Source organism: Tympanuchus pallidicinctus, unplaced genomic scaffold (genome assembly GCF_026119805.1).
Source record: "Tympanuchus pallidicinctus isolate F22 unplaced genomic scaffold, pur_lepc_1.0 scaffold31, whole genome shotgun sequence".
Lineage (NCBI taxonomy): Eukaryota > Metazoa > Chordata > Aves > Galliformes > Phasianidae > Tympanuchus > Tympanuchus pallidicinctus.
The window spans coordinates 9,999,350-10,121,245 of NW_026294749.1; the positions used below are offsets into that span (position 1 = coordinate 9,999,350).

At 42.0% G+C, this 121,896-nt stretch overlaps 1 protein-coding gene across 2 annotated transcripts; it reads right to left on the minus strand.

The window, feature by feature from the left end:
- Positions 1-62,944: 62,944 nt before the first annotated feature.
- On the minus strand, positions 62,945-121,677 carry MBOAT1 (membrane bound O-acyltransferase domain containing 1). 2 transcript variants are annotated; one of them, XM_052697958.1, is made up of 14 exons: positions 121,518-121,585; positions 114,478-114,628; positions 99,348-99,493; positions 98,744-98,821; positions 95,132-95,227; positions 85,581-85,636; positions 82,395-82,449; positions 79,549-79,732; positions 78,249-78,441; positions 73,099-73,202; positions 70,101-70,165; positions 67,474-67,606; positions 66,141-66,292; positions 62,945-64,663 (listed from the first exon to the last, which is right to left on the minus strand). In XM_052697958.1, the coding sequence occupies exons 4-14, from the start codon at positions 98,788-98,790 to the stop codon at positions 64,531-64,533; spliced, it is 1,218 nt and encodes a 405-aa protein (XP_052553918.1). In that variant the 5' UTR covers positions 98,791-98,821; positions 99,348-99,493; positions 114,478-114,628; positions 121,518-121,585; the 3' UTR covers positions 62,945-64,530. The 2 variants fall into 2 exon arrangements, with proteins under 2 accessions (XP_052553918.1, XP_052553917.1); XM_052697957.1 differs by lacking the exon at positions 114,478-114,628 and having other exon boundaries at positions 121,518-121,677.
- Positions 121,678-121,896: the final 219 nt, after the last annotated feature.

The following is a 121,896-nucleotide window of genomic DNA, read 5'->3' on the forward strand; positions in this document are numbered from 1 at the left end:
AGAACAGGGACTTAGGTGTGCGACAGAGCTGACACAGAGACACCTCTCATCCCCAGCTTCTACCCTGGGATCTAACAGAGAGAGCTTTGTGTATAAATATTTATACTAAACACAGTCAGGAATGAGAATTCACGATCTAAAATTACACAAATATTTGAGAGTCTAGAGACTGTAACTCAAGTGGTACTTAATCTCCAAGTGCAACCAAAAATATATAACTCCTTGGTTTACTAGCAGTGTCAGCTCCCTGAGTGTGGGGCTGAATAATTTAGAGCAGGGGAGAAGGAAAGATGGGCTGAGCGCAGAGCTCACTGGGATGCAGAAGAGCTCCCTTTCACACTCACTGGTGGTATTTCCTGGCCAGGCAAGAAAGAGAGGCTCCAGGTTACCTGGAGGACAAACGCTGCAAATACAAGAGAGAAAAAAATAAGGACAAAAATCCAAGCCCAAAGCCTGCAGCCTGCACAACAGGGCGCTGAGTGGCACAAGGTTCCGGAGCCCTCCCGGGGCAGCAGAGGCTGCCCAGCACCTGCCACCAACCAGGCTCAAATCTGAGAACTACAGCTGTAGCATAAAGGCGGATTATCACCCATCCAAACCAAATTCAATTATCATATCTATGCTGCTTCTCTATTTCTGTAACTGGAAGGCTATTATTAGGCTCTCTCCCTCCCTCCCTCTCGCTCCCTGGTTTTAATACGTCTCCAAGTAATGCTGCTGTAAAACATTCGAAAAAGTAAACATTAGCTTTAGGCCATTTGATTATCAGTTTCCCAGAACACTTTGTTCTGCCCTGCTTTACTCCATATTCCTTTAACACCAAAAAATGAAAAAGAGATGGGCTGAGATGGCTCTAATGAATCCACACTATAGTAATTCTCTCTGTGCTAGACCTGGCTCTCTCTCCCAGTGGCAAAAAATAATGATACCAGTGCATATTTGGATGGAAAAAAAGGGAGGAAAAAGGTTATCCCTGGAAAATAGTGATATTATATTCCGTTTTTCACAAACAAAAAATATCTTAGTAGGTTTCCCATCTACAGCCCCATTAACAATGAGCATGATTCCTGTACTGCAGCAGCCCCTGGAGAAGCAAGAGGCTGTGGGGTCACAGAGAGCCTGTGGAGGGGCAGTTCCTGTGACAGACAGCAAGAGCTGCTGTGATGTATTTTGTGGGACCATGCTGACTTTTTGCTTGCATTAAAGGTACACTCTGAAGAACTCCTGAGCAGATATTGCCCCTCAAAGTCATAGGGAAATAAAACTCGAGTGCTTTTTCCATGTATGTGTGAGCAGAAGGAACATAGAAATGAAAGTGTGAGCAATAGCCCAATTGAAAAATGGTTTCAAAATAAAAGAAGGGAGATTTAAATTGGATATAAGGAAAAAGATTTTTACAATAAGGGTGGTGAGGCACTGCAACGAAGAGTGATGGATGTCCTGTCTCTGGAGGCAATCAGGCTGGACAAGGCTCTGAGCAACCTGATCTATCTGTAGGTGTCCCTGTTCATTGCAGAGGAGATGGACTAGAGAGCCTTTGAAGGTCTCTTCCTACTTAAACTCTGTGTTTCTGTGATTCTTGATTTCTGTGTTTCTGTGATTCTGTGATTTCTTGAGCAACAGCACAACTTTAAAATAGATAACTTTAAGACAAAAAACATGAGCCAACATAGGAAAAAGATGTGAAAACTCTTAAAATTAATTGTTTGTCTAATGAACACGTATGATTCTATGATTCTGTGATCCTAATTCTTTGGGACAAGCAATATGTCTTCTGATATCTTTTAGTGTCCCCTCACGTAACTAAAACACAAAAAACACAACTCTTTGCTAATTTCCAGAGGAGCTGCTGTAATATCAGCAGTAAATCATATTGTACCCAAGTATTTTTGGTTGTGATTGGGTGGTTTAGCATCCTAACCTCCTCTTCAAAAGTTGCTGGTTGACTTGAATTCCTTTATCCCAATCTTTGGTGCAACTTAGAGAATTTCATTGGTAGTAAAGTGTTTGGTGCAAAACACATAGAGGTAGGATCTCACTTTCACTGCTTTGGGAACTAGCAAGGAGCACAGAGGAGAACTCTGCTCTCAGTGCTGTGAATCACACCCCAGTATCTCCTATTTAAGATGTTCCCCAGGGCTGCAGCAATCGCAGCCAGGCAAGCAGAGGTGAGGACTGCTAACCCATTCCCAGAAAGATCTCTCCTCTGCTTCTTACATGTGCCTGATTGAGAGAATTTGGCTCACTGAATGCTCTCTGGTGAATCAGCCCATGGCCCTGCACGCAGATCTTGCAGGGCTGGAACCAAATGCTCCATATAAAGGCAGATTGGAGCTTCCTGAGAGCACCCTGCCTTGCAGACGTGAGAAACGCGCATGGTCCTACACAGTGATGGGCAAATCTGGCAAAGAGATCTGGGAGGCTCGGTGTTGAGATGATGGAGATGAAAATTTAGGTATTCCTTTCTTCATTCTACTTTGCAAATAGTGTACAAATATTGTATCCAGTCTTTTTTTTTTTTTAAATTAATTTTAAAAGCTTTTGGATAAGGTTCTTATTTACATCATTCCAATCATGCAAAGGGGCAGAAATGAGCCAAGTTATTTAATTAACGCCCAAAGTAGTGGTGAATTCAGCATTATTTGAAGAGGTGGCTCCCTCTGTTTTATTTCATTCATGTGTAAGTGTTGCAGCACACGTTACTGATGGTACTGTGTACCAGAGCAAAGACATCCAGGGTGGTAAATGCTCCTATGGCGGGTGTTTGCCTCTCTCATCACGTCAATAAGCCAGGATAAGGCAGGGGCTTTAGCCACACACTATTTGGTCAATGCTGCAATAATTGCCTTATTTCGCTGCCACAGATTAAAGATACAGCATCAAGGCTAGTGGTTGGTGACACTGCCTACAGCAGAGGGGTTGAAACTAGATGATCCTTGAGGTCCTTTTCAACCCAGGCCATTCTAGTCTATGATACGATTCTATGAAGTCTATATGGAGGTGGGCACCTTGATCTGAGCACAATTTTCCAGACCCAGGCTGTTTAGCGAGGGTGATCAGTGCACTCTGGGCAATGAAGAGCCTGTCCCTAGATGTGGCATTTTGGGTTAATTCACTCAGTTTTCTTCCAATCAGTTTTAATTTTCTACAACAGGAGAGCAACAGGAGTGGCCAAACAGCTGGTGCAGTCTTTCACTTCATCTGTTTCACCTGGTAGCTGCAGCTCAGTTTGCTCCACTGAAAATTTGTGAGGGGCCATAACCAAACCATCCTTGTAAGCAAGAGCTGAAGGTCATGGTCTAACAGTGATAGGTCAGGAGCAAATGGCTTTGAACTCAAAGATCAGAGATTCTTTAACTCGGAGGATGGTGAGGCACTGGTACAGGCTGCCCAGAGAAGTTGTAGGTGCCCCATCCCTGGAAACATTCAGGGCCAGGGTGTATGGGATCCTGGCAACCTGTTGTAGCAGTCAGCAGCCTTGCTCATGTCAGGGCTTTGGAACTCTATCATCGTGAGATCCTATGTCACTCTGTGGGGAAAGCTTTGCCCTGCTCAAGCAGCTGCTCTGCCTGATAACCTGTACTCCCCATTGCTCTGAAGCAAGCTGGATACCTACTCATGTAATACAAAATATATTTATAAAGAAAGAAATCAGCATTGTTGTGCCATTGTGTTTATCGCTGTCCGGTTTCCTCACTGAGGGCAATGAGCGATGGCAAAATCAACAATTCTCGGCCGTGTTTTCTCAACAGCATTTCCCACAGAACGTGAATGTCTCAATTCTTGCAGGCAGATGGACAGAGCCTGCAGGATCACATTCGCTGGAGAGAAACCAGCTTTGAAAAGTTTCGACAGCCGGCGCGGTATCTGGTCCATCTCTATCGAAATGAGTTCATTATCATTCATTTTTTGCCAACTGCCAATCAGTACTTAAATCACTTCAAATTAGGATGTTAAAAAGAATCAATAAAGTCTCTGCAGATATGTTTTCAGCGCTTACAGGAATATTTCAGAAGTATTGTTCCAACAGCCAATGTTATATAATTATAAAATAAAGCAAAGAGGCAGCAGACCTTTGAAATTAGGGCTTTTTTTTTTTTATGATGTGGGTACAGAAAGAGAATAGTGAAAGATCCCTAATTCCTTCACCAACTCATTTACTAATAAATCACATTTCAGGGAAGATGCAAATGTATTATTCGGAGAGATTGGTCCTCACTGCCCTTTTTTTGTTGTGGGTTTTTTTTTTTCCTGTTTATTTTTTCAGAGGGATACACAGTTTTTCTGCAGAGATTCTGATTTGGCACTCAGAAATGTATTTTCCTAGTGCTGTTCTTCCTAAACAAGTGTTTGTCAATGTATTGCAAAGAGAGGCACACTCAGAATGTCATACTGTTTTACAAGATTAAGGTATTTGCATATTTTCCTGCAAAATAAACCATTGTCAGAGAGGATTAATAGGAAATAAAGAAGTCAGGAAAACGTCTCTTTTGGTGCAGATTTTAGCATGCAAGTCCATGTCTTTCACCTATTGTATTAATTGGTCTGCATTTGCTGATTAGTGAGCATGCTGCTGTCGAAAAGCAAAGTTTTGCTACTTTCTTTCCATTTGATAGCAAATATCCAAAGAAAATACTGGAATGTCACCTCTCACAGTTCTTCACATGAAAGCCATAATGCAGCAAAATCACAGCCCATCAGCTTTCTAAAGTACCCTGAAATCTAAGAAAGAAAGATGCTATGCACACAGTGCTATTATGAAATGATTCAACCGGATCATTTGCCTGAGAGGAAGGAGGGAGAATTTTAAAAAACTAAAAATAGATGAATTAAAACATAATTCAAAAGCAACTTAAAATATTTCTTAGTGACTTAAAGATGGACTTGAAGTCTAGCAAAAGCAGCACCCCCATGGGAAGACACTCTTTGTTCTCAGTCACGGTGGATAATAAATCAGTGACCTCTTCCAACTGGGTCTGCCCAGGGCTTTTAGGGGGCTCCATGTTCCCCTCATGCCACACGATGCCACGGCCCAGCTTGTGGTGGCCAACTGCTGCACACTTTGGCATGGGAGGTCATGCCCAAGCAAGGAGGGCTGAATTCCATCCCTGAATTTATCTTCTTACCATCTTCAGATGTCACACAAAAAGATTTGGTCGCACCTCAAATTTTTGATGGATGTGTGTACGTGTATGCACAGAGGAGTCAGCATGTGCCTAATCTAAGTCCAGGGGAATCTAAGTCCTCATGTTCACCAGACTGGTTCTGCAAGACGCAGTGGAACACAAAAGTACACCTGTTTTTTTTGTTACAGTAAGAGTGATGAGGCACTGGAACAGGTTGTCCAGAGAGTTGATGAGTGCTCCATCTTTGGAGACATTCAAAGTCAGGCTGGATGGGACTTTGAGAATCTGATGGAGCTGTAGGTGTCCCTGTTCATTGCAGGGGAGTGGGACTGGATGGCCTTCAAGGGTTTCTTTCAACTCAAACGACTCAATGATTCTGTGAGTTTATGTTTCCAAGTAGGTGAGCTGCAGCACAACTTAAAGACAAACGTGAACCAACATAGGAAAAAGCTGTGAAAACTCTGATAATTAATTGATTGTCTAACAAACACCTATGCCTTGCTGAAGATCTCTCTGAAATGACAACCTGGCTACTTGAGATGCTACAGGTATTTACACTAGCTGAAAACTCTCATCCAAAAACGAACAAGATTAAAATGACCTTTTCACCAAGAGCAAGCCATGCATTTTGCATTTTGTCAGCTTAAATCTTTCCTCAGCTCAGGGTTATTTCTTTCTCTGGGTGCTCCCTTCTCCCATGTTCTCTGCAGTGCCTTTTTTCTTCTTCTTCCCCATCTCACCTTTTCTTTTTCCTTCTTTTGGTCTCAAGAAAAATAAAAGAAAGTAAATGGCTAAAATGGAAGGAAGAATATAAAAATCAGGAGGAAAGAATTGCTTATTTTTTTTTCCAACTGGCTCAGCACAGTTCAGAAGAAAAAAAAAAAAAAAAAAGAAAAGAAAAAAAGGAAATATATTTTCCTTTAAAGAGGGGGAAAAAAAATCCCACCACTTTTCAAGCAGCTTTAACATTTGACTGATTAACAAGAACATATGCAAATGCATTTAAAAGGCACAGTGCTGGTTAACGTAGCATCTCCCTGGTTTTGATGTTTCCAAAGTTTAAATCAGAGTCTCGGTCTCTCTCCCACACGCGTTTAGCAGCAAGACAAAATGGTTTCCTCTGCTCTCTGTTTTCTCTTCAGGTGTCACATCACTCTCCTTTGTCTTAATCCAGCACTACCTGTGCCTGCCTCATGACGTGCAGCCCGGGTGCCATCCGTGGTGTCATCTTTATTTCCTCCTTCGTGCTAATAAGGAGCGTTTAGGAGCTGCTCCCGCTCAGACGCCGCGTTAATGAAGCACTAACATTTGTTAGGAGAGATTCAGCGGTGTTGACAAGTGACTTAGCTGAGCAGAGGAGGGCGATGGGGTTGGAGGGAACCTGTGCTCTCAAAATGCGGGAGGTGAATTATCTCGGCGTTCAAAAAAATAAACAGAGACAAGTTTGATGAGTTTAAATTCGCAGAAGAGCTTTTTAATATTTCCTGAGGTCCTAATCAAAGAAGCATCTTAACTGGTCCCAAAGGGAAATGGAAGATGAAAGGAGCTGACACTGATGCCCACTCTACCTTGCCTGGTTACTTGTGGGTTTTTTCTTCCTTTTTTGCCTGCTACTAAAAATATCTCATCGGGTAAGAATGAGCAGCACGGTATTCATGCAAAGCCACAAACAAAAATCAATTGCAAAATGTAACGTACCTTTAAAATTTTAACATCTAGTGAATTAAAATTGTGGAAATTGACACAGATCGGATGAAAGAAGATACGGCACCTCTAGCTTATGCCAACTAAAAATAAGAATTATTAATGAAGCTAGGCTTTCTTCTGCTGTGCACATTAATTATTTATGATAATAATACTCCGCACTGCCATATTAAAGAATTTTCTTCACCCAGCTTCCGAGAAAAACTCCATCTTCTGAAACCCTCAACATGTTAAAAACCACAAAAGAATGAATTCCTTTCAGTGTATTTATTATAGTGGAAGATGAATATAGTCTTGGGTTATTAAACTGGAATGAAAAACACATCTTATTAGAACTTACATGGTGATTTTTATTCTCACTAGTTTCATATAAACTTAATGATGCAGACTGCATTTTTATGCTCATCTATTTTAAAATGGTGCCTGGAGCAAAAAAAAGCTTCCATTAATGCCAGTTTGGTATTTCAAATACAATTTGATGTAATTTACTTCAAATATATGTGAACAGAGAAGGATAATGTTGAGAGCATTTTCTGGATTCAGATCTGGGTTAGCTCATGGCAGTGATTTGTTAAAACACAAGTTTTATGCTACAGAAGAAAAATAAAAATAGGAAAGCTAAACTGTTTTCAAAGAACAGAGTAAAATTAAGGTCTTTATTTGAATTTCTTTTTTTTTTTTTTTAATTTTGAATTGGCCGAGTTTAAGTAACTAGTCCTGAAACTAACATTATTATTGTTTATAAATCAAAATCTAATGAAACTCACTTAATATGAGCATTGGACCACATTTATTTAGATCCGTTGTGCTTGTTGTGATTAGTCTGAAACAGACAGTGGCTGATTTTTCTTTACATACATATATTTACATGCATACAATCCGAGTTCCATGTATCTGTATGATTTGTATCTCTGCACAAATATTTCTCTCTCGTTTGTCCCCGTTCTTACAACATCTATATTTTTTACTTAATCCTATTTGCCTCTACACTGCTACTGAGTTTTGTTTCTTTTTGTTCCAGCATTCCCAGTGACACATGCACTGGTACCTGAATTCAGGCAGCAGAGTCTGCAGGACTGGCTCCTGATAAATGGCAGAGGCAGGATTCTTCTGCAAGGAGGAGAGTTTTACAACCAAGGAATTCATAGCCAAAAATACCCATTATCGTAAAAATGTGTGGTTAAAGATGGTAGCTGTGTGCTGTGTGTGATATTATACTATAAATTCATACGTGTATTACTTGCATATACAGAGTCTCACACTTGCAGGGTGTGTTAATGTCTGAAGGAAAGGCACCCTGTGAAATAGGAACGGCGGCAGAGTGTGCGGCTTTCCTCCAAGAGGCCTGGGGCACCCTGCTGATTTGTGCCCCTGCTACTTTGGGCCAAGCACTATTTCCAAAAGCAAGAAGAAGGCAGAGCCACTACCTCACTGCTCTTTTTATACTACCTATTTCTTCTTGTGCGTTTGGATTTTCTTTTTTTTTATTATTTTGATTGTATTGTTGTTTTGTTGGTTTTTTTTCCCTGAGGTATTACAGGGAAGGAGGGAGGGGGAGCCCAAGATCAAATATAATTTTATCATCTTAAGGATAAGATGATAAAAGCAGTGAGAGCTGTAGGACAGAGAGGATGATAGTGCTGGGGTGGCCTGGCTGGCTCTGAGGTGCAGGACAAGTGGAAGGCAGCCCACCACCTCTCTGCATGTGGGATTGGAAGGAGCTGCTGCAGGACTGGGGATCTCATCCCATCCAGGTGGACACACAGCAGGAAGAAAGCAATCACTGAGGGCATTTGTAAAGGAAACTAGAGGGGGAAATGTTAGTTATTGCTTCTCAGAAGAGGGCAAGGGAACGTTTCTGGAGAAAATGCAACACAACATCATTTCACAAAAGCAACGCTGACTTTATGAGATGGTTTGCACACACATTCAAGCAGTTGCAAGCAAAATAAATGACGATGGAAATTAATGAGAGCATTCAGTGTGTAGTAATGGACCCTACAGACTCACAAGTTATCCAGCAATTACAAAGATTAAAAATCATCATTTCAAAGCCCCATGTTAGAGTACCTTTTTCTTTTGGAAATTCAGACTTAAGGTCTCTTAGAGCAGCCAACCTAGTGAGCTCAGTGCTTATCATGTGCAGGTCTTTACAGATGCCATGAGTGTTCGGGTGCATATGGCAGAGGTGCAGACTGTGTTGGAGGGACCTTAGGTGAGCACTGAAAAGAAGAGCAGCACTAAGGTATGTAATACTAATCCAAAAATATTACCTGTCCTTTTGGTATAAGGTTTAATTTCTTAGAAATTGTGCCCATTTGGACCCAGGGGTTGATTCTGTGATGGCACATTAGAATCATATAATCATAGAATCCTTAGAGTTGGAAGGGACCTTGAAGGCCATCTAGTCCAACTACCCTGCAGTGAACAGGGACACCACAGCTAAGTTAGGTTGCCCAGGGCCTAATCCAGCCTCACCCTGAAAATCTCCAGGGATGGTGCAAGGAACAGGGACTGAATCCCATGCTCTTCTTGCTTGGGCACTCAGCTGTTAGGATAACTTCCCAGCCAACAAATACTGACTGAAGCACTGCAGACCTTCAGCACAGGACCAATGCAGTGATTGCAGTCTTTTGTAAGTCAAGAGGAGGCCATAGCCTCAGTAAAGATACTGGTGGAAATCATCTGCATTAAAGGTGATTATGTGTTGAAAACTAAGTAGTCAATTTGAGGGATATTTTGGTCTTTTCCAGTTTTCATCTCTCTGTTTCTGATATGGCAAACAGGATGACTTCTGCATCACAGTCACCTCAAGTTGATATTAAACTGATAGAGACATGGAAAGCAGACCTCTTCTTTTATCTTGTCTGAAATGGTCAGCTTTTATGATTACACTTGGAGAAAATCTTCTTTTGACTGAACCTGCACTCCACATCACTCCTATCTCTGATATTTACAGAACTCATACTCTGGCAGGGCAGACTAACAGGCCCTTTGAGATACTGAGACTTTCAGTTCCCATTAGTTGCACTTCAGACAGTCGGGTACCAAGTCAGGTGCAGCACTCACTACATATAGAAAATCTATTTATCTATTTTTTTTTTAGCAGAGAGTAATGCAGCATTGCTCCACCTTAGGTCAGCCATTGCTAAATAAGATTGTATACATAATAGGTCATTGTCTCAAAAAATAAAAACAAACTTCAGCATACTGTCCCATGGAAGGTACATTTCTGGTGCAATATTGATGCCAACTTCACAAATAACTTGCTCAGTTTTTCCAGTACCCTTAGTATCTGTCACCTGCTGAGTCATGGAAGGAAAAAACCACGGAGGTTCAGCTGATTTCCAGAACAATGAAGGCAATATTATAAGGAATAAACAACAACAACAACAAAAAACCAACCAACAACATGTAACCTGGAAATAAGCAAATAAAACTTATTTGCTAATATGAGGGAAAGAGTTTGCAATTAGAGCACAGGAATGGATATTTTCCCACAGAACAGACAAAATATTCCATCAATCAATGTGCTTTGCAGATCGCTATGACCCTATGCATTACCCCATCCACCTAGTGAATGCCTCCACTCCCCACAGGTCAGGTGGCAGCACACACAGGAGAATTTGTCTCAGGCTGGTACTGTTTTGTCCTCTGGAAGGTGCCATGCATTCCAAGATGGTATGGTCATGAGTAGTCATGAGTACCATAAGAGACACCATGCACCAGGGCTTTGTGAGCTTGGATCAAGTGGGAGAATCTTATCACGCTCATCTCCTCCACCTGTGGTGTTTTCAAATGAACTGAAGAGAAAAGGACCCTTGAGCTTCAGCAGCATCAAATGTGAGAGTATAGATAAAGAGTTGGAAACTGTGGCACTTCCTTCTGTCTATTACGGTCAAATTCTGTACAAGGGAGGAGAAAGAGTGACTTTCAGCTGCTAGAGTACAGGTCCAAGTCTCTTCCTGCTTCCTGGAAGATAAGTGAGGCAAAAAATAGCATCATATCACTGGCAATTTGCAGCATTTGCACATTCTGTTGGAAAAATCTAACCTGTGATTTACTCATTTAAATGAAATTTTAGTTCACCTATATTGCCCTCACCTTCTCAATAGTAGTTAGATACAGTGTGTGGCATGAATAGAATGAATTTCTTGCAGATGTAGATACAGGTTAAAAGTAGATATGTGTCCACCCTACTATACTACTGCTGTGATTTAGTAAAAGACTAGTTGCTGTCAGATCCATTAATTTGAGACTCATCTTACAACCAAGTATATATGCTGATGAAAAGCTGCTTTAGCAGCAGAGAGACTGCTAATTGTTTGATTATACAGGTCTTCACATTAATGAAGCACTATTCCATGGATTTGGAGCATGGCGTGCAACCAAATTACCACCCCAGCACTCAAGCTGTGAAATCTGATTATTCATTAGCCAGTCAGTGAGTGGTACAAACATCTTTTCTTTTTTCAAACCGTCAAAGGAGAGTGACTGCTTTTTTTTTCCCCACTCTTCTCTTTAAGAATATGAGGGTTTGGACTTTTATCCACGAGAGTAGCTTACTCAAGATTTTAAGGATAACCGTGTTCTATCAGGAGGGTCCCATCTTTCTCCAAACGGTGCTCTTCTTGTATAATTTATCCTTTGTGTTTGTTTAGCCCTGCCCTCCCTAGAGCCCGTCACTAACTGACAATTGTGCTGCACTTAATGAATTGAGAGTAGACTATATCGTCCCTAATTGACAAGAGTTACTAAAAGGCAAGAAATCACAGTGAGGAAAGCTTACAGTACATCTGCCTTTACAAAGCAAACCTGACTGAAGATGAATGGCTGTGAAAGTCATTTCCTAAATTCGTATATTATTGTTTTGTTTGTTTATTAAAGGGAAAATTCCCACTTCATGTGAAGAATGAGATGGAAGGAAAAATTCACTAGGCTTTTCTGGCAGAAAAGACCTTTTCTTTTCTTTTCTTTTCTTTTCTTTTCTTTTCTTTTCTTTTCTTTTCTTTTCTTTTCTTTTCTTTTCTTTTCTTTTCTTTTCTTTTCTTTCTCTTTTCTTCTTCTTCTCTTCTCTTCTCTTCTCTTCTCTTCTCTTCTCTTCTCTTCTCTTCTCTTCTCTTCTCTTCTCTTCTCTTCTCTTCTCTTCTCTTCTCTTCTCTTCTCTTCGCCTTCCTTTTCTTTCCATTTTTCCTTTCCATTTTGTTTTCCTTTTCTTTCTTTTTCTCTCCCTTCATCTCTTCTTACCTTTCTCTTCTTTCCTCCTCTCTTCCTTTTCTTTTTTCTTGCCTCTCTCTCTCTCTCTCTTCCTTCTTTCCTTCTTTCCTTCTTTTTTTTCTTCTTGTTCTCCTTCCTTCCTTCCTTCCTTCCTTCCTTCCTTCCTTCCTTCCTTCCTTCCTTCCTTCCTTCCTTCCTTCCTTCCTTCCTTCCTTCCTTCCTTCCTTCCTTCCTTCCTTCCTTCCTTCCTTCCTTCCTTCCTTCCTTCCTTCCTTCCTTCCTTCCTTCCTTCCTTCCTTCCTTCCTTCCTTCCCTCCTTCCTCCATTCATTTTTCTTTCTTTTTTTGTTTTTCTTTTTTGTCTTTCCCTCTTTCTTTGACCCTTTGAATTTCTCTGCTCACAGCAAACTTAACCTAAGGGAAACTCCAGCTCCAGCCAGTCTATTTTGAACAGCAAACATAGCTAGGATCAGTTACAAAATGAGTCGAGCGTAAATCCTTCCTCACATAGTGGAGAAGTACTGACATCTCCAGCAAATGGGATTATCTGTAATGAGATTACATACAAAGAGATTAAGATGTGAACTGACACTCCTAGGAGATACAAAAGAGGCTCCTGAGACAACAGAGAAATGAGGTGTCAGAAGCAGAAGGTGGAATTGCTTCCTTGAGAAGGTTTTTCATGATAATGATAATGATCTTACCCGCATAATAGTGCCTTTCATCCAGGAAGATCCCCAAAGAGCTGTACAAATGCCGTACACCAGTTCTATTCAGACCATCATGGAAATGCTTCCACCTCTGGTCCGAGTACAGCAGCTGTTTAACTACGTATAATGTGACCTCACAGCAGCATTGGACAGGGACTATTAGGATAAAGGCTGTTCACTGTGGAAATGTAGGACATTAGAATATAACCACATAAATCTCAATTCTGGACAAAGAGTCATTCCGCAAAACTAGGCTGGTTTTTGGTTTTCATTGCTTTGGCTAATTTTTTTCTTACTGTTTTTCACCACTTATACTAATATGTTCAAATTAGAACTTTGAATGTGTTTTTTAAAAGTTCATTAAAATGCACTTGTCTATCTTTCAAAATATGCATGGAAAAACTAAGAGATCAAAGGAAGAAGGAAAGAATAGTGCTATTGAAAGTTTTGTTGCACTAATGTTTGGGCACCGTGTTCAGGTTCATCTGAATGGGCAGCCTACTGACAGACACATTAAACTCACATGCACGTATCTACTAGACATAGTTCTAAATCCTTGACATATCCTACTTGATTGACAAGACTGTGATGGAAGTCCACACCAGCCCACACCACATCCCAGTGCAAATCATATAAGAGTAACCTGTGACTGAGTCTGAAGAGGTGCATTTTATTTCACAGGACATTGTGTACCTGCTGAGCCTTTTAACTTCTCTCTTTAAAGCTGGCTGGCAACAGTTCTGTTCAGAAAACAGGCAGTAGATGTTGCCCAAAGAAAAACGTTGATAGAAAAACACCCTTCAGTGCTGGCTTAAAGAAGAAATATTGGTACTCAGGCATGTCTTGAGGAAGTTACAGCAGCATATACTAAGAGCAGATACAGCTCCACTCTATCTATGAGTGCTAAATTGCCATTGTTGTTCTCAGTAGATAATGCTAGTTTTCTTGTCACTCTTTTAAACCAAGTTTAACAAGAGAACAAAATGCATGTAGGCAGTATGTTCTATATAGCTTTGCAGCTTAGCAAATTCAACTTTCTGGCAATGAGGAAATTAAATGTTTTCCCACTCCTTCTCTCTCGTGCTTGCTCTACCAGGCAAACCACTAGCACCAGTGTTCTAAGGACAGCTTGCGGCCTTAGCCCTAGCCCTGAATATTCTTCCATCCTTAAGCCAAATTTACCACTTTACCAGTTGCAGCGCACCCAAAGCACTTCTAGCTGCTCATAGCAGACCCAATATAGTCTCCTCCAACATCGTGTCTGCTCTGTGGCCCTGGCGCTGCCTCTCCAACACCTGCTGGCCCTGCTGAGACTCCAAGCAAAGCCCTCTGTGGCTCAGAGTCCCCGTCTGTAGAGTGGATAATAATGCTACTTATCCTAGCAGGGGTGGCTTTTATTTTTCTGGCAGTCACAGCGCACAAAAGAAAAATAGAGATCTTTGTAACATCCCTGAGGCATCACAGGCTGTTAAAGCCAATACAAATCACAACTAGTTTACCTGCTGCTGCTGCCATTTGGTAACCTACCACCGACCTCCTGAGAGCATCATGCACAGAAAATCTCCACTTCACTGTTTCAACTCTGAACTGTATCCCTGTATCACTTCATACTGAATGAAAATCCACATGGTTACTAATGTTAATAATGCCATCTTCATAAATTAAATCATTCTCCTTTTTTTTATTATTAATTTTTTAATCTTTTTATTTTTTAAATTGAACTTTACAGGCACTAAGTTTAGGACTCCAAAAACACTTGCTAACTTGATCATGTAATTTAAGGTTATGGGCTTTTTCTTGTTACATTATTGTATTAATGCTGACAGAAGCCCTAGGTTTGACTCACTTGCCCTGGGACAAAGCTGCCTTGACTGGTGTTGCTAGGTTCATGTGAGCAGCCCATGCACCTCCTGCAGCCCCTCTACTCGTTTGCTGACACAGACCTGTGGAAGAAGGCTTGGCTCATCTAAGCATCCCAACAACATCTACACCAGAGCTCACCATGAGACTGCTAGCTGTTCTGTCCTGGCTCTGAGATGCTCTACACGCCCTTGGCTGTCCCTCAGTGCCATTCAGCCACCACCTCTGACCGACTGGGATTCTCTGGCTCATGGGCCCCTTTTCCTCAACATAATTTGTGCTATGGAAAGCCAACAGCGGATGCTCACCTATGTGGGGAGCCCTGCTGCCATCAGAAAGCAGCTACTCCTGGCAGGTACTACCATGTCCCAGCATGGACAGGAATCCACTACTCACTGGGGAGGGTCCTGCTTATCACTCTTCCTCTGCAGCATTCAATGATTTTGATCTCTATCTGGGCTACTGACAAGTGCTTCCAGTCCAAAGCAAGAAATCCAGCAGCTTTCATCACAGGCATTGAAGCTTTCATTTTAAAAATAATGCCTTTCAATGTCAGCTTGGCCAACAGCTGCTTCTAGAAGATTAGAGCTTTTCTCTGCCTTCTCTGGCAACCCAGATGGATTTGTTTGCCTAGTTTACATTGCACTGCATTGTTCAGCTATCTGTAAGCGTGATCAGTGCTGGCTTCCAATATTTCAAAGCCTGTGGCATCATCATCATCTAATACCAATTATGGGGGAAAAAAGCCTCTTCCAAGTAGCAGCTGTTGAGTTTGGGAGGGGCAGTGGGGCACCCTTTGTGCCTGCACACTTAATCAGCAAGATGAGAGGCATCAATGTTCACATGACACAGCACTTCCAGGACAAGATACTACGTCTGATCTGATCCCATATTTTCCAGGATACTTATCCCAGTGCTGTCTACACTGGCATTTCTACACCAAGACGATCACAGCTTTCTGGGAAGATCCATGATGACAAGAATAGCATTTCCTGACTGATTTTGTTTTTGGCATTGCTTCTGTCATGTCAGCTCTACAACATCCCACACCACTTTCCTATTGAAAATTGTTGAGCTCATGCACAAATGTCTGAGAATAAAAAAGTTACATTGGCGATATTACTAACCACTGCCTCAGCTTCACCTTCTGCCTTGCGCTCTATGCAATGAGCACATGTTCAGATGTCTCCTGCTGCACATTCAAGGAGGACAAATGAGCACAGGCTGCCAGATCCCTCTAAAACTTCTGTTTTTGTGCCTGCAGCTCAGCAGCTGAGTCAGTACAGAAGTGCCACCATCGCTGTTTGTTTTTTGGAGCTGCTGAGCACCCACGAGGCCCATAGACATCACGTACAGATTCTCCTCGCTCAGTTTCCTCCTCCAATTTTTTCGCAGCTCTGCTGCTATTTTTCTATTTCTATAGCCAGCACTAACTAGTGAGCGCTGACAAGGACTTCACTGTAGACCACACAGTCCAGTCACTCTGCAGAAACAGTCCATGACAGATCAAAATGCCTGCAACAATACAGATTTTCCTTGACTTTAATTTACACCACAACAAAGTCCTCCATGAGACATTTGGCAGAAACATTGTTCAGCCAAGAAAACGTTCCTTAACTTGGGGACAATAAACAGCCATATTACATATGCTGCCACTTCTTTCCTTTGTTTAATTTATAAGACCTTTAACATGAGAAGATCAGCTTCTCTGTGGCTCTTCATTTTTTGCATTATTTATAGCTCTTAAAAAAGGTTGTCTCCACCTGCAGACCTAACTGTTGCATGCATATACATGCAAGGCACCATCATGGGCAAATGCAAGCTGTGAAGAAAACATTAAGGCATTTGGGATATAGAGCCTAACTATGTGCAGCCCACAAAGAGAGAAACTGTCACGTGGGATAGGAGCCAGCGTTCAATGTGGGGTAATGTTTGCAATGTCAGATGTCTTAGAACTTGTTATTCTACCTTCCTTATGTTGGCAAGTGCTACATCTGGATCGGGAACACTTTAAAGTCTATGTCTACACAGCATTTTGCAGGCAAACTGGAGCTCGATCTGACCACACTCCAAGCCAGTCAGGAATCATGTGGCCATGCTAGTATGCACCAAACCCCAGAGAATCAACCCAGATGAAAAAGAATGTGTATGAGAACAGTGATGCCTCAGAGCAAGTCTGTGCCTCCCAGCAGAAATGGCCTGTAGACATACCAGGCTCAGATTTTCAGGAAACCTCTGTGGAATTTTAGGCTTAAACTTTCAGCATGTGTCAAAAGTACTGAAGTTTATTTCCATACAACAATATCTTTCTCTGAAGTCCTTCACTACAATGGCAAAAAGCACATTTACAAAAAGCCACGAAAGCTTGACAGACAGGCACCTGCTTTATATGAGCTCGTTCATGAAGACCCACAGATCACATCAGTCTGGAACATATAACCTTAGTTCAAAGCAGTAGAAAGAATTAGGGCCTTTGAATCTCTTCTTCCAGTAGCTCTCAATTATTTTCATGCTGAAGCCTTACACATTTTTGAAACAGATTGTTTTTTTGAAGTTCAGGTAGTATTCCACGTTGGTTACTGAAAAATTATCAACAGCTGGCACATGAGAAGTTGGGCTGTCATGAGCCAGAACAAATTTGGTGTGGATCATCTGATCTTCACCATAGATAAACTACCATTAAACTTCTTAAAAACTTGTTTATCTCTAAATTCAATCCCATTAGTTTAATGAAAGAGTGAAAATGTATGATTTCTTCAAGCTCAGATACTATATAACATAAGGCAAACTGTGTTTGTAAAGCAATACAAGTTTTCCTTTTTCTCCCAGCATTTGGACAGAAGTCAAAAGCTTATTTAAAACACGAGAGAAGTACTGAAGAAGCCCAGAAGTAAACTGGTGCCTTGTCCTTGGTTTTATTATGTGCTGAAGTATTTTCCAGCCCTGGAGCAGACAGTAGAGTGTGGCAAAACCCAGCTTCTGATGCGATTTCATGGGCTGTGCTCCAGTTGGTAATGGGCTCCAACAGACTGAGAACCAGCTGATCTCCAACAGCCCTTCTCCAGGACTCCCTTCACAAGGGAATGAATCTCATCCTCCACCTCCATTCACTGCCCAGATGCATGGTGGGTGCTTTGTAAGTTGCTTGCAGGAAACCAGGGTACGTGACAGAAAAACACTTTCTGTGTGAATGTGAATTGTGAAACATCAAGCTAAAGGACCGCATCCTGGCTTTCCAAAGAGATGCAGCATGGCTTTTGTAGCCCCTGTGTTGGGAAGCCAGCAACCGAATCTCCCCACCTGCATTCAGGAGTGGACTTCTCTGTAGAGGAACAAGCTTGGTGTGTGGGTTTGTTTATGCAGATTAGAGCACAACTTGTTTCCTCGGGTGAGAGCTGCTTGCCCAGACTTAGACAGTACAAATGCATGTGATTTACAATGAATTCAATGGGAAGTCAGCATCTGGATCTGCAGTATTTCAAATTCTTGCTTCATACTGAGAATGACGTGCCTCAGCTTTTAAAGTGTTGCATGTAAGACATCCAAAGGAAATTTTCAGACTACTGAGTTATCAGTGCTGACCTACTGCAACTGGTATCATTAGACCTGTCTTAGCATTTGACTCTAATGGAGTAATGTTTAAGTTACCACCAAGAAGGGTCTTGCAATACATCCTTAAGCTAAAGGGTGGGTGAACACCAAAGATGGTACCAAATTTTGTCACTCTGGCAATGAACTTTGCAAAGGGTCCATTTCTGCTCAGGCCCAGATGTCCCGAGATACCGGGTGATACAACTTGCACTTCTCTCTGACAGAATCTGCCTGCCAGATGTCATAAAACGTGGGGCAACATTTCACTGCTCAAACTTCTTGGAAATGTGACATTCCCAAGCAAAGTCTCAGCAGACAGAGTTTACAGAGAAAAATAACTCTGCCAGAGGTTTTTACTCACAGAGTTACCAATAACATACTGCTGTCACCTTTCACCTATACTGCAAATTCATTGTAACATTTCAAGAAGTTATGGTAGAGAAGCAGATCTCTCTGGGTGACCATAAATAGCCCAAGCCTACAGCACCTTCCTCTAGGTAGACGTACAGTTGCTAACAGTCCTAATGAAATCCTTGCAAGCACCAGAGAAAAAAACAGGGAAAGGAGATGAAAATCTTTGAAGAAAAAGAGAGTTCCACAAGGGAATTTAACCATGCTTTAAAGTTGTCTTCTGGCATTTATTTCCGAGATGTGGGGGATAAGTCTTGTTATCGCTGCAAGATCTGTCTCTGTTCTTTTAGGAATGAGGATGCCCGTGGACAATGGGCATCCAGAAACCCTCTTGTTCAGCTAGAGATCTCTTGAGGTCTAGTAAGAGGAAATGGAATTTTTGACTGTGCTCGTGAGAAGGAAAGACTGTGTAAAAGGGACTTTTTGTTCATCTCTGGCAAGTAAGGAATGAGATCCGCTCAAGAAACCTTAAGCAGAGAATCCTAGTCATACAATAACATATTATAAGTCCATCTGCTTCGTAGAATGTTATGTTCAGTAGGTATTTACAAATCTAATTTCTTGCTTTAGTTGTTTTTCATTAGGATAAATGTGATGAACTCTAGAAGTATGAAGTTGTGAGAGTGTAGACAAAAGAAATGTAGATGAATTTCAAGGTAAAAAAAGTACACTCCATCCTCAATTCACTTAGCTTAAGTACTCTATGAATATCTGAACAGCTGGTGATTTTGCATATTGTATCATCTGCATCACGGTATGAAGATAGAGGGATATGTATAATATCAACAGACTCTGGGGCTTAACTGAGAATTGCCCAGGATTTTGTTGCTACAGATCAGCCATCTTAGCGTAAGGGAGGATTTTATACTGAAATTTTGACTTTTTGCATTTGGATTTTCATTACGGTGCTGATTATTATAATTTCTCTCTCAATAAATAAATAAATAAATAAATAAAAGCAAATCAACACTCCAGTAGAAACAAGAACAATGCCTCTTTCTGGAGTTTTATGAATCCACTTCAATGTCATTTGAAAGTCTCCTGAAGAGCTGAGCTGTTTGGTTTCCACGAAACAGCCCAGGAGTCTCTCTCTGTCCAGCTCACGCAGCTAAGTTAAGCTCTTATTAAACTCAGTTGTTATTTTTCTAACAGATTCTTAATTACTGTTTTTTGAAGCAACAATCATCCCACGCTCTGCATTCGCTTTGTTTCTCCACCTCTTCGTGCGGTGCAAGTATGTGGGCAAAGTGTGGGAGGCTCCAAGAGCCCAAGCAATTGAAAATTGATGCAGAGCTTTAAAATAAAGGAATGATCCTTATTATAAAAGGGGAAAAACAAAGTAGCACACTGAGATAAACAAAGACACGCAGACAATGCAAGGAAAATAATATTAGCAGATGTTGAGCCAGCCGTTAATGATCTGTTTTATATTTAAATCTATTGCTTGAATGCTGCAGCCAGAACACCAAGGAGCGAGAAAGAAGCCTGGCAGCAGTCATGCACTTCACTTTTATTGCTGTGGCTCCAATCCTTGATGTTGTCTTTTTAAGTTACCAGTTTGCATTTTTTGTACGCAAGCTTAGAGCTGGTGGAAGGGCTCAGCCTATGTTTCAAGGAGAAGAAGGGCTCTCTGCAGACCAGGCACAGCAGCCAGAGCAAACCTCGCCAGATGGGCACAGCTCTTCAGAGGAAGGGCTCTCTTGTTCTCCTGGGGCAGCTCAGAGCTCCTGGTTGCTGGCCCTATCTCCCTCTCCTTTCTATTTACGTCTGCATTTGCATTCCCTAATAAATATGCTGCTCCAACCTTTCAGGGAGGTATTTCCTGCTTATGCTATTTTCAGGACTTTGGTAAAACTTCATAAATCACAAGTCTTAAGGAAGGGATACTACTCAAATAATGCATTAACACTGCATCTATCTGCTTGCTGTCAGCCTGACATAGACAGGGAATGTAATCTGTAAACACAGCAGGAAAAAAAGCAACCTGACAGTGTGTGGGGTTGCCCATGTTTTCCTGTGCTCCTCAGCACCCAGCACTGAGCTTGCTCTATGTGCCTACCATATTGCTGCAGGTATTACTTTTCACAGAATCCTAGAATGGCCTGGGTTGCAAAGGACCACAGTGCTCATCCAGTTCCAACCCCCTGCTGTGTGCAGGTCGCCAACCAGCAGACCAGGCTGCCCAGAGCCACATCCAGCCTGGCCTTGAATGCCTGCAGGGATGGGGCATCCACAGCCTCCTTGGAAATCTGTTCCAGTGTGAACAGTGCTTTTCCAGTGCTTTTGTTCATCACTCTAAAGTCTCATCACTGAAAGACAGCAAGTTTGTTTAAAAGTTAATAATCATAGAATCGTTTGAGTTGGAAGGGACCTTTAAAGGTCATCTAGTCCAACTCCCCTGCAACGAACAGCTAGATCAGGTGCTCAGAGCCCTGTCCAGTGTGACCTTGAATGTCTCCAGGGATGGAGCATCCACTTCATCTCTGGACAACCTGTTCCAGTTCCTCGCCATTCTTAAATAATCAGCCATGATATATTTCACTGATAGTTGTTTTACTCAGTATTTACATTATTAACCCAGGATCTTCTCCAATCTAATGGTAATTTCAGTTACTCAGATGGGGTGGGTATCCCCTTACTACCTTCTGCTTTCATTTTATTGGAACCTCCCCATTGTTCATGCACATAGGCCCAGGCAATTCTGCAAAAATTCTTCAGTTCAAGTGATATAAAACCCCTAATTTTAAAATATTTTATCATTTTTTGCGTATGTCTTCAACATCCATCAACACTACTTCTGAAATTACATTTATACCCTAACAGCCCAGAAAAATCAGATGCACATCTCTCTGGTACATCCTTTTCCACTCACTGAATGTATGTGTTTGCAATTATCTCTGAGTGAACAGAGTCATGTAAAGTCAAAGGCAACAGAAAGCAGATCTGTGCTTTGAATCTTGCACTCACCACACTTCAGTAACACATTGCCTTGTAAGTTACTGTTGTGAATGATAGCATTTGGTGAACAATTGGGACATTACTGTATCTATTATATATTAATAACAGATGCATGTGTATTCTATTTTTTCTCCCCTTCTTTTCTCCCCACCCCTTTCCAGAATAATTAACAAGGCAATAAGCACGTAAAACTTAAAAATCACAGAAGTGGAAAACTGATAAAGGCCTCTGAAATGATACCAAGAAAAGAAAAAGAGTCAGTGAACCAGAAGAACATATAAAGTTATTGCTGTTGAGCTTTGCAGAGAGCACAACAATCGAAAGGATAATAAATAACAAGAGCAGGTCAGCTTTCTAGCAAGATCTAAATCAGAGGTGAGCTGAGCTAAATTAAACAATCTATGCAGTGATGTAAATGAACAGAGAGGTTCCTTACACAAGAATAACCTATGCTGCTCAGGTTTATGGAGTGGAGGCCAGGACTGTATTTTTGGAGAAGCTCAGATAATCCAGAGTGCTGATGGGCTGATGCTCCCTGCAGCCACTCTGTAACAGATAACTGGTGGATTAGCAGCCATGTCACCCAAGGATGAGAGGTGGGAGTCAGACCTTCCCTGTGGTAAGTGGTTCTCCTGCAAAACATTCCCAGTAGAAAGGCATTTCAAGGGATTGCCCTGGGGATTTCTGCTGAGACCAGTTTAGAATAGCTCAGGCGAAGGTATCTGCAACAATAGAAATGAGGAGGTGACTAGATCCTCAACGTGCAGAAGAAACATTTAAGAATACATAAGAAACATTTCATATATGAACTTCCTGTGCTAGGTGCTCATCCTTCTCACCACATGAAAACTCCTGGACAAAGTTTCTACACCAAGGTCTTAAGACTGTTGCAGTGAACCACCTTGACTAAATTTGGCACAGTTTCCTGTCTTGCTTCCTTGCTGTACTTCAGCCTGTTTTGATTCATTTGTGAGAAATTGAATTTTGGCAAGTGAAAGTCCTTTATCGCTGCCAGTGGTTAATCTCCACTGCAACACATTCATTCAACCAGAGAAAATCCAATATTGACATTTGTATTTTGGGGGAAGGAGGTTAAATGCTGGATGTAAAATAAACTCCTGGACTATGCCAAACAGCCATATAATATCTATATCATGGACAGGCATTTTTCCTCCCCTGAGAGCTCAGATGTGGCTTTATCACACCTGGACTCTACTATTACTCAGCAGAACGTCTCAAAGGGATGCTATTGGACATCTCTTTGCATCCCTGATACCCAACTCTGTTGCACCAGCCTTTTGTAGTCCACTGAGAAATAGCTGCTCACACGCTGGTAAATCTCTTCCTTGTTTCCTCCTGCTAAATTGCATTAAAAGGCAGTTTAAAATACATGAACTATTCTCTGAATATTGAATTCCTTTCTAAGCAATTACTGCACTGGTCACAAGGATGTTTTCAAGTTCCTGATAAGAAGGAGCTGATCTGTGTGGCCAGATCAACTCCAGGAGCCTCACTAAACTGTGTTGACTCTCTTAATCGTTTTCATTACTACTGTAATTAAGAGTCAGCCAAAAATGAAGCCCTCTTGTACAAGGCATTGTGCTAACATTCATGTGAGGCCATTGCTCCAAAGAGTTTGAAGCCCAGAGAGTCCATGCTGCTGTCTTCCCATCTGTATTTAAAGCATTCAACTGATTTCCAGCTTTCTACCTTTGCATTCATTGAATAAAGATTTTTTGCTTCTCTTTCTTTTATTTTTAGTTTATAAATTTATAGATTTAGGCCAGGTTTTTAGATTTATATTCTTCTTTTAGGCACGGATTTGGGTGTATGTGTATATTCTGTATTTAAAATTAAACACAGACGTAAATATATTGCTCTAGACTAGAGAGTATATTCCAGAAGAAGATGAGAGCAAACAGTATCAAAGTCTTTCTGTCCAAAATTAACTGTGCTTTATCTTGTGTGCTGTACAGCTGAAAATAAGCAGGACTTCTCAAAGGTTGCGTTTGTCAGTGTGAACAAAGGTAGCAGGAAAATATTGCAAGAATGATCCAAATGGGCTGATTTCTAAACTGAGATTAAGACTTGCAAACTGCTTGATTTAACTTCAAATCTTCCAAATGAAAAAATCACTTTTTAAATATTTTTTATAAAGAGAACACGGTGAAAGTGTTGGAAGTAATCTGTGGACTCAGATTTAAAAATATATGCAGAAAGCTGAAAACCAGAATGAAGCTGGAAATATACCTCTACTGCTGATTTTTCTGAGCACCAACAAAAAGAAATTAGAGGCCCTCAATATAAAGCTAATTGTTAGGAATCTATGAAGTACATCTTTTCCATGTACCTAGAAATATACCCATTCATAATGAGCTAAAATTGTTATTACATTCTTGCATAGACCTTCTTGTCAACCTGATCTTTTACTGCTTGCCTAATACCTTTCAAAAGTTCTTGACATTTGCTGAGGCCAATGCTGCTTGACCCTTTGAACATGTGACAAAGAAGTGCTTAGCCTGTGATGAAGAAAATAGAGCTGGCAATGGCATTCTGACAGCTGAGTTGTCCTAAGATAATTGTTTTGGTCCCAGAGATAACAAAGGAAAGCAAAGTGAGCATTAGAAACTCAACTAAGTTCACAGCTCTATGTTTAATTTCCATAGCAGAGAAGACATCAGCTTCACAAAGAAGTAGTAATGCAGTATTCATACAGTCATAGAATCGTAGAAACATAGAACCACAAAGGTGGAGAACTTCATAGCTGGAGGTGTCCAAGACCAGGTTGGCTGGGCCCTGGGCAGCTTGATCTGGTGCCCAATGTAGTGGCTGAAAATACTTCCTATGGCACAGGGATTGGAACTAGATTGGAACTAGATGGTCACAGAGGTCACTTCCAACCCAAGCCTTTCTGAGGTTCTACGATTCTGTAATTCTATGAAACAGTAGGAGTTTTGCTCTGCAAAGACTGCAGATCCCACTTGTTCTTTTGTGGGCTTTAGGCATGTATAGACCCATTTGCAGGGGAATTACACAAGTGGCAGAGCAGACAGCATGAACCTAAGGCTAACCCTTATTGAACATCCAATTGTATCAGGGGCAGCAAAAGCCAATGTCACTGTAGCAGATACTTTGTCACTGAGCCCTTGTCCATTGGCTGAGATAGCATTCTTCTAAATCACCTGGCATGAGCCAGCTGTTGGCAGAGCAGCCACCAAGAAACTTTCTCCTCTCTGCAAGGAGGACTGCTCTTTGAGTTGTGTTTGTTTTCAGCTTGTTTCCCCTCTTAAACATTTAGAAACATGTAAAGTCCAGCTTCCGCAGTGAAAGGGGTGTGTAGGGGAAGAGATAACTTGTTTTCTATTAGAAATCAAGATTTTGTTTCACCAGAAAGTTGTTCCTGTGCCATACTGGGCCAGCTAGCATGGAAATGACATCAAATCCATCTGGTTTGTTATCAGTTCCCTTTAATCTGCAGGCTTAGTTCCAGAGATGGAAAAGGTGCATTACCAGCAAACAGAGTGAGCCTGTGATCCTAGGTATTCAGCAGCTATTAAAACTGCAATCTGAAGAAGAATAAGGGTAAGGTCTATGATTATCCTAGAGCTTCTGTTAAATCAGATGCAGTAATGGTTTCCCTTCACCTTTAAGGCCTCTCTTCATGCGCAGGGAGCATTTATTACTGGCATCATCTTCATAATCTGGATGGAGGCTCATCTGGGGCTGGTGTCTTCCTAATCTTCATTAACTCTAATTTCATTATCACCTGTCCTAGAGTGACCGTGAGATCACTCACTACTTCTTTCCTTTTCCTCTGGGAAATGAATTTCTGTTTCTGTCCTCAGCTACTGAGCTGCTTCTGTGAGCCCTGCAGCAAGTAATTAATATTAGCAGTGTCCCCTTTGTCTCTCACCAATCTAGGTGCCCCACACTGTCTTAAAAGCTCTGCTGGCGCCTCCACTCCTCTTTCTGCTATACACATTTTCCAAAACTTCAGGAATGTTCAGCATGGCTCAATAGTTTTGTTTCATCTTTTGTGTGAGTTTTTCTCACCTTTATTAAAAAAAAAAAAAAATCTATTAACCATCCTATTCCTCACCTTTCTTTCCTGCATTTGATGTTCAGTAGTGCTCAAATGCCTTTTGCACAACACAAGAACTAATTTTCCCAGTTAATTATTCAACCTCTTCTCACGTCGCCCTCCTCCCCCAAAACAAGTGTGTCACAAAGATGGGTTCAGGACGGCAGAGCATCGTGGGATTAAAGAAACAGATCAAGTTAAATCTTTTCCCACAGAAGAGAGAGGTTCAACCAAAAAACTCTGAGGCCTCACCAGCTGCAAGGAAAAGTTTTCTGAAGAGTAGACAGCTGCCCTCCTCCCCTAGCAGCAGTGGAGAATGCTGTCATCTGAGAGCACTGCAGGGCAATAAGATTTTATTTCTGTCCTGTAGCCAAGTAATGGGGTTGTTTGGCACCAAGCAGAAATAAATAGGGCTGGGGGATGGAGAGAGGAGAGAAAGGGAAGGAAACGTTTTCTTCAGTTCCGTGTCTTTGACAAACATCTGAGGTAATAAACAGGGAGTTTTATGAGCTAATTGCATTTTAATCAATTTGAGCTCTTAACTGCATTGGAGAGGCCGCTAACTTATATTAGATTCATGCACGGTTTTACACCGAGTCCCCACCATTAGCAGCTTTATTAGAACAAATCTTCTGCTGCTCCCATCACCGAGGGCTGCAGCTCCCAAGGAGCTCAGCAGAACAGCACCAGAGAGGATGGGTAGGATCTTATGCACAAACGTGGTGAAAATGGAGCAGCTATGCCACACGACGAGGGGTGAGTTCAGTGGCTGGCAGCAGCCCGCAGCCACCGGTCTTGGAGAAGGAAATCTTGGCATGCGGGCTGTAGAGGAGCCTGATAAAAGTGCAGGCTTTGATGCAGAAAGCTCCCTCCTCGCGGCCGTGCGCATGTGTCCGCACAACCAGCATACGTTAAGCCTGTAAATGAACATTTGGCCACAAAACAGTAGCTATGGCAATACTCAGACATGAATTTATGTACTGTACGTATATATCACACAGAAAAGCTCTCCCTTTCTGAACCGGACTGGCAGCTGCTTGAAATTTTCCCCACCGCTTTCCCTAAGGTCTCAGGTGTGGGATTCATGAGCCAGTGTCTCAGCTAGAACAGGTGTCTATCGCTGTGTAAATAGCAATTAGGCCCAAATTTCAGACTTTTTTCAAATCCCTATCTGAGGAAAAGCCCAGGAATAAATAGTTGCTGTAACGGCCAGGGGTATTGTGTAGCATTATAGCCTCCAGCTGGGCTATTACATACTATAGACGGGTGAAGAATACAAGCACCTGACAGATGTGTTCTGTTAGCTTCATTAGAAAAGAAACAAAGAAACTCCTCAATTAATAGCAGTGAAGCCAAAGGGAAGGGGGGTGCGGGAGGGAGGAATCATAGCCTGTTATTTAAACAGAGTCAGGGAGCCTTTCACTGATGGCTTAATATGATTCATTAATAAAAACAGCTTTTTGAATGCCCAGTTTAAGTCAAAAGAAATTACTAGCATGGTTTGGTTTTTTTAGTGTTGGTAGTGTGTGATTTTTTTTTTCCCAGCAAAAGAGGGGCAAAATGACAAACTGGAGCTACTGAATCTATTTTGTGCAATGCTGGTGTTCCTCAAAGCCCCCTTCTCTATCCGCCAGGCATTTGTCCCTTGGAGTAGTGGCACAGTCCTTGGAAATGGTCGGGGTCACATTAAGACCCTGGATAAGAGATGTGCAGAAACGTCCCAAGTGTTAAAATGGAGCTCTCCTTGTCATGGGACTCAATGCAACTAGAAAAGTCACCCCTTTTTGTCACAACACATTGTTCCTGTTTTGAGGGTCTGAATGATCTGTAAAACCATATCGAGTGTAGTTCTGTGTGTCTCTTCTTTAAAAGCAATGGACTTCACATCACTTTACTTCATGCAATTTTAATCATACTAAACGTGTGTACAAAGACAATTGTACTGCAGGTCTTTCTTATTCACAAGCATAGGACAGGGCAGAGTCCTATGGCCAGCTGCAGAAACCAAGCTTCTGCCATTGCTTAAATGAAGATGAAGCCTTCACCACCTTGTTATGACAAACAACAAATTTCAAATACAGAGATTCTTAAGCTGCAGCACTTGCTGCTGTGGCTGGTGATAGCAGCAGCTATCTTCCCAGTGCACATTTGAAAGAAAGGGAGGCATTTCAGGCATTTACCAGTTCAGGAAGCTCACTGCCTGAAGCTGTGCTGGAGGATTTTAAAGATGAAGAAATCGCTACATCACCTCCACAGGGTGGTGTAAAACAAAGTGAGAGGGAAAAGATCATTCAGCACCTGAAAATAAGGAAGGAGCCCTGTGCTGGAGGCAGCCACCCAACCTGCCAAACCAAACCATGCCAAGAGAGAACGTGATGGTGCAGCACTCGCACAGCAGCCACGGGAACCACATGGCTCAAGTTTGATAATGACAAAGGCTGAGCTGGGGGGCCTGATTTGATGGGATAAGCTACAGAAAGATGGAGCAGATAGAGAGTGCCTATCAGCTCCTTTTGAGTGTTTCCCTGGAAGTTGTTTCCCACAGTTCATTAACTAATATCTCCATCTCCGAGTGATGGTCTCCATCACTTCCCAAGGGACAGTTATCCATGACCAAATAGATCCCACTGTAAGGAAGATTTCTTGTATTTATTCAGCCTAATTTTTCTTATTCTTAATTTCATCTCATTTCTCTTAGTTAAACCCACTCCCACTGTCTTAAATAATTTACCTCTGTCAGGCATTTACCCCTTCAGTGTATTTGTAGGCCATTCTTTTGTCCCACTGCAGTTCCTACTTAGCTACGCTATCTATATTTAATTCTTATAATCTCTCTTCGTGTATTAGCCCCTCCAGCTAGAGAGGGGAAGGGCATATTCAAGACATTATTCAGTGGTGATCTTGGATGTGCTGTTGCATTCTGGGGATATCTAGAGCATGGAAAATGCCTAAGGGAGGCCTAAAGATTCACGTTATTACTTTTTTCTTTTTTTTTTCACCCCCCCCTAGTGTTTGAATGCCATAAACAAAGCGATTTCTGAAGGAGAAAAATCATAGAATGGTTTGGGTTGGAAGGGACCTTTAAGATAATCTATTTCCAACCCCCTGCTATAGGCAGGGACACCTCCCATTAGAGCAGGTTGCTCAAAGCCCCATCCAGCCTGGCCTTGAATGCTTCCAGGAATGGGGGCATCCACAGCCTCACTGGGCAATCTGTTCCAGTGTCTAACCATCCTCACAGTAAGGATTTTTTTCTTAATATTTAATCTAAATCTGCCCTCTTCCAGTTTAAACCATTTCCTATGTCACTACACACCCTTATAAAAAGTCCCTCTCCAGATTCCCATATAACTAAAGATCTCTATTTTGTTCTCTTTTCTGCCCTGCTGTTGTTCATGTATGCTTTGCCCTTTGTTAATAACTTCTATCACCAGCTGGCCAGCTTTTGCTTATGAGCTTTGCCTTCCTTTACACCCTAACCTAGGAACTTTGCACATGGGAGGAAAGCAGAAAATCAGCCAATCTGTGCAAAAACATGTTAAGCTGTTTGTAATAATACACAAATAGATGACTGTTGCTGAGCTTTGTCTGCCATGGCTGTAAAGGTTTTTCATTTGCAATAGTTTGTATCCTTCTGACAAAGTTATAGCTTTTCTAGCACATAATTTCCCTCAGAATTGAAGAGCACCACTGTCCTCTTTCTCTTTACAGACAGAATTGGGCAATAGCTATGCTCCTGTTCTTCCCACTCTAAACTAACAATATGGAGGAACCAATCTTAAAATTCAGATAGAATCTAGTAACTGGTGTATTTGAATTGCTGGTTTCCTTCCTAAGGACAGTCCATACAACAGAGCTGGGAGATCAGAATATGACTGTGTCTTACGTTTATACCTAGCAAATCACTCACAGTTCCCCTAAATCTGAAGACACTGAAGTGATTTAGATCAGGAAGTGAGGATGGTGTGGTTTCTGAATCCAGCTTTTAAAAATAAAAACAAAAATAAAACAAAAAATCAAAATAAAAAAATATTTTAAAATACTTTTAGTTCCTGGTACTTTTCCTATGTAGCTGGAATACTCCCTTATCAGCAAGTGGAATTTCATAGTAAAGCTTATATCCTATCTCAATCTTAAGGTGACCATTAACATTTGTTGAATGGACTGCAACTGCATTCGATATTTGCATTGAAAGGGGATTTTCAACTGTTTCAAATACACCCAAAGACTTGGAATGGCTGGGCCTGTGCACTGGAATCATTTAAATATCTAAAGAAGAAATGCAGAATCCAGTATATGAACCAGTGCCCATAATTGGCTCTGATACTTCAACAGTTTATTTATTTTTCTCTACAGCAAACTAAAACTGTAAAATGAATTCAGTACTTGCCAAAATGCCTATTGCAAAAAAAAAAAAAAAAAAAAGTCAAACAATTTGTATTTGGATCATTCAAACCTGAAAAACATTAGAGACCAATAAATGATGTCTTCTGGAGAATATGAAAATAAACAGACCAGCATTTTCACGCAAACCATCTTAGTCTTTAACTCATCCGTCATTTTTTTCTTCCCTTTTTGCATTGTGGTAACTCACTGGATTTCCTCTTATGGAGCTGGACACTGCTGGTTATAAATGCTATACAAGCACGGAACCTTTCAAGTGTTTTTACAGTAAATAAAGTAATTGGAGCTGGAGGAAGTTGAGAATGATGCACGGGAAAAAAATAAAATCAGTGGAGTGCACAGCACATTGTAACAGTACCTTCCTTCTTTTTACTCCTTGTCCTCCAGCACAAAGCCAATTTTTCTGCTTAGTGACCAGAGCGATGGCTAACCATGCCTCATGGTTGCTGTTTTCAGAGTCAGGAGAAGCCCGTGAAGATGACTTCATCCTCAGTTCCTTCCCTGTGGAGTCCCAGGGTCAGGCTCCTGGTGTGCTATCACCATGTTCGGTGGTTTTCCTCCGAAAAAAAGGGAAGAACCAGAGTTTACTTCTCTTGACATGTTTGTGGGTCAAATTTAGTGCTACAAAAGAGAATATATACAGCCTGGAAAGTCTGTTTTAAGTATGTTTCTCTGGGTTTGCTGTATTTTCTTCTTTCATCATACTGCACTGCTAATCGTTCTAGTTCTATTTCTCTGGTGTATTAAACTAGCACATTGCCAACTCTCAGCTCTCTCTCAGGTTCTGGCACCAAAGCCTTAGGCCAATTTTATTTCATTTGTATTTGCTGTCAGAGCAATGTCTTTATTCTAAAATGCCCTTCTCATATCAACTTCTCAGGTGGTTTGACAGAAGTAGAAATTGTTAAAGAGGGAGCCCTCCCCCACTGCAGTCTGCAGTACTGCTTTTATGCTTTCCTCCCTCTCTGACCAGAGGATGTTGTGCACACTTCTATAAAATGGAGCACCATTTAGCAGTAAGGGCATTTTCTTCCATTCTTAGCTGGGCACTTGACTCGCTCATACACTGTGACTATTTTACATATATATGTATGTGTGAATATAAGTACAGATAGAGATAGGTATATACATACAAAACACTTTTAAAAATGCTCATGTTGCTGTTGCTCCGGGCTGATTTTTTTAACAGCATATATTCTCAACTGCTAGTGGCACATTCATTCAATCACAAACAAAATTTTAGTAGAGCAGAGTGAAAATCTATCACGTCAAATTATGGTGACAATGCAGTGCAGTGAAGCTGAGGCTTAGACTGGAAATGGCAGTGTTTTGCTCGTGGCCATTGAGGACTGTGTGGGAGCCATGCTCCACATTCAGTTTTCTTAAGCGTGGCAGAAAAGATTTGAACTGCATGGTAGGAAAGCCAGATCATTTTATCTTATTAGATACTTTCAAGGATACACCTGAAGATGGGAGTATTTGATGTCAAATAGTCCAGAATTAAGGAAGGCAAGGATGGCTGCAAACAGAACATCATAAACATCACAAAACTAGAAGAGGCAAAAGAAAAAATTATCTGGAATCAAGTAACTGTATTTGATAATAACAACTTTCAGACTTCATTTTAATGTTCCCCATTGTGTCTTCCTATAAACACTTAAAACTCTGACATTTTTATTCAGCAAGCAAAAATATGCAAGACTTTTCTATATGTATGCTATCTAAAAATCACATGCACTTCAACAGATACAACTCAACATTATAAAAAACCACTTGCACATCCTTATGCTGGTGACACCATGGGCAATGAAATACCTAGTTCAAGTACTTCTGAATGATGTTTAAAAGCAGCAATGCACCCTGTGGTGCAATGGGAACAATACAGTATCACAGATCCTCTCACCATCTCTTTTCAGAAACAGTAATTCTCACCCTTTTCCTTGCAACCCAAATCATTATTTTATTGTTATTCATCATTGTTATTATTTTATGAAATAATGATTTGGATGGCACAAAATACAGGCACCTTCAGAAGTGAAAACGCGCTTTGAGTGGTACTCCCTTTTTAGTGCTTCATTCTGGATAGTTTAATCCATGTCCTCACTAGTCTGAGGCAAAACAATGGCTTTCTGAGCTGTGGAATGTGCATACTGAAACCAGCCATGGGATGAGACCTCTGCACCAACCCGCTGAGCCTCACCAGGGGATGCAAAATAAATCTAATCTACAGAAATCGTAGCTACATTTAGCATCCCACAAAATGCAGTGCCTGAGGAAAGGAGCACTTCAGAAAGCAATTGAACTGAAGACGATATTTAAAAATTGACAGTCAGGAAAAAGAATCTTGATTCACTGTATTGATAAGTGATCACAGCTTGTTGCTCCCATACCAGCAGTGACAATTAAAATTCCTTAAAAATTGGTAACAACTTCCAGTAATGTTTTCCTTTGACAGCTCTGCAACAAACATTTGTATTCATTTGCTGTTTTCTCTGAAGATTTATGTAAAAATTAGAGGCTTGTAAGCCTGCATTTTTCCATGCTTTCTTTAGCTCTTCTTCATTCCTTACTGGAAAAACAAGTTAAGGTGAAAAAAAGAAGCAATAATCAAAAACAGAATTATCAGGGTAGTTCTCCGTGAAATAAAAAGGGAAGATTTTGAAAGCCAAAGCAGTGGTGATTTTTTTCCAATTTTGTTAAAAAGCTATTTTTTTCTATAGGCCAGGGAAGAGCTGGAACCTCTCTGATGTCTACCCTGACTTTACTGTCTTGATACGTATTTGTATTTTAGATGCTATAATGTCAGATGTGAGAGAAGAGAGATTTTTAAAGCAATTGTTTGAGAAAACTGCAAGAGTGAATCAAATTTTCTTACTTTGAGTGTGCAGATTGGGAAATGTAGCACACGTTTATATTATTATCTCTTTACGTATTATTCATAAGATAATGTGTTTTGATTTGCTGCAAATTATAGAAGACTTAAAACCTAATTTAAAAAAAATCTCCCTGTCTGCCTGCCTCTCTCTCTCCTTGTCTCACATGCTTATTTTCTGTACTACAACTTCCCAGTGGTAATTAGAAGAATGTACTCTCACAGCTGGAAAACCTGCAACCATATTTTGAAGGCCACTCCTGCAGCTCCCTCTACCAGGATCATACAGGTGTTGATAGTGACATTTTTATGTTTATTTTCTGAACATTTTGTCCTTCTGTGTGCTATATTTATGGCCACACACTTAGATGGAAATCTAGAAAACACAAATCTGTTTAAGTCCATAGGAAAAAAACTATTTCCTTCACACATACAATGTAGGAGCCAGAAGCCATGGCTTTAAATGAATTAAGAACAACCATAGAACCATAGAACCACAGAACCCTAAGAGTTGGAAGGGACCTCTAAGGCTGTCTAGCCCAGCTCCCCTGCAATGAACAGGGACACCACAGCTCAATCAGGTTGCCCAGGGCCTGATCCAAGCACACCTTCAAGGTCTCCAGGGACTGGGCATCCACCATGTCAGTGGGCAAGCCTGTACAACGATTTTACTTACGTCACACCGAAAGTTTGAGAAATGTGATCTGGTAATTTTTTATAAGAATCAGCAACCATATTAGGCTTAACATCACTTTAACACAAAGCAAACTTTCTATCTCCCAAGCATCCTGTTCCATACAAGTTAAACATATCCAGATTTCAGGTTCTGCATGAAAACTGAGACTTTGGAAGTTACACCAGCTGAAATCTCATCTTATGAATACAATGCTGCCACAAGTCTGGTTCTGTTAATTTCTAGTCAAGCCTACTTATGACATTTCTCTGAGCAGTAGAAGAGCAAGAGGAGTGATCTCTTCGCCAATTTTGTGAGTAGGATGTGCTATGGGGGTTATTCATAATTTGGATACGGGGCTGCACAAAGGAAGATTTTGAGCAGGAAGAGTAACAGAGCTATTGGTCTTACAGAGAACCCCAGACAACATCCACATATTCTAAAGAAGCACCTCCTCAAATATTTTCTCTGCTCTAGTTCTGCATACATGAATGCTCCTGTCACAGGATATATAAAGAATTTTTCCAGGACTCGGTGGAGAAGCAATGTGTCACCAGGAGTCCCAAGTGTTTGGAAATGACTCTTGGCAAGTCTGTGTGCTTCTGCATTGGACAAACTTGGCATCTCCAGACCCTGGGGAGTCAGCAGAACGTGTAAGTGACCTGCAGTATTATCACAGTGCCAGGCCCACACCATTCCAGTAACATTACCACAGTGCACAACAAACTCACTAGGCTTAAGGAAGGCTAAAGGCTCGGATAATGCTGGTGCTGCTTAGTCAAACCCTCTTGCCAGGAAAAGAAGAGGCAGAACAAACACTGGTGAGTTCATCAGACACAAGAGATGATTTATTGAGAAAGTGTCCAACAATTACTCCTTTGAAGAATGTTGACACTTCATCCCTACAACAGTGGCTCTTATAATCTGATCCAATATAAGACAAGTAAATCCCTCCTGGCCTTGTCTCAGGAAGAGTATCAGTCTACTGAATCCACAAACCCTATATATTTGATATAAAGTGACAATTGAAAGTCAATAGTATTGGCAGACACACATGTTGAAGCTAACTGCATGACAAGAAGCATCCTGTTCCAGCTCATCATTGTGTAATTCAATGCTGTATTATTAGAGGTATGAGGAAAAGTTTCCATAGGAAGAGAAATTGAGAAGAAGAGGGCTTACAGTTTAAAGAAATAACAAAAACCATGCCCTTACTAGCCTACACAACACACAGAAAATTGCTGTTGTCCTATTTATTATTTCTTACAATGGAAGAACAAGAAATAACTGGAAAAAAATAAAAATTGAAAGGCATTCAATTGAAAATGATAAAAGGATTTATTTGATTTGCACACAACATACAAGTAACTTGTGGAAGTAACTTTCAGCAGATATGATTGAAGCAAAAATAAAAATAAAAATAAAAATTTGTAGGGTTAGAAGTTTATCTGAATATTAAGAATATGGAACATTACAAAACTAGCTCACTAAGTTGTAGGCTTTTCTCCTCCAGTGAGTGAACAAAACCAACAACATTATTGAATATTTCTGAATATTTTGAGGTAGGCAAACTGAAGACTGAAGGGGACTCATTGAAAAACCAGTGAAAAATCACCGTCACACCTCATCTGATGTCTCGTAATGCCATCTTACTGACCATCTGAATCAAACAAGCAGCTGGTAAAAAAAAAAAGAGGCCAAGAAAACCATTTGTTGACAAATACTTGACTTGCCAGGAGCTCTGCATCCACAGTTCATTAACACCTCAGTCCTTTGGTGCAATAAGAAATTAACCTTGCAGCATATACTGTTTGCTTTTTTTCTTTCATGAAAGGTGCTTTACTCTTTTGAAGTACACCTGCCCCATGACCATACAACTCCTCAGACATCTCAAACAGCATCTTACCATAGGTTTGCTCTATTTATTAACAGGACTACTTGGATCCTTTCAAACCCAGGCGATGCACTAATTATCCTGATGTCCTGCCTTGTCTGCTTTATTTACAAGTATGGCCAGGTGGGCTATTCCCTATTTACCAAGACTTTAACCCAAGTTGTCTGAGATTTAGTTCACGCAATTGAATAAATACTAGGTGTTCCCAACACATAGGAAAAGGGACTAGAATGGGGTAGGATGAAGGCCCTGCTCTGCCTTGCAGACGTCAGAAGGCAGAAGTGATTCCAAATACCTTCAGCACAGGGATCAAATAAGATGGCAGCTCCAGTGTCACCACAGTTTAGCAGGTCCTCACAGAGTTTAACCATTCTTTCTAAAAAGCCACTTTGTCTATGGGTCTTACAGCTTCACCATGTGTGAAACTCATCTTCCAGCTTTGAAACTGACCTCTTGCTAAACTCACAAGGTGAGCTACTGTGTGTCTCACCAACTGAAACTCAAGGTCAACTGGATGTATATTCTGCAGTGTGCATCCTACTTAAGGTTCAAGCCCCCAAAACACAATAATTTTGAGACACGGGTTAAAAAAAGAGAAAGCTGTTTCAAAATATGTTCTGCGGCTCATTTTGCGTGCTTAAGCCTGTGAAATAACTTTGCTAATCTACCTCATATTTTCTGTCAAACAGTCCTAGTAGGTTTGTTAGAAAACAGATATGCAAATTTTAGGCACAAAGATTTTTTTCAGGAAATTGAGCATAAGGGGTATCAAAATAAGACTTGATTATAAAAAGACATTAATTCAACTGCAACTGCTTCATAATTCAGGGTATTAAATTAATGCTTTGTGGGCACATTATCTACAAGTTAATGTAAATGCTGCAACAAACTGAAATTCAGAGATAGAGATTGCTCATGGGTTTGACTTGAACACTGTCCACAGAGGTTTTATTAATCAGAAGACGAAGTTAAGTCTGACCTTTGTCAGTCAGTTCAAGGTAGAGAAGCTTCCTGAAAGATGGTGGAAATGCCTTTCACAGCTACCCTTCTTGCCACCACCATGTGCTGGTGACCAGCAGCCCAAACAAGAAGCCTGTTACAAGGAAGAATTGAGCCAAAGCTCTGGTCACTGGTAATTGACTCTCAGGCAGTATTTCTCAGTACAACATGAAGATGTTTCTTTGCTGGACCTTCTGGCTGAGCTGCACTAGCCAGAGTATACCAAATTCCTGCCCTGCTTCCCCCTAGTTTTGTGTTTTCCAACACAAGCAACAAGAATACCTGAATTAGGAACAAACAGAGAACTGCTTCTTGGTAATATTACAAACGTTAACCTAAGCAAACCAGCAAACAGAAACCTGGAACAGCAGTAACAGTGATGAAGCCGCAGCATTTTATCATAATTCCATCTGGCAAGACAGGAAATTTTTGTCAATATGCTTCATGCACAGAAACTGTACTGCTCAGCACTTTGACAGTGTTCTAGACACATTTTGTTTTGTGGGAAAGGTTCTTTAATTTAAAGGCACTCTCTGTATTGAAATCCATTACAACACCATGATAACACAAGGGAAGGTGATTTCTGATGGAGAACCCCATGATAAGACAAACAGGGATGATTTTTTTAATTGCGTGAGCTCTCACAGTTGATATTATTTTCCTTCTTTTTTTTTTTTTTTCTTTTTTTTTCCTGGAGACTCCACTTGCTTCCATAGTTCATTCAAATCATGGATGTCCATCACCTTTTATTTTCAAACATGGTTTTGGCCCATCTACTGACCTGAGTTTATCAGGTAGCTCTAAATACCACCAGTTTTTAGGAGCTTTGAATAACCTCAACATCATTGCATCAACTCAGTTTTTTTTTTGGTGAATGATGAAAACGTTAAGTATGACTCTCAGAAAAAGAGCATTAAGCCTATGATTCCCTCCACAGAGTTTCTCATTCTCAGGGATGAAAAAACTACGAGAACTGAAAGGCAGCAAAACCTATATTCAGTATCAAGTCGAGTTTACCAGTGGCAGAGGAAGGCTTAGCTGTGCTTCCAATGGTCTTCCAGCATCCACAGGCCCTGCAAACCAGGCCAGTGATATTGTTGTATCAGCTATCTGCAACAATTTTGCCTCCAATTGGAGTTATTCTGCTGTTCCCATGTACTGAATTTGTAAAGTTCTTTCCCCTTGCAGTGATTTAAGTGACCTGAAAGGCCTTATCCTATTGTTGTGTGGGGAGACGCTAGGAATCCTTAGGCCCAGGCCCAGCTCCCCTCACCTAATGAATTATCTAGCAAAAAAAAAACAACAGAAAAAAAGAAAGACTGTCTGACCAGGTAATGCATCCTCCTTGCACTGTGGTGTTCACTCTCAGGAAACCAGCATTATCTTCCAGGGAATCAGGCAGGAGCCACTCACGATTTTCCTGAGAGCACTGCATGGGCAAAGCCTTGAGGCCGGAGCGGCAGATGCCAGCCCACAGTGGCAGCTCTCGGTGCAGCGAGCAGCCTTGCAGAACTGCTGTGTGAGACAGCCAGACCCTTTCACACTGAGTACAGAAGAATGGAAGGGAAATGTCACGTCCAGAAAAAAAAGAACAAAATAAACGGGATCTTTTTTCCCTCACTGTAGGAAGAAAGCACTCACAGGAGATTCTTATCCCTTCCTCCGTCATTTTTTTCCCCCTCTTAGGTTCCTTTCAGTCAAGGAAATAATTCTCTCTCTGTTGACACCTATGCAACCACAGATGTGTCAGCACACGCTGACTGGGTGGAAAAGAAAAAAATATTTATCCCCAGCATTTCTAAAATCTGCTGCATTGCCATAGCTGCTGTGATTTATCAGGGCCTGTTACGTGTTTTATCTTAAGCTTCTCAGTCACCCAGATGATTTCCTCTCAACAAATGAGAAATTCCAGCAAACTGTACAGGTTGGCAGGAAAGAGGGTGAAGGGGAAAGCAAGCAAGGTCTCTTTTTCTCCTGGCAGCCATCCCAAAATTTGAAGTAATAGAGTCAGAGGAGGCCGGAGGATAGAGAAACACCACCTCAGCCTCAGAGGATGAGGCTGTCAGCCTCCAGAGCGCTTCCCTGTGTGGGAGCAGATAAGAGGGAAAAGGTGAATGGGAACACTTGTCACAGCAGATGGCTGCTTTGATTTGCAGAAGAAAGAGGAGGAAAAAAAAAACCAACACAAAATAAAAACCAACATAGGGAAAGGGAGGCACTGGGAGCGGAGCGAGAGAGGCCACCCCTTTCCACCCAACCTTCAGGACTTCCCCTCGCCCATGTGGCCTGAGTGCCCACTGACCTCCCAGCCAGCAGCAAGAGGAGGAGCGCAGGGTGCGCTAATCCTGCCGGCACCACGCGTTTCATTAGCGGTATGTTAATTAGCTGAAAAGACATGCATTGATTTTCTTGAAAGGATTCAAGGATCAAATGTCCATGAATAGAGCTGGCAAAATCTAATCTGCTAATGGATTTAACTTAAGAGAAATATAAAGCTCAAAGAAAAATATGATTATTTGGGGGCTACTTAACCGGTACTTATCTTTAAAATACTTTTACAGAATTTCTGTATTCTGCTGAGGTGAAAAAAAGCAATTATATTTTAAAAATAAATTTGGCCAATAGTTCCAGTCTTTTTTTTTCCTCTCCTCTCCTCTCCTCTCCTCTCCTCTCCTCTCCTCTCCTCTCCTCTCCTCTCCTCTCCTCTCCTCTCCTCTCCTCTCCTCTCCTCTCCTCTCCTCTCCTCTCCTCTCCTCTCCTCTCCTCTCCTCTCCTCTCCTCTCCTCTCCTCTCCTCTCCTCTCCTCTCCTCTCCTCTCCTCTCCTCTCCTCTCCTCTCAAGTTTAGTGGGAGACAGAATACTTCAGGCAAATGTGAACAGGAAGGAAATATAAAGAAAAGTAGAAAAATAGCAGTCAGCTGGACACTCTCCAGCACAACCACAAGCAGTTGTCCATCTTTTAATACATAGCATTATAAAGGATGGCTTCAAGGCAGGTTGGATAGCAATAATAAGCCGAGTTTGGATATGGCTGCAGGGGATGCATCTTGAGCACAAGAGGGAGCAGGAAAGAAAACAGAGAGACACTTGTTTGTAACTTTAAGAAGGCAGTGGGGAAGAAAACACAGAGGCATTTGTTTGAAGATTTAACAAATGTGCAATACAGACCAGAAAAGTGTCTAATTGGAAGAGGAAGTAGACATTTCATGAGTATGCGAAAGATGGAGGTGATCCAGTAATATGCTTGCCGGGGAGGCAGTTATAACAGGCATCAAAAATGAAGATATACAGCTGGAACAGTCCCTCAGGACAGAAAGTGCAACAAGGTATACAAAACTCAGGTCACGATAATCCAGTGATTTGATGTGTTGTAACATCTGGGTAGGTAAAGAATCTGGCAGATCAGCACAGACAAAATTTCAGGTCATGTAGCAATAAAACAGCATTTTTTTCATCAAGATTACCAAATTTATTGCGCAGACATTTGCACTGACACTGTTGCATTGCTTCCATCAGGCACAGGTATGAGCTAGCATATCTGAACCAAGGGGCAGCTTGTATCAGGAACAAAATTAAAGCTGATATCAAGTGAGCTGAAATCTGAAGTATGAGTTTTCCCCATTGTACTACAGAGGATACTATGCCATTTACCTCTTGGATCTCTCTCCATCCTTTTTTTCTCACAGTGAGTCAGAATCCACTGCATGCAGTTCAGTGGTAAGAAGACTGTCATTTCTACTGTCATCAGCAGCCCCTGCCTCACTGTCTTCCACACCATTAACAAGCAAAGCCATCCAATTTGAAATTAGCTGTCAGACCTCAGGAAGATGGGTATGTCTAAACAAAATCAAGTGGGGCCTCCCATGCTAGGTTGGTTGTTCAGGGCTTACCAAACAGAAAGAAGTACAAGTTCCATTTCTGCCAGCACAGCAAGAAGACACAATACTGAACAGAATCTTTCACACCTGGCTGGTACAATAAGGTGGATTTCTACATCACCACTCCTGATTCACTCTGTGTCTATGATTCTTTAAAACCTGATATCTTCTTCCCCTGTGAATTTGTCTCTCTGAGTTTCTCTGTACTTATTCTTTCATTGATAAGCTCCCCTGGAACAGCTGCCATTAGATTTTGCTTTTGTCTGAACTCCTAGGCGCAGCCATACTACTCACACTACCAGCTCTGAAGAAACAACACAGCTCTTGGATGGCACATTGCTCCAGGATGCCTCAGCTGAGAGAAGTAACTGCAGAAGAGTTACAGCAGCCTGAAACCAGTGCATAACAGGGGCAAATCAGACCCACTGGCTTTGTGATACACAGCCCACTGGCTGTAGATATCATTTTATCAGCTTGACCCTCCCTTCCTTTCCTTACACAAACACACAGTACTACATTATTGGCTTTTCTGACTTGTGCAACTCTTGCCCAACAGTGTGGCCTCAACCTCAGCTTCCCACCTCAGTATGTCACTTTCCCTCCAAAAAATCTCTTCAAAAAGTCTCTACATCTCTACAATCTTTTCCTTTTCTATAAGCAGAGCTAAAATTCACCACACTTCTGAATCCTGGATCTCATTGCCCTTGCAGGCCACAAATAGATTTTTTTTTGCTGTGGCAAGGAGATCAGTGCCTTTGAGGCAAACCATAGAGCGAGTTTGCCTTAAAAAGTTTTGGGCATCAGAATACATATATTCTGCAACTACATAGATTATGGTCAAGAGTTTCTGGCGTATGAATTAAAAATTGCATGTATTTTAATTTATTAGAGAGTTATTTCATTGGCTATTTTCCAAGAGGGCTTGTGATATTCCAAAAAGTAACTATCATAGTGCCTCTGGCATTGCTGGAAAACAATGCCAAAATTATCTTGAAGTTCAGCTTTGTGACTCCTATTTCATGGGTTTTTCAGACATTTGGCTTTCTCAGACTCAGCCCATACCCAGGGCTTGGAAGACAAGAGCTGACTGAACATGAAATCAAAATTATAATGGAGGCAGGAAATAACTGAGGAGGTGGCAAATGTGATGCTTACCGTCTGGATGGAGGAAAGCCTCGTTCTTTGCTATCAGGCTGGAGAAGGCCTCCTGGATTTCCAGATGCTTTTGAATGTTCCACAAGCAGCAGGGGCTACGAGTGTTTATTTCCCCTTCTCCTGTCTGCTTGGTGAGGAGATTTCAACCTCTTGTCCTGTTGGACTGTATCACCATTGTCTGTGCTTTTCTCATCTTCAGACTGGATTGCTGCCATGTGGTCTGCTCAGCACTACGTCTGAGGACCACTCAGAAACTTCAGCTAATTGCAGTATGCAGCTGCCTGCTTACATATCCACATTTCAGACACAAACCATAGAGTGCAGATGGTACACAGGCTGCGCCAATTTTCCATTCATTTCCAGGTGCAATTCAGGCCTTGGTTTCTAAATCTCCTTGGGATTTGAACCTGCTGTCCCTGAGAGACTACCTCTGCTTGTGAATGTCAGATACACCCTTGGGATGAGCTGAAGCATCTGAACTGACAGTTCCTGGAGCAGCACCTTTGGGAAGGGCTTTTTTTCTCAAAAGAAAGCCCATAGCCCTCGAATTTGCTTCCTTGTGTGTTGAGCCTCCAGGGCACATTGCAAAGCTTGTCTCTTTTGTTAAGCTTTAGTTTAATATATTGGAGCAGGCTTAGAAGGGAGGTTTTGATGAGGATACTTTTACTTTCAATGTTGTCATGGAAGTACAATTCAGTAGGGCACATGAGTTCTAATTTGTTTTTATTTTAACTGTAGCTAAGGCTACAATTAAATACAATACAGTTATGCACAGCTTAAGTGAAATAAAATGAATAATTACAATTGCTTGAGGCCAGTGTTACTTACTGGAGAGTCTGGGAAGAAAAGACAAGTAGGGAGTTGCTGCACTGGAAATAATTTTGTGGGTATGGCCAAAATGAAGGTAATAAGCTGGGTTACCCCGGCGTGCTCATGCTACAGGTTGCCTGACTTGGTTCTTTGCAAGGGGATTTGGGGGCCTGACATGCCTTCAAGCTCATATTGACACTTCACTGAAGTATGACTGTCATGGTCTAGATAAAAAAAAGACAGAGATGCTGACCAGTGTATATTGTTCAAGAAAAACCCAAGAGCCAGCAAAGCATGGGGCGCAATAACAAATCACAACAGCAGATCCCAAGGTCTGCTTTGTCAAAGAATCATCTTACCTTTCTTTTTTAATCCCTCCCTCTATTACTTTGTATTTCTGCCTCTGCTCATTTTCTCAGGTTCTTTTTCAGCTGGGTTAGTACATTACAGATTTGAACTGAGATGTCAAACTGGATAATGCTTCTGAAGAAGAAATGAAAACACCTAGAAAGAAGAGAATCAGATGGCTGAAAATAACCAGGGGTCTCACATGGTATAACTGATTCTCTCTAAAGTCACATACATACACAAATTAATATATAGAATTCTTGCAAAAAGCATTTCTTTGGGTATATCCATGGTTTGAAAACACACTCATTTGATGGACAATTATGGTTTTTCTAGTTAGAGGTGTGCATATTTCCATTTAATAAAACAGCTACAGTCCATGTTTGTTTGTTTGTTTGTTTTGAGTATGGAACATCAAATTCAGATGTTCTGCTTTCATAGCTGAACTAGGCAAGACTTCTTGCTTAGAGATCACAGGACAAAGCTGTGAACAAAATGCACCACAGAACTCACCCCAAGACCCAGTAAAGGAGAAAAATCTTGTTTCCCAAACATCAAACCAGGAAAGGACAAAAATTATTTGAAATGGTGCTTTCTATTCCTGTAGAAAATCTTTGTTGAGGGATTTTTGCTCTCCAGTGGTGTGAAGGGACTGAAAACTATCTCAAACAGACAGCAGAGGAATATTTTTTTTACCAGGATGGGCATTGGCATAGAGCTGGAAGAAACAGTTTTATACCATCTGCTTCCCTCTCTGGTTCAGAGGAGAGGCAAAGGACAAGAATGCCGTGCTCCACTCTTGGCAGCATGATTTACAGCAGACCAATTTAAACTCCTGCCAATAAAGCGTTTATACTGCTAGATCATCATGTTTTCTATCATCATGTACACGACTATGTATGGGATCAGAAACTAAAGGTTCTTCTGTTTGTGTTCCAGACATTTTTAATTTCTGTGGGAGCTGAGAAACTTTATTTTACTATGATTACTTACATTCATGAGTAGTTTGGTTGTTTTTGTGTTCTTTCCTGGTTTCCTTTGTTAGCTTTTCTCTTAATCCTTATCAGCCTTTTTTAAAATATTGCACATTTTATCAGTGGCTTCATCTTCACAGCTCTTGCAACAGGTACGTGAGCTTTGGATAGCCTTCAACCACTCATATGTAACTGACTTCCCACTGCTTCTACCTATTGATGGTTTATTATGTTTATTCAGCCTAGACTAGATCTGTTCTTTCATCCATGAGAGACTTTCCCCGCCATGAACATAGGACTGTGGGCAAAGCATATACTGCCCAGCTCACTAAACCACACAAACCTGACTGATGTATGTGTGGTGACAAGATGAGCTATGTACTATGAACTTACAGTTCACTTCATCTATTGCCAATGTCATAAAAAAGACACCAAACACCTCAATGGCATCAACGAGTTACTCCTTATAGATGGCTTCGGTTGCTGGTTTGCTCTTTAAGATCTAGAGAGTAATGTCCATTTTTAAACTATTTTTATAGGAGACACTCTCAGATCTGAGGAACTAATCTAATGCCACTAACTCAAATTCACTCAGAACTGAGTTGACATTAAATAGTTGATGTCCTGCAAGTCTAGAACACAATCAAGTCAGTTCAGTCAAAGATGGGGGCAAATTTCTGCCCAAGGAACGTGGCTGGGGGGGGGAAAGAGCCATAATATCCTGGGAACATCAGATTGAGAGCTGAGCATGAGGAACAAGGGAAGGAACCAAAAGTTATTTTGTCAAGAGTGGGAATTCAGTTCTGTATTTTGCAACCAGAACTCATTTTGGGCCTACGAGCTTCTGTGAAGACTTCTGCAGAAAAACCCAGCATCAGGAAAAAGGCAGGAGGCATTTCCTGCACCAAGGGAATCAGGGTTTGTACAGCAGTGAAGACTGCAATCGAGAAGTGACACCTAACCTGGCAGAGTCATTTTGGATGTTACCTGAGTCAACCTCATTAGCAAAGTTTAATTGTAGCAGCAAGGGAACAAGCCCAGCAGAAGTGAAAGGCTGTTGTTTAAGAGCAAATCTCAAAGTCACGGTGTGTGTCACTAGCTGCCAAGACAGCACCAAGCTGGCCAGAACAGGCCTTCCTGGAGTCAGAGGACGCTGCCTACAGTGCAAGTAGCCTCGTGTCGCTGAACTGGGCAAAGCTGTGCTCCTGTGCAACAGACCCTGACTGCCACACTGGAGTGAGAACAACAATGAACTTCCCCCGGTGAAAATATTATAGCCTTGGCAGGAGAGGACCTTGTCTGGAGGTTGGTATGAGTCAATCACAGGGGGCTTTTGTGTTCATGCACGTATGTGTGCGCGTGTGTGCATTAACAGAGCATTCTGTCAGGGACCGATTTTCAATGATGCAAGTCTCCTCTAACTGATAACACTCTAAATAACAGGTGAGTGACTCCTGGCAAGAAGGAGATTGTCTGACCTCATTGTTTGCCTTTTTTCCCCCCTCTTTGTTCTTCACAAATAAAGGTTTTTTAATAAACTGAAAGGTCCTCCGCTCCTGCCTGATGATAAAATGAAAGGAACCAGTGAGGTATGGTACAACGTGGCAGCAAAAAAAGAGAAGCTCATCAGAAAATAACAAAGGTGCAAGTTAAAGATAAGGCAGCTGTCAGAGATTAATCCTGCTGGCCTGATTGTTTTCTTTAATACCAAGGCCTGCAATAGCAAGCGATAAGTTTGCTGAGTAATTTGGTTTTTGGTGAGGAAATAAAATTCAGGTAGGCCTCATAATTGATTTCCTTTTCTTTAGTTTTCTAAACATTAAACAAAACCAAAAAAACCCTCTGCTTTGACTACACTTTCCTTTTTTCAAATTTGCTCCAAGGCAATGAGCTTCCCCACAAGCTGGGTCTGCAGGAAGATAACTCTGAGGGCAAAAGCACCCACTCCTTTTGCAGCACCCTCCTGAGAATACTTTTGTTTCGTCCTCAGCAGTGGCTGCAGCTCTTGAGCATGATTATTTCGTCCTGGCCTCGGCTTCATTTTACTGTCCAAAAAATGGGTAAAACATGGCGTTGGAAAGGTTCAAAAGAAACTCTATACTGCATATTGTCTGCATGCTAGTACAGCAGCAGAGCATGGTCTGAGTGTTACTACATTACATGGTACTTAGCATGGCCTTTGGAGGGAGCAGTGCAATAGGATTGCACAGGCCTCGTTGTCCTAGAGAAAATACAAGCCATGGGCCATCTAAAGATGTGGCAGTTGAGGTTCACCGTTGGCTCACTGTAGACATCTGCCTGGTCTCTGCCTTCATTTCCTTCTTGCATAAGGATGTGGGAAGAGTGGAGATCAGGAAGGGTTACTCACCATGTTGCGTCCCAGTGGGTCACACTCAGGCTGTGTCCAGGTTGAGGAACAGGAAGGTGCTGCATGCACTTGAGATGGACACAGCCAACCACCATGGCCAGGCAACCTTGGCCCACTGACAGTGGCATGGGCCTCAGAGAGGTTTCTCACGAGCCTCTGGAGCAATTGGGACATCACCTGTAGGAAAGCTCATGGGATGTCCTGCTTGAAGTGCTGATGAAACCCCAGGCCCTACCAGGGCTTTCCTCATCTGGGGGTGCACGCAGCCAGCCCAGACACTTCCCAGGCAGCAGCTGTGGGAGGAGGCAAGGCAGAGGAAAGTGAAAGGAGGAAAACATTTCCAAACCAGAGGATCTGTGGCAAAGAGGTGAGAAAATGGACCCTAGACAAAGTGTGTGTGCGTGTGTTCACGTGTGTTTGTGGTGTGTGTGCATGCACGAGACATCAGCAGAGCCTTATTTATTGTGACAAAATGAACAGCCCCCAGGATGCTCATCCAGCAGCTAATTTCTCATCTTATCTATTATGTGAATGAGATGGGAAAACAGTTTCCTGTTTTTCACAGATATCGCTAACATGAAAGATACAGAATGAATTCCCTTGAAAGCCTTGCAGTCAGTTCCAGCCACAGACTCATTTGTTTCAATGGAACGAATTAATGCAGTCAGGGCTGCCCATTGATAGGAAACAAGTCTATAAACCTCTCTATAGAAGCAAACGTTGCCTCAACCTCCAAAATGGATGAAGAGCTTGACAGGCACTTTTTCCACATCTACTGGTTGCAGATAGATGCTTTTGCACCACACAAAAACACACACACTTTTAAAGCATTGCCAGTTCCCTTTTTCAAGAATATATTTACAGTGTCATAATGCATTTATAATGCAAAGCTACCTGAAAAGGACAATCTGTACTACAGGATAACTCCTAGCAAAGGAACCCTTTGCCTCCATGGAACTTCTAAGGATCTTACATCAGGTGTAAAAGCAAGAAGCGATGGGAGTGTTGAGCCACTTGTTCCCAGAGCTCAGAGTTTAGGGGCAGGCTTTGCCCTGCATTTAGGGCAAACAGAGGGACTGGCCAGTGCTGCAGAAGATAGGCTCTGAGTAAGGAAGGCCTTACCTCTCTTTCAAAGCACTGACTCAGAGGAAAGCCTATAACACCGGCTGCATTTGTCCCCAGGCAGGCTGTGGCCATGAATTTGATGCAGCTACTGCCAAACAAGCGTGTCAGAGAGTGGAAAGTGAAGTCAAACAAGTAATTTTTCAGGCTATTTCTGTCTATTTTTTGTTGTTTTTCACCTCTGTTTTTCCCAGCAGTGCGTGCATCTGTGCTGAGAGTAAGAACAGGGGAGAAGGAATGAGTAAAAACAACAGGGTCAGCTTGTTGATAATGTTCTCAGTGTGTCCCCTCCTATGAAAACACGTTTTGCAGCTGGGGCACTCATTCCTGTTGCCTGGACTGGGCAGAGGACTTGAGCAAGGTGACAGGAGGAGCACAGCCTCACATCCACATTTACATACATGTGAAGAAGCCTAGGCTCTGAAAGCCAGGGCTTTTCAGTAGGCTTCTTATAGGATTCCCCTTTCTTCCTTTTCCTGCTTCAAAGGCAAAAATGTGAGTGAGATTTCCACCTGAACATCAGGTGGCACTTCATTGCTCATAAGTGGCAGAGTGCAGGAACAGGTTGCCCAGAGGCTGTGGAGTCTCTTCCTTGGTGATTTCCAAAAGCCACTCAAACACCCTGGGCACCCTGCTCTGGGTGTCTCTACTTGAGCAGAGGTTGGGTCAGATCATCCTGAGATCCCTTCACACTTCAACCATTCTGAGATGCTTTAAGGGGAAGGAGAGGATATCTTCTCAAATGGTAGTCTTCTCAAAGTCTCAACCCAGCCTCTCACCAGAGAGGGAATGGGACTGGACAAAACCTATCACTTTTGACAATACCAGGGACACACAGAACCACAGTGAATCATGATATGCTCCACTTCTCCCAGCAACAGGCAATGGGCCATGACCTCTGCTCTGGGTGTTCCTACCTCCTTTCCTCCTTCAGCACTTCGCGGTCTGGGCAGGCTGATGTGCATCTTGTAGGAGAACAACCTGAAAAGAGAGAGAGGGAGAGGGAAGGGGAAGAAAGGAAAACCTGAAGAAGGTTAAAAGAAACAAGATGAGACAACTCCAGTACTTCAGTACACTAAGAAGAGTTGCTTCAGTTATGCTGCAGTGAGGCACTGCTGTAGGAGAAATGAAAATAAATTCAGCCTACAGTTCTAATGAAGTAAATTCCGGAGTGGGCTGAGATTGTAACTGATATAAATGAGGATCATTATCTTCATTCTGCTATTCTGCTCAGCACAGGGCACAGAGTGCAGAGATAGGAGGAGACAATTCAAGGTGTGATGGTGTGAAGAAGAGCCCTGTCTCCCTGCTGCTTTCCTGGAACACAGAATCACAGAATCACCCGGGTTGGAAGGGACCTCAAGGATCATGTAGTTCCAACCCCCCTGCCTAGCAGGGCCACCAAACACACACATTCAGATCAGGTTGCCCAGGGCCCCGTCCAACCTGGCCTTGAACACGTCCAAGGACGGGGCATCCACAACCTCCCTGGGCAGCCCGTTCCAGGGCCTAACTACTCTCCTTGTGAAGAAAAGGAACAAGGAGACTCATGCTAAAGGCTAGTGACCGTGCTCTCTGTCAACTCCGTGAGACACTCAGGCTATCTGCAAAGCTCAAGATTTGTCCCAGGATCTGTCCCATCTGTCCCAGAGTTTGTCCTAGCTCTTGGTCTGGTCAGAGAAGCGTTTCTGGGTGCTGGGCTTGTGGAAGGAATGGTAGGTCTCTGGAGGGTTGGGTTTCAAGAAGTTCTGGGTTGTTCTCTCAGCAGGGAGGTTTCTTTGGCCTCAACCATCTTCTCATTGTTCAAGTTCTTGGAGTCAGTTTTTGTCACCCTGGAGATCAAATCTAGTAAGAAACACCAAGAGCCACACAGAGTACTTCTCATCTTCCTGAGAAGGGTTATTCATCACCCCTAGGTAAGTGAGGTAGGCACACTGTAATGTTTTCTGCTGTTACAAATAAAACAAAGTTCTCTGCAGCTGGTGCAGAGAACATCTGTTTGTTGCCCCTGCACGCAGCCCCACCTGGGGATCATCTCTCCCCACCATTACCTATTTCCTTCCCAAAGCAGCAACCAGCTGTATTTCTATAGACCTATAATCACAGATCTATGTGGCAAGGAGCATACCACCACAAGAAATGAAAGTGACCTCAAGATTCACTGTGTTCAAAATTAAGCACAGACTTTTTCAACCCTATCTCTTAACTTTATCTTCTTCTGTCCCCTTCTTCAGCTCTTTCCATGCACCTCTCAGAAGGAGTGATGAAAAGGATATGGTAATGAGGCAGAAGCCCTCTTTTGGTTCACTCCAACACCATTGTCTACATGTTAATATTTCACATCATATTCAACACTGACAACCTGAAAGAAGGTTGTAGTGAGGTGGAGGCCAGCCACTTTACCCAGTTGACTAGTGATAGAATCAGACATAATGGCCTCAAGTTATGCCAGGAGAGGTTCAAGTTGGATGTTGGGAAAAATTTCTTCTCACAAGAGCAATGAGATCTTGGAACAAGCTTCCCAGGGAGGTGGGGGAGTCATCATCCCTGGGGGATTCAAGAAAACAACAGATATGGCACTGAGCAATGTGGTTTAGTGGGCATGGGTGATGGGTTGGTGGTTGGACTAGATGATCTTAGAGGTCTTTTCCAACCTTAATGATTCTATGAGTCTATGATTCTATGACCATAAGACCCTCCTGTTATGGCTCAAGTAGGTAGAAGATAAACTCACTGTAACTTTAGATTAAGTAAAATCTCAACAGGATGGTTTTTTTAAATGTATCTTCAACATCCATGCAAAAACTTCCCATCCAAACTTGATGGAGACACAACTCACATAAGTGGCTCCACTGCAGGTACAGGTGAGTACAATAGAAATTCTGAGTGAATTTCTAGATAAAACTGAAGATTCTACCCAGTTCGATGGGTTTTTTTGTGCTTTTTTTTTTCACTGATCTCAGTAGGTCTTTTAAAAAAAAAAAAAAGAGTTAACTCTTAAAAAAGAGTTGGATATTTTTGTCTCAGAACATGTTAGCATTTTTGAGGTCAGATTTTGGAATTTTTAAATGAAATTTGAGAATTTAATGTCCAAATGTTTTTAGGTGGTTCTTTTCAGTTTTTGTAGTGTTTGTACTACTTAACAATTACGCCAGAGTACTTCTGATAAGTGACATGAAAGAATATCATAAAATTGTAATAATTAGCTCCCAAATTAAATAAATCATCAAGTGAACTAGTTCTGAAAAGCTACAAGGCAAATTTCCAAAATTTGAAGTCCCAAAGACAATATTTAAACAAACATATTTCTGGTTCAAATAGGAGAGAAAAATACACATCCAGTGAACTGGAAATTCGAGTTTCAGACATTTGTGGTGACTCTTTTGTCTGACCTTTCCATTTCGGTCCATGTGCCCATAGGAGAGGGGAATGGATGCAGGAAGGTGGATATGAGTTCCAGCAATCCACTTGCTAAAAGTCAGTGCATCATCCCTCTTCAGTATGGGGGACAGCAGCGTGCAGTGAGGATTTTTGTGTGCTATCAAATCAATCCAGATGCTCCTTCTCACATCACATCACAGCAAATGACTTGTCTTCAGTCTCAGCCAGACCTGGGGACAAGGGTTAGGCCAGAGATTGCATAAGGTTTTGTTTAAGTTCACTTTTCTCAGGAAGGTCAGATCAGAGAGGGATGGATGTGTGTGGCTTCATTTCTTTTTTTTTTCTTTAATACACAACATTTGTGTAGCTATAATGCAGTTTCCTAGATTGCTTCTCAGCTAGGTTAGCTGGATTTAAACAAGAGAGGTGAATTTTCATTCAAGTTATGTCACGTAGGACGATTTTTCCCCAAAAAACTTCTTGTTCCAGTCAGAGTAAAAACTATCCTCAGTGTCATGGTAGAGATGTAAGATCCAAAGAGGCTGTGATAAAGGTGAAAAAACCTTGGTGCTGAGTACATCCCACTTCAGGACCACGAGTGCCCTGGGTGCATTGCCACCCAGCAGCAGCTTTCTTTGGCTCTCAGCACACACACCTCCTTTGTGCTTGAGCTAAGCATTAAGGAGCAGGTTTCTTGGGGAGTTTGCAGTAAGTGCTTGCACAGATCATGTTTACCAGCACTTTATGGAGCAGTTAACATACTTTAGAGTAAAGCCCTGCAAGTTTCAGGGAAGCTGGTGTCAGACGCTCTCCACAGCAAAATTTCATTCAAAATATCAACTTGGTAAGGAAGAGAAATGATACTGAATTTCACTGGCAAGGAATTCTTGATGCTTCAAGTACTCAAATCAAAGGTCAAGATATGGACAACCCAAAGAAGATTCTTACCTCACAGGAATATGACTTTATTTTTTTGCTTTAAAATCTGGGATGAAGGTGTTATCAATCTAAACACCCATTCATACCAGAACAGGTTGCCCAAGGAGGCTGTGGATGCCCCATCCCTGGAGGCATTCAAGGCCAGGCTGGATGTGGCTCTGGGCAGCCTGGTCTGCTGGTTGGTGACCCTGAAATAGAAGGGGGGTTGAAACTACATGATCATTGTGGTCTTTTTCAACCCAGGCCATTCTATCATTCTATGCTTCAGAGTGCTTGGTTAGCACCAATAAGGGAAGGAAAGACTGGAAATGGTCAGTTAAATCCAGAAGCCCTACCATTTTATTTATTGTAGTCTGTACAACTCCAGAGGGAACGTAGCAATCTACGAATGAAATAAGACCAGAGCTCTGCTCTGAGGAGTTGTTTTAGCTTAAATTAGGCAGACCAAGCACAAATGGGTCTAGATAACAAGAACATTCCTAATTTAAATAGAAAATATTAAAAAAATGCAGTTCTCAAGGCCACGAGCCATCCTTAATTGACAGCAGCTCAAAAGAAAGTTTCCCAGGGGTAAACCATTCCAGAACTTCCTTCTGTAGGTTCCTTCCCTATCACCCCACAGCACTGGACTCCAGAAACTCTTTGCAGTAAGCTCTGGGTCGCTGGGGCTGTTATCTGACAGCTCAGGTATGATGGCAGAGCTCTCCAAAAGGTAACGCAGTGCTTAGAGGGATGGAGGAAGGGTCCACACAAAGTGCAGAACAGGGACACCATGAGGGGTCAGAGCAGGAAAATCTGAGCTATCTATGAGCCAGGTCCTGGACAGGGATGCTGGAAACATTAATTTCATCCCAGCCTTGACCTTGGACAAACTTCTCTGTCTCCATTTACCTGCTTCCACTCCCACATGTTATTTGCCTTCGTTATGGAGATTAGAAGCTCTTCAAAGCAGAAGCTGGCTATTGCAGAGTGCTTGTGCAACACAACTCACAACAGGACCTTCATCTTGGCTCAAGGCTGCTGGTGTTGATGCAACACACACACACACAAATAATAATAAAAAAAGGTGCAAGCACTTCAAAATCTTGGAATATGTTCAAAGACAGCCAACTGCAGGATGTTCAAATGAGTGTCAGCAGCAGATTTGATTTCCAGTGTCGCTATTAATTATTACATTAAAACAGAACAAAACAAAGAAAAAAAACAGACAAACAACCAAACAACAACAACAAAAAATGACCAGAGTTTAGAATCATAGAATCATAGAATCACAAGGTTGGAAAGGACCTACAAGATCAGCTCATACAACCATCCTCTCACTACCATTGCTACCACAAGCTACTAAACCATATCTTGCAGCAGAAGATCCAAACTTGGCATTGAGTCATTATACAGAATGCCTGGGATACATTTTTCAGTCAGGAGAAAGAGACTAATAGAGGTTTTTTTGCATTACATATATTTTGGTTGAAAAAAATATATGCTTTTCAAGATTTTCCTTCCCTCAAAAAAAAAAAAAAATCATACTTCATAGTAAAATTAGCACTGAAGTTACTAATGAGTGGTTTTGCTCTCTAAAAAAAAATGAGCTTCAGTGTACTGAACATCTCGAGAATAATTGTGCTAACAAATTGCACTGAAGTATGCTGTGGCCTATTTCACAAGAAATAAAGAAGTCCATTCTGCTCTGTGCACAATGAAAACAACTTTGAAAGTACAAAATTTGATGAAAGTGTTTTCCCTATTGGAGGCCTGCTCTATTCTTCATGTTGTGCTGACAAGAGCAAGATGAGAAAGAAATTCAGTTTCCATCATCTGTTCAGTCCCTGGCCTCTCTAACGATTAACGAGAGTGCCTGTTTCACTGGTGTTTTCTTGTTATATGGAAACTCGGCCCATAGAAACAGAACTGGAAACCACCAAATTGCTTCACAACCAGCAGATGGTAACGGCTGTGTAAGCAGCCCTCCGCTGGCTTTAGCCAACAACGTGGAGGTAAAAACTCCCACGTCGTGATCGATCTCTGTATGTTTCATCCATCTTTTTAAGATTTCCTCTCTGAAATTGCTGTGGCCGGATCTCCGTGGGAGATGCCAGAGCACAGCACTTTGGAGAGTATCCCTCCCTGAGGGCAAGGACAGAGGGCAGTTCTCATTCCTCATCTTCCTACAGATGGGGATGCTAAACGTTGCCCCTACAATGTTTCATCACCACAGTTGGGACTTCGGAGCAGTGCACATAAACCAAGCAAATCTTGTCACTTCTTTCCCCATCCAACAAAACTCTTTCACTGGAGGAGAAGGCGTAAACAAGCAGGGGTGTGCAGCAGGTGGTGTGGGCATGTCCCCACCCTGGTGCATTGGGGACAGGTCAGTGCAATGATTTCCTGCAGTATGAGGTGGGCATATCGCTCTGGCTTCAGCCCAGGCTCAGCAGAAAAATCCGGAGGCATGCAACAGACAAAGGAAACAGTGTCCCAGTGTGCTGTCACCCAGCAAAATCCTTCTGACTTAGCAAACTGTTGTTGTGGCTGCCGGCTTGTGCTCCCTGACAGCAATCCCCAGCTCTCTGTGCACAAAAGCTGCTGAGCAAAACGGGCACCACAGAACAAGCTTGTACCCAATGCTTTGCTCTGTCTCATAACTAGCAATTAAATCTGTTTCTTTTTTACAAAAAGTTGAAGGGAATCTGAGTTCTCTGCTCTAGCTCCCACCTAACCCAGCATAAAGAAAAAGGTGAGCAGAGATAGGAGAGAGTTGAAAGACTTGGCATACAAGTTTTTTGAATTCCAAACGAAGCCGCTCCTCACCACAAAGGCTTCTCAGCATTGTCCCAGTGGTTTAAAAAGCTCTGATTTCAAAGCAGACAAGGCAGGCAGACCGAGGGGAGCAGGGAGGAGCGGGATGAGGTGGGAATGTCACTGCTGTGCCTCACATCCCAGCCCCAGCCTGGTACACACTGCACGGGGAGGGGAGGCTGCTTGCCCTGCGGAAATTCAAGAGAATTTCCAGAGTGGGCCGTGAGTGCTGCTCACAAAATGCAGGTATCACAGACACGCAGTGTTACGGAGCGCTCATCAGACCGTGTCACTACCCTGTGTCATCAGTACCTCACCTGCACAGCCTTCACGTACGCGTGCAGCTCAGAAGTCAGCTTGAATTCAAGAAATTTCTGTAGAAACTACGCCTGAAAAGCAACTTCAATACGCTCGCATTTTCCAGCTGCAGAACAGTGACTCCCGGGTAGTGGTAGCATTCAGGCAGGGTTTGTATGCAGCGCTCAGATTGTCCTTATCTGGACAGTTCTTCCTGTGTGGCTTTTTTTTTTTTGTGTGGCTCATTCAAGTGCCTCCTCCATAGTCCTTCTTCTATAACCTTTGGGGCACTAATAAAGGACTGGCCATGAGGAGGCCATCATCCTATGGAAACAGAAGATAACAAACAGTGATGTAAAAGGAAGGGGAAAAAAAAAAACCAAAAAAACCACAATGTGAGGTTTTACAAAAAGCCACATCACCTGTTTTCGGGGCTGGAGGAGAAACCAATGCCTTGGCCTTGAAACAGTGAGAACCAAATCCTGTGCGCAAGCTGCAGTGCTTCAGCCATCAGCACCCCCTCCCCACCCTCTGTAACATGCACTGATGACAGCACAGTGTTATTGCTGGTGATGCTGGAAACACATCCGTGCCCTTTTACATATAACCCGCCAGAGAGCCGCAGCTCTGTTAATTTTTACCTTTAGGCACCAAAAGGAAATTCATTTTAGATGCGAGGCAAAATAAAATAAAATAAAAATAAAAAATTTCTACTTACCTGTCAAAAAAAAAAAAAAAAAAAAAAAAAAGGCTCCGGAGCTCTGCCCTCATTTTTGTTTGCTTTTCCAACAGCATCTGCAAAAACAATTGCTGTTTTCTAGGGCTGGTTTTTTTGTTTGGTTTGGTTTGGTTTTTTAAGAGAAGAGGCGCTCTCCCAAATTCCTGGGGTAGCAGTGCCACCTACCGGGCCGGGCCGGAGCCGAGCTCAGCGCCGTCCCCTCCCCGCCCGTCCCCGCGGATCTGCGCGGTCCCAGCCGCTCTGTCCCGGCCTTTTTCGGAGCGACCGCACGTTCCTGGACATTTCCTACCCCGCCGCTGCCCCGCTGCTCAGCCCCGCAGCCAGCGCTGCAGTTTGGGGTGTCCTACAGAGGCTGTTCCAGACGTGGGGAGGCCCCGCTCTGCCACCCCATGGAGTGCTGGAGCAGGAAAGCGAGAGCCCCGCGAAAACCTGTTCTCCTGTCTGTGTTTGTGTGTAATTTACATGATCCTTGTGTCTGTCGACGGCAGAGAGGAAATCATTACAGCAGGAGGCGGGAGAGCAGCCAGCATCAATATACATTTCACATTCCTTGCTACGTCCTTGATTTATAAGGTACAACCTGAGACACTTCCTAGCTGCTTGCCTTCCAGGGAGCTGAATGCAGCGCTCTAGCCGAGAGGACTGAAAAACAAATGAACTATTTTTCCTTGTAAAGCACTCTGTGTGCTTTCAGTATTCTAAAGAGTTGCCCACCGTGTTCTGGGTATCCCCAACTGGGTTCCCCCAACTCATAGAATCACAAAATGGTTTGGGTTCAAGGGATCTTAAAGCCCATCCAAACCCCTCCTGTGGGCAGGGTTGCCACTCACCAGATCAGGCTGCCCAGGCCCACATCATCCACCCCTGGCCTCCAGGGATGGGACATCCACAGGTTCTCTGGGTGGTCTGTTCAGAAGATTCAAGGAATAAATGAATGAAAGCCACCAGAGCACCCATGCCAGCCCTGCTCGGGGCAGCAGCAATGCCAGGCACATCTCAGCCCCTCACTGACCTCCTTTACCCAACCCCACCATCCCTGGGTGTTGTGGGATGCATGTGAGCCAGCGTGTGAGTTGCAAAGAACCTGGCATTCAGAACGAGGTATAATAGGAGGATGGAGCCTTGCAGGAAGAAAGAGATCTGCAGTCTTTACAAATGGACAAAACAAGAGGGAAAAAAAAGATTTCAGGAAGATACAGAAAATAACGTTTTGCAATTACAGCCCACAGCTGCCACTGTTGCAGCATGTTTTGTACACAGGTGCAGCTATTATAGCAATGAATAGCACGTGCTAAAGGTGCTGTCCCTATGGGTAATAATAGCGGGGCTGGAAAGGTATTTTCAGTTGCAGCCCTGATGCTGGGAAGAGAAACAACAACAGAAAAGTCGGCTCTGTCACAGCCCCCCAGTCCCACCTGAGTGGAGGCTCCAGAGCAGAAGGTGTGCAGGTGGGCAGCAGCAGAGGAGTGCCTTCAGCAATGGGCTGGGGAAAGCCTCCTGGTGCAGCAGGCAGTGCCTGTGCCAAACCATGGGGCTTCAGCAGGGAATCTGGCCCTCCTTCATTGCTGTGGATAGAAAGTTTTTGAAAGTTTCTCCCCTTTCATTGAAAACGCCTGAACAAAGGAAGGTGCCTTGGAGCAGAGGAAAGACAGAGTCCCTCCTCCTGTCTCTCCCCCACTTTCAGTGCTCTGGTAATACCTCTGGCAGGCCCTCTGCTAGTATGAACACAGGGACAGCTGTGGGGCATCTATTAGGAAGCAGGACAGCATTCCTTAGAACCGCGGACCTGGCAACCAACCTGCTGCCAGCAAAGCAAACACTTTCTAGACTGCTTCTTCTTTCACCAGAAACAGAAGATTGTGGAAGATGCTTCACAGAGAGCTTATTAGTGGTGTCAATACCACAAAGTGGAAAAGGGGTTACCGTTTCCATTGGGTAAGATGTCAGGCTGCAGTGGGTAATTGCAGAGCCAGCTAATTGAGACCCAGCAGTGGGCACAGGCCTTGGGACTGCCCTGCTGGGACTCCCCGACTCAACACAGCGAGGGCAGGGTGCATAGACTCTATCCTCCATTACAGCTGCCAGGAAGGGTCTGGATGTTTCCCACTAGATGGTGCCAGGAATTGGCTGGAGGCTAGAAGAGGAAATGGATACCCCCAGCACCACCATGCCAGCATCCTCCGGATTCCTGAACAGGTCCCAGCTCACCAAGGTAGGCAGAGCTGGGATCTTTTTATAGGCCTTGAAATTGAGGGAGGCATTAAAATTAATTTGAAGCTTTGCAGGAAGCCAGCATAATGGAAACAAAAGTGGATTGATGCGCTGGCTGGCATGCCCACGCCCTGGGAAAGAGCTCCAGCAGCCACTTCCAGAATGGCTGGAGCCTGCTGGAGGAAAGAACAGAACAAAAAGCACGGCTCAAAGGAAGCTTGCAGACAGAGCAGCAATGTGGAAGAAATTACGATTAATACAGTGCCTGAAGTGTGCAGGCAACTGGAGGAGATTGAAAAAAGGCCCTGGTCTTGATTTTCCATTGCCCTTCATCAGCAGCAGTCATTTTGTAGCAGAATAAAGTGGGAGCACAATCTTCTCAGCACAGAACAAGCACACTTTACATTGCTTTTCTCACTATTTTCCTCCTGCAGAGATGCCAGGGAAAGAGGCAGTCAAGCCTGCTTGTCCTTGACCACTGGGGCTTGGTCAGAGAACACAAACAACAGACAGCAGGGGAGAGGGAGAGCACCAAGAGAGGCCACCGTATCTATCTTGTGCCAGGATGGGAGTGGGCTTGGAATAAGAACATATGGAAGGCAACATCCAGTTGCATAGACAGCAGACTTACAGAGAACAAAACTCATGTCTTCCTTTAATTTGATTGGAGTCGAGAATTTTGCTACTATCAGTCAATCCCTTTGAATGTCAAAAGCAAACTCAATTAGAGCCTTAGATAATAAAATTTTCAGCCTGCACTTCAGTTTCAGCCACCTCCCTAAATCCTTCATGGCAAGTCAGCGGCAATAAATAAATACAGACAGAGAGGAAAAAAAGCAGGCATCAAACACTACTGATCCCAAACAGCAGCAGCGTGTGGTGGCAGCAGATTTGGGCACACCATCGGGGCATTGCGGGTTTGGCTGTGAGGTGCTGCCACATTCCAGGTGCTGTGGTTTTACAGAGCGAAGAGGATTATGGCTTCAAACTTTTGCTTCATGATCCCTGAAAAGGCACAGAGTGAACTAAGAGGCTCAGACCAGGCTTCCTGTAGAAAGAAAAAAGAAAGGAGCAGCTTATAAAGGAAAAGGCAACTTGCAACTAAAGCACAGAGCAAACAAAAAAAAAAAGCAAAACAAAGTTTTATAGGTAGATCTTTCAGTTTATTCTTTTTAAGTAAAAGAGAAGCATTTTGTGTGTGAATATCCAGAATATTCTTCCGGCTCAGAATATTTATCTCCTGACTTACGCTCTCTTGCAGCAGTGTCTCTGAATTCCTTAGAGTCATTAAAGGATTTTGGCCTCAAGTCATTCCCATTAGAAGCATATTCAATTTAGAAATTTCCCTCCTGCTCAAAGTTTGCCTGTGAAATTCATGGTTCAGATCCCTCCTCAGTGAGAATCGGGTCAGTGCCCCATCCACTGAAGAGATGGAGATATTTAACAATTAAATAGTCCTCCAGGCTATGTCTGCACCACGAGCCCAGTGGCACTCTCAGCTCCTGCACAATGAGGTCCTTGGCCACGGGACCAGCTCTGCAGCTCTGGGGCAGCTGTATATTGCTGAATAGCTGGGAATGAGCCCCAGGGTTGTCTGGTGTCCAAATACCTTTTGTAAGGTCCTGGCCATGGAGTCAGGGGAGAGCTGGGGGAGCATTGGTTGCCAAGGATTGAGAGCAACCTGGAAGGCCGAAGGAGGTAAGCACATTTCTTTGTGTGTTGAGAGATGACAAAGCACAGTGACAGTAGGAAGTGAGCTATTTCTCCATTCTCAGGCTTTTGGTATTAGGAATTAGCTCCCCACTTTCCAGAAAACAGGAAATTTGTCTTTCCAGACCACATGTTCAGCAGGGAAGAAATGAATCTTCATGAGCTCAAGACATATTCCCTCTTCTTCTCTTAGCCCCTCACCCCCTGCCTCATATCTCTTCTATGCAGTTTTTCAAATAGTTTAATAATATTCACAGGGACATTAGATTAATTGGATTTTAATTCCAAATGACTGTGAAAGCAGAGAAGTGAGTCACCAGTCCATGCTAATGAGAAGATCTATTAAGTACCCTTCTCTGATAGACACATAGAGTAAGGTTATAAATATTTCATTTTCAATTAATTGAATTTTGCCCCCTGTTATATGACGCTGCCCTGGAATGTTAATCAACTGGGACCAAAGAGAGAGAGGAAGAAAGAGTGGAAAAAAAATCTGAGAGAGGCTTGAAACAACATCAGAGCCATTCCCGTCCCCAAATCCTCCCAATTCACACAGTGCCCACACATCAGAATGGAAGGTTTCATACTGGCTGCATCTGGCTCCATACAGTGGATAAATTAATGTTAATTAATCAGATAGTCATTTCACGAAGAGCTGTGTGCAAAAGGTTATTTGAGCCCTGCCACAAATGAATTTATAGGTATAACTGCCGCGTTGAATGACCCTCTGTACGTAGGCTCATTAAGCTGACCATCAGTCAAGAGTCTAATGGAAGCAGGCTGACAGCAGGCCGCTGGGAGCACACGGCTGTCTGCAACCAAAACCACTCCCCCAAAAAACCAGAAGGCAGCTGGGCAAGCCCCACATGGTTCTGCATGCTGTCCCCCGGGCAGATCCCCTGGGCAGGAGGGGGATGCTCCCCATCCTGTGTCACAACCTCTGGTCCCACCTGCGCTATTATTTCTGCCTGCTGTTTCATGGAGGCTTGTCTCTCATTGCACAGCCCTGAGGGCCCTGGCACTGCATAACGAGGATGTGGGGACCATGAGCCACTTCTTGCATTTAAACAAACTCATAGCGGTCAGTTTCTGAAGTAAGGGCAGGTAGAGGGATGGTCTTCTGGACCAGGAGGGAACCAAGGAGACTTGTACATGGTTAAGAGTAGTAGTTTACTAGGAAATAACCACGTTATCTGCACCCAGAAGTGCTCCTAAAGCTGCTGCCATTCCTCCCAGGCAAGAGGCACTGCTCTGGGTCCTGATATGCAGGGAAGGAACCACGCTGCAGCAGAAAAGCCTCTAGGCTGTTGGTCTGTGAGCAGACAGTAAATGAGGTTTGAGGGCAGTCTCAGGAATGTTTTACTCCCATCCTGTGCTTCCCTTCCACAGACTGTGTAAGTCATGTGAAAGAGGGCGTAACCCAAGCTTTCAAGGCATATAAACCTATTTGCTACCAATAAAGCAGCACTCCTTTGTGTAGTATTATTTTTTTCCCATTTAATTAGGCCTTTCGTTTCCCACCAGCCCTAAGCAGAGCACATCTGTGGAGCCTGCAACCAGTGCACCTTCTTTCTCAGCCCATTCGCCCGCAGAGGGCACCAGCTGTCAGCATAACCATGCAGTATGCATCCAGTCCATCCCACAGCAGCACGCAGTCTGAAGGCTGCAGTTTCCACCTAGCAGAAAATCCAGACATTTTATGCATATCATTGCTGTCATGTCTAAGAAGAAAGGGAGCAGGAGAAAGTGCACAAGATTCTATTTTTGAAGCACGCACCGTTCATTTGTTCTTACGCTGAGACACTTGGCAAGGCTTCCCACTTTGTTGCTAGGCCCCAGGAACTGAAGTACCTCAGTTCAGTGACACAAGAAAGAGAACAGCCCCTCAAACAAATCACATTCCATTTTTCAGTTTGTAACTGAGAATGATACCTTGTCTTAGGCAAGAATGCAGGGAATCGTGCTCTTCTTCTGTTCACAATACGAGAAACCCAGGGACTCCTTGTAACACATTTTTTTAAGAGCTGTTGTTTGTTTTCAGTTGGTTTCTTCCCTCCTCCTTTCACACATACAATCAGACAGGTAAGTGCAGCTTCACAGAACACCTACCAATAGAGTAAAAATCTATGGCCTTCTTACCCGCCTACCTCATTTCAAGCAATGCAAAAATCCCAGCTATGTGCTACATATGCAGAGCAGCCAGAAAGGGAGAAAAAATATCTGCCTACCTCATAGCCCACATTTACACTGCCTCCTTTCCTTGGCATGCTCCAAGGGGACATGCAGGAATGTAGTCAGGGAGGGGGACAGCTCACAGGATAGTAAAGGAAAGCAGTCTGTGCTTCCAGCTCACCAAGGAAATTGCTGTGTTTTTCCTTCTTCAAATATGAGACCCAGAGCTAAGCTGAAAGGAAGTTTCACTCTTCATTCAAGCCTCTCTCCCAAATGGACCTCAGTTTGTGGTTCAGTTTTAATGCTGCCAAATACGCTGAAAAATAGTAGCTGGAATTTGCCTTCGGTCCAGAGAGTGTGGAGGTTGTGTGTAATTTTTATATTCTTGTATAAAATAGAAACATTGTTAAACTAAAACAATCAATGCTTTTCAATTCCATCAGATGGTTCCATACTTCCCTCTCATGAACCATCTGGACTGTTTTTGTCTCTGCAGCACCAGGAGCCCAGAGAGTGATTAGAAACGAGCATCGTGTTAATAACACGTCTTGTATTGGACCGGATGATCTGCAGAGGTCTTTTCCAGCCCCTATGGTTCTGTGATTCCGTGTGTGTGATTCTGTGTGTATTTCAGCTCCTGAAGCACACCCTCCAATAGCGCAGATGAGCAGTGCCAGGCCAGGACCTCGAGTTTCTAACACTTGTAACCTGCATTTCTGCTTTGGCTCTTTGTGTCAGTTCCTGCTAGCAGTCCCCCAGCTAGTGGTGACTGTTTGCAGTCTTTCTATGAAGCAGGAGTTTCTCCCCCCTGAGAAAATAACAAAGACAGGGAGACTCAGCGCAGTTGATTTAGAAAGGCAGTTTCAAAGTGAATGCCTTTTTTCAAAGGAATATTTTACAGCTATTTAGGCCCAGCACTAGCTTTGCAAGGCTGACAGGTAAGCTGCCCAGTCTACAGTAGCAAAGTAAAGATTTTAGATTATTTTTTTTCCCCCAGTTTTGAGACTAATTCAATTTGCTAGTTTCCTTACAATGCAATGTCCTGGGGAAAAAAAATAAAAATAAAAAAAAAATCAAATTTATTTCACAAAATAATACAAACTCCCATGAATGGTGTTTATTCAAGCCCAGAATGTTTTCAGGCAGAACTGCAGACTGACAATACAACGAGATGAAAGGATATGAGTTTGCTCGCTAGCATTGTAGAAGCTGAAACCTACAGCAGAAGTGGATGGCATTAGAGTTAAGACACTTCCACTCCCATGAAACACTGCAGAAGGTGCCCCACTGACAAGGCCTGGCCTCTCATACAATACCCATCAGAGAGGTACTACAAGGACAAATGAGGACCAGCCAAGTTAGGGGCAGGTTCAGCTCCCACAGAAATACATGGGGAGTTTCTTGTCGCTGTTTCAACAGGAGCATGACCTGAAACACATCTGCCCATTCGATCCAGCAGACATGCAGAGTTCAAAAGGTGCAGACTCATTCACCCATTTCCACATTTGACTTCTGTTGATAATGGCAGGCAGTGACACAAAGCACTTTGTTTATTCAGAACAATCTTTTAATGCCATCTCGCCTTCCAAATAAATTAGCGAATAAAATATCTAAATCATGAGGTGATCACAGGACAAAATCTTCCCACCAGAGAAAAGAAAATCAAACACTTTTTAACCTTGTTCTGGTTTCATTGATTTGTTTCCTCCCAAAGCATTAGAACTCTGTAAAATTTTCATTCGCATGAATATCAGAGTGCAGTAAACAGCAGATTCTTCTCTCAATCATGCAGGTTACATGATCCAAAAGTACCAATACTTTAACAAGGGAATTGCTGCTACAAAATCCTGAGAAAAATATTCCTGGAAAAGTTTTGTTTGCTTCTTTCTTTGTTAGCTTATGCTTGTTTTGATGTGTTCTGTCAGTCTGTTTTTCCTGGGTAAGAGGATAAAAACAAACAAAAACAATAAAAGCTCTTTGCAGCAAGTTATCCCAAAGCACAACAAACCTTTATAAATGAAACCTCATGTCTCTGTAAGAGAGGGACTTCACAAGCACTGAAAGGCTCAGTCACTCTCTGAGATCGCACAAGGACCTGGTTGTGACTCCTGTGATACTCATAACCCATCACAATCTTTGTTTTGTACTGAATTAGTTATGATTCCTAAGAAAATTACTGTTTAGATCTTGCTTTAGTGTAGTCATGCTGGAAAGTAACCCCTCTACAAGAGAGGAGGTTTTTGAGTAGAACAGTCTGATCCATTATAAACCCTTTTTAGATTTAACTCATGACCGTGAGCTCCGGAACTCAAAACTTGCATTGCTTCTCAGTTATTTTTGTACTGAAATGAAAGTGCTGCATCACTGTAAAACTGCAAAGTAATGTTGATGTAGCAATGATTACCAGCTGTATCATTAGAGAAGCCCAACTGTACAGGGTGTGTATCCCTTCTTTTGCTAGTCTTTCGATTTGATTTTCGACGTTGGTCTAGACAGATGACAGTGTTTCCAGACACCTATTCCCAAGGGACTTGTCATGCCCTCATGCTAGCAGGTGCCACTTGGAGAATGTGAAATACCCTTGCCACTGAGCTCAAGCTTCATCCCTCACGCTGGGGTTTGCCCTGCCAGAAAGCAGGCAGAAGCAGCACCAGCACACTGAGCTCCTCCTTTCTGCAGTTTTTTGCTCATGCCATCTCTTCACTCAACCAGTATATAAGAAGCCTTCCTGTCGGCCATTCCCAGCACCAGACTATCGGGCAGCAGATTTAACTCTGTGATTGCTGCTTCCTGTCCCTTTAAACACCCGATTCTTGATTAATAATTTGTATAGTTCTGTAAAAGGGCAAAAATGCCTGTGTGAAAAAGTTTAAATATATAAAAACATTTCATAAAAATACTTAATAAAAAAATCAGAATGCCCCGTGAGCCTGTAAACATAGCCTGTAAATCTCTGTTAACTGGAATCATTTGAAAAGCAGTCTTTCAGGCTCTCTTCTGCCCTGTCCAGTAAGACTTTAAGATAACCTAGATAAATGCCACTTGTACTTCAACACCCGTCACTCCCGTCTTCTTCTTTGTTTCCATTATGACAGATTGTTTCCCAGTGTTGGCAATTTCCTTTGGAGATATCATTTGTCTTTGCTCTTAACAGAGTTCTGGTTGGTCTGATTTTGAGGCCTTCTTACAGAGTGGGTTTGAGGTCTGATTGGTAATAAAAGCAAAACCAAGATGCTCAGAATGTGCATGTGAAAGTACATAGACCTGGGAATAAAAACAGAAAGAGAATATTACATGTTTGTTGGTAGTAACATAAACTGAGTGACCTCATTAAGCCCATGTAGAATTTAGTGCTACTGGATGAGTGCAGAATTCATGACCATGACCTAGTAAGCAACAAAATAAAACCCTGAGTCTCACTCAGCCTATGCATCAATGAAAGTGTTGCCATAGATGTTAATAAGGCAAGGAATCAGTCAGCTAACTCCAGAATCCAAAGTCTGAGAGCTCAGAATGCCTGCATAATTCAACCCTAGATTCACTCTGTCTCTTTCATTATTAGAGCACGCAGGGCTATGTTCTGAAAATAAATCCTTCATGAACATCAGATTGTACAAGTGAAAAATAAAATAATCGACTGAATGGGAAAGAAAAAAAATTATTTCAAATGCTGAGATCTGAAATAAACCAAAACATTCAGTTTTTACCTGAGGAAGGTAAGACATTGGCAGCTATAGGAGGGTCTTGTTTTTGAAGGCAACTACTCAGAGACACCTTTCTTTGATATCTCAGTAAATATCAAATATTTTTATTTCAAATAACTTCACATGCACGAGACTGAACAGAAACCAAAACTACTCAGATTAACCACACAAGGCTGTGGCTGCTTGGAGAGGTACCATTTTGGGAACAGTATGGTCCAGCTCTTAACAGTGGAGATGCATCTTTGTATGGTCTCATGCTTTTTGCTGTAGTTATCACTATCCTCACAAGGTGCCTACTACCACTGTTGGGTATGCAAAGCCCCCAAAATTCATGTCCTAGTCCAATGGCCAAAAATTTCCTTGATTCTGCATTTAAGTGTTAATTACTTTAAAATTCACTGGGGCAAAAAAATACTAAACTGACGATCCAGCTGGGAACAAAGGTGGAAAATAATTTCCTTCATTCAAAACCTGGGTATCCAGTACCTTTTTTTGGATACTGGCATAGTAGTACTAAATTAGTTACATATATTTGTTTCTGTTGTTTTAAGGCTAGCAATGTAATTTCACATTAACATTCACTACGTGGAATGACTTTTTGTAGCACAAAGGGAACAAACTTTATGCATATGGAGAATTTATAAATGTCCTGAAAGAAGAAAATGTAGACATTAATATGGTGCATGGAAAAGTGTTGCACCCTCCTTATCAGTCTGCTCTTCTGTTCCACACAGTTGGCAGCTGGAAACCTGTTGTCATCTCACCGAGCCCTTCCTACTGCCAACTCACATTATTCTTAGCCTCTCCAGCCTTGGCCACTGCTGAAGGTGATTGAGATCTGATTGCTTTGAAAAAGGAAGCTGAGTGTGTGAAAAATCAGATGAAGTGAGAACACAGAAAGACTGAGAAGTAAGCAAGAAGAGCTCTGCCTTGCCCTTCATATCTTTTTAAGTCAGAGTGCAGAAATAACTTCTTACGTTATCAGATATCCTGCCCATGCTGGGCTGGAGTGCTGTAGTCAGGAAGGGAGAACTTACTTGTAAAACTTAATTGTGGGCTCAACAGCCAGCATCACAAAGGGTGCAACAGTATAGCACACTGCGAGCTGCGTGACAACCCAGGTGGCAACGTCATAAGTCATCTTGAGAGGCACTGATGAGAGGAAGTAATGTCTGAAGTTGTTTCTTATCTGAAAGTCCAGGAGAAATAAACAGAAAATAGCAAAAAATTATTTCTTAGGCAAAGTGACAAAAACATACTGCAATAAGAACACATTCCAGTGAATAAGCACTCTCCAGTGAACGTTAGCATGGAAAGCACTGAGAGTAGAAAAGCAGGCAGAATTGCATTGACTGGCATGTTAAGATCCTGCAGTCAATCTGTGGTAAAAAAAAAAAAGTGTCCCATTTTCTTCTGTTATACTCACCAGAGAAGGCTCTCGTGTTATGTATCCTGGACAATACCTTTGGGGAGGGAAGTTGTTATGATTTGATCTTCCTCTCTCCCATTTTTGTTTTAGTACTGCTTGTCAACTGTGAAACAGTCACTTCAAATGAACAAGTGTGTGTTTATACTGGCAGGTGCACTCAGCTCTCCACAGATTTTGGTTTAGCTTTGGAATGGATCCCCATGAATGAGGGGCAAAGCACATGTTAAGATAGCATGCTCAGCAAGGTGCTCTAGCCATAGGGGCTAATACTGACTGCTAGTTTAATGCAGCCTTCAAACTGACCTGATTATCTATCCATAGTCAAACTCCAAGTCAATAGTGGTGCTTCCCAGCCCCTCCCAAGAGGCTGGTTCAGCCTGATGGGTCATCAGTGATAAATGCATTATCAGTGGCTCACAAAATCTGTGTGGCCTTTGGTGACTCTACTCAAGATAAGGTCCATAGACAGAGCCCAGCTTACTGCATCAACATGACAGCAGTCCAAATTAGGCTAATGCTCAGCCCATCACAGAGTCTTCTGAAAGACTGTGCTCAGAGCTGATTGCAAGTCAGCACACACACAGGACATGAACTAGCAGAAGTATGGACTCAAGCTTAACCTTGAATGCCAAAATACTTTGCCTGCATTCACCTAGCCGGTAGCACTACCAAACTTCTAACTGTACACTCATGCAATGCTTTCTCTGACAGCCAGGGGCAGCATCGCAGCACAGACAAAATTAGTGCTGACTAACTGCTGGGATACTTGGTAATTAGCATTAACAAAGAACAAAGTTGCACTGAACATCGACCCCTGCAAAGGCATGACAGAGAGCTCACAGCAGGGATAAGCTGCTTGAATGTGCCAGGGTGGTCCCTGCAGTCGATAGTTGGAGAGCATCTACTGAGGGCCTTGGAAGAGAACAACAAAAGGTACATACTGCTCTGGCTGCGAGTGTGATAAGGATTCCAGTGAGAAACGTAAAATAATATCCAGGATAGATACCATGCCACAGGGCCGACAGGACAAATGTTAAAGCCGTAGGATACCAAGGAGCTCTGTCATAACAAACCCTGTGAAGAAGAAAACAAAACAAGTGGCTGAATCCAGCAGAAGAATGGAAACTGCACTTCAAATCCTTCTCAGTTGTTAACATCTCACTGTTTTCTTACACGTCTCATCTTGTCTCAGTTACAGACCAGGACATGAGCCATTCTCTCTTCATTTATTTGGAAGGTTAGCAAGAAAGAGCTAGCAAGCTTTTATGCAATGAGTATCCAAAAAGCACCTGTAAAAATACTTCCAGCACTCATACCAATCAAGTAATTAAAATGGAAGAGAGCGGGCAAGATTTCTCATTCACCGTTACACCTCCATACTGGAATTACACACTTCTCTACAAACAACAAAACTCTGATGGTGAATCAAGAACATGTAGAAGGACAAACAGACATCATCAGCCCACCCTTCCCTGGCAAACAAAAGTATTTTTAGGCATTGTCATCTGAGAGAAGTTAGGAACAACAGGGAGTACCTTTGGCTATTGTAAAGCAGGGAATTCCTGCTAACTTTAGCAGCCTGAAAGCTTACTTCAAAGATGCAAGTGAATGATACCAGTTCAAGAATCTGTGTATTTACCTGAGTTTTAAATGAAATGTTGTGTTTCAAAGAAAACAGTCAAAATAATGCATTTCCTACCACATCATTTGAATTATGAAAAACTGTAGATAGTAAAATTAACTTAGCAGATAGTAAAATAACATTTAACAACAAAAACAGTAATGATAATCACAACGTATCACAACTACGATGTAGTGCCATCATTTCAGGCGCTACATTAACTGACTGTACTCTGAGGTTTAACCATGCCAAAAAGTGTAATAAGCAACAGGAGATAGATCTAGCTACAGAATCTAGGCTTATGCTAGTATTTACATGAGCAACAGACAAGGTTTAAAATAAGAAACAACTTCTCCATATCCTAAACAGAGGCTCAGTAGCAAGCGTCTTGTGATAACTCCAAGTTGGACTACAATCTGAACATCTGGCCTTCTCTCCAAGCTCTAATTGAACTGGATCCCAGTGACCCAAAGAAGCTTGATTCTGATAGTAACATGCATGGGAAACATAATTTACTATAGCAAGAACAATGAAGGCAAAGAGCAGCCTAAAAGATGCCAGCAAAATGCTTTTACTTTTTGCTTTGGAAGATCTGAACTGTTCATTTGTGGCTTTGCTGTTCATATATAAAGAGTGGACATTTTACATTTGCAGGAATAAAACTTTATAGAATCATAGAATCCTTAGAATTGGAAAGAACCTCTGAAGGCCATCTGGTCCAACTCCCCTGCAACGAAAAGGGACACCACTGCTAGAGCAGGTTGCCTAGGGTCTTATCCAGCCTCGCCTTGAAAGTGCCCAGGAATGGGGCATCAATCACAACACCATATAACCTGTTCCAGTGCTTCATCACCCTTGCTGTAAAAGATTTTTAAATCTACCCTGCTTGAGCTTCTGAGAACCTAATGAGGTTCAACAAGGCCAAGTACAAGGTGCTGCACTTGGGCAGCGGCAATCCCAGGTATTTACACAAACTGGGAGAAGAACCCCTTGAGAGCAGCCCTGCAGAGAAGGACTTGGGGTCCTGGTAGACGAGAAGCTGGCCATGAGCCAGCAGTGTGTGCTTGCAGCCCGGAAGGCCAACTGTGTTCTGGGCTGCATTAAAGAAGGAATGGCCAGCAGGGAGAGGGAGGTGATGGTCCCCCTCTACTCAGCTCTTGTGAGGCCCCATCTGCAGTGCTGCGTCCAGGCCTGGGGCCCCCAGCACAGGAAAGATGTGGAGCTTTTGGAGTGGGTCCAGAGGAGGGCACTGAGATGAGCAGAGGGCTGGAGCAGCTCTGCTGTGAGGAAAGGTTGAAGGAACTGGGATTGTTCAGCTTGGAGAAGAGAAAGCTTTGGGGAAACCTCATTATGACCTTCCAATATTTGAAAGGAGCGTATAAACAGGAGGGGGAATGACTGTTCACATGGGTGGATAGTGACAGGATAGGGGGAATGGTTTTAAACTAAGGGGAGGATTAGGTTAGATATTAGGAGGAAATTTTTCACCCAGAGGGTGGTGAGGCACTGGAACAGGTTGCCCAAGGAGGCTGTGGATGCCCCATCCCTGGAGGCATTCAAGGCCAGGCTGGATGTGGCTCTGGGCAGCCTGGGCTGCTGGTTGGTGACCTGCACACAGCAGGGGGTTGGAACTGTGGTGAACTGTGGTTAAAATCACTGTGGTCCTTTTCAACCCAGGCCCTTCTATGATTGCCCTTGCTCCATCACCACAAACCTTGCTCCAGACTCTGTCTCCTTCTTTCCTGTAGTTCCCGTTTAGATTCTGAAAGGCCACAATGAGGTCACCTCACAGCTTTCTTTTATAGCACCAAATACCACTACATTCCACTAACTGTTATAGGCAGAGGGAACAAAGAAAGAACAAAAGACTATAGACGTATGGAGATTCACTGTCAGTTTTTTTCAGGATGTGTAAACCCAAGCAAATTACTCTTCCACTACACTTACCGTTTTAGCCAGGCAGCTGTCTGAATATTCCAGTTTTCAATGTACATTTTAAAACTTGTTGCAGTCTAAGAAAGAAGTTCACGTGAAATGTTAGTATTGAAACCTGTAAAATAATACTTGCATTTTAGATTAGAGAAATGATAGACATGAAAAATATTCCTTTCAGTGGCTGATTATCATGAGGATTGTGCCACAGTCCATCATTACACTAACATATTTTGAGATGGAATTAACTAGGCTGATTGCTGCTAACACTTGGCATTTGCTTTGTTTTGTAAATTTAAATATGTTTGATTATTTTTCAAACGACGGGAAATGTGAAGAGCTTTCTGCTTTTTAAAGTCTGGCTTTCCCTATAAGCAGCTTCATTTCTGGAAGAGAGATTTTGCTACCCATTACACAGTGTGGAATTCCCTAGACTGCCATTAAAACAAAGTGTTATGAAAACGAAAATAAATGCATTATTATTTGGAGAAGGAGGAAAATTGGAAAAACGTGGACAGAGTAATGACAAGACTAAATTTAGAACCTAGCTTTCAATCTACTCTCCAGCTTGAGAAACTGGAGTGGACTCCAGGGTCCTGGGGGAACTATTTGTACCTCCTCACAGCATCAGTTCCCCTAATCTGAGGGAACTGCTGGATCCTGTCCAGCATCAGCTCCTCTAATCCTAGCCAATCCCATCTCTGGTGGTTCCCTGACCCCACTCCCCCTTGCTCCATGCTTTACGATAGCAAACTCCCAGGGTCTCCTCATCAAGTAGGGATAAATAACTAGTCTCCAGTGACTCAGTAAAACCACATCATTTTGTCTTATCAGGTGAAGTCAAATGAACGCTAAGAAGAGGGACTAAAGACAAAGGTTTCGGAGGGGAAATATTGAGATATATTTGTGCTTTCACACAAGAATCCTGAAGATCAGCTCTTCACACTCTGATGATAAAGTTAAAAATGATCAGCAATTCCCAATGCAGTACTGCCACATTTTAATTGCATAACTGCAGCAAAAGAAGCCCAGAAAAGTGTAATTTCTCATCCAACTAATACTGACACTGTCTTTTGTCTGCCTTTAAGTTCTCCCACACCAGCAAGAAAGAAAGGGATCACTGGCTGCCAGAATATGTATGCTGCCAAGGTTTTCTTCAAATTCCCCACAACACGTTTAAGCACTTGTCACATTTTAATGCCCTCACAACTCCTGTTACATGCTTGTCTTCAACTGACTACTACAAATCAGCTCAGTTTGTAGTCATATTTACCACGTAAGTTCCCAATCCTCATATAGTTTTACACAAAAATTTGGTGATTCCTGCTTAAAATGTACTGTACAGTCACACTTAAACTGTAACTCCCAGAACTGCCATTGGTGCACAAACAAAAGCTTACGTGAAGTGACACTGTCTGTAGCCTCTCTTCTCATTACATGACCAAACCAACTGAGGATGTTTTATTTCCTGCTGACTCAGATGCTCTCTCAAATAAAACTGGGAAATTTGCAAAGGCACAGTAGATCATCACACCTGGCAGGGCTTCTGAGGCTAGCGTGACTCCTCTGCTTTACAATCCTGGAGATAATTTCTCCACTATTTCTCCCTATTATTATATTTCTCCCTATTATTTGTGTAAAGGAGAAAGCTTCTACGGGGCCCATCGTTCAGCAGGTAGAGAAAAGTTCCTGTTTACTTTGTTAACTTAAATGAAGAGCACTGCTTGCATTTCACTGTCCTCCTTTCAACATGAATTGCCCTAGCCCATCCAGCTCGGAATTGTCTCCTGCCCCTAAACCAAATTAGATATTGATTCAAGACCTCAGGGCGGTACTTAGGGTGCTGTGAACATTAAGGAGCATAAAGCATTTCTGGGATGTGTATTCTGCACCACTCAGTGAGAGAAGTGTACACAGGATTACAGTAAATAATAATAATAATAATAAATAAATAAATGAAGAAAGAAAGAAACAGATAAATGATTTTGAGAAAGAGAGAATGTACAAAGATAGTTCCAGCTTTGGCATCTTTCAACATTTTTCAACTAAGAATCGCAAGAGCTGCTTCATTTTTGAGGAGCTATTACAGCACATTTGCTTAGTCACAGGTCACTCGGCCATGAAGCAATCAAATTGTTTTAATCTGCTTTTCCTTTTAAAAGCGTAACTACAGAATTACAGAGAGAAGTTCCCCCCATTTCTAAAGAAAAGCAGCTTTTAGAAAAAAACAGTTTCAGACGTGAACATTTTCACATCCCCCTGGCATTCAGAGAATATTCTTTGGAGCAAATAAATAATGATGCTGGCCATTTCCTAATCAAAGGAAAAATACAGATATTTTACAAAAGACTAATAGACATTAAAAGCATGCTGCAGTAACAAGAAAAACATGTGATATATGTTTGAGAAAGCACATGGTTTGCAGAATAGAGCTCCAGATCGGCTGCCATCTAAGCTCAGCATGGCCTTGACAGTTTCCATACAGGTTTCCCTGTATCTGTTACAGCTCCCACCCCTGCTTGTCCCTATTTAGAAGAGGCACTCCAGCCATGGGCAGGAACCCAGCTCTTCCATGTGTATATGCATTTTCTGCTGATGACAGCCTCTCTCTCACTACCACCAGTCATCTCAACTGGGTTATGAAAGGAGAATTCTGCTTGAAGTAGATGGATGGAATACACCGCAGATGGTGAAGAATCATAGCTCCAAGCAATTTATTGACCCACTGAACTCAGCCACAATCTACAGTAATTGACTGCTCATTTATTAAACATCTGATTAATCATTTATTAGCCCTCTATAAACTATTTACAATTGCAACCTGGATATAGAGCATTACAAAGGCTGTGTAACAGATGCTATTTATCTGCCCAACAGATAAAATACAAAACCTCTCCAAATTAAAGATAGGCAGCCTGGTGGCATGGATTTACTTTCATTCCAGCAAACAATCTCCCCACTATCACACTTATTTATCTGTCAACATGCCAATGTGGCTACTCCTTTAACTCACCTCAATGTTCCAGATATTTAAGTTGGACAACAGGTCCCAACGGAAAGCACCTCTTTCGTCAACTCCACTGAATCCATACCCAGCTGCATTGTTGACTGCATCTGCTGCAATACGAAAGCAAAACGGGTCAAATCAGACTGCTGGAGAAGTGTTTTCTTGCAGCTGCATATGGCACTAAACATTAGAGACATCTTTGTAGGACTTTGTACCTTCTCCTTCAAAAACAAGTTTGTCTTGGCAGAGGGATGACCTGGATAAGGGGATTGAGTACACACTCAGTAAATTTGAAAATGACACTAAGTCAGGAGGAACTGTCAATTTGCCTGAGGGTAGGAAGGCTCTTCTCAGGGATCTGGACAGGCTAGATAGTTGGACTGAGGCCAGCAGGATGAGGTTCAGCAAGGCCAAGTGTCAGGTCCTGTACTTCAGCCACAACAACCGCAGGCAACACTACAGGCCTGGGGCAGAGCAGTTGGAATACTGTGTGGAAGGAATTATGTTGGTCAAAGCTTGGCTGAACATTAGCCAGCAGCATGCCAAGGCGGCAAAGAAAGCTGATGGCATCCTGGTTTGTATCAGTAATATTGTTGCCAGCAGGAGCAGGGAGGTGAGCATCTCTCTGTATTCAACGCTGGTGAGATTGCACCTCGAGTACTGCTCAGTTTGGAGCCTCTCATTCCAAAAATAACATTGAGGCTCTAGAGCGTGTCCAGAGAAGGGCAACGAAGCTGGTGAGGGGTCTGGAACACAAGTCTTATAACGAGTGACTGACAGAACTGGAATTTAGTCTGGAGAAGACTCAAGGGAGACGTTATTGCCCTACAGCTGCCTGAAAGGAGGTTGTTGTGGTGAGCTGGGAGTTGACCTCTTCTCCCATGTAAGTAGCGAAAGGACTAGAGGAAATGCCCTCAAGTAGCACCAGGGGAGGTTCAGGTAGGATATCAGGAAAAATTTCTTCTCAGAAAGAGTGGTCAGGCACTGAAAGGGGCTGCTCAGGGAGGTGATTGAGTCACTGTCCCTGGAGGTGTTCAAGATGTACAAGACATGGTTTAGTGGGAAAATACTGTTGATAGGTGAATGAATGGACTAGATGATCTTGGAGGTCTTTTCCAACCTTAGTGATTCTATGATTTCTTTTTCCTTGTCCTATCACTATTTACCCATGTAAAAAGTTGTTTTCTCTCCTGTTTATAAGCTTTCTTTAAGGCCACTATGAAGTCTCCCCAGAGCATTTTCTTCTCCAAGCTAAACAATTCCAAACATTGAGCCATTGACAACAGCCCTCCGGCTGCAACCATCCAAACAAATACTTTTTCCTTGAATAGCCGAACCTTCAGATCTGTATTTCTCCTATTAAGAGATAAAGATGTGGTGTGGGACCATGTCAGAGACCTTGCACAACTCCAGGCAGACAAAATCAGTTGCCATTCCTTTGTCCACCAATGCTGTCACTTTATCGCAGAAGGCCACAAGATTGCTCAGGCACTATCTACCCTTGGTGAAGCTGTGCTTGCTGTCTCGTGTCACCTCTTCATCTTGCATGTGGCTTAACACAGCTTCCAGGAGGACCTGTTACATGATTTTCCCAGGCACAAAAGAGAGGTTTCATCAACCTGTAGTTTCCTGGGTTTCCTTTCTCACTTTCTAAAAAATGGGAGTGATGTTTCCCTTTTTCCAGTTACAAGGCAGTTCACTTGACAGATAGAAATTTTCAAATATGATGGAGAATGGCTTGGCTACTGCATCAGCCAGTCCCTTCAGGATTCGAGGAAGAATGTCACCTGGCCCCACAGGCCCCTTCAGCCTCATGAGGGGGTGACTTGCTCTTCTCTTACAGTGGGAGAGATTTTGCTCCCATGATCTCCACATAGAAGTTCAGGAACATAAGAGGTGTGGGAAGCTTGAATCCCAGTGAAGACTGAAGCAAAGCGCTTGTGAAGTACCTCAGTCTCTTCCATTTCTGTTGAAGCCAGTCTTCCCTTCTTATATGTCAGAGGGGGTATGCTCTCCTTTGACTGTCTCTTCTGACCAAGGTAGAATCACAGAATTATAGAATTCTTAGAGTTGGAAGGGACCTCTGAAAGTCATCTAGTCCAAATCCCCTGCAATGAACAGGGACACCACAACTAGACCAGGTTGCCCAGCGTCTTATCCATCCTCACCTTGAAAGTCTCCAGGGACAGGGTATCAACCACAACACTATGCAACCTGTTCCAGCGCCTCACCAGCTTCACTATAAAAGATTTTCTCCTTATATTTAACCTAAATTTACCCTCTTTAAACTAGAGGCACCTGTAGAATTCCTCGCTGTTTTACACATCCCCCCCAGGTTTAGTTCCACTTGCACCACGAGTTTATATTTTCCCTAAAAAAATGTCTGGAAGTCTCATCACTTCCCAGAACTCAGAAAAACTGTACTGTCTACCAGACATGTTCACCATTTCTCTGAGTTACAACACTGTTGTTTTAATTAGGAATTTTATTCTCACTTAGGCAAACAAAGCCTTTTACTAAACTCATTGCTTAGTGTCTCATTAAAGTACCTAACCATCTCTACAAATGAAATATTGAGTAACTTAAATCACAGAATTAACAACTAGTAGTCTGAATAAAAGCTTGGGTAACAGTAGGGCTTTCATTTATTGCACTTCTTGCTGTTGCAGTTAAGCAGAGCTCAGCTCCGCAGGCTGAAGTTCTTGTAGTTTCCCAAGGCACCGGGTAACTATTTGCCCTTGCCTGGGAGCCACTTGATCACTGGAGCTCAAATCCTGCTTTTAACATACCCCTACCAGAAACCTATTATCAATGCAACAAAAAAATAGGAGGTTTTCATTATCGTGTAGATGCAGCCACCACTGAGGACATAGGAATAAAAATACAGTAAGCAAAAATAAGCAAAAATACAGGTAAGGCTTTTCCTTTTAGATCAATTACAAAATACAAGCTTGCAATAAGTCAAGCTTTAAAAAGGTCAGTGTTTATTTCTGGAGAGTGAAAACTGATTTTGCCATGTAAGTGCCAGGAACACAGGCACAACTTCTTGGAGAAACTCCAAAGTGAAAAAGCAGGGAGAGAACTTAATTAAAAACAACAATAGAAACAAATAAGTAAATAGAAAAATAAATAAGCAACATTGTCTAACCGGACACTTTCCATTTACTTTCCAATTTACTAAACAAGCTAGATTTTATTGTTGGAAAGAAAGGTCTTCCAACTTTTATATCTCTCCCTGTTTAAAAAAACAAACACAAAACAAGCTTGTTAGAAATTACATTTACTGTACGGCCTGCCAGTGCCTTGCTATGAGACCAGATTCCACCTGCTAATAGGCTGTCACTGCCAGAGGAGGTTTGTTCCTCCTCGCTCAATGGATAGTAGGGACACTTAATGCTTTTTTGTCAAATGCAAGAAATCAGAAATCCAGAGGCACAGCCACACCACAGATATCCAAGACTCTTGCTTCACATGCTAACATCCTATAGAAAAGCGTGGTTTGAGCAAAGAAGTATCTTAGCTGTCCAGCCTTCCAGTTACTTGTGAAAACCCAACCTCCATGAAGTTCAACAGAGGTTTCCCTGCTGATTTCAACAGCTCTAGTGTATCGGTTTTGCTCCACACAAACCCTTGGAGGTAGGCATTCAATTCCAAATTGCTTTCAGCAAAGGCTCTGACTCAAGTTTGTAGCTACGTTCACATGATTATTGCTAGTGCAGGGAGAAACTGAATTTTCTATCTTGCATCTGACTTTTCATCAATCTGGAGGAATTCATCACTGCAGTTATCACACAATAGTACAACTGTCCCCTTCTAAAAGTAGGAAGTGCATATCAGCAGTTTCAGCAAGCACTTTTAGAATGCCTTATGCCATGCCACGGAAAGCTAAACAGTGAAAGGATAAAATGTCTGCTATTTTGTTGCCTGAATTTGTAATGTGAATAACAGAGACCTCACCCATCAGAATGCAATGCATGCTTTTCCCTCCACTGCAAGATATTTCTGCAGCCTCTAAAGCTCACCCATGTCCTAACTCAGTTGATCTCTTTGATAATGTCCTGATAGTTAACTACCATGTTGGAAAACTTTTAGGTGACCGTTTAATACTGAGTATCTCTAAAAAGGAGTTACTTGGCAAACAATTCTTTATCTCATAGCATTTCCTGCCCCAGAGATGCTAATCCTCAGTGGTTTTTTCTAGATCTGTCAATTTTATTTTCAGTATCACAGTGAATTTCCCTGGTTCTTTCCATGCTATCTCAATGATATTCTCAGATTCAAACTCGTGTGTCTCTGCAGAATCTATCTACACACAAAGGCTTGAAATATCAGCAAAAAATTCAGTCTCACAATATTCAGCCTGGACAAGAAGGATTCGAGTTTTCACACACAGACAGGAAAGGTGACTTAAAAGGAAGAAGATAAAATAGAAAGAGATTATTTTGAGCACTGAGCGAGCTGGATTCTAATACTGAAGCCAAAGCGATTTGCTTCTCTCAATAATGAACTCTCTTCTTTCTCTTTTCATTTTCCTTGCAGAAGCTCTTGGGTCCTTCCCGTGGCCTTCATCATTCTCCACCTGCCCCAGGATTCTTTGTTCCTTTCTCAATTGCTCAAGGTTAGCACCACACAGTGCTTTGGAGGCAAAGCCTAACTGCAGTTTCCCCCAAGAACCACAGCTTTCTAATACAGATGCACATGCAGAAGTCCCATAACAAAAGAGAGGTCTGTTCACATATTTGTAAGCCTGAGTGTGACTAATTTTAACCTCCTGACCCCACTGACATAAGCACCAAAATCAAGGTTTAGAAGAGGCAATCTTTTTTGTTTTTCCTATGAATATGTGTAAAAATTACTTTAGTGTAATTACAAAAGTTTAAGAGGAAATTGTTACATTGGCTTTACTGGTGAGAAGCTGAAAAATAGAATAGCTTCCAGAGACAGAGGATGTCGGACAAATTGGAAGAGATTTTATGCACATCTGCTCACTTTAGTGGGAAACACTGCCAACAGGAACATGTGTACATCTCCTGTGTGAACTACAGGTCTACAGGCTATTTCATTTCATTGCTTTCTCACAGTATCAGACCTTTTCACCCTCCTTCCCACTTATGAAATGATTTGTTAATAAAAATAAGTGATATAGCCAGACTTACCTAGCGTCCATGCAAAGTAATACTTTGGTTTTGCAGACTGTGTCACAACATATAGGTAACCAAGTCTTGTTAAGAAGGGTGTTTTATCAAGAAATTCATCATCAATAATATATGCCATAGGAAAGTTCTTGGTAAGTGTCAAGAATAAAACAAGAGATATCAGTGTGATACACAACTTGTACATCACTGCTCCCTAAAAAATAAACAACAGTGAAATGTTAATTAGAAGCATTTTCTTGAGGGAAGAAAAAAGCAGAGCTCATGACAAATGAAGGCAGTGCTCATGACATATAAAAATAACATTATTCGAGAACCAACAAGATTAACAGTGACAACACTGACAATAATTAATTTAGAAGACGTGACTAAAGAAAGCCACAGTCCAAGCTTATGTCTAACAGGGTTTACTGAATTAACTAGAGATAGGTACAGACAAGAAATAGAAGTGAAAATTGGCTGTGAACTTCATCAGAGGCATCAGTCAGTGGAGGTTCTAAAATGAGAAAAGAAACTAACAATAAAAGAAACCAAAGGAAAAAGGAAAAAGCTGTACTATATGCACTGTCATGTTTTGGAACGAAAGACTGGATTCCTCCTAGCAGCCAAAAGCATTAGCATTCAGTACAATGGCTGGCCTTACTGTCCAGCTGCCATCCAGATGTCTTGCTAAAATCACTTGTCAAAAAAGCATACATCTCACACAGCAGCGTACTTTCCCATGACACAGGGTATCTGCTACACCATACTGCTTTCTATTACTACTCTTTAGCTTTTTATATACTAAAACAATTGCATCATTTCAGTAGTTAGAAGCTCAACTTCATTTAGGCGTCAAGAGCAAACACTGCCTGATAGGGGCACAATAAAAAAGGGAAATGAGGCACTTGGGTGCCATGTAAAAACTGAGTAAAAGTAATGCACTTTGGAAAACATAAAAATTTCCTACTGTGCATTAGTAAGTTAATGTGTATTTATTATAAAATGGTTACAATGCAAATTTTAATATTTTCTGCAAACTTGAAGGTAACGCAGTGAGGGCCTTATTCTGCTATCAGTAAGACTAGTGCAAATCTGAAGTAACATTATTGAAGTCTTGCAAAGCATTTCAGGGGAAGATACAGCCCCTTCACCCCTGACCTCACGATGAAGACATCAGCCACTTTACAGGAGAAAAGAAAAACAAAAACACATTGTAACATTTACTGGAAAGTTAACTCAAAAATCTTTTTTCCTCTTTGTTTTTAATTATGAGAATCCTCTCTTCTCCCTTGCAATTAATCTTTGTCATTTTAAAACTTACAGTTGGAGAAGGATCAGGAAGTCTGTCATAACCCTTCTGCTTCCAGTTCACTTCTAATAGTTTCATGTGCACGTGCCTCCCTTCAATGAAAGCTATATAATCCTTGTAATTGCTGCAAGGCCCAGCTATGATGCTCATAAAATTGAGGAGATAGCTTAAATACTCCAGTAAAGAAGGTCTTGTCCTGTAAAAATCATCCACGCACAGCAAAAGAAAAAAAGATTAAAACATAGCAAATGTTTAAATGAACATTTTGAGTTGTACTCTCCTATCACACTCCCATAGCTCAAAACTAACTTTATCTTTAAAAAAAAAAAAACTTTTTTTTTTTTTTTAAAGATGAAGCACAGCTTTTCTTATATCCTAATGCTGTTTGGCAGATGGCAGTCAGAACAAGGGTAATGAGTAATGTGGAAGTGCACAAACCCCCAGGTGAACAAATGCTACCAATCTGAAAAGCTGTGGTTTTATTATGAGAAACCTTTAGCTTAAGCATTCACTCCAACACACTGACTTGTATGCTATGATCAGATCAGCAGCAAGAACAGTGGGAAGCTGGCGCTGTTTTGGACATGTGCCCAGTCAGACATGGGTCAGTAAGGGCTAGAAGACCACCAGCTAAGTAATGCCATCCCACCAAGCTGTGCAATGCAACACTTTGTGTTGTTATGCAAACTGTAGGGCAGGGAGCTTTTAAGACACAACAGACAGGAGCTCTCCACCACCCTTCTGAAAGCAGCTGCCTGCACAGTTTGACCCTCCAAAAAAAACGGGAAGCATGATGTGAGACATACAGGAACAGAACGAAGAGGCTCTCTGTCCTTCTGTGCAAATAAAGGAAGTAATTGCTTGTATTGCAACACGAACAGGAAAAGGAAGTAGAGTGAAAACATTTAAATCAAAAGACATCTGAAGGAAGAAGTCAGAGAAGGTTCATCTTGTTTGCTATTTCCATTTTGCAGGGCATAACTCACAAGTTCCTTTGGAGGTTTTAGCATTAGATGTAAAATGAAAAAGATTCACTGTCACTGCAACAGATCAGTGGGATTGAAAAGAAAGATGTGCAGGCCTCTAGTGTAGTTTCTAAACTACTGAGCTACCTTTATGTGGCAGGAAACATGAAGCCTTTAATTCCGTACTGAGATACACAGCGTTCTCCATTAATGTGCTAATAGCTCCCAGATTAAAAGAGAATCCAGAGCACAGTGTTTCAGGACTCTCCTGTCCAAGATACGGATGAGCATGCATAAGCAAAAACCTACTTAAAATTCTTTCTGATTTAAACATAAATTTCTAGCAGAAAAACTAAGCAACAGTTAAGCATTTGCTCTTGCGTACTTTTATTCTGAAGTGGAATTAGTTTGAATAAACAGTTAGCTTAGCCAGGATTTTCTGCATTCATTCTGCGGGTTATTGTAGATGCTAGTGTCTGAATGATACATTCCCTGCTGAAATAATTTCACAGAAAGATGCAGAGAACTATCTGGGGTAAGGCTCATCTTTCCTGTTCTGCAAAATAAGAGCGGTGATTCGGGTTTCTGAGAGTAAAGATAAGATTAAAAATAAAGTCATTAGTTTCAGCTTAGGTTGAGCACGGAGGTGGGTGGGGAGACATGAGCAATGTGTAAAGGAATGTACAGAGGATGAGTGAGAAACACGAACAGACCAAAAACAGAGGGAAGACAAAAGGCTGTATTACCAAAGGGGATTTAAAACTCCTCAATTATGGTTTCTCTGCCACTGACACTTGAGTTATTGACATCCTCTCCTACATCACGAGCTCCTCTACTGTACAAGGAAAAAAAAAAAGCCTGTTTGGTGAGGATTTGACTGGAATTAATCATATGGTCACAAGGACCCAGTGCAGCTGAACAATATGCTGTGAGCTTTAAAAATAGGCAAAAAGCTATGGGCCACAGCAAAAGTTACATAAACCTCCCTACAAGACATTTGCTTCTCAGGAAAGTACACTCTTCGTTTCAGAAATGCATAGGCAGATTTTTTGAGAGCTCTATTTTTTGTCATAGAAATAATTTCCTTTCCCTCAACATACACTTCAAGGTGAAAAGTAGCAGCATATAGTGATGCTAATTTCCACTCAGAAAACATTCACCTGTATCCTGCATCTGTGTTAAGGGACAAGAAAGAAAAAAAAGCTGTTTGAGCAAATGATCAACATGCTGTCTCCCTGTGAAAGATGAGAAGACAAGTCTCATAACCTGAAGGAGTAGGCGCATTAACATTATGGAAGGAGACAGGAAAAAAACAAAATTTCAGTGTTTGAGAATTATAGTGAAGAAAAGCAGTACTTAAGAGTGTCGGAGTTAAGTCAAAATGGATTTTTGGTACGTAGTTTGCCAACAGAGGAGGAGTATTCTGTTGTTGAAAAATAGTGTATCAGAGATAAAACGAGGAAAACAGGCAAAAAGTCTACACAATACAACCTTAGCTTGAATGTTATGGGCTTCAATCAACAAAAGCCACTTCTGCTGTAGTGGAGGATACATTTAAGTCAGTGAGATGATGCCAAACACACAAGTGCTTTAGAGACAAGCACAGGGTGATAAAGGTTCAAGTTCTAGGCTGAAGAAACGAGGAATACAGCAGAGAAGCTATGTTCATATTAGGAGGATAGCAACAGTACTATAACAAAAACACAATTGCTCAAGCAAATAGAAAAAGCAGGAAGTTCTTTGATCCTTTTATGGACTAGGAAGAAGCAGGTGACATTTTCATGGCTGGACCACCAATTACTATTGGCAGTGAAAAGAAAAAAGAAAAAACCCAAATCCTAAATTTCTTCAGATGAAATTAAACACACATCAAAGCAGGAGTTGAGTTCTTACTTCACAGCAAGTCGATTTTGCTCAGCGGTAAGTTCCTCAGCTTGTCTCCCTATTCCTAGAAAGAAAAGTCACATTAGATCTTTTTGAAAGCCATCTCCAAAGCCTTATGTTTGTATCTCATAGACAGGAAGTTCCTAAAGCCAGAGGCTTCAAGATTTCTTTGTCACGAGCAGTTGTAATATAGCTCAATTCCCAACTTTTAGGTCAAGTATATTCATATTTCCTTTATCCTGTTCCTTATCTCATGCCCCCTTTTTCACCCTAGATTTGCTTCCAGGATTGCACTCATAGTATTTCCACACAAACAATGCAACTCGCAATGCCACCAACTGGCAACAACCCCCAGCAGCCTCTGCTAACAGTCCTGTGCAGGAAAAACCTCTGTTCCCAGAAGCTGCCTGCTCATTTAGGCTCCAGCCTCCTGCTGTCTCCTTGGTGAGAAATGGAGCATTTCACAGCAGGAGGATCAGGCAGTGGAAGAGAAAAGGGCTCTCAAGAAACAGAAGCTTCATGAACTAGTGTGAACTAGCAGCCTGGCTGCCTGCTGCTGGAGCCAGCTGAAACTCACAGATTGTTAATAACCTGGAATTGTATAAGGTCCAGACTGGAAGAGTGAACTACTATTGGATTCATTAGACCTTTGGGGCCAGAGGCAGAGAACAGACTCACTGTCCCAAGAAACCTATAGGAAAATCTTGTATAATGGCCAGCATGTAAACAGATGTTGCTTACAGCAGCAAGTATCTTAACAACCTTCACTCTGCAGCCTTAGCTGTGCTTACTGTGAGAAATCCTGCCAGCTGCAGCAGAACTCACCATGGGATGAGTCACAGCACTTGATGCTGAGCATACACACATACATCGTCACTAGATCAGGGGCTTTGTATCACTTATCATTACAGTCCTCAGTGTACTGGCCATAATTATTGATGTGCACATATAAGACCAATTACCTAAAAAGACTGCTGATAAGATGCTCAGATCCCTTCTCTCTTTGCTAATTCATTTCCTCAATACTGAAAGGGTGGCGAACTCCAGGGTAACAATTAAGTGATTAGTTACTTCAGGAGCTGGTTATTTTGTCCACTTCCATTTAAGGGCAGCCACATCAAATTTTTACAAATTTAGATTTGTCTCAACTGCAAACTAAGCCTTTTCTATTATCATTAATCTGTAGGAATTTTGCTTCAAGATGCTCCCATCCCTTTCTGCTATCTCTTTCCTTCTCCATTTTAATTTACCTTTAGGGTTCCAGTAGATACAGGCTGCACATCACTATAGTATGCAGCGATACCTGAGCTGACTGGCTTAAATAACAGGGAAAGAGAAGCCCCAGCAACATGAAAGTTAACAACAAGGTCAATTAGCCCATGCAGACCTTCAAGCTGTGCTTGCTATAACCAGCTGGAAGTAATAGATTGTATTAGCTTTACACAGCAAAGTTTTGGAGGCTGTGAGGTTGGCCCCTTGAGCAGAGCCCAGCGCTACCCATGTCAGATCAAAGCCAGCTTCAGCTGCTCCACAGTCAGCTGCAAGATCAGACTTAGGACCAGGGCTGCAACCTACAGAGAGGAGCCTGTGGTGGAAAAAAGGAGGACTGGGAGAGCTGCCACCTGTGGGGACCTGTGCTGCAGCAGTGCACTCCTGAAGGGTTGGCCCTGTGGTACAGAGCCACGTTGGAGCAGCGCTTGGAGAGCTGCAGCCTGTGAGCAGCCTGTGAAGAAGCAGTTTGAGAAGGATGGCATCCTGAGGGAGGGACCTCACATGGAGCAGGGGCAGAGAGCAGCCATGAAGGAGTAGCAGATACGAAGCATTATGAACTGACCGCAGCCCCCGTTCCCTGTTCCCCTGCACTGCTTGGGGACAGGAAATATAAGAAAGTGAACGGAAGGAAAATGTTTTTAGTCTGCTTTTAGTTTTACTGCCCTAATCTGTTAGTAATAAGCAAAAAATTAGTCTCCTATTCTGTCCTGCTTGCGATGGTACCCGATGAGTGATCTCCTCATCCTTATTTCAACCTGGAGCCCTTCCTCACTGCATTTTCTCCCTCTCTTCCTCTGAGAACGGGGAGTGAGGGAGCAGTGTGGTGGATTTCAGTTGCCTATCAGGGTGAAATCACAGAACTACAGGCAGACCCATTCAACATAAATTTGGCTTGCAAATGCCAGATCCTGCAGTCTGTAGTGGCCACCACCTAAAAGTTCTAGAGCTTAGGCAACCATAGCTTATAATACAGTGGGTCTCGAGCCATTGGAAGTTCATAGTGCAACATCAACAGATGTAAGCAATAATAGTACTGTATTCTAGTCTTTGCTATCACAGCACAGAGTAAGAATGAAAACAACACTATTTTACCTGCAACTCTGCTTTTCCCACAGAAAAATCAATTGAATTCCACCTCCCACAACTCATTAAATATGTCACAGAATGGCTTAGATTGGAGATCTTAAAGATTATCTAATTCAAATCCTCCTGCCACGAGCAGGGTTGCCAACCACTAGATCAGGCTGCCTGGGGCTCCATTCATAGAATCATGGAGTCATAGTATGGCCTGGGTTGAAAAGGACCACAATGATCATCCAGTCTCAACCCCCCTGCTATGTGCAGGGTTGCCAACCACCAGACCAGGCTGCCCAGAGCCACATCCAGCCTGTTCTTGAATGCCTCCAGAAATGGGGCATCCATAACCTCTCTGGGCAACCTGTTGCAGCACCTCACCACTCTCTGAGTAAAAAATTTCTTCCTAGCATCTAACCTAAATCTCTTTAAAGCCATTTTCCCTATTGATATCATTATGCTGTCAGTTCTATTGAACAGCATAAGCTTTCTACATTGATTTTAATGGACGAAGCTAAAGATCAAATACCGCTCTTGATTTGTGAGAATCAAGAATTGCTTCAGAAATGCACTATAGCATTTAAACAGTAAATGCAGATACAAAATAAAATCCAAACTTCATGCCAAAGAAGCAGAGATTACACAAGGAAAAATAGTTGTCTTCATTACTGATAGGACAGTTTGATTCTAGAGAGCTGATTAAAACTTAACATCTCTTGTTTTTCTCTACAAAGCATTTTTCCTCTTCATTTGGGGCATCTCACTGAACTACATTCATCTTCCCTGTTATTCAGCCACAGAATGTCCTGGGAATAAAAATGTTGTCTTCATGGGAAGAAATTCCCTTACCGTCATGTAGTTGGCATGCAAGTGTTGTGATCTTCTGTGTAATTATCATCAGTGGACTGTAACAAAGACAGACACAGCAGTTACACATCTTGTAATACAAATTATTCTCAACTTTCTTACTGAATGTCTTTATGCCTTTAAAAGGCATAACTGTATTAGCAACAAGTGGAAAACATCCAATTAAAATTGAAGGAGCAACTCAGGCATAAGACAATTGCCTGAGTTCAAAACAATCCCACAGTAACTTGCACTGGAATTTTTAATTGCTAAGCACACACAAAGCCTTATTTTATGCCTCCCCACCCCACAGCAGTGCAAATTGTAATTCAGAAGTCATGCCGTTAAGGACTACCAGATTCTGCAGCCCAGTGCGCTTCCTTCCACGCAAAGACCAAATTCAAGCCCCATAGGATGCAACAGCAGAATACAGCAGTATTGCTGTAACATAGCGCTGCTTTTCCTTGCTGTTAACTCTCCAATCGTCTGTTTCCTCACTGCCTTAAACTAATGCCCACTCTGCAGATACTCACACTTATTTCCACATGTGAATAGTTCAATTGACAAAGTGCAAATACCAGAATAGCTCAGAATAGTCAGCATGACACAACGTCCCCCCTGCTTCTTGGCTTTGTGACTGCTGTGTGGACAGCCTGCTCGTCCAACTGGGAGTGTTTGGCACGTGGGATCTGGAGACTCCCAACGCATGAGCTAGGTGAACCTAAGCCAGGTTTATAGCCTGCAGTGACACCAGCTTTAGGGCCAACCAAACAAGCAATATACAGACATTACATTCAATAGCACTGCTTATATTTCCAATATCTGGCTTTACAGAGATTCTTAGTACTGTGGGCTGCCACAGCTGACAATCAGGGGAAAGAAAAAAAGGAAAAATACAGCTTTGAGATAGAAAGAAGAGGAACAAACTGTGAGAAAAATCAATCAGACTCTCACAAGGAGAGGCTCCATAACTGCTGCCCATGTGCTGCTTTTAAGTGCTGCAGAGCACTAAACACCAAACCCACCACTGAACACCTGTAATCTGGAAGAGTCCTTGCCAGGAAAAGGGAGTGAAGAGAATGTGCTGCACTTGCCTCCCTATATTATTCTGCCACCACAGACACCAGCACAGGGTGCCTGAGTTCCAGACCTACATAATTCTAACAGCCACTGGGTGATGAGGACACAATCACTTTTAAAGCATTGTTTACAACGATTACATGTACCACCAGTTCCACCCAAGAAATTTGATTTCTCTGAGGACTAACATAATGGATTATTTCTTAACTTGGTCACAAATTAACAGCATAAGCCATATGAAGGTTTTACCTTGAACATTAATGATGTCTTCAAAGCAAATTAGAAGAGGAAAGAGGAAACCTTCTATTTACAGAGTTTGACTGGTATGGAGAACTTTTTTTAAAGACAAATAGATGACCACTAAAAATTGTATGGCTATTCATTTTAAACACTGTGACAAATTTTCTGGGATCCAATGAAAGAAAAAAATGATGAAGGCTTTTTTTTTTTAGCTCAAGCACTGTCTTTACCCCATCCACTTCCCAAGATAAGGAAAAAAGAGTTACATTCCATGATACCTCTGTCTAAAATAACAGTCAAATATTAATATCCTGCATGGCTTTGTAAGAGATTCTGAACCATCCTTACCCTAAACCAACCCACTAGTTACAATCAAATGTAAACCCAAAGGCACCCAAAGGCTAGATAAACTGTGTGCGATCTCATCATTCTCATCATCCTCATTATCCCACTGTGATAAACAAAATTAATTTTCAAGATAATTAATATGCTGAGCACAGGAAAAAAGATACTGGAAAAAGATATTTTTTCATTCAAAGTGGTCTCTTTTTTTTATATACTAAAACGTACCTGATCTGTTTCAGGAGTCTACACATAATTCTGTGTAGGTAGGGTAATTTGCACTTTCTAACCAAAGCCAGGAGAACATGTATTATCAGCCAATTTTTTAACCAAAAACTATTTTTATGGTTTCAGCAGTATCCTCTTGAAATATCAGTAAAAACACTTGCACTCAAAATCCAGAACAAGCTTTTGCATATAGAAATCTGGAATACAACTGCAACACAAGTATCTCTGCAGTATTAATTCTAGTGTCATCTAGATCACAGATTATAGCTAAAGAATAGACAAATTTAATAACAACTTTTCTTCATTGTCCAGGCAGCTCCAATAATGTGAAGAAGTCATTCTCAGTTTTATTCCAATTAATCCTCCCATTTTATGAAAAGTTCATTGCAAGTTGTTTTTGCCAGTACTTTATACAATTTATTTCTCGGGTTTTCCCATTCAAATTCTAGCTTTGCTTTCGAAGATAGATAAATCCCAACCCTTTGAGGATACAAAAAAAGCAGGCTTTTTAATCCTTAGGAGAGAAAGAGACTGCTCTTTGGTGAAGCAGCAGTTCTAGTGACACAAACACAGACTTTTATTTTGTCAGTACTTGACCTTTTAGCTCTGTGGGTGAACGCTAACACTTGTTTAAAACTGCTTCGATTTGTAGTGTGTCTGTCTTACAGCGAGCACTTTATGCTGATGTTGAAGTGTGTAAATTCTACCCTCGGGCTCAGAGCCAAAATTCTATGCCTTTTACCGACTAAATTTAGACACTTGTCTTTGAAGATCAGGCTGTAAGCCTGAGAGATCCAAAATGCAAACAATTCTGATGCGCTGATTAACCAATGGAAGCAAGAGCACAGCCTGCATTAAAACTGCACACCATGTAAACACAGAGAAGACAGAGGTCATTTTTATCTATATTAGGAATTCATTGTCTCATTCACGGCACACTGTATCCCAGTAGAGCAAACGTGCATTTTCATCAGAGAAGACACATCGTCTCCCTCCCTCAAGCCTGAACTCCAGAGAAGATAGCAAACATGACAATCCTGGCCCATGGTTGGGAGGGAGACCTTCAGAATGGATCTGAAGCACATTTAGCTCTGCCTCCTGCCACTCTCATGTTACAGATCCACCCATCGATTCCACATCCTGCTCGGGAAGGTGGAAACCTGCTGTTAGGAGAAATGGATTATACTCTCTAAATCTTTCACAAGATCAGCATCAGGTATCATCAGACGTTTCACGCGATGAGTGAGCAAGGTTTCAGGTGAGCAGGGAGTATCTTCTTCCTCCTCCACCCGTCAATCATTCTCTCTCTGGGGGCCTGAGTCTTCACTGCAAGAGAGGGCACGGCACAAGGCAATAGCAGTGCTGGGACTCTCCATCCTCCTACACTACTGAGGTGTGGGGCCACCCCTTCTGCACAGCCATAGCTTGTCCCACTCCTCCCTGCAACTCACACATCGCTTACAAACACACTGAGCAAGTCTGAAACTGCTTTTGTTTCTTCAGAATAAAAAATATACCCTTTTCTACATCTTCACACAGCGACGCATGAGAACGCAAATCTTAAATCAATACTGAAGTCAGACACAGAAAATAAACTTAAATTTAGGGGGAAAAAATGGACAAACAAAATAACACCATTCCCTAAATATGTGCATGAGTTCTGATTGTTAAAACTTGGCAATATGAGAGCACTGAAGAAAGGAAGTTCACAAAACTACAGAACTTCCAATGACCTTTTCTTTCTCCCAGATTTTTGAGAGAAATGTGTGAGTTACTGAGAGTGGGACAAACTGTTAGGTCAAAATTGTAAAACTTATTTAATAATTCAAACAAATTTTAAAAGACAGTCTACCTGCTTGCATTTATAAACAGACCTACTTGCATTTACAGATAAAGCGTGAAGACCTACCCTCAGGGGCAGAGCATTTGAAATAAAATATGTGTCTAAGAAGCCCAAAACAGTTGAACCTCATCATATATGAACACCTTCCACCTGCTCTGCAGCTGCTTCCTGTGTCGTGTAAATGCACATTCTCCTTTTTCCACCTGTGCTACTAAACACTACAGTCACAAACTAGCACAGATACATAGAAGTAGATTTGTTGTGATTTTTTCCTCTTTGTTTTATACATTGACTAAGAGTTCAATAACAAATTGTAGCTTGTATTGCACTCCCATACACAAATCATATTGGCCAACTTTTAATTAAGAATTCCCAGGAATTCAATATTAAATAGCAATAGAATTTTTAGGGAATTTTATGAAATACATTATTAGTATGGAATAACTTCAAGAAATAAAAAATCTTTTCTACCTAAATTTAGATGTCTTGAAAAACAAGACAAAGAAGCAACAGTTTACAGAATGCTGAATAAGAACGAAGGGTTTCGCTCCCTTAATTAAACCTTCAAAATGAAAACATGCCAGATCATGTCCATTTCAAACATGACTTGTCCCAGCAGAATAAATTTGCTCAGCAACACAGGCCAATGGAACTAAGGATGCCAGCATCAGTTTGTTGCCTGCTATGGGGATCTTTCCCATATCAGAAACTGGATTCTGCGCTAGGCGAACCTCAGGGCTCATGAACCAAGCAGTCTGCCTGACCTTAGGTAATCCCACGGAGAAGTCTGGCACACCAGAGCTACAAATAGTTTCCACTGACCTGATTTCACTAAGTGAGTAGGTGGAGAATAAGGGCTCATTGCAACAAAAAAGCAAACATTTCTTTCAGGTTTATCTCTTTAGCCTGGAAAGCAGTACGAGGAGCTCACATAGGCACACTCCACTGTGATATTAACTGTGCTGGCAAAGGGATCACTGAGACAGGCACACAACAGCCTCACTGGAAACAAGGTTGTATTTCCCCTATCAACAGAAAAATGAACAACTGAAGCACAGGCAGAAGGCAAACATTTGACTTTATATTTTCATGCCTACTCCTCCATTCCCAGTTTGCTTCATGCAGGTGTTTTTTTGGTGAAAGCTCCCAAACAGTGTTTTTTATACTTTCATGATAGAAAAGTTTCACTTCAAAGATTATCTGTTTCTGGAGACATATCCCAGGGCACACCTGATATATGGAGTTTATGGTACTGACTGACTACTTGAATCTTGGCTAACTGGTACTTCCCAAGTGTGGTTCTTACAGGACTTCTGTGTAATCAATGGTCAGACATCTCAGAGCAGTTTCAAGTGCACAAAAAGCCTGGCAGAGCAGCCATGCAGCAAGCAAACACAGAAACCAGAATAGAAACCAGAAGAGCCCTTTAAAAAACAACAACAACAAAAACCCTGCCTTTGCCAGTAGTTATAATAGCAGAAACCAGCCCCAAACTTCACTGCTCCCCCTTTTTGCTCTGCTATACTGCCACTGGATACCTGACCTTACCAAGGTTATCCAGAGCTTCTGGAACATACACCACAAACAATGTACTGCACTGCACACATTTTAAGGAGGAAAAAACAAAAAACAAAAACAAAACCCACAACAAAAAAACTAAATTCAGAGGATCGAGTAGCATTTCTGCACTGTGGTTCAACATGGCATTGGGAAACAGAGTAGATCTATGCCTTTTGTCTGCAGTATTATGAAATTTTGCTCAGATAATGCATGAATGCAAAGAGGAAACCACAATGCTTTATGTTCTTAATCAAGCAAAGGATTAAAGCAGACACTGAACTTCACATGGATGAGGAGCTACCCTGAATTCTGTCCAGATGATCATATGCATGTGGTATTTGTTCAAAAAGCTTACTAGATTGAAAACATATCCATTTGTAATTGTCAAAAATCTTGACCAAAATCCCTTGATTTTAAACTAATTTTTCCCTAACACCATAATATTACTATACTCGGTCTAAAGCCTTGACACAAAGAACAAAAATGTATGTTGGTATTACAGCTTTTATAACATTGTATAGAAACCAGACAACTTACCAGCATAATCCTCTTAGCACAAAGAAAAAATAAGAGAAATAGAGAAAAAGAGTTAGGATTTAGTTTTCCTAGGTACAATGCATTCATGCTAAGCAAACAAAGCCAAATGAAACGTGCATGTTTCTCTCAAAGACTGATTTGAATGATGGGGGAAGCAGAAAGTTCAGTTTTTTTACAATTAGTTTCAAAAAAATGAAGAAAAAAAAAGGAACTTTCACTGAGGAAGCTGACAGAAGAAAAAGTTGTCACCACATCTTCTGAGATAACATAAATGTATTATTAAATTTAAATATAAAAAATGTATTTTTATATAACCAAAATCTAAGCGTAGCAAACTGGAATTTGTTATCATTATAACCTGTCACATAGTTTAAAACAAATGAACTTTTCATCTAAGTACAATGAAACACATGAAAACTCACACCAAGAAGTTGCTACAATTGGCTTAAGCATAGTTTTGATGGTTAGTCAGTGAACAAACATACTGCTGGCAGGACTTAGAAGAATTAACCATTCACCAGCACAGAACAAGTTTCCTTACTTCTTACACTTGAAGTGATGAGTCACATCTTGATCTTTCATTTTCGTTTACTTAAGACATGACTCAAAAGTTACCTTGCTCTCTGTCCACCTCTACGTGCATTTTAAAAGCTGTGTTCTCAAAAAGAAATATGGAATCCCAAACAAACAGTACAGTCATCAGTAAGGAACCAAAAAATACATGTACTAACACACATAGAAAGGGTTATGCATGCACTTTTGTGCACTGTTCAAGTGCACAGAGTAGGTCACAAGCAAATAAGCTATGCCACAAAGAAAATGAAGGGTATAAAGTACCTCCCCTATGAGGAAAGGCTTAGTGACCTGGGACTCTTCAGTCTGGAGAAGACTGAGGGGTGGATCTTATCAGTGCATATAAATACCTAAAGGGTAGAAGTGAAGCAGATGTGGCCAGATTCTTTTCAATAGTGCCCAGTGAGAGAACAAGGGGCAACAGGCACAAACAGGAACACAGAAGTTCCATAAAACATGAAACATGAGGAAAAACTTCTTTACTTTGAGGTTTACAGAGCAATGGGGAAAGCTGCCCAGAGAGACTGCAGAGTCTCCTTCTCTGGAGATATTCAAAACCTGTGTGAAAACACTTTCCTTTGTAATCTACTCTAGGGAATTTGCTTTAGCAGGTGGGTTGGACTAGATGATCTCCAGAGGTCCCTTCTAACACCCACGAAAAACACCCATTTAATGTCTGATATGTCTCTGCTTCAGGAAATCAACACTGGAAAGAGCTGATGACACCAGAACAGGTTACATGCCTACGTGACATGTATTAAAACTGCCTTCTTGTAATGGCATATTATCATAGTTTTATGAAATACTGAGATCTCAAATACAAACCAGCAGGTGACAGGCTTTTTGTTCACTTTAAAGATTCCCCTAAATCCAGTGGTTTGCTTCTGCAACGTCTCCCCAACTGTGTTCAGTGAAAAGGCTGGGAGGTTGAAGGGAGATGGACATCACTACATGGACTTTGTTTTGGTAGTTTGTGAAGTCTTGAGAAAGGATTTAAGAACTCTGTTCTAGCCAGAAGCATATTTGAATGCTTCCTTTACATTTCATATGTGGAACCATCACACAAGGGAGAATGAGGAGGAGGTTCAGTTTTTGCTTATACGTGGCAAAACCGAGGTCTACGAGAATCAGCTTGGAAAAGAGGCTTTCAAGAGCTCTCATTGTGGCCTTTCTGTACTTAAAGGGCACTTATAAAGAGGAGGAAAGCTGATTTTTTTCATGGTCAGGTAGTGAACAATTTGTAACTAAAAGAGGGGAGATGCAGATCAGATGTTAGGAGGAAATTCTTTATTCAGAAGGCGGTGAGGCCCTGGAACAGGTTTCCCAGAGAAGCCGTGGAAGCCCCATCCCTGGAGGTGTTCAAGGCCAGGCTGAATGGGGCCGGGGGCAGCCTGACCTAGTGACTGGCAATCCTACCCACAGCATGATGGTTTGGAACTGAATGGTCTGTAAGATCTGTTCCAACCCGAGACATTCTGTGACTTTGATTTTGTCTCTTCCAGTCATAACATCTCTTTAGATATGTTCACAAAGCCTCAATGGGCATGTATTATTCACAGCTGAGAGAGATTTATGAGGCTGATCACAGTTTGAGCACTTTGGATGGCGAGTTTTTCTTAATAATATTACAATACCTTTATTTATTCTTAGTTTTTAAAAATACCATCAAGATTAGTTGCTATCCATATTACATTATCCAGTTGTTTCCTCTTTGACAGTTTTATGTTGGACTGAAGTTTAGGATTTGGTCCGTATCTTAAATATCAGGACAAAAATAAATAACAGAGTAAGTTCAAGTACTAATCTTTCAGTACTATTATTCTCAAGCTCATCATTAGATACACAGCTCCTTTTTCACCAAGGGAGCAGAAACGGCTACCTAGCCTATAAAACAAGCACCATTCCTCTTCTTCCACCCCCAATCTCAGCTGGATGTTCTCAGACAGAGACAGCTAATATGTCTCACAGTACATTCTGAACGCTATTCAGAAAAGCATGCTCTCTCACATTTCTTTCTCTGTCTAATACACACAGAGCTATAACATTCCAGTCCCATTTATAGGCTTCTTGGTATGCCATGCTCATTCGGGACATGCCTTTGTGTATTAAGAGAATCACAGAAAAATTAGAGAACTAAATTTCTCTAAATGTGAGTTCTCTCTTCTGCCCCATTTTGCAATAAAAACCTCTGAAGTCCTGATAGAACACCTTTTTTTCTTTTCTTTTCAGAAATGCAATTAAATGCTTGAACCCACCATTACCTCACAGAGAGACAGACACACGCTGTTTCCTACTTTATGCCTAGAAGAAGACAGAGGATTGGAATAGGAGTCTATAACTGACCATACCAGTTTACAGAGGTTTTTCATGGCATGTTCATAATTTTTTCAGTTAGACATCCAATTAAACAAATGGAATAGGAATAAGCACACTTTTTAAATAAAGCAAAAAATACGCCTTCCTCTCATAAACAAAATATATAACATTAGTTGTCTTTCTGCAAACCATTCTCTACTATTTCAGTGAAATCAAATACAGAGAGCTTGAAGTTCTTGTGAACAGCACCATTCCACAGAAATGCACTGCCCACAAGAAGCTGTGCTATTCAACAACAGCCACAACCTGCCATGACAACAGAGTCCACAACACTAGCTGACTGCACGACTATCTGCACTGCTCATTCACAAGCTCCCCCAGACACTTGCCCCCAAGCCCCTTCCCACCAGCTGCAGCCCCTTGCTAGGGAAACTCTTTCCCCATCAGGCTACAGAGGAATCCAGACCCCCCAAGTCCCCTCCAAGATAAACAGGAAAGAGAAAGGGCAGACTTGGAGCCGATGGAGGTTCCTGGGAAGGTGGGATGCCCAGCCTGCCCTTCAGGACCAGCCTCCAAACACAAGGGGCTATGCAGGCTTCTCCAAGCGGAAACAAGACCTAACTTCCTGGCTAGGTAGCATCTCACAGGAAAACAGCAGGAGCAATGACTCACTAAAACCACACAGAGTTTATTCCTTCCTTCTTTAAAAATAGCTTAGAAAAAGGTTAAGGCAAAAAAAAAATGGCAGGCCCTCCCAGATAATATCAACATTACTCTTAAAACATAATTCAACTAATATTAATTTATACAGGGCACACCCTGCAGACTTACTCACCCAGAAAAATCTGTAGTCAGAATACCATAATGAAATATGTATATTCGGCTTATGTGGCACAAGGTGAGGTATCCCATAGCTACCACAAAGGAGTACCTAAAAACAAATGATACAGAATACATAGTTACTGACACAAGTACCAACAAGAACTGGAATCACTCAGATTGGGTTTGGGCTTGTTTAGGAGCATGGTTCCATCTGTGCAAACAACCTAATTCACAAGTCTGAATCAATGTTACAAGATCTGGCAAAAACCTAAGCTCTAGGAGGATTTTTAAGAGGATTTAAATGCAGCTCAAGCATTATGGAGATGTCTTCTTACATTGTTAAAAAAAAAAAAAGATCATTCCAAGCATTTCAATTTCAGAGTTCCCCCTCCCACATACTATTTGAAATTTATCTCACTTAGCCATTTTACATCCAGTTATGTTGAGTGTGTGTAGCTGAAGTTATCCATTACCTTTTTTCTATCTGTAAATGCCCTTTGTTTACAGATATAATTCTTCCTGAGTCACTGGAAATTAAAATATTTAAGATATTTTCTCTTTTCTGATTATGTATGAAGCTAGGTAATGACACATATTCTAATGTTTTCAGCTCCAAGTGCTGAATTATGCCATTTTCCAGAAGAAGCGGTTACTTAAGCTTGACAAATTCACTCTCCATTTTTCAGGATGACCACAAAGCTGTTAGGCAGGAGAACAACATGACATTTTCCATTACAAGAGTTGAGCATTGCAGCATCCGGCTGTGACAGATGCAGCCTTTCCCATAATTAATTTCTCCCTGCCTATACCCAAGCAAGAAAGAGGATACTGAGGAGATGAGAAGCGAACGGACACTTGGAAACAAGACTGTCAAGTGAAGTAAACTAGGCAGTACAAAGGTGAGCTGGAAGGCTTACATTCCATGAACTTCAGATGGGCCAGGACCAGGCCAACTAGTGTGCCTTACATCAGAAGCTAGCTACATGGCAAAAAACATCCAGAATAAGTTGCATCAGAGAAGGGAACTAAAGGCAAAATAAAACAAGAGCAACAGTCTGCAGGCTGAAAACTAGACATGCCTTCCTCAGATCATGGCTGGCTATAAATGAAATAAGCTTTTCCTCTCTGGGGACTAATAAACTGCAGTGTGAGTGACAGTGGTGGATTTGAAGACAAGGATCACAAGACAATCTGCAGTTCCCGTGGCTGAGGCAAACAGTTGGCTGAAAGGGAGACTGAGAGGACACGACAGCTTCTTCAGGAGATTCTGAGCAGAATCTGTCTTACTTTATCTCAGAGTCAGGCATCCAATCCTTAGGCTCCCTCTCATCAACTGAGAATGGCAGGTCAACCAGGTGAGACATGTAACTGTGATAGATGGGACGAAGTATGTAAAATAAGCCTTGACGCTCAAGTTAAAAGATTGAAAGGGGAGCAGTGACCAGGCAGAGACAATAGCAAATTGCTGTTGCAGCTTGGAACATTTCCAATGCTGGATTAATTTTTCAGCCTACAAGTCTTGAAGGCTGCAAGCTTCACCAGAGAGCAAACTAGCTGAAAATAATCAGGGATAGGTGCATGCACATTAAACTGTGTTGTTGCTTTTATTTCCTTTGTTCACTTTCACCCAAATTTTGGGGAGCAAAAAGAGCCAATTCTTGGACTCTCACTAAAAGGTCCAAGTGTTCTTAAAGGACCTCTGTATGCAAAGATCCAGCCACTACACTTGAATTTTTCAAGCTTATTCTCACGCATCTTAAATACACAGTAATTTTGATAAAATTAATACAGATTTACTTCAAATCCAGTGAAAAACAGTAGAAGCCTAACCCCTAACCCAGCCTCCTGAGGTTTTTCGGCATGCTGACTTACTAATTCACATCAATTCTAGTCCACACATGACTATCTTGCAGCAGTGGGTGATATTATACCAGCTGGCTTAATCTGTGTTGCGACTTACAGGTGTTTCTCCCATAATGACTAACAAGCTAAACAATAAGAGCAGGGAGGTTTCCTGTTGAAATCGTGCCTATATCCCTACAACCAGACTAACTTGTCTAAGAAGACAGAAACACTGAATGATTACTTCTGTAATGTGGTTCCTACAGTTCATTTGTTTCATGTAAATGAGTTACTTCTGCGTTCCTCCAAGGGATGGGCAGGTACAACACCTGGGAAACAAGTAACATATACTTTAAGCATCTTTTCCTTTTAGCCTCTGGATGATATTTCTTTTAGAAACATTGCCCAATTGTATTTTAAAAATAATTAATTATTTCTGGACTTGTAGCCTTTGCTTTTGTATTTGGTGGGGGCAGTAACAAAATCTTCTGCATTAACATTATTATGCTGGTGCAAAATGCTATTGGCTGCTGTAAGACAAGCTTGTTGCCTATGGTTCACACTTCACAGCAACCTTAGACAAGTTGTAATGGATGGTTTTCATTTGGATATCAGAGAGGTGCTACCTCAGGAAGTGCTAGAGAAAAAGGGGGATCAGAACATTAGATGCTCAGACAGTCCTGGCCTTGAAGACAAGCAAAGAAGGGGTTTCAGATCCATGGTTCAGACTGATGTGAGTTCACCATGCTGCATCCATTAGTAGCTGCAGAAAGAACTATGCAGAGACAGAAATAACCTGTAAACACCCAAACCAAATCATGTTACAAGCCATGTGCTCTTAGGGATGCCAACACAGAAATAAAGAAGTGGGAAGAACTGCCACCCGATGCCTCCAGCCTGCTGTAAAGTAGCAGTTTCAAAAATAAAAAATTTCAATTATGCAGATTGATGGGAAACAAATAAGTCCACCTACACAATTTTAAAAACTTCTACTTGCTGAACTCTTAACAGAGACCCCCCATGAGAATGCCATTGACTGATCACAGAAGTTCTTTCACACCAACTTCCTCTTACTCAGTGCAAGAAGCAGATGTCACTTCCACGTAGTTTTCATTTTTAAGAGAGTGCTTTTTGTCTTTCAGCTAGGAAAGCACTCACTTGAAAAGCCCTTTGTGTGTCTTGGGTGTCTTTCTCCAAGACACCTATATAGGGAAAAAAAACAAGATCCCATGGTTGGGAACTTCTCATGGTGATGCTATAAGCTTCTACTCCAAAGTAACAGCATATGTGGTACTTCCTACTTTTTCAAGCTCCAAGTCCAGTACCGAATGCAAGACTTATTTCACAGATCACTAAGTGCAGTTGCCACAGTGACCTTAACTGAACTACTTAAGTCAAGAATAATTGGAAAATAGCTGAAGGCCAAGCAGCAAGGGGAAGAACACATTAAAAAGGATGATTGAAAGCAATCCTCAAGGACACACTACTAAGGAGAATATGACTTCATTAAGTTAAAAAAACAGAAGCTTGGGCATAAAATACTAAACCCGCAAAAGCCTACTTCTGGGTCCAAAAATTTCATAGACAAATGCTATGTCCCAATGCAAAAACCACAAATTGAGATTACAGCTGCTTCTGTAACTGAAAGAACAAAGCTTGTGCAAGTAACTCGGAAAGAAAGGTAGTGAAGGAGAAAAAGCAGAACTGAAAAAAACAACACATTTCTCAAGGAAAGGAGAGGAGACCAGAGGGCAGTTCCAGTATTGCCACCACACGTGCTCACCTGTGGATGTTGGGAATACTCGCCATATTCATAATGCCATAATTCATCAGCACCAGGACAAAAAGATGAATGGAATACCTTGAAGACAACAAAGTGAATATTTAGATAATTTCTATGTGACCTGGAGGGCCTGACAGTTTGGAGTGAAGGAACAGTTTCTCATGCGAATGGCATAAATGTGATGCTGCATCAGAAAATATGGATTATCACAATGACATGTTTATAGCCTGAATACCCAGTATGGATTAACTCTTATTGACAAGATGTTGTCAGTGTGTTTCATTCAGAGAAAGAGCAGCCTAGCTCAAAGAGCTCATTCAAACTGGATGCATCTTTTCCAAAAGAGCTGTCTTCACAACAAACTGGTGTGACTAACTGCCAGAACAAATATATCACAGATCAAATATCTCACTTACAAATGCTTTTGTGGCTCATTTTACTTTGTAGGCTTGGGGCAGTTATGCTGGTATAAATTTTGTCATTTTTTTAAAGGACTGGAAAATTAAGAGGCTCTTAAGACTAAAAGGACAACCCAGAAAAGCTGATACGAAGTTTAAATATTTTTTTTATCGAAGCCTTGCCTGCTTAGTGATTAAATACTCACCACCCAAAGCAGAAGACAGCAAAGTATATTCCAAAGAGGGTGGCAAATGCATGGCGAACAGCAGAGCTGGCATGACTGGGACCCAAGTAAATACGAAACCAAAAGGCAGCCAAAAGGGCAAATAGTTGACAGGCTACAAAATTTATCTGTAAAAGACAAACAAAACAACAACAGAAAAACTTGTAATTCTTGGAGGTGAAGGAAGAGGTGCCTCTCCATTCTCAGAGAAACAAAGAACAGAGCTTGGGAAGGGGAAAAGGGAGAGAAACGAATCTTTTGTTTGTTTCTCCGAATTCTCATTTGTGAGTCCAAGTGGTAACCTTCCTTGGCCAACAAAAGAAGAGAATAAACAAAAGCAGAGCCATCTGAAAACTCAAAGAAAGAGCAAGCTGCAGCTCGGTCACCAGCACAGTTCAGGTGCAGAGGACATCCACTCCTCTCTGTCTTCCTTGTGCAAGGCAGAGGCCAGAAAGCAGATCAGTGCTCTGAATTACTGCCTCTGTGCCTGACTTTCTCCACAAGCCCCAAAACAAGGCCGTATAGCAGGTTTGATGGGAAACACTTCTGCAAGCAGTATCTGGTCAGCTTTGTTGGCTAGCTGAAAAGCTCCACAGCACAGCATCCTCCAAGGAGGCTTTTCAATGTGCCATTTTTTTCCAAAGTTCAAGAATGCAAAAAAAAAACAACTTTGCTCTACCACCACGCAGATAGCTAAAGTAAAATGCTTCTTCATTGTTCTGCTGCTGCTGCAAGTCTCTGATGTACCTAGGAAGCAGTTGTAAAGAGCTAATGATGGCAGCAGGAGCAACAGGACAGGGACACGTAGAGGACAAGCAGTTCCTGTCAGGCACAAGGACAAGCAAAAGCTGTAGTGTCCTCAGAGTAATGCTGACACCGAGCTGTTTTCTTCCAGTCACCTTCCCTCTGACTGCTTCAGCAAAAGTCACAAGAGACAAAGGAAGAATAGAGCTCAGGAGCAGCCTCTAAAAGAGCAGCAGAGGACTTGGATACCACATCCAAAACTCCACCCTGGGCCCTAGACAGATGGAGTTAAATTCATTTATTCAGCTACAGTCCTTTCAATTTTAAATTAGTTCTGACCTCTCCATCAGCATGTCATCCTAGAATGAGCAAAACTAAATAAGCTGCAACATTTTAGCAATTGTTTGGATTAGATGATTACCCAAAGATTTCAGTCCAGGACAGGATGATATATCACAGTTGGAAATGCTCTGACATGCTGGCTGCCCAGAGCTTGTTGGATTCAACCAGACTTCTTGTCAAAAACATTTACAATGTGCTTAATAAGACACTACAGCCCTCAGATTGCTTTATTCTGGTAAACAACATCCAACATGGTGCTGTTAAATCAAACGCTTTCATTAAAAGGTTTGTTGGCTACATTACTGCCTGCATCATTGAAACGGAGGAAATGCAGCAATGCAATACAATAATGCAATTATTCAAATACTTGAATGTATTTGAATTTGAACACTTAATTTTCTTACTTTGTAGCAGGAATAATACCTGTTTATTAATTGTTCTCGTAAATTACCAGCATCTACAAACAGAAGATATCACAGAACTGTAACTGAAGGAAGGAATTGGGAATGTCTTACCATGACAGTACATTATGCTTTCCTTGAATGCTACAGTTCTTACTTTTTAAATCTTACACTGAAAACAAGAAAACAAAATGACACAAAACCAAAATGCTGTGGCACAAATTCCAAACTCTCATCTGATCTGTTGCAACACCGTGCATTCAAAACAGTAAATTTTCCCACTTCCCCTTCCACAGAAAAATGGCTGTAGCGAGAACATCCTCTACAGGGTTATTCTGACTGCATCCTTTCTATGTAAGTTTCCAAGACTGATGGATGCATCCAAATGAAAACTCAGTGAACCTTAAGTTTGCCTCAGTCTGCTCCCACTTATAGTTATACTAGTACATCCAGGGAAGCTCAACTTCATGGCATGCAGAGCCCCTCTCATTCACTATAGAGAAAGAAAGAAAGAAAGAAAGACCAAACAGATCCAGAAACATGCTGTGGCCAATTGTTTAAAAGGCAATATTCCCTTCTGTGCAACATTGTTCATGTAAGCTTTACATCATGAAAAAAGCATCAAGATAACCAATACTTTCTTTTTTTATTTTTATCTACTTGTTGCATGTTCAGTCTGAGATGTTAAAGATGCTGGGATTCAGAGGTTCATATATGCTGCTAAATTCAGTGTGAGATTCCATGGCAGACAGACTTGTGTCAGCATTTGTATAGTTTATATGACAGGTAACCACAGCAGCAGCAGAAAGCAAGCAACAGCAATTTCATCACAAGCTAACATGAAGTGCCTACAGCATGGCAGCCTTGTGTACAAACCCTGCTACTACCCTGCACTGCTGCTTCCTCAGAGCATGCGCTACCTGGGCTACTTGGATTCCAGGGGTACACCAACCATGGCACTGTATCTTCACCTTGGTGTGAAAATTCACCAAGAAAATTTCTTTCCTGCACTGCTTTAGCTGGAGTTGAATTAAATCCCTGTACCAGGGTAAAAGGAAAAGGAAACCCTTGCCTTAAATTTCATTCTGCTTACAATGTTTTCTCCGCAGAGCAGCTGAACATCAATTGCCTAATATATTCAGCCAGTAACTATCTCAAAATACTGGTGCTCAGTTACATTTTTAAACTGAATTTAGCCAGGACGTAGCTTACAGAGGAATGGTTACAACATACCATTAAAAGTTACAGATCCAATTTAGAAAGAAAAAAATAAAGATAAACCTTTCTAGATCTGATTTTAAAAATAAATAAATAAATAAAAAGTTTAACATGTCAGGATTCGTAAGTCACTGTGATGTTGTCAGAGACATAAAAATGTACCGTAATTCCTGAATGCCATTTGAACGTTACATGACATACCACAACAGCATAAGGGAAGTGAGAAGGCTGCACCCAATGCATTGCTCAGGAGATCAAACCCAAGATACAAAAAAATAAAAAAGCAATATAAAACGCAGAAAGAAAAGACTTTCACTCATGGGCTTAGAATATGCATGCTTTGCTTTTACCCTTCCTTCCGAGCTGCAGCAACCACAGTGCTTCTGCAGTTTTCTTCCCTCCAGGTCCACATTATTCTGGCAGGCAGCCATGCCCCAAAATACAACATGCTGCATTTGATTGTCTACCATTAAGGCTTGCAGATTTATTTATTTATTTTTAATTATCATAGAATCATAGAATCATAGAATCACCAAGGTTGGAAAAGACCTAAAAGCTCACCCAGTCCAACCGTTCACCAATAGCTCCCACTAAACCATGTCCCTCAACACAACATCCAGCCTTTCCTTGAACACCCCCAGGGTCGGTGACTCCACCACCTCCCTGGGCATCCATTCCAGCGCCTGACCACCCTTTCTGAAAAGCAATACTTCCTCATGTCCAGCCTGAATCTCCCCTGCCGTAGCTTGAAGCCATTCCCCCTGGTCCTATCACTAATTATACTCTTCTGGATTATCTTCCACAAAATAACTATCATCTACACTTGGTTTGCAGCTCCATCTCCTTGTAAAGCATGTAATAGGATGCCTAACACAAATAGGCCAGCTCCAGATCTTCAAACACAATATAGCAGAAACACAGAATCAAACTGAAGGTATGCCAAGGAGTCATAACGCTTCTGGAGAAAGCAAGATGAAAGCCGAGCAAATATACCAACTACTGATAAAACTGCTGTTTGATATCTGTTGAGGAAAATAAATTATAAATAAATGTGAGCGTGGAGGAATAGTTTCTGTACATCTCCACCTGGACATTACACTCAGAAAACAAAGGCACCATCATGACTTCTGATTTGCACCAGGTTCAGTCTGAAGATCAAATTTAGCAGCACAGAGCTCCCTGAAAGGTACAGCACTGCAAGACTGACTTTTAGTTAACTTTCTACTCTAAGTGCTGTGAATACTCAATCTGTCTGGAAGGCATAATTCCTCGTTTAAAACTGAGCTCTGAACCTAGCTCTAGATCTGATCTATGATCCCATAGAACAACAGTGATAGCTTTTCATCTGACTGCCATCTCTATTCAGCTATTTATACATGGCACTGTAACACTTGCACTCACACACAGACATGAACACTGCTGGTTCACTTGACAGTGACTTTACCACACTCCATTCAAAACGCATCCTATTCTTCACTATACACATTTAAGATGCTGAAGTGAATATATTCCTGACAGTTTAAGAAAGCTTGCAATGGATCACAAACAAATTATGAGTCACACTTTCCTCCCTTTTCCAAATAGGAAAGATTTTATACTACTCACTATTGGTTACTTTCACTGTTGCTAAAAACAATTTGTAAACAGCAAATTGAGGACTTCTGAACTTTAATGAATGGCGTCCAAACAACAATAATATAGAAACAGAAAATAAACCACATGGGAATTAACACTTCTCACAACAACTCATCATGATAAATCACCTAGCCCATGTTTTATCTAATGACATATACTCAACACTGTCAAGAAAAAAATAAAACAACTTGCCACATCAACTTCTTTGCCTTTTACACAATTCTTTTTTTTCATGATCCAGTGAGTAAGATGCAATAAAATTGGAAATCAGAACACATGACATTGACAAAGTGGATAATATATTCATTTCCTGTAATAAAACTTTAGAGGACATAAAGCCTATCTTGTCACAGTATCCAGCACTAACAGATGAAAGTCTTAAATCTCAGTCTAAGCTAGCTAAAGGCAGCCTTGAAATACAGAAGTAGGCATGTCCAGTTTTGGACAGACAAAGTGTGGAACAGTTTCAGCTCAACTGGAGTGATGATAACTGTTGTTTGTTAAAAAAAATTCACAATAACACAGAACTTCTACAGGAGGAAAGAGACAAACAAGGACCATTTAGTTAAACTCATTCCTATACATGGGAAGACAAAATACTCAAAAACTATTCCTAAGAGTGTTGCCCACACATCTCCTGAACTGCAAAGGCTTGCTGCCACAACCACTGCTCTGAGGATCTTGTTTCAGTGCCTGACCACCCATTCAGTGAAGGGCAAAACAAAGGCAGCTGCATCCATCGTGATGCCCAGAGGCCAGAAGGACAGCAGTCGATGGGTGTAACCAAACCTGGCTGGCCGTGGGGGTTCTGTGCTGTGACAGATAACTTCATGTGAAAAACAAAAAGGATTGAGAGGAACTAGAGGCCCCTTTGTAGAAAATGGCTTCCCTGTGCCACTTTGCTATGCAGAGAGAAAGATTTGGACACAGATACTGTCCCATGCCATCATCTACCCTCTGCTTGAAAACCATGCATGAGCCTCACATCATTATCTGAATGGTGGCCATAACTGTGCTTCCTAATGCTGGGTGAACAACAGTAGCCATATCTGTGTCTTATGCCATTCCCTGAATGATGGCAGTGTCTGTACCTCTCAGCCTTCTCTGACTGGTTGGCATGCCTTGTCTCCAGGCTGTTCTGTGGGCATCCAGCATGCCTGGAGCTCATAACACTTGGTGGAGGAACCACCTCTATGGGCTCCTCCTTGTTTTTTGCAAGACCATGGGCATTACGAGGCCTCTTGCCATAACCTTGTTCCCTGTCATTTTCTGAATGGTGAGTATGCCTGGTTGCCACACGATTCTCAAGACATTTGTCAAAGATCTTCAAACGGGCAGATTTCCTATTGAACTGGTGCTGGAGGATGGCAATGGATACTCTAGATATATTGCTTAAGGAAATATCACTAAAACCTAATTTAGCAGAAATTCACTGTCTGACTCTTTGTCCCACATAGCTGGGACAAAAAGACCCACAGCTCTTTACTCTTCTATGATATCAGATACTCCAGGAAACCACAAGTTTGTTAGTTGGTCAGCTGAATAACCCACCAAACTTTGGCTTATGGTCAAATGGTTGCTTTTGCTGTGAGAGTAAACTAGGCTCAGGGGGATGGGAAATAAAAGCCTGCTATACCTCTGCTCCTGAAGGAGACAGGTAGATGATGAACAGTTTGGCATGCTGGGAATTGATTGTGGAATTTAAAAAAAAGCAAAAAAAAAACCCAAAACAACAAAAAAACAAAAACAAACAAACAGAAAAATCAACCTGAAATCTTAAAAGAATAAAATAGCAAGTTCTTAGCTACAGATTCTTGGGTAATGAAACAGAAAATGTGGCAGAAGGCCAAATCTGGCTTTACACCCTTGTAGTAAATCATGACTAATATAGTCTGGGTTACTGCTAACCACAGTTCAGGGTAGTCACTCTCCTCAGGAAGTTTAATTCCACTCATCCCACAATCCCTGCATCTGCAAATCTCCCTCTTTAACAAAGTGGTAATAGATGTTTGAGGGTTACTAGATAACACTCTGGGAAGAAAAAATAAGTAAGCTTAAGCATGTAGTCCATTATTTCAGGGCTTTTAACATTTTCCTTATAGTTAAGTATCTGGAAGAAACATCCTCTATTCCGTTCTGGCCACCAAAATACTTTGCTTTTTCTTTGCTACTTTTTTCCTTCCTTATACTTACAGAAAATCTGATCTCACTTTCCCAAAATCTAGGAGAATGTAACAAACAGACCACATCACTCTTTCCCAATTCCAAATGGCAACTAAGTTCTTTACCCAAAATGGCCAGTCTTCTCTATGTGAAAATCTTACTGATGCTATAAATTTGAATTGCATCTCATTCACTGTAGAAATCTATTCAAAAAACAAAACACTACTAAACTGTCATTCATTTGAGGACAAGGTGCTGATGCATCCCCTGCAACACACAGCCTTTGGGCATATGTAGGCATGTTGCACACTCATACATGTTCACAGAGGTGCAAGGGAGTTAAAACACAGCCAGGCTGCCAGAATATTCCCAGCTGGCATTCAGGTCCATGCCAGCTTCAACAGACAACACAGAATACAGATTGCCATCAGTTTATAGACAGTGAAGAACATAACTCTTGTGTTAACTCTAGGCTTTGTGCTTACTAGCAATATTAGACAATGAGGCCTTAAACCTACAACTCATTTGCTACACAAAAAGTGTGCAAACTATAAAAAGGACATCACAGCCCACAGTCAAGATACTCAGGATTTGCTGCTATTTACTAGCAAGCAATAGTTTAGGAGGCTGCTACAAGGTTTTTATCTTGTAAATTAGTATCTGCTCACTAACTTAGCACAGATCACCAACCAGCTGTTTGCAGTGCTCGGAAAGGCATAAGGAAGCATATTAATAGAAACTACTGACAGCAACAGCAACTCCCTCGCAAGTCAAACCATTGACTGTAAAGTCCAACAACGATGTTTTGAATAGGGTGTATCATAATAAAATATTCCTCTTCACTAGAGATCAGTCCCATCTTCCAGGAACATATCTTGCTTGCAAAGAAAAAGCAAGCATTAGAGAAGTACAATAACTTCTTTTTCTCTGTACAAAAGATTGTTTTGCACATATAATCAAAGGCACCTGGCAAACATGTTTAAGTTCGCTTTGTTGGAGACATTTCCACTTTGATGTTGAATAATAGACCTGCTGTTCTGATAGCATTTCATAACATCCAGATTGTGATATTTGAAATGGGTGTGTTAAGAATGAGAGATGGAATATCCTTTAATCAGATCATCTCAAAGACATCTGATACTTACTGAATTTTTTTCCAAAATATTTTGATCTTCGAGACTATTTTTATGAATCCTAAGGACAAATATTCTCTGCAGAGATCACTTAACTCTATGCAGGGAAGTGACAAATGCCCCCCGGGAAGGAGTGCAATATCACAGAAAACAAGTCAGGTTTCCCACTGCTACAATTTTGTCTCAGGCTTCATGAAGAAAAGGGATTCAATTAACATCTAGCTCCCCTGGATGGTCACAGTGACACTCCTCTGCCCAGAACTCAGGGCACCAAGAGTCAGCATAAACAGGCGTTCAGGAAGAAATCAGAATTGACTACCATGTACAAGATCTTAAGTTTTCTGTGCTCATCCAGGCACTGTGAATTGCAAACAGCATGGAGACAAACTCATTTACACTGGAACAATATTGATAAAGCTACTGAAAATTCAAATCTCCATTATTACAGTGAAACAACTAATCTGTGCCACGTGGGCCCTGTGGAAGGTTCTGAAGGGGCAGAAGCAAAGCAAACAGCACTCAGGAAAACAGCTCTCATGAGAGAGGAGAGAGCACTTGCATGATCAATTTCAGACTACTAGCCTCTTCAGCAGCAGCACTAAATTCTTATAGCCCTGGCTTTTTTGCTGATGTTGTATGCTGAAAATGGAGTTGGTAAAGTGGAATATGCCAAATGAACTGCATTTTGGACTGTCGTGCTGTTTTCGTGGGTAGATTCTGCTTTTTCCTACTGACAGGGTCAAATATCCTTCCATGATTTAGACTGTAAACTTGAAACAGATGTTCTTTCTGGATTACCTCTACAAAGCCACCAGCAGAATAATCACTTGTAGGATACATAAACAGAGCTTCAGAACAGATTAAGACCTGAGTCATCAGAAAGCTAAAAAGAAAAGCATCTGAGTAAAAAATCTAAATCATCATGCTAAGTTACACATTCACACACTTAGTTTCGATGGCTGATAAATTTAATACTTGGACCTGACCCAAATTCAGCTTGAGCTTGCTGTCAACAACTCTTACACCGAACTGTAACGACTCTGTATGTTGAACAGATGCTGACGTTGTGATCATTTATGTGCAATGATGTTCTGCTACTACCTGCAAGTCAGTAAGTACTGTTTTCTCAGTGAGAACTGCCAAAACAGTGCACTCTTTCACCAGAATGGGAACTGGCAAATCTAAAGCAGTTTGCCCCACTATGTTGTTGTAATGTTTATGCAATTCTATTTTCAGTTCCTTTTCTATAGAAAAATGTGCCTGTGGTCTTTAGAAGAACACACCAATAAACTGAGCAGTTGTGTTCACATTATTTTAATGGTATCTCAGTGAATACATGCAACAGAAAGAAACAAGCATCTGTAAAAGGAAAAAAAATGCCAATTTCATGAGACATTCTAAACAAAAAGAAAGCTGTTGTCCTGTCTTATTCCTCCACTCCCTACAGAAACTGTCAGCACTGTGTTAAATTTAAACTCATTGTCCTTGGAATAAAGTGGCTTGCTCAAAGACTAAGACTTTTAGACCTATCAATGGTATTACATAAGAATTCATTAGGCCCTTACACATCTAAGATCTGGAACACCATGCATTAAAATGATCTAAACCATGCCCTTAGTAACTTAACATAAAAGCAATGTAAAACATAAGATATGATCTAAAACTGCATGAAAGGATTTTGCTCAAGGGAGGAGTAGAATTTATGTTTCCAAGCACTGATGTTGCTGTTGGAGTTGCCCCATCACAATTTCCTTCATTATTAGTGGGAAATAAAGGCAGTTCGAGGTTGCAACTCATCTAATCCTTAAATACAAGTCTGACACAGGTCCTTCTACTGCCCATAAAAATAATCTAGATGAATAAGCTTAGCCATAGAAATGCATAATGCAGATGTGGGAAGATGAAGCATACTCCATGCATTAACAGGAGAAAGAAGTCTCCATAGTATGAAACAGGACTTCCACTTTATCGGAAGAGGTGAGATTTTCAAAAATGACCCACAGTTTCTGTAGCTTCACTTTTTGCTTTACCATTTAAAGATGTCTTAAAATGGTCCAACATTTCAGAAGCAGGTCTTTCACAGACCCTTTTCAATTGCTTGAAAGAGAGTTGAAAAAGACTTGAGAAAACAATGCACCAGCCTATCAACTACCAGTTATGTGGGGAAGAGTTCTAAGGGAGCAGGGTCCTTTTGTGACAGCTGTTATTGCACACAGCCAGCTTCCTACTTCTGCAGGCAGGTGCTGCAAACCTCAACATTTCCTGCTTTCCTCCCTAAGTCTTTTGCATCTTCAAAACACTCCTAACAGCACTTAACAGAAGAAATGAAGCAAAATTCTGATGACGAGCACAGAAGAAAACTGCTGATGGAATGCAGAGGGAACTGAGTCCCTTTCTGCTGAATGCAGAAAGGCCTGAGCAGTGAGCCCAGGTGAACCTCATGAGGTCCAACAAAGCCAAGTGCAAGGTCTTGCAACTGCATTCAGGCAACCTTTATTATCCATACAAGCCAGGGGATCGAAGAACAGAGCACTGCTCTGCAGAAAGTACTTGCGGGTACTGGTGAATGGCAAGCAGGACATGAACCAGCAGTGTGCCCTAGCAGCCTAGAAAGTCAACCCAATACCACGGGCTGCATCAAAAGATGAGTGACCAGCTGGTCAAGGGAAGCAATCCTGCCCCTCTGCTGCGCTGCTAAGTCCACGTGTGGAGTCCTCAGTACTGCAGGGACACGGACCTGTTGGAGTGTGTCCAGAGAAGGGCCACAGAGGTGATCCATGGGATGGAACTCCTCTCCTACGAGGAGGACAGGCTGAGAGAGCTGGGGGCTCTTCAGCCAGGAGAAGAGAAAGTTCTCAGGTGACCTGATAGTGATCTTACAGTATCTAACCAGGAGCTCCAAGGAAGAAGGGGACAGACTCTAGAGCAGAGTTTGTGGTGATAGGACAAGTGGAAATGGTTTCAAACTTAAAGAAAAAAAAGTCTTTTATAATGAGGTTGGCAGGGCACTGGAACAGGTTGCTCATAAATGTGTGAAGCCCCATCCTGGAGACATTCAAGGCCAGGTTGGACCAAGCTCCGAGCCACCTGATCTAGCTGTGGATGTCCCACTGCATTGCAGGGGAGTTGGAAGAGATGACCTTTAAGGGTCAATCTTGAAGGGTTTCAATTCTAAGGATTCTACATTATAAGTTGAGCTCAAGAAGAAGTATCTCTTCAGAACACGGGCACTCACACACCAACATGAAGACCTTTGCTCATCTGCCTATGCTCCAGCCCTGCCACATGTGTACCTCAGTGTTCCACTGCACCCTTTCTGACCCTGCAGAACCACAACGCTTCCTGAAAGAGGTACTGCAGATATTCCCAGCTACCTTCCAGCATGTATCCCCTCGACAGCAAAAGTGGATACCCAAGGGTTTGGGGAAGCTATCAGTAAGAGCCAGCAAAATCTGCAGTGAATCTGCTCAGTTCTGGACTCCCAAGGCAGAATGAGTTTTCCACCCTCCTCCAGTGCCACCATCTATGGACTCACCTGCTCCCTGTCTGCCCCAGGATGGGCAAGATGGAACTAAACCAACAGTAAACCGCTTGTACAGAGTAAATTTTTAGTCTAGTCAATCTGTGCCACTGCAGAACTGTCAAGTTTCTGCACAAGAGAAGAAAAAGGAACCTGGCACAAGGGGAGGGAAAATACACAGAACTACCTTTTTTATAATAATCTCAAGTCAAAACCATTTATTTGACTGGGAAATCACAATTTGTATTTGGGTAATTATCTTTGCAAACGTAGCAGTTAGCAACTCTCCTTCATGCCATAAACAATGAAAACTGAAAGTTTTGCAGTTGCCTGCACAGTCTACCATTCCTACTCCATATCCTGAATCTATTGGCAGCTAGATTTTTTTAGACAGCTTTTTTGTTCATTTTTTAGTCTTTTTCCAAGAGGTTATATATGGTCCTTTTTATTATCATTATCATTCAAGAAGACAATCGTATTTGCCCTTTGCTATAATGGTGATTGCATAGAATTAGCAGTGTAAAACCTCAGTGAACTGCTATTATCAGATATCTGCTTTCACAGTCACGAGATTTCAGTCATAAAATACTGTTCTTCCCAATTATAATACAGTTTAAAGGAGAACTTATTGCTCTGTGGTGTTTAATATAAAATGTGTTTGTCTGGCCTTCATTGATGTGGGCTGCAGACTTACTTTTAATCACTTCAGAATTGTGGCAGGAAAAAAAGCCACCAGCAAAGCTTGCGCAGCTACAATATCCTGTCATGGCTGTTCTTCCCTTCCTTTTTTTCTGTTCACAATTTGCAATTTTGTACCATGCAGGACAAGAACAAAGCCAGCTGTTCAGTTATGTCTGTGATAAAGCACCTTACATCTGCAGCAAATCCCTCTGGAAGCTGGACTTCGGAACGTGTCTAATTTTAGGTGCTCAACTTTGAACACTATTGAAAACAAGCAACTGAAAAGTAATAAGCATTCAGGACTTCCTGCAAGTCAAACATCTCAACTGTCACTAAACTAAACTGTCTGGAAATCATTAGTGCTTTGCTGAAACATTGTGCCCTGAATGAATTCCAGGGGCTCTCATCCACACACACACACCAAAAAAAAGTTTCAAGTTTTCAAACTTAGCAACCAAAACACAACAAAAACTAACAGGAAAACACACAGCATAAGCAACTGTCAATTGATGAGTAAGAAATGTAAACAATAAAAAAGAGAAACTTGGACTTTGCTACAAATTATATTTCATTGACTTCTTTTACACTATGCTACATTAAAAAAAAAAAAAAAATCCTTGTCTCACTAAAAACATGCTGTCCCTTTTACACATCCCCACCAGGGGCCCATACTTCTATATATATAATTCAGCAGAACTTCAGTTTCTAAGACTGAAATTTTCCAAAGATAGCTGTGATATCAGGAGAAAAAAAAAAAAAAAACAACAACCACACCCACATTTATATTACTTACCCACAGCATTATATTTTTGCTATGCTTATGAGTAAGCAATAGAAGAAACGTAACTTGATTTCCAATGCAAAGGAGAGCAATCATTAGGCAACAGGAGCCAGCCTCACCTTTTCCCCCTTAGGATTTTTTGGGGAAAAACTGTGGGGGAAAAATCTTAGAGTTATTCAAGTGATGCCCCTACATCTTAGAGTTATTCAAGTGATGCTCTCATTAAGCAGTAACAAGCAACTTATCATCCACAAAAAAAGTACAGCAACTAGACTCCACAATCTTGAAACCAGCTCTTCTCAAACAATGCTGTAACCTTGAACATAGCTGGGGGAAAGAAATTCAACAGATGTGCAAATTACATAAATAACTCTAAGTTACCCTTCAAGTAAGCCCTTTACATGTAAAGCCTAAAAAAATGCTACTAGTGTAGTGCATGATATGCACAGCTAGCTTGCAAAACCTATTTCCATTTATCAAAAGGTTCTGTATTACTAATACCTGATCATCTCAAAAGCACTCTAAAAAATATTTCAAGATTGATTTTCTTTTTTTTTTTTAAGCAAACTGAAGCTCTCTCAAAATACAAATGAAATTTTTCCCATGATTTAGCAGTGGGTTGTTAGTGTTAGCACAGTATGGACTTGATCTTTAAGATCTTTTCCAACCTGAACGATTCTATGATTCTATCAGTTTGCCTGATGCTGGGAAGCACCAAAGCATATCCTTTATACTGGACAAGGGAAAGGAGCCTTGAAGGGGGATGACAGGGACATGAGTCCCCACTGATGGCTTGAAGCCTCGCTAGGACACAGACAGCAAGTAAATGAGGTCTGTATGCAGAAGCAGTCAAAGTAATTGCAGAGAGCTGATTCTAGACATAGGAAACAGAGGCACACGTGCCACTTAGGGTCTCCTAAACCAGTCTGATATATTGCCCTTATTAGTAATCACACTAAAAAAAAATAAAGAGTTTGAGAAGAAAAAAGAAAAAAGAGGAGGGAGATATGGAACGAATTTTCTCTTCGTAATTATTTAAGCACTGAAGTCTCATTTAAAGCCTGGCTCACCCCCATCTAAGTCAGAAAAACAGGAAAACCAACTGAGACAGTCGAGCAATCGAGGTAACGGCACATGACAAATTTGTGATTGATAAGCAGTTAGATGATAGACTAATGATTGGCATGTCAAAGCCCCATCAAAAGACGAAGGAAGACTCCACCACAAACCTGCCTCACCACATCAGAGAGAACAGACAGACCATTAAACACAAATACAGTGTAAAAGACGTGCAGCGTGACCTAAGCTGAGAGGAAATGCTCGACACAGAATCACAGGTTGACCAAAGTTGGAAAAGACCTCCAAGATCATCCGCTCCCATCACCCACCTACCACCAATACTTCCCAACCCAGTTGGCAGCCACCTGCCCCTAATGGCAGCAGCCACGCTCTGGGCTGACAGCTGCAGCTCAGTATCCAGAGGCGTCAGCCAGAAGGCAGTCACCACACAGGGGACAAACCCTAAAAGCAGCCTGCAAAATAAAAGATTTCCCTCTTAAGCTATTAAGTATTTCACTCTGGATACTCGTGTTTTTTTGTGTAAACATCCAAGTCCTCACTGGCTCTGGGCAAGTTCTTGGCCTCAGCAGCATCCTGTTGAAATTAGTTTCAATGACCAATTTTGGACTGCATGAAAAATCATTTTAATCCCTGTTGAATCTGCAGCCTTCAGCATTATCACGACTTTCTCCTCACGCATAGAAATACTGGGGGATGGAAGGAAAGAAGCCCTAGATCTATTTCCCTTATACTGCACACATATACTTTCAATATGATCCTTTTTAACAGTCATATTTCTAACGCAGACAGTCCAGATCCTTTGCTTTGCTTTTGCATGTTAAAGAAAAGAAATGTACCTTGTATTTTTTTTCCCTTTTTACTATGTTCACATTTTTATTTTTGTTTCATGGCAAAGAATACCTACAATCATCCTTCAATTGACTTGTACAGCTATAAGACAGAAACATAATTGCATTACGATTTCCCTTCTACCCTGAACAAATTTCTCGTTCTAAAACTGATTTTATTTGCTGTTTAGCACCAGCAGAACCTTTCTATCACTTTCTTTTCCCAAACTGCTGAGCCCAGTTTCTTCTCTGCAACTGCAGGGTTGCAGTCAGGAATGAGTATCCTAGTGGAGAAGCAGCAAGAAAGGTAATGCTACATCAAAGTTACATACAACAAATAAAAAGAGAAGCAAACGTTTCCTCTTAGAAGTCCACTATATTTCACAACATACCACAGCAATATGCTTACACTTTAAGCACAGTGGTACAAAACAGGCAAAAAAAAAAACAAAAAAAACACAGTGTAGTGTTATTGTTGCTGTGGCAACTACAGACCACAAATTTTTGCCTCAAGGGAATTAGCATGAACACAAACATAGACACAAAGGCATAAACAGCTGTGGGCGCTAACAGTGCCTACAACTCACTGTGGATGTAAAAACATCGTGCCATCAGAAACTGGATGTAAATCAAATAGTAAGTCCTTTAGGTTCCCAGTTGCTGTCTCCAAATCATTTGTCTACACTTGTTTTTCCTCATCTTCCTTACAGCACACACTGTAAAACATTTCCAGAAACCCTGTAGTGCAAGAGATATAAATGTAAGATAAATTAAACTAAGAAACAGCAGTATTTCTGAGTGAACAAAGTAATTCTAAAAACATCTCTCCTGCAAATAAATAAATCATTGGTCTACAAGTTGGAAACCTGATGGTGCAGATACTTCCTGCAAACCTGCAGTGGTCTGAAGCTGCTCTCCCCGCGCACACATGAGATACACAAAGTCAATATTATACTATTCTTTAACACTCCCTTGCACTGATAACAGGAAAAACCTACTTTCAGTAGTTTATAATGCCATTTAAGCTAGGCACAAGAGTTAATAATTAAATCTTTTCTGCTCAACCGTACTTGGGGAGAAAAAACAAACAAACAAGCAAAAAAACACAGCGGTATGTGTGCACATGAAAATGAGAATGGAAATTATCTGAGAAATGTTGGGAGCGGGGGGTCCTCAAATGTCCTGGTTTCTTTCCCCTGCCTCCTTGCTTTCCCCATTCCTGCCCTATCTGCATACCAGCGTCAAACGACACTTGAACAAGAAACCACAAATGAAGAAATTGCTCAAGCTGACCTAGAGCTTTTGTCCGAAGCCCTGGGCCTGTCGAAGGAGCAAATGTGCATGAAAGCCAGCAGCTGAATTGTTCTCTTGGCCTGAGATAGCTGTTGATTTATTATTGCACATGTAATCCAAAAAAACTGATCTAAAGGAATATTTTCCTTTCCCCTTTTTCCCTCCCAGTTGTCCAGCCTGACTTGCTCACTGAACTGGAAGGCTGCAGAACATAATCTGATAATGAATTTTAAAGTTGGAAATCTTTGAGATTGTCACATTTTGGTCTAGGATCTACCAGGCAGATGCACGCACTCAGGCATATCTGCCCTTCAAATAAGTCATCTAGACAGACAGCCTAAATGCTTCCAGGAAGCATCCCACTCACTATGGTGCAGAGTTCATTCACAAGAGGACACACCCAGCAGACGTTGGCAAAATCCCTATTATCCAACAAGCCCTCCACCCAGAAACACCAGGCAAGTGTTTAGAGTCCTTAAACAGCACCTGCAAAAAACATCCAGAAGCAGACAGATGATGTTCTGGAAACCAAGAATGAAGATTTGTTCGAATATTTTGTACTTATTTTGTCTAGGAGCAGACAGCACAGTGAAAGTCATGCTATAAACAGATCAATTAACCCTTTCTAGTCATTGCAGTACCATTTCTGCTGTTTAAAAAGAAAAAAAAAAAGAAGAAAAAAAATAGCAGAAACTTCCCAAGCTGGTAAATCTGTCTAGTTAATAGTTATTGTTTTGAGGTTTGATTTAAAAATTATTTTCCATTTGCATTTTTAGTATGATTAATAGAGGAATGTTGGAGCGCTACTACTGAGGAATTATTAATGTTTCAAGTTTTGAAACAATTCTGTTTCTGTAATACACTTGCAAGTTCTTGTTTACTCACATCATGAAGATTAATGTTTTCTTACCTGAAAATTTCTTATGATGAGGCAAGTTTGAAACAGTGAAGATTATTTCAGATCCAACATAATGTATGCAGCCAAAAGAAGTTTAAATAAAAAAACACTTTGCTTGTTGCTTGTATTTTTCTTTTTGCAGCTCTGCAAAGCTGTGTCAAACGCCTTAAGCCAGGAAATAAAAGACCAGTGAAAATCAACTTTCCAAATTAAGCTCGTAAAAAGGGATAATGATCACATCCAACCTTTCCCTGGGGAGGGATCAGCCGAAGGGTTTTCCTTTACTCATTTTTCTCCAAGTGCAATTCTGCCTGTTTGCAGAGCTGCAGCAGACTGACCTGATATGGAGCAGGCTGAATTCCACCCAAAAGTAACCAAACAAGCCTGACCAGTGCAGTACCCAGAAGAAACCATCAAATTCATGTCAGAGATGTTGGCCGTGCTGATGTTAGCAAGTAACAAGGCCCAGAGAAGTAGATCTGAAGAGCAACACAGTTAATGCCAAGGACCTCACATTCACATTACTCAGGATCTGGAGAGCCCAGCTTTGGATAACCATAATGTGCCCTTTAGCAGCTGAAGCACTGCAGGGTCCTGGAGCCTGTCCTGGCGCTTCATCTGGTCTAAAAGCAACCCAGTTCTCTGGATGCTCAGCATACACTTTATGTACAAAACAGTCAAGTGAGGACAGCAGGGGGATTCATTCCCAATTTGTTAATTGCACATTAACATAAACACTCTTGTTAGCAGAGGACAGTAAAAATCTATGCATCAGACTGTAATTCTAAGAACAAGCCTGACTGCCTGGAAACCTTCTGAATACTTTCACTTGACTGCCTGAGCACCCAGGAGACACGAGCTTCTGTACCCTGAAGGCCACCTGTTGCTGCCAGCTCACATACAGGATTGTTTCACACCAAGAGAAACTCAGCTTGCTGACATCAAACCCTCCACTTGGTTTTGGATAAGTACAAAAATTCAGATTCACCTCTGCACTGATTCTAAGTCCAGTGCCCAGGGAACTCCAGCAACATCTGCAGTTTGGCAAGCCTTCATCCAGAGCTGCCCATCCTCACTAACTGCACTCACTAACTTTGCAACAGCAGCCAAGGAGCAGCCAGAACACTCAATACCATGCCAGACCAGCCAACACACAGCAAATCCCAAGCACCAGGGTCTCCCCTGCAGAACAGAGCCAGCTCTGTGCTCACTGCCTAGATCTCTATGCCGATGCCTAGGATGCTCCATCACTACTTCAAGCTGTCTCAAAATAGCTGTGGGGCACTGCTAAATCATTCCAAGCATGATTAATGCACAGGGAAGGCTTCAGGAAACTTTATACAGCGCTCTTAATGTTTATTTTTCCAGATATCATTTGACACAAATGAGAAGGAAAGTGCTTAAAAAGGGGAAAATTGCAGGCAGCTGATTCCAGTTGCACTTTTGCCTCTTGCCAAATGAAAAACTTAGTAGGACAGACTTTGTTTCAAGGAATGAAGGGATGTGGAAATATTTACACACATAGTATCAAGAGATCGGCCATGTGGTCCAAGACCGTGATGCCAAACCAAGTGAGAACACAATGAAAATGGCAGCGCATGTTTCTAAGGCAGGGGAAAATGTGTATTGTTGCAATTGTTAATAATAACTGACCTGAACAGAAAGCAATGCTTTGGAGGTAGCCTTGCCCTTTGGAAAGCTTGATGCCTCCACCCTGGGGCTGACTCAGTGATATCAAGCATCCCAGAGCCAGAAGAAGCAGGTACAAGCAGAAGGGCGGATTTGCTCCTGAAGCACAAAAAGGCTGGGCAGCCCGTGGGCACTACAAAACCACAGAGGGATCCAAAACGGTGTCAACAAGACTGCGTTTCTGTTCCTCGGTGGAGTGGTGCATCCTTCATTTCTCTCACGAGCTGTAGTTTTACAAAATCTGGGTGCTGAAAAGTCAGAACTACATCGACATCAAAGCTGGTTTCGGCAACCTATGGACTGCCTCTTTGTAAAGGTGTGATATCTCACTGATTTCAAATATCATTTTTCTCAAAGAACTAGGGTTTATACAGCTTCATTTTTTCCAGTTGAGGGTGTGTCAAGCAAGGAGGCAGTGAATCTGACAGTACCCTGCAATTCAAATTTAAAACAATGAATTTTCAAATGCGGAATGACTGACATTAAGGAATTAAAATACAGCAGAGTTCATACCAAACATGAATAGTTGCTGCTGTTACCCCCAATTCCCATTTTTCAAGTAAAAATCAGACACTAACCCCACTTATGTTTTCAATGAACTTCCATCTTCAGATCTTACCTCAATCTGTAACAAATTAGTTTTTTCTTCTGCACTGCATCTTCTAATGTTTCCAAAAAGACCATTAAAGAAACCCCAAAGTTCCTTGCCTAAGTCTGCAGAGTTCCTAGAAAGCTAAATTTGTCTTTTTAGGCTCCAAAAGCTGAATAAGAAAAGCCATGCAAAGAGGCTCAGGACTCATAAACCTTCTGACTAACTGAAAAAACAAGAAGTAGAGAAGCAACGTTGAAGTTGAAAAAAATGCTAGATTTAGCAACCCCGCAATTTTGAGATCAGAATTTCTGTTGATGTTTGTTAAAGGAAATGTACATATATACACACACATGTAAAAATAATAATAAAAACCACCACACAATTCATGAGCACTCTTTGAGTTATTCCAACCCAAGGAATGGGCAGAAAGACTTCTCTAATACTTCAGCTATTTCAAGTCTCAGATATGCACCCTTCAGCCCCTCAAAGAGTTAGTGTTTGATTTAAGCTGCTGCCAAAACATAACTATGCAGCAGTGAAAGGACAAACCATGGCATACAGCTAGCAGCCAAAGCATCCAGTGCTGCTTCTGAATGCACATTTTTCACCTGTGGGGCAATGTGGCAGGCCCCATCAATGAGGACCCTCTGACATAAAAATGACACAACGTTCATATGCTGGTTTTTTTGAGGGATGCTCCTTGAACACCTAACATATCTCCTTGAAAATCAATAGCCTTCACGCTGTCCAAGGCAGGTGAGGGCCAGGCCAGCTAGCAGCTCTGGTTTGCTGTATTGCAGCTGATACAAAGCACACAGTTACTGCCAAGACAACAGGTAACCCAGGATATCAAGGGGCTGCACTGCAAAACAACCCTGAGATCCGAAACTTTGAGATCAAATGTCTTCACCCTTTGAACCCCAATTACATCTAGAGATGTCTAGAGCTGAGGAAGGCATGGTAAAAACATGGATGAATGGTGCCGCTAAACAGACTTCTAATATAACTTGCAATAGAGTATTTATTTCTTCATTGTATTCATTCAAAATGCACTTTGTTTAGAGGCATTACACTGCTAGAAGTTTGATCTCTAATTACTGTATATCACAGTGATTTAGGGTACGTGTGACAAAAAAGAAAAAAGTACTGTATAAACATGCTGGAGGGATGGTGCTCCACAATTAGTGATTTGTGGTTTATGTGACAAGCAAAACGACCAATATGCCTCACAGCACTTCTCCTCCCCATCCCACCCCACTACCCCACTTTTCCTAAATGCTGATGAAGGTGTGCCATTGACATAGCCAGATATTTTTAGCATACAAGTCAGCTAAACTTCAAAGTCTGCTTTCCTGGGAGATGAGGATGAATTGAACACTGAGTCTTTTCATCCTCTTTCAAGCTCATTAATCTTGTTACTGAATATAGCTCGCCTTAAAAATAATACTTCAATGCTAAATTCAAAGATAAAGACACAAGCAAACGCACTCTGAGACTTCGGGATGCTATTAGCATCTCAAGCAGCAAACATTGCTATGTTCTCATGCAGTATGCTGCCTAGTAAATAAAACGTGCACAGCCTGCCTGGTAGACCACGCGGCTATGAATTACACCCTCTGGAATTCAGCATGGTTTTTAAACCTACATCACCATTTGTAAAATGAAGGATACAACCCATGTGGAAAATGACATTTTTCAGATTCACCTCCGTTTTCTCTGATCAGTGTGACACAAGAGCTGCTTAACAGATGACAAAACATTTTCCATCTACCACGGCTTCAGCTTTCATAACCTTGCTTTGAAAGGGTAACGCTCACTACTTTTGTTTTTCCTACCTTCAGCTCAATGCTTTTTCTGATCTTTCTCATAGATTAGAACCTCTCTCAGAGCACAGAGAAACCCAAAGACAGAACTCCGGAAGCTCTGGCACTCAGTATGGCCCCATACGCCTTAGTGGCAGGGAGTCCCTCTGCTCACTGTGTGTCCTCAAGGAAAACAAGCACCAGTGCCCACTGTCTGCAACAGGGACAAGCTGTCCCCAGGACAAACACAGCACACAACCAGACGTGGAGAATTTTCCCCACAAACAGCATCACCTTTGTGCCACTTGGCTGGCAAGATGCCAGGGTGCTGAGAGCTCGAAGGAAAACCTGCAGTCGGCCCGGTGTCATTACAACATCATAGAATCCTGAGTGTTGGAAGGGACCTTTAGAGGTCAGCCAGTCCTTATTATCTGGTGAGTCAGCCAGCCTAACCTAACCCTGCACAGCCATGGGGCTGTGGATATGCCAGAGGGACAGATGTGTGCCATTCACAGCTCCTGTTTGCTGATCACAGCACAGACACTTCGAAGTGATTCCCTCTCACGATGATGCAGAACTCACTGACAGGCACAAGCTTTTATCATTTGGCGGCTTTAGTGCTTTCTGTTGAAAAAAGGAAAATCAGCACGTTTTGGGTTTTAACCTCTGAAATGCTGCGTTTCTCGCATAACTTTGCAAACAAACAACAGTAAGAAACAGCTCTCAGCATCTCTGCTCACAGGGGACGGCAGGTGAGCTCCCATCTCTGCCTGCTGTTCCCAGCCGGCCAGAGCCGAGACTGGGCAGCTCCAGCTCGGCCAAGCCCCGTCCAACTCCCAGCCTCAACTTCCTCGTCCCTGAAAGCACACGGGAACGGCGCAGGTGCGCGTGGACACGGACGGCGCAAGGTGTGGAGGTCAGCACAGCCTACAAGCAACCAGGAGCCACGAAGGGTTTGGTCCAAACCTACCGCACCACCGAGCTGCTGCGTTTCTCCTACCTCCGGACAGAGGCTCTGCGTTTCATCACGCACTCGCAAGCCGCCAGCAAAGACCGCTGTACAGCAGCGACCCCAAACACAGCTCCGAGCTGGCCGGCCCCTGGCAGGAACGCATTGGGAAGCACCTGAGCCTCTCGCTCCGCGTTACAAACTTCCTGGCAGCGGCTCAGCTCGCGCCGCGCGCCGCAGCATCCCCGGCAGCAGCCAGCAGCCTGCCGGGGCACCGCCACAAAAACACCACCGCAAAGACACCGCCGCAAAAATACCGCCGCAAAAACAGAGGAAGCTCTCTGCCGCCCGGCCGCTCCGGGACCAAGAATGCCGAACCCCTCCCTAAGCTCCGCGCCGCTCACCTGATCCAACGGGATGCCGAGCAGCGCGCTCAGCGGGTGTAACAATGTGGAGCCGGTGGTGCGATGCGGGGCTGCGGGCGTCTCGGCCATGCCGCATCCCCAGCAGCGGTGACAAGCAGCCCGGAGGCACCGCGCCGTCCGCCCGCCGACACCGCCCCGCGCCGCGCCGCCCGCCGGGCCGCAGGGGGGCGCTCGGCAGGGCGGGGCCGTCCGAACGGCCGCCCTAATGGCCCGACCGCCGGGGGAGGCCGCGCGGCGGCGCCGGCGGCAAACGGCCGTTCCCGCCCCGAGTTCGCGCCGCTCACCTGCCGCCTCGGTGGGCCCCGCCCGAGCTGGGCGCGGTCCTCAGTGCCACATCTGCCCTGTTCCTGGATACCTC

Bases quoted from the DNA above. Each gene is read 5' to 3' on its own strand.
- MBOAT1 (XM_052697957.1), bottom strand. From the start codon at position 121,607: ATGGCCGAGACGCCCGCAGCCCCGCATCGCACCACCGGCTCCACATTG. The intron at 99,494-121,517 runs GTGAGCGGCGCG...TGTCTTTTACAG, and splicing joins TCGGCATCCCGTTGGATCAG to ATAAATTTTGTAGCCTGTCA. The intron at 67,607-70,100 runs GTAAGTGTAGTG...TCTTCTTCACAG, and splicing joins ACAGCTGCCTGGCTAAAACG to GGTTTGTTATGACAGAGCTC.